General features: G+C 34.2%; 8 protein-coding genes, 2 non-coding genes and 1 pseudogene across 11 annotated transcripts in view; 4 read left to right on the top strand and 7 right to left on the bottom strand.

The window, feature by feature from the left end:
• The first annotated feature begins 10,808 nt into the window (after window positions 1-10,808).
• LOC116124163 (lignin-forming anionic peroxidase-like) lies at window positions 10,809-12,814 on the top strand. The gene is made up of 4 exons (XM_031409878.1): window positions 10,809-11,077; window positions 11,260-11,448; window positions 11,543-11,705; window positions 12,275-12,814. Exons 1-4 carry the CDS (start codon window positions 10,871-10,873, stop codon window positions 12,667-12,669), a joined length of 954 nt encoding a protein of 317 aa, XP_031265738.1. The 5' UTR covers window positions 10,809-10,870; the 3' UTR covers window positions 12,670-12,814.
• A 2,839-nt stretch (window positions 12,815-15,653) lies between these two features.
• Window positions 15,654-18,553, bottom strand: LOC116124168 (peroxidase N). The gene is made up of 4 exons (XM_031409884.1): window positions 18,280-18,553; window positions 17,256-17,438; window positions 16,861-17,023; window positions 15,654-16,368 (listed from the first exon to the last, which is right to left on the bottom strand). Exons 1-4 carry the CDS (start codon window positions 18,493-18,495, stop codon window positions 15,962-15,964), a joined length of 969 nt encoding a protein of 322 aa, XP_031265744.1. The 5' UTR covers window positions 18,496-18,553; the 3' UTR covers window positions 15,654-15,961.
• An 8,894-nt stretch (window positions 18,554-27,447) lies between these two features.
• Window positions 27,448-31,714, top strand: LOC116124207 (probable plastid-lipid-associated protein 12, chloroplastic). Of its 2 annotated transcripts, XM_031409910.1 has the most exons (11): window positions 27,448-27,771; window positions 27,904-27,957; window positions 28,094-28,168; window positions 28,359-28,478; window positions 29,627-29,818; window positions 29,937-30,020; window positions 30,121-30,213; window positions 30,401-30,454; window positions 30,581-30,660; window positions 31,253-31,360; window positions 31,441-31,713. In XM_031409910.1, the coding sequence occupies exons 1-11, from the start codon at window positions 27,529-27,531 to the stop codon at window positions 31,526-31,528; spliced, it is 1,191 nt and encodes a 396-aa protein (XP_031265770.1). In that variant the 5' UTR covers window positions 27,448-27,528; the 3' UTR covers window positions 31,529-31,713. The 2 variants fall into 2 exon arrangements, with proteins under 2 accessions (XP_031265770.1, XP_031265771.1); XM_031409911.1 differs by lacking the exon at window positions 30,401-30,454 and having other exon boundaries at window positions 31,441-31,714.
• On the bottom strand, window positions 30,802-35,202 carry LOC116124208 (putative uncharacterized protein DDB_G0274535). Its single transcript, XM_031409912.1, has 5 exons — window positions 34,994-35,202; window positions 33,269-34,900; window positions 32,484-32,979; window positions 31,898-32,063; window positions 30,802-31,349 (listed from the first exon to the last, which is right to left on the bottom strand). Exons 1-2 carry the CDS (start codon window positions 35,075-35,077, stop codon window positions 33,614-33,616), a joined length of 1,371 nt encoding a protein of 456 aa, XP_031265772.1. The 5' UTR covers window positions 35,078-35,202; the 3' UTR covers window positions 30,802-31,349; window positions 31,898-32,063; window positions 32,484-32,979; window positions 33,269-33,613.
• Window positions 35,203-39,546: 4,344 nt separating this feature from the next.
• On the bottom strand, window positions 39,547-76,367 carry LOC116124206 (callose synthase 9-like). The gene is given in 56 exon segments (XM_031409909.1): window positions 39,547-40,082; window positions 40,890-41,072; window positions 41,175-41,225; window positions 41,443-41,562; window positions 41,869-41,971; window positions 42,046-42,204; window positions 42,317-42,405; window positions 42,481-42,594; window positions 43,816-43,974; window positions 44,601-44,648; window positions 45,091-45,267; window positions 45,341-45,393; window positions 45,505-45,617; window positions 45,755-45,838; window positions 45,931-46,046; window positions 46,391-46,510; window positions 48,081-48,195; window positions 48,840-49,017; window positions 49,090-49,158; window positions 52,146-52,190; window positions 52,193-52,248; window positions 52,250-52,277; window positions 58,383-58,492; window positions 58,591-58,751; window positions 58,853-58,943; window positions 59,030-59,127; window positions 59,781-59,901; window positions 59,981-60,144; window positions 60,256-60,337; window positions 60,449-60,543; window positions 61,035-61,059; window positions 61,256-61,304; window positions 61,307-61,340; window positions 61,552-61,604; window positions 61,607-61,637; window positions 62,211-62,260; window positions 62,493-62,574; window positions 62,653-62,713; window positions 63,159-63,211; window positions 63,334-63,523; window positions 63,625-63,748; window positions 63,918-64,017; window positions 64,333-64,455; window positions 65,849-65,921; window positions 65,996-66,072; window positions 68,117-68,242; window positions 68,384-68,501; window positions 68,606-68,703; window positions 69,800-69,889; window positions 70,715-70,840; window positions 70,921-71,031; window positions 72,046-72,142; window positions 72,556-72,719; window positions 73,400-73,497; window positions 75,355-75,556; window positions 76,225-76,367. Coding segments are annotated over 55 exon segments (5,694 nt in total). The 5' UTR covers window positions 76,225-76,367; the 3' UTR covers window positions 39,547-39,845.
• A 13,789-nt stretch (window positions 76,368-90,156) lies between these two features.
• TRNAR-UCG lies at window positions 90,157-90,230 on the top strand. Its single transcript has one exon. It is a non-coding gene; the product is annotated as a tRNA-Arg (tRNA).
• Window positions 90,231-91,866: 1,636 nt separating this feature from the next.
• On the bottom strand, window positions 91,867-93,520 carry LOC116124187 (annotated as a pseudogene).
• Window positions 93,521-104,569: 11,049 nt separating this feature from the next.
• Window positions 104,570-109,794, bottom strand: LOC116124154 (palmitoyl-acyl carrier protein thioesterase, chloroplastic-like). The gene is made up of 7 exons (XM_031409867.1): window positions 109,539-109,794; window positions 107,989-108,516; window positions 107,695-107,828; window positions 106,808-106,921; window positions 106,266-106,437; window positions 106,077-106,145; window positions 104,570-105,316 (listed from the first exon to the last, which is right to left on the bottom strand). Exons 2-7 carry the CDS (start codon window positions 108,481-108,483, stop codon window positions 105,047-105,049), a joined length of 1,254 nt encoding a protein of 417 aa, XP_031265727.1. The 5' UTR covers window positions 108,484-108,516; window positions 109,539-109,794; the 3' UTR covers window positions 104,570-105,046.
• An 11,309-nt stretch (window positions 109,795-121,103) lies between these two features.
• Window positions 121,104-121,177, top strand: TRNAR-UCG. The gene has a single exon. It is a non-coding gene; the product is annotated as a tRNA-Arg (tRNA).
• A 2,607-nt stretch (window positions 121,178-123,784) lies between these two features.
• Window positions 123,785-124,460, bottom strand: LOC116124188 (protein YLS3-like). The gene is made up of 2 exons (XM_031409896.1): window positions 124,142-124,460; window positions 123,785-124,068 (listed from the first exon to the last, which is right to left on the bottom strand). Exons 1-2 carry the CDS (start codon window positions 124,458-124,460, stop codon window positions 123,785-123,787), a joined length of 603 nt encoding a protein of 200 aa, XP_031265756.1.
• A 1,151-nt stretch (window positions 124,461-125,611) lies between these two features.
• Window positions 125,612-144,179, bottom strand: part of LOC116124164 (dnaJ homolog subfamily C GRV2) — a 19,270-nt gene continuing 702 nt past the window's right edge. The window contains exons 1-22 of the mRNA XM_031409879.1: window positions 144,001-144,179; window positions 143,262-143,492; window positions 142,976-143,063; window positions 142,644-142,852; window positions 142,336-142,437; window positions 142,194-142,256; window positions 139,768-142,008; window positions 139,058-139,420; window positions 138,307-138,447; window positions 137,252-137,644; window positions 136,651-137,136; window positions 135,916-136,139; window positions 135,467-135,811; window positions 134,714-135,008; window positions 129,237-129,695; window positions 128,812-129,157; window positions 128,385-128,728; window positions 127,837-128,304; window positions 127,164-127,288; window positions 126,830-126,953; window positions 126,455-126,523; window positions 125,612-126,112 (exon numbers count right to left, since the gene is read on the bottom strand). The exon at window positions 144,001-144,179 is cut by the window's right edge and continues 702 nt beyond it. Coding sequence (XP_031265739.1) covers window positions 125,909-126,112; window positions 126,455-126,523; window positions 126,830-126,953; window positions 127,164-127,288; window positions 127,837-128,304; window positions 128,385-128,728; window positions 128,812-129,157; window positions 129,237-129,695; window positions 134,714-135,008; window positions 135,467-135,811; window positions 135,916-136,139; window positions 136,651-137,136; window positions 137,252-137,644; window positions 138,307-138,447; window positions 139,058-139,420; window positions 139,768-142,008; window positions 142,194-142,256; window positions 142,336-142,437; window positions 142,644-142,852; window positions 142,976-143,063; window positions 143,262-143,492; window positions 144,001-144,179 — 7,499 coding nt within the window. The 3' untranslated portion in view covers window positions 125,612-125,908. The remainder of the gene's footprint in view (window positions 126,113-126,454; window positions 126,524-126,829; window positions 126,954-127,163; window positions 127,289-127,836; window positions 128,305-128,384; window positions 128,729-128,811; window positions 129,158-129,236; window positions 129,696-134,713; window positions 135,009-135,466; window positions 135,812-135,915; window positions 136,140-136,650; window positions 137,137-137,251; window positions 137,645-138,306; window positions 138,448-139,057; window positions 139,421-139,767; window positions 142,009-142,193; window positions 142,257-142,335; window positions 142,438-142,643; window positions 142,853-142,975; window positions 143,064-143,261; window positions 143,493-144,000) is intronic.

Genomic DNA, 144,179 nt, shown 5'->3' on the forward strand with positions numbered 1-144,179 from the left:
GCTTATGCTCTTGAGTTTTTTGGCTTACTGCAACTGGCTTTGCACTAAAGTACAGGGGTTATGCTTTGAGTTTTGATGTTCATTTTGGTGTACTTATGTGTTACTGCTACAGCTGTGTTCCTGAGCAAGCTAAATTGTTCACTCAGATAATTTGCTCATTGTGAAAAATTGTTTTAGAGCTATAATTTTTTGCTAAATTTTTGCTTCTTCCTGAAATAGTCATCGATGCTACAAAAAAGGTTGTTGAAGTGAGTATGATGTCAACACCTAAATCGGTCCTTTTGTTGCATGTTTACTGTCATCTGATGTCAAGTGCCACTCTCCTTGAGATTGCTATCACTACTGCACAAAAGGAGCTACTGAAGTAAGTATGATGACAACACTTCGATCAGTGTTTAGCTTGAGGGGAGATGTTGGCTAAAAAGGCAATAAAATATGCTAAGTGATTAGGACCAGTTTAGTTTGAGGGGAGATGTTGACCAAAAGGGTTAAAAGTGTAAAATGGTCAAATGATAGGACTTTCGCAATATTGACCAAAGTGACACAGTTTTTGTTTACATTTAGAAATACAGTTGAGAAAGTTGTTAAGTGCTTTTACTTAGTATCCTTACTAGAAAGTTCTTGTATAAAAGGGAAAGTGTTCCCTTTCATTTGTTCAATCAAGCTTAATACAAAGTATCTAATTTTCTCTTCGAATTTCTTTTTTGCTCAAGTTTTTTCATTTGTCTTCACAAATTTACAATAGGGTGTGTTTAGTTGGGAGTAATCTGTCATTACTACAATAATATCATCTTATATCACTGATATTATCATGTTTAGTTGTCAAGTAATAAAAGATTTCAATAATCCTCTAATACCAATAGTAATTATTGTAAGCTATATAGGTGGTAATATGAATACTATACCATTTTCTTAGGTATTCTAAGATTACTTGGTAATCTTAATTTTGTTACGTACTATTTTACTCCTAACTAATAAAATTTTTTATTGCTCTTGTTATGAAAACAATTTACAAGAATATTCATAGACTATTTTATCCTTATACATTAGATTTTTAAGATATTATTACCCTTGTACTTTAACCAAATTACCCAAGACCACAGTAGGATCTAGCCACCACTGCTAGCTGATGTCACTAGAACGGTGCACGACCAGTCGGATCTGACCGACTAGATCGACTCACAATCAACCAAATTCGACCAATCGTGTGTCGTTTTGACGACTGCTGGCTGCGCCCAACAATAGTGGCCGACGGTCGACAGTCGTCTTAGGTGGCTCGGGGTGTTTTGGCTAATTTTTAAAATTTTATTGTGGTTGATGTGTTTTAGCAAAATCTTAAATATAGGGGGTTAAAAGAAATAATACAAATAATAATATAATAATATTAAAAAAGAATGGCAATTCAGTAATCTATATAACATATCTACCAATTTATTCTTCCTATCCAAATATATCAATATAACTTACCCATAAATTTATTTCAATCTAACCAAACTTATTTAATATAACATTCTCAGTAATCTTCACAGTAATTTATTTTTTCATTAGTATAATATTCTCAGTAATGCAATATTATTTAAATCAAACGCCTCAAAGTAATTATTAATTTGAGAAATTAAATTTGGTAAATTCACCTAGTGCTTTTAGCTTCTGCCTACTATTTGAACTTCTTAGATTTTGTGGAAGTGCTGGATTGATGCATAAATACGGTTGACATATGCTAAAATTTGATTGATAATTAGTTTAAGTTCATTTTCTAATCCTTTATTTATCGAAAAAAAATTTATGTAAATCCATTAAACAAATTAATAAGAGAATGCCACATCAGTGTGCACATTGAAAATGTTACAAAAGCACAAAATTTAAACTGACTCTGGGATTCATGATTTACAAATTTAAACTTCTTATAAAGAATGAGTTGTCATATTTGATTTTTAGATTCCAAATTACGCCGATAATAGCTAGCACATTGTTGTAGACTTTCTTTCTAAAAGAAGAAGAAGACGACGATGATATTACATTCTGTCATATCACACACACATGATATATGACCATACGAAAAGAAAAGCTAAAAAAAAAACCATAATAAATGCATTGACTTATACGAATAGAAAGTGAAACGTGGGTATATGTGCAATTAAAAATAGTACTTCAAAATCCGTTGTGTATCCGCAGAAATATATATTCTAACAATAATGCTAGGGACATCGAAAATTTTACATCAAAAATGTGTACCGACCTATGTATAATACGTATCTGTTTTGTTTAACAATTTTTTTCTAGTGAATGACCGTCCATCAAATTTGGACAGCCGTTCACTCACATGGACGTCCGTCCATATTATATGGAAGGGTGTTCATATAAAAGGGACAGGACGTTCCCCATTTAAAGGACGTCTGTCCATAAATAAAATATGAAATAAAAAAAAAAAAACTTTGGGGACGACCGTCCATAAATTTTGGACGACCGTCCCTATGTTGGACGAGCGTCCATAGGAATAGACGCCCGTCCATACTTAAAAAAAAAAAAAAAAAAAAATTGTCTTCTTCGTCTTCATTCCCCAGCTCCTGAGCATTTGTTGTACAAGAAATTTTGTTGTAAACTAAGGTGAAAAGAAAACATCCACTGTGGTTTTCATTTCTGTCTTTTGAAATTTGACAAGCGAAAAATAGAACAAAAGGAAATGTTCCGGAATGTAAGTATCTTTTTTTTTGGATAAGGTAAGTATGTATAAAAGACAAAAAATATACAAATACGAGGGCATACCCCAAGAGGATGACTGATAACTATCAGTCAAGAACACGTGGGAAAACCCACAAGTCATGAACAGCAAAAGAAAGCACGCAGGCTCCCACAAAGCAAGAAGAGCCATAAAAAAGCCACAAACCGGCATAAAGAGCACGCAGACTCACCATAAACACAAAGCCACAAACCGGCAAAAAAGAGCACGCAGGCTCACCATAAACACAAATACACAAACCGACACAAAAGAGCATGCAGGTCCCTTACAAAGCTAGTCAGGAAGATGCCATACACACGGAGCTGAGGCGAGATCTCATACTTAGGTGCTAGACCCAAAATCTTGACCCGAACTAGATCACAAATAGCTAAGACAATACTCTGCGGGAGCTACAATGCTGACGAAACACGCGATTATTCCGTTCAAACCAAAGGAAATAAACTGTGGCGAAAGGACTAACCGGGAAAGAAGGTGGCTAAGTCACCTTTTCGTCGAAGATGCAAACTAGCCCACGAAGCAGAGGGAGCCAGGAGAGAGTAGGCCATGTAGAAAGTCCTGGTAGTGACCTCCTGCCAACATAACTGGAAAGTCACATCTGAAAAACAAATGGTCATGGGTCTCTGTAGCTGATCTGCACAAAACACATCGGGAGGACGAATGACACCATGAGAGCTGAGCCGATCCATGGTGTGAAGCCGACCAAGAGAAGCGAGCCAGAGAATGAAAGAGTGACGTGGAATATGCCCGGGAAACCACAGGAGATGATGATCGAGTTCACATCTGTTTGTCTCGCAACACATTCCAGGCTGAATCAATAGAGAGCCGTCCAGATGGATGGCCCTTCCACACAATATGGTCAGGATGACTCGCTGAAGGCTACACTGTAATAGAGTCCCAGATATGCTGAAGGTCTGAACGCCCGAAGGAAAGTCCCACAAACCATCCCGATATGTCTGAAACCCGAGCATCCCACGGCAACCCAGTGGAAGTCAAGGTTCTAAAAGGGAGCAAGTCACACAGAGGACCCGCGGAAGCCAGTGATCTCGCCATAACATGGTGTCCCTACCATTTCCATACAAGTCACAATAAGACCCCGGCACCAAACCCTACTAAGTAAAATCTTCCTCCAAGCCCATGAAGCCCCAGAAGTAACTCGGATATGCCAAAAGGACCGACCACGGAGGAGAACCGAATGGGCCCAAGAAGACCATATAGAAGATCTATCAGTAAGTAGCCTCCAAACAGTTTGAGAATAGCGCCCTATTCCAACTTGGATCCTCTTAATCCCCAGGCCACCCTCCGTCAATGGATAGCGGAATGTAAGTATCTTCTACTGGTTTTTCCCACTTTCTGTTGGCAAAAGTTACTAATCAAAATATTGTCATTCAATTTCAGACACTTCCATCAATATAAACTAACCACATAGAACACAAGCATTATAACGTAGGAAACCACAAAATAGTCATACCCACATAAATTGCATCAAAATTTCATACCTTAGAAAGCACCTTTCCAAGATACTCAGAACCCATCATGTTACTAAGATGCCTGTATTCTGGGCTGTTTGCAAAGTTCTCCCGCTCTCTACGTCGAGCAGCAATCATATCAATACTTTTGTTGATATCAGCTTGAGAGCGATTAACTACGCCAGTTCAAGGATACTGTAGCTTATATGATCTTCCTTCAAGGATCTGAAATCCCAACATAATAGGAGCAAGTCCTAAATTTGCAAAAGTGTTGATATGATTTCAAAAGACAAGAAATGAAAACTACCACCTTAGTTTTACAACAAAATTTGTTATACAACAAAATGCTCAAGAGCTGGGGAATGAAGACGAAGAAGACATAATTTTTTTTTTTAAAGTATGGACCCAAATGTTTTTTTTTTTTAAGTATGGAGCCCGTCCAAACATAAGGACGGCCGTCCCCAAAGTTTTTTTTTATTTTCATATTTTATTTATGGACAAGCGTCCTTTAAATGGGGATGCCGGTCCCTTGTATATGGACGCCCGTCCATACAATATGGACAGGCGTCCATGTGAGTGAATGGCTGTCTAAATTTGATGGATGACCGTTCACTAGAAAAAAATTGTTAAACAAAATAGATGCGTGTTACATGTAGGCCGATACATATTTTCCGTGTAAAATTTTCTGTTTATTCTAAAGTGCCGCCTGCAAAATTATGGAGTTTGTAAAGGCGACAAGAATTAATTGAAATAATTGAACATTGACCATAAAATCGAACTAAGAATTGACGCATGTGATGTGATATGTCTAAGCTCGAATATATTTTTATCAACAGCACAAATTTTCCAAAGATTTTAATTAAGAAATTAATTAGCTAGCTAAAAGAAAGATTTAAGCTTATCCTAGTGTAATCTGTGTATTTAAGACGGATATATAAGATAAGGTAGCGATGTTAGTATATGTCACATCTCACATGTACACACATGATTTTCGCAATTTAATTAATTAGATTCATTGAAAAACAAGACATCGTTATTTTCTCTAGAAATTAAATTTAAATCCATATTTAATTAATGGGTTGGCAAATTTTATCTTCTTTTTCAAGATTCATCTATTGGTGTACGAGCCGCCCATACTCTTGTTTTTTAGTTATTTGATCAGCACACAATAAATTTTTTGCTCTATATGCAACTATGAAGAACCTTGATTCTTCTTTTGTTTGCTTCAAAAATAATACAACAATAATGTTGTGCCAAAAATCACAATGATGTCAATACTGATAGAATTTGAGGTGGATTTGACTCCTCACCCAATAAGATCTTGTTAAATTAGAAGATTACTCTTTCTTATAAACCAGTAAGCTTGAGCGTACCTAGTCGGTGTGGAACTCCAACACTCTCCCTCACGGTCAAGCCCATATGTTGGGTCATGCCTTTTATTGGAGGTAGTTGTCAGCTCTAACTTTTCACCTGCTAGTTAAGCACTTGGCTCAGCTGAATTTGAGCTCTAATACCATGAAAGAATTTGAGGTGGGTTTGACTCCTTACCCAATAAGACATTGTTGAATTGGAGGATTACCCCCTCTTATAAACCAGTAGGCTTGAGCGTGTCTAGTCGATGTGGAAGATTATCCCCTCTTATAAACCAATAGGCTTGAGCGTACTTAGTCAGTGTGGGACTCCAACAAGCACTACCAATCAGAGTTCATGAAGGTTTTGTGCCGTCCAGGAGCTACCATGTCACCCCAAAAGATAAGGTGGTATTAGCTGTCATCAACCCAAAGCGCCTTCAAGAGATATTTTATATCAATCATATCTTATTTTAAGATAAGGATTAAGGAGTGATCCCTATGTGTCATGAGAACTTGCAAAAGTACTCATTACATTGACCTTAAAAGTATAAATGGGCACATCTCTTCACGAAAAGGGGAGATTAGACAGATGAGAGTTGGGCATGGATCTGAGCTTCATTATTTTTCTCTATAGACAAAATATTTCTCCATCTTTGTATGTCTTACGAGTAATATCATAGAGATAGTCAGAGAATGATAAAAGAACAGTGAACGTATGATTTGCTTTAAGCATCCGAACCATTTTAAAAATCATCTTCCATTTACTTCATTGCATTTTCTATTCACGTGTAATTTCTAAACCAACTTAACATTTTACACGTGCGAATCGTTGGTGTCAAAATCAAATATAAAAAAATAATAATATATTTCAAACATAAAATTAGCCCAAGTCCTATTGTAGAAAAGTACATTACTCATAAGATCAAAAGAAGCTTAATGAGTCCAAATTTGCTTGATTTATGAACATGTGAAAAGTACCTAATTAATTCTTGGCGTCCTAAATTGACTATTCGTGCTTTTATTTCTAGAGAAATTTATTTATCTAACCACTTGTTTAGCGTAGTTAATGTGGAGATTTCATTCATTCATTAATGTTTGGGGAGACAGATTGTGACAATTTGGTATTTTCTAATTAAGTACCAAATCTTTCACAAACTTAATATTTGATCGCATTTACGTGATTAAATACTGCCAGGTCGTCCATGTTTTTGCATGGCAATCATAGTTTAGCAAAATTAAAATCAAGGTATAATTCTATCCAAATAATTGTTTAAAACAAATATATATAAGAGATAAAATATACAATTTTCATAACATGCATACGTTTGTTGTAATTTGTAAAATAAACATAATATAAAAATTTAGGATATGTCATAAAATAGGTTACTGTAGCAGACATTACATGTTAGACTATCTTCTGTAGCACGTTTACTGATTGTCAAATTCTCAACTTGATTTACTTGTTATTAATTTGAAATCTCAATTTATTCTCATATAGACAATTTAAATAAAGTAAATCAACATCAACCAGCTAATTTCTATTATGTTTGAAAATACCAGTAAAATTAATTATAAAATTTTCTGATTAAGATCCTAAGCATATTATAAAGGTTTTATAAAGCATAAACCTTAGAATATCTCTAAGAATTTTATTTTCTTTAATTGATCAATGATTGGCAGTGAGTTTATCTCTTAATAAGTTCAGCTTAACATCTTTAATATCTCACTTTCGATATATGTCAATTAAAGTGAAGATTAATTTTATTAAATTAATTGGTTCAACTAGGTGCTGAGTTTGAACTCAAATAAAATATATAGCGTGTCAAACTTTTGTATATACAAGATAACTATATATTAATCAAAGAGATAATATTCTTCTATATTTATTAATTGGACACATTGTACACAACATTTGGACCACATGTACCTAAATTTTTTCATATAATCCCACAAAATAAAATTGTATATACATAACAATACTACTCACACTAATTGTTAAAATTGTGTTCAAAACAATCGATCTTTCTCATAAACTTTTAATTAAATTATATACTTAATTTGCTTTTATTTAATTAAGCATTGATTTGTTAATCTGATTTTTTTTTTTTTTTTAAAAATTACAAATTTACAACCACTCCTGAGCCGAAGAAGACTGTTGCCTGATTTTTGACATCTATTATTGAATATTGATTGCTAAATTCCTTAACCAAAAAATTCTAAAATAACAATAAAATAATGTAAAATTGAAGGTATAAGTGATAATAATTTGAGTGAATCTTTGTTCCCCCATGATTTAATACAAATTAGTCAAGAAAAAAAAAATGAGTCATTTAGTATGAAGATATTATTGTAAGAATTTAGAAGAAGATGGAAGGTCGAAAAAATAATCACTGCATGTGCTGACAAAAATGATAATATAGACAAAAGAAATTAGCTTATTGATGGATGTTTTTTGAGTTTAAAATATACTATACAAGTCGCCTTGAGCCAAAAACAGGCCGACTTGTTTGAAAATTAATCTTATGATTGATACTTATGTGGTACCCTAATGTGATGAAAAGTGAGAATACAAAAGAAAATTTGTTGAGTTATGTTGAAAATTATGTCATTCAGTTAAGCAAATTGGGTCTACCTTGGCCTTATTTTGATCCATTTTCAATGATGGTGAACCATTTTTGTTATTTTGTGTACAAACAATAGAAGACCATCCTATGTCACAATGAAAAGTTATTGGCACCTTACTTTTTTTTATTAGACGTGCTGGGTCTGGAAGGTTTTAGCGAATGAAACATCCTGTAATGAAGACAAAATTAAGTTTTTCTTATTTTCTTAGGATTATTAGAGGGAAATACTATTTAATTAAAAATGTAGTTGTTTTAACTTATTATCTAATTACACATATTATTGTTTTAACTTATGAAACGAAATTATAATGGTTTTTTAATAATATATTATCAAATGAACCTTGGAAGCTTGAACATTTGTTAATTGTTATTGATACTCTTTTGCCCTAACTTTGTTACATCGTTGTTAGGATTATTGGAGTAAATTATCCTATTACTCCTTAGAAATATGGTTCTGGAATATTCATTCATTGTATTCATCCAAGGTTGGAGTCTCAAAAATGACATTTCTGTAAAAGGACTTTTAAAACACTTTCTTATAAGACCGAAATTACTATTTTATCACTCCAACAATAAAAACAACATAAAAAAGTTAAAATAGAAAGGCACTAACTACCACTGGGTAACTTGATGGTACAAGAGTAAGAGGAGATTTCATAAGTTTTTGAGTTCGAGTCCTCCCACGCACTAATAAGGGTGGTTAATAAAGCTCTTATATAGTCGATAATTTTAGAGTCTCGAAGGATTAAATGAGATGTAGGTTGGCCCGGACACATCCAATGATGAAAAAAAAAATAAAGGGGTATCACTGATACCAGTTTTATCTTTTGAGAGTCATTTTATAAAAAATGCTTTTAAAAGCACTTGCAAGGACGTTCTAAAATAATGTTAACAAAATTTCATCTATTAAACTAATCATAAGAATAATTAATCAAAATCATTAGACGATTTAGTAATTAACTAACTCATGAGTTGAAAGTCATTCTTAGATTTAATTATTGAATTAATTAATTAAGATGCCATAACGCGTTTACTAGACATTTTTTTATGACCCCAGTCTATTATATTGGCTTCATCAATAAATCAGTCTTAGAGTTCACTAATAAATTAACTACAGTCACGATTAAAGTTATAGTTAGATAACAATTTCCTTTAAAAATATAAAACTATTAAGTCGTTGCTTTCAAATTACATGCATGCATGAAATGTCTCCCACTACAAGGAAATTATCGCTTTCAATTGTGAGAAAAGTCAAAACTTTCCAAGGTAAATATAATTAACAATATTGATACTAGCTTCTTATTAATTAATTTTATCCAAAGCATCCCAAAATTAGTTGACCACACAGCAATTTAGAAATTTCGTTACGCTAATCAAGGCCGGTTGCTTTATAAAAAACAAATAAAAATGAAAGAGAAAATTCTTCAGCAAAGCAACAAAATTAATTGAGGTAAAATAACACTAAAATAATTTTTTAATATATATATGGACTCAAGATGAGTGTCGGGTTATTGGATTTGATTTTAAAGTTTATTAACTTAGTGATCAAACACTTACCTTTGATCCGCACTTTAAAAATTTGAAGATCGATGTTCGCAATAAAGATTCAAATATATATATGGATTGAAGATGGGTGTCGGATCATTGGATTTGATTTTAAAGTTTATAAACTTCATGATCAAACACTTACCTTTGATCCACACTTTAAAATTTTGAATATCGGTGTTCACATTAGAGATTCAAATATATATATATGCACTTTTTTTTTTTTTTTTTTTTTTTAAATTTAACTATCTCATCTTACCCTCCATACATGAACAAAATTCAAAACTCTCAAGTAATAGTCAAGTGAATGATCATAACAGCTATATTGCAGGTGCGGTACAATTTTTTTTCTTCCATAATAGGTGTTTGATCTTTCATATATAAAATCCATAATTTGATGCCACCTAATTTGACTACAACTCATATATACTCATAACAAAATTAGAAGACAGAAAATTCCAGCTAGCGTTATAGAAAATTACTTGAACCATGATTGGATTCGGACCAAGACAGCAATATTTTGACTAAGCAAACAAATCCGTAGTGTTGAAATTAAGATGTTTGCTCTATGATTCCCCAACAATTACTAATTGATTTATATATATAAATTATAATAATATGGTGTTTACGTGTGGTCGACACACATTAATTAAGTAAACTAATTAACTATCACCCAGAAAATTAAATGTCATAAAAAGTTTTACTCTTTGACATAATTAATTAATTTTATATATAGATATAGATATATAACAATTAGACGCAAATTTTTGTATGTTTTCTAAAGAGTTATGGACAACAAATTCATAAACTTAATCAGATTAATTTTTTCTCTTGGGTAAATTATAATTTGTTCTTACTTGACACTTAACAAATCAAGAGCAGCACGTGAGGTTGTTTTGAAAAGTCCTTTCTTAAATCACAAGAGACATGGTGTTGCTTCACCAATCAAATAACGTTCGTTTTGCATTAAATAATTGTACGCACTAATTAAAAAATTAGAGAAGAAAAGTATAGCACCCTTCAACTTGATATCTCTATATAAAGGGCTCATCATACTTAGTTCTCACAAAAGCAAGTAGCATCTTGTGTTTTAAGTAAAACCCTTAGGAGTTCTACTTATTATTCTCTTAATTTAAAAAAAAAATGTCTCTTTTTCATATTTCAACCATTTTTCTCGCTCTTGCTACCATCTTTGGGGCTTCTAGGGCTCAATTGAGCTCTACCTTTTATGATACCACATGCCCTAATCTAACAAGCATTGTTAGTGGTGTTTTAGAGCCAGCTCGGAACAGTGACGTCCGACTTGGTGCCAAAATTATCCGTCTTCACTTCCACGATTGCTTTGTCAACGTAACTATTTCTTTTAATTTCTTTCTTTTCCTTTGCAAATCCTTGACAATACGAGAAAGATTTTAGTAAAAAAAAAAAAGTATAACAGGAACATAATGAACTTTATCCTGCATTTATAAATATGATTATGTACTTATGAACGTGTTTTATTCATCCCCTATTTTTTTTCTTTTTTTATGAAGGGCTGCGACGCTTCGCTTTTGTTAGACGATGCAACCGGCATAGATAGCGAGAAAAATGCAATACCAAACAATTCAACAGATGGTTTTGCAGTGATTGATGACGTTAAAACTGCACTTGAAAATGTTTGCCCAGGAGTTGTCTCTTGTGCTGATATTCTGGCTCTTGCCTCTGAAATTTTAGTCGTTTTGGTACTTTATTTTTTTCATCTTCTTCCTCTGGCTAGCTTTCTGAGTATTTAATTAAAACGAATATTAACCTTGGCCTCTTGGGGTTGATTTGCAGGATGGAGGTCAATCATGGGAAGTGCAACTAGGAAGAAGAGATAGCACAACCGCAAATAGAGCTGGAACTAGTGCCATTCCAGGTCCCACTGAAAGTCTATCTAATATTACACAGAAGTTCACAGATCAAGGACTTGACACAACTGATCTAGTCGCTTTATCTGGTATATATATATTTTTTTAAATTCATTATGAAGCTGACTTCCCATGTTGACCAATTCTAAAAACTAAACAAAAGAAAAAGAATATTTAACACCAATTGTACATTTTTATCCACTGTTCTTGTACATTTTAAAATTCGGATATTGATTAGTTGATGTCGGCATTAAAAGACAAAAATTTAATCAAGTTTTTATGTATTGGGAATTGTGAAATACTGTATTTTCACTATTTACTTACAATAATGACTAAAGTTTCATATTAAAAAAATTAATAAATAAATGCCTAATCCTGACAAAGGGGAAGCATCGAAAATTGTATTTTTTTTTTTTTTTATATAATTATATGATAGCTTAAAAACAAATATTAAAAAATTCCAATTTTATTATTTACAGTTCCCATCAATCAAACTTTCTCATATTAAAAACCCTAAAACTCTCATTTGCAGTTTATCAAAACATTCAAATGTACGTAATCTGAGATTTTTCATGCACGCTAAAAATTTTTGTGTATAAGTATTTTCGAAATCTATTTTTTTTTTAATTAATTCTTTGTGGAAATGGCTATTTCTCAGGTGCACACACATTTGGGCGAGCTCGTTGTGTCTCATTCAATCAACGTATAAATGCAAGCAACCCGGACCCAACACTCGATGCCACATATTTACAAACTCTTCAACAAAATTGTCAATCCTCTGATCAAAATTTAAACAATCTTGATGTAACAACTCCCGATGCCTTTGACAACAATTACTACGTTAATCTCCAAAACAACCGTGGCCTTCTCCAAACCGATCAGGAATTGTTCTCGACTTCCGGTGCTGCCACGGTGGCCATCGTGAACCAGTATGCCAGTAGCCAATCTGCCTTCTTCAATGCTTTTGGTGCGTCCATGATCAAGATGGGAAATATAAGCCCTTTGACAGGCACCAATGGTCAAATTAGAACCAACTGCAGAAGGGTTAATTAATTAATTTAGCTGGATGGATATTTTAAGTGTATGTTATTATGAGATGTTCAAGTGTTTCTATGTATTGTTGGCAAGAAGTGTTGCCACCAGTTTTAAGTTTTCTTGAGTAATAAAATAATTAAATTTCCATTTCAGGATTAAGAAGTTAAGCCACTATGAAATTAATTAAACTTTCTTTGAAATATTATTGTAGTACCGTTTCTACCTTAAGATAAGCCTAGATTAGAATATGCTTTTAAGAAGTCTCATCCTCCAAAGACTAATTTGGTGTGGTTGTAATCAGGAATTTAAAAGCAAAACCGAACATCACATCACCTCTCCCATGGCCTCGGTAATTAGTCAAACAAAACCACGTTCTCTGTTTCCGAATTTAGTGACAAACACAAACAAGAAGATATCGTGAGCTTTGTACTTGATACACGTGGGACAATGTATTATTTGCTTAGACCGTTGAGGGAATTTTATATCCATAATACATCCTAAATTATATCCTAAAAATTTTCCAATCTCAAATAAAATGTCATTTATATATATATATATATATAAAAAAAAAAAAAAAAACCGTATTGCATAACCTATTAACTTCTTGTTTATATGTTAATGTCACTTAGGAAGATATAAGTTTATCATTAAGTATATAAATTAGATTGTATCTCCCAAATTGAAGGACAACCAAGGGGTTAACCCGATGGTTAAGAAAGTTAGTTTATTTCCTTCGATAACTTTTTTTTGTTCGAATTACCTTAGGGTTTAGGGTTTAGGGTTTAGGCCTCAGAGATTAATTGTGACTATTACATTTGTGGCTTATCTTGGAACATTAGGTTTGTAAGATGTTTAATGGCCTCAGAAATTAGTTGAGGTGCATGTAAGCTGTCTCAAACACCCCAATCATTAAAAAAAAAAAAATAAATTGAAAGACGAAATTAATATCTAACTTTATAAGCAGATGCAAAAAAAATTCTAGACACGGATATTCAGTCAAATTAGGAGGCTATAAGGAGCTAATTAAGGATGCTGAAAACGGAATCTTACTGTAAAAATTAAAGAAATAATAAATAACTCATTTTATGTAGAATTTCAATACTGTTTTTTGTTTTTTTTTAAAACAAATGATATAATAAATTTTATGAAAATGTGTTTAATAGAAAGGAGTATAAATGTTTTTGAAAACAATTTTCGAATATAATCATAAAAACTAGTGTGAATTTAAAAAACCATTAAAAGCCGTTTCCATGATTTTTTATAATTTTTAGTCTGAAAATAATTTTTAAATGTTACATAAATATTAAAATATACTGAAAGATTTTAACTGTATTATATACCTCCATGCAATTCCTTTTAAGATATATATTTATGAACATCAAAGTCCTTATCACGCTTATATATATAGATCGATCATCATGAATAGACATCCAGCTTATTTAAAAAAAAAAAAACTCAAAATGTCTCATTCTGTTATAAATATATAATATTAAGAATAATGCTAACGTCATCGACGGTAGTATACCGAATTTATGCATCAAATGATGTGACAAAATCCTGACCATTGATTAATTTTAAGTTTAAAATTAATCAATGGTCAGGATTTTATCACGTCATTTGGTGCATAAATTTGGTGCACTACTGTCGGTGGCTGTATTATTTTCCTAATATTAAAACAAAAGGTTCTAAAATTTTAGCAGGAAAAAAGACAAATTATTATGACAACATATTGAAACATTTTGGAAGACTTTATTATTATTATTATATATATACATATATATGAACTAAAATTCACATTTAATCAACTTATTTATATATGAGTTAACTTTTAAGAATATATATATATATATAGAGAGAGAGAGAGAGAGAGAGAGAGAGAGAGAGTTTTTTTCTTTTAGTAAAATAATTTTTCAAAAATAAAAATTTGACAAAACTTTATAATTGGATAGTTCACTTATTTATTGTAAAGTTTGGTATAATATAACATTTTATGTATTAAAACAATTCGAACCGAATAAAAAGAGGAAAAAAAAATAAAAAATCAACTTGGTGCGGTGCTGACTATTCTGTGCTTATAAGAAGTATTGACTATAACTAGATAAAAAATTTGGGTAAATCATATCGCGGTAGGATCATGAATCACAGATGGATTTCTGAAATTGACCATTTATAATATAATATAAAAGGGAGAAAAGATTCATGTTCTACACAAATCACATGTATCTTGATTATATATTTGTATATATCCATAGTCAATATTCCATATTTACAATATTCAGTAGCCTACTTAATTAATTATTAATATTTGTGCATTGGCATAATTAATTATTGCTATTACAAGTTTATTCGGTTTGAAATATTTTTATAAAATATGTTTCGATCGAATACAAATACACTTAAGAAATTGGATTTGGTTGCTTGTTATTGTTATTTACATTGAATAATAATTATAATGATGTGAGATGAAAGAGTGGTATAATATTCAAACTTCAAACTTAATTTTAATGTGCTTCTTCTGGGTACAAATCCAAATATAATAATCCCAATTAATTTTTGACGTCAAAGTCATTGCTTTCAAAAAACAAGTAATGTATATCCAAATCCAAGTACGGCAAAATTAATGGCTTTCCATTCCAAAATTTACGTCTTTATTGGTGGTCAAATATTGAATAATATATTCTTCCAATTTCTTTCATTTATCATGTGGGATCTTCTCCAAATCTGCTTTTCTGGGAAGCAGAAACATTGTATCCACCGCCTTCGTTAATAATTATTAAAATATTTATATAAATTATTTTATACGATTATAAACTTACGTGTTATAACTTATAATGTGAATGAAAATTTTAAAATTAAAATAATTTATACGATCAATTTACATATATAGCATTAATGTTCTTCTTAGAAGAAATTATGTTTTAAGATATAATTAAATTGTGATTATCGTGGTATCTCAATTTAGGAATAATTGCAAAAAACTATCGTATATAGTATAGCACTGAATTTCAGTATACAAATATTATAATTAACTCCACTCTTTGACACATAAGCAAATTTAATATTCATCATACAACTTTAATATTAAACATAACTCCACACTTTGTTACATTATTTTATTAAGAATTAGGATACTCTCTTAATCTGAATTCTTCCTAACTTTTAAAAATCTAATGAGATATGTCTATTATTTTATTTCTTTATTTTTTTTTTAACCACCTATAATAATCTCGTATTTTGTTCAGTAAAAACTCAGATAAACAGAGAATTCTAATCCTTATTTATAATTTCCTGGTTCATCTAGCACACAATTTTAAGAATTAACCGCCCTGCAATTCTTCCGAATCTCACCATTGGTGCCAGTAAGAGGATTAATATTCCCCATTCTGATCATAGAATTGGCAAAGTCAGAGAAGAAAATGCGGGGATTATTGCTGTAGCTTTCAACAATACTTTTGGTGGTGGACTGAGCCTCAGAGCTTGAATACAAAACTTGATCCGAATGAAGAAGACCCTTGTTGTTGACCAAGTTATTGAAATAATGGTTGTCAAATAAATCACTGGAGTTTCGATCAAGAACAGTCATCTTGTTTCCATCGCCATTTTGTGGGCAGAAATTTTGCAAATCAGCAAGCATTTCTGCATCCATTGTTGGGTCTGGAGTGCCAAACAGTCTATTGCTGAAGAGTGAACACTTGGCTAAACCAATTGTATGAGCACCTGAATATGAGAATAGAAAAAAGATAATTAGAGAATAATAGAGTTGAGATTAGTATAAATCAAGAAAGTAATGTCACATGTCCCAAAATGTCTCTAAAAAAATTCATTACATATAACGTGTCATCCTTTTTAGTAGCGACGTATGATCTATCAGATCATCCATTTACTTACATATTAACACTACATAAGAACACACATCACTTAAAATTACATGTTATTAATGATATTGTCGATTTTGCATCAAGTATGAGGGATTTTGTGTCAAATATGATATCTATATCTCATGCCATTTAAATTCTCTGATTTTGAATATAATTTCAAGAAATTTGGGGGAGAATGAGAAGCTGTTGATTATGCCATGATGATGAGACAACTATTTTTTCAACTATTTCTCAAAACGAACATCCATGGAGCAACTTCGTGTAATTCAATTATAATTCTGAGCATATAATTAATTAATTGAGACTGAGATAAAAGCACAGATATATATACCTGAAAGGGCAACCACATCAGAGATGTTTAGACCCACATCAGAAAACTTTTTAGAGATCTCATTTATTCCTTCAAATGGAGAAGGAAGATTATTTGATGCTGACAGGTTTGCCACAAATCCATCCCTTCTTCCCAGTGCAACTTTCCAAGTAGGTCCGCCACTCTGCAAAACAATAGTTTAATTCCACTACTATAATGTTTTAATTAATTAATCACAATAACCTCGCGTCTCATCTTAACTTATATAATACAGATGTATGAACATTATATTAATTATTTTTTACGTAAAATTTATGATTTGTGTTGTACTGTTATATCAACAATTTTGTCAGTTCGGATCTCAATTTTATAAATATAATATTATTCACTGTTTTACATCAAAATTAAAAACTTACCAGGAGGACGGAATCTCTTGCAGCTATGGTTAATATATCAGCACATGAGACAACTCCACTGCATTGAGTCTCCACAGCAGCTTTTATGGAGTCGATAACTTCGTATCCTCTTGCTGAATTATTATTAGCACCTGATAACTTCTCAGTATCACTTACATCCAACAGAATTGATGCATCACAACCCTGTGAAGAATAAAATGATTAATTAATTAACTAGTGTTTGTCTTTTTTATATTAATAATTACCTAATGATATGCTTAATTAATAATTAGAAAAGTTTATTCTAAAATATGATAATAATAATTAAGAGTGTAGTTGCATAAGAGCTCTTACCCACCCCCACTCATGATTTTATTAATTTAACTCAAAAGGGCTTTTGAATAAACAATAATTCTAGTAACCATATTAGTACTTTTGAAAATGGAATATTCTTTTTGCATGCAAGCTTTTGACAAATAAGAAATGGAAAGATTGTTCATGAATATATAGAGTACCAAATTATATATACATATATTCTAAAAATTCGTTAAGATATTCACACATATTTTAAAAAAATATATACATATAATCAATCTATTGACAATATGATATCTTCCGACGCAAGAAAAGCGTAAATGGTCTGAACACGGATAAACTTGTCTATAACCAACTTTCACTATAGTAAATATGATGTCTTCCGACACAAGAAAAGCATTGGAAAATTATCAAAAAGTATCTCATTACAACTAATTGATAAATATTTATATACTTTCATGACTTAAAATGAGATAATCTTTCTTATAACGGTTATATGTACAACTAATCAGTCATGAACAATATAAATGTCACAAATGTTTACTTAAAACCTCATGATTGATCAATGATATTTATAATTGCTATAAAGAAGTTTAACAAAAAAAAAACAAAAACAAAAACAAAAGAAATGCAAACTCATGATATATAGCAATAATATGTCGCTAGAGTTTCAACATGCACACATTTATGTAAACGGATAAGTCTAATTAAAGTTTAAACATGAACTCACATTCACAAAGCAATCATGGAAGTGAAGTCGAAGCAGAGAGGCTGCCATTCTCGTTTCAGCCTTTACAGCTTTCATAACTTCCTTCCTCACAATTTGAAGAAGATTGGGACAAGATTTCGAATAGAAATCAGTAGTTAACTGAGGCCTGACAGCCAAACACAACATAAAGAGAATCATTAAGTGAATCAAACCCTTCATGTTCCTTGACCTATGCATTGTTTCTAATTAAAACAAGAAAAATTTGATAAACTCTAATTCTGTAATATGCTTATTGCAAAACTCTTGGAAGTACTGTTATTTATAAGCAAATTTAGTTGTGATTTTCAGCATTTTATATTCCATTGTTGCATGAATATTAACACACGTGTTCATGCTTTTAAGCCTAAGTGGAGATGATGTATGGCGGCTGCACAGGTAGGGTTTGTGCTCAAAAACCTAAACCGATGAATTAAATTATCAGAAAAATGACAGATTAGCTGATAAACTGGTAGGTTTTGTGGGTTGATAGTTATCAGAAGTGCTTATAAATTATGCAGTCCATGCAATTAAACTCACTAAAAACTAGTGAAGCACTAAATTAATTAAGATTAGAAGAAACCTAAAGCCTTTTTGCTACCACTTCTGCACATGCATGCATTGATTCAATTAAATTATTGTTGGCAGTATTAACAATTGGAGTATAACTAAGATATTATGGGAGCAGGTTGATTTTTTGCCGTTGATTTGAAGCTGATCATCGGTCAAATGTTTCTTCATTGAAAGTGACTAAAGTAAGCTTATATTAAGATACTATTTAGTGTCCAACATGCAGTTGCATGATAAGGTTGTGAAGATTTGACTTGGAGATCGATCGGAAGTGATTGTTGTGTAAAGAGGCATTATGTTAACAAGTTGTCTTTAAATTTATTATTGAGATATGTTTTGTGTCATTTCGATTGTAACGTTTACATTTTTCTTTATAAAATACGATCTTTGTTAAACGGTGTCGTAAGTTTATCAATATCGATATAAAATAAAAAATTAAATTAAATTAAATTTGTGCTTATCGATCAAAATTGTATTATTAACACTCTGTAATGGAGTTTCAAATTTTAAAAAAGTTCAAACGTATACATGTGAGAATTTTTCTCTGTGTTTGAGGTACCAAATGCAAGACGTGTTAAAACCCAAGCCTAATTAATCAATTCGCAACACAAACCAAACCACAATCAAGATTCAAGACTAAATCACACACACACAATCAAGACAAGATTTATCGTGGTTCGTCTATCCAATATTAGATAGACTACGTCCACGTTGAGCTCCGAAATACGAATACTCACAGCACTAAAAGATTATCCAACAATTACACGAAGAAAACCATACAATCTACCGAAACAGAGCAACACTCAACTTAGGCTTATTCGCTTAAGAGCTTTCTACAATCTGCAAGAAAACCAGAGGACTAAAACTAGCCTCAAGAAGGAAACACAACCTTCTCTAATCTACCCAGATTACACCCAGAAAGCCTACTGAACAATACCCAAGACAATTGCTCTAAATTCTCAAGAACCCTAACTATTACAGACTTGAAAACCCGACGCACACCACACTGTTGCTACTCATTTTATATCAGCCCATATCAGCAAATATCAGCCCTTGGATCTGTCTTGATCTGACGACCAGGATTCCTTCACTTAACTTAAATGAAACGACCCCGTTTTTGGCTTCACAATATTTTCAGTCTCCACCTTGAAGCCAACTCTCTTCCTTCCATTTATTTTCTTTTCTTCTTTTTCATTGCTGGACTTCTTTTTAGTGCAGTAAGCTATCCCATATTTCTTCTCAACTCTAGGAAAAATGTCTATCTGATGTGAAGTAGGTTCAAGCAGTGCTTGAACTTGGCAGTGGTCACTACTTTGGTTCCCATGTCTCCTTTTGCAATCAGGTCTCTAACGAAGTGATGCCTGACATCCACATGTTTTGTTCGTTCGTGATACACCGGGTTCTTACTCAGGTGGATGGCACTCTGACTGTCGGAGTAAACTGTTGTTGTGCCATTCAACAGATCTGCTTCTTTCAGAATTCCTTGCAACCATGTTGCTTCCTTGAATGCATCTGAAACTGCCATGTACTCTGCTTCAGTAGTGGAAAGTGCAACCGGTGGTTGCAACTGTGCTTTCCAGCTAACACAGTTGCCTCCCAATGTAAAGTAATAAGCAATTGTGGACTTCCTAGAGTCTCGATCACTTGCAAAATCTGCATCTACATACCCAACCAGATCAAGTGATGCATATCTTTTACAGAAAATTAAACCAATCTGAACAGTGCCATTAATGTATCTCAACAACCATTTTAAAGCATTCCAATGTTCATTTCCAGGATTTGACATGAATCTACTCAGTAGAGATATTACATATGCTAAATCAGGTCTGGTGGATATCATGGAATACATTACAGAACCTATGGCATTAGAATAAGGGACATTCTCCATTTTCAGCCTATCCGAATCTTTTTTTAGGGATTGTGACTTACTAAGTATGAAATGGTTTGCTAAGGGCATTGTCACTACTTTGGATTCAGCCATACCAAATTTTGATACCAGTTTCTATAAGTATGAGGATTGATGGAGTTTAAGGCTATTTGCACTTCTATCTCTATCAATCATCATTCCTAGGATTTTCTTTGCTTTCCCTAAGTCCTTCATGTCAAATTCAGTATTTAATTTGGCCTTTAAAGCATTAATTTGAGACATGGACTTACTAATTAGTAACATGTCATCTACATATAACAAAAGATAGATTGGCATGTTATCCATACAGGCAAAATAGAAACATTTGTCATACATGCTTCTAGTGAATCCATTTCCTATTATGAATGCATCAAACCTCTTATACCATTGCCTAGGGGACTGTTTAAGTCCATACAAAGATTTATTCAGTAAGCATACATGATCAGACAGTCTTTTATCCTTAAAACCTATGGGTTGATTCATGAATATTTTTTCATCCAACTCACCATGCAAGAAAGCAGTTTTAACATCCAATTGTTCTATCTCTAAGTCATATTGAACAACAATTGATAGCATGATTTTAATAGTTTTAAATTTAACTACTGGAGAAAATATTTCAGTGAAATCAATACCTGCCCTCTGAGTGTAGCCCTTAGCCACTAACCTTACTTTGAATCTTGGTGGATCAGATTCATTTATCCATTCTTTCAGTTTATACAGCCATCTACATTCCACTAACTTATGATTCTTTGGCTTTGGAACTAGTGTCCATGTGTTGTTTGAGTGCAGTGACTCCATCTCCTCTTCCATAGTAGCCACCCATTCTTTTCTGTCCCTTGATCTCATTGCCTCATCATAAGTGTTAGGTTCTGATTGATGTACTTCTGAACCAGCCAGGAGTGCTGTATAGATCAGGTCAGCATAGCTGTACCTTGCAGGAGGTCTAATCTCCCTCCTAACTCTGCCTTTGGCTAATTGGTATTGGGCCAGATTACCATGCTGATCCACTTCAGCATTGTCAGGAGGGTCATCTTCATCCTCCTGCTCTTGAGTTTGCTGTGGCTGGTCTTCAAGTGGATCAGTCTCATCTGTTTGGATGTAATGGTCAGGATTTATTGCAGGCTCCACCTCAAACTGAGTTGTCCCAGTTTGTCCATAATTTTCAGAATCTTTTTGTGAGCTACTTGCACTGTTAGTATCAGATTTGCAAGGAAAAACAGTTTCATTGAAAATCACATCCCTACTAACAATTACCCTAGCCCTTGGGGCAGCCCTTTCCCACAGCCTATAATCCTTAGTTCCCTCTTGATATCATAAAAAAACACACTTAAGAGATCTTAGCTCTAACTTTCCATCTCTGGTATGTGCATATGCAGCACATCCAAAGACTATTAGGTGTTCAAGAGATGGTCTCCTCCCAGACCACCTCTCTTCAGGGTACTTAAAGTCTATTGAGCTAGAAGGACTTCTATTTATTACATAGGCTGTTGTACCTAGTGCTTCCCCCCAAAAGGTTTTTGGTAGACCAGCTGTGAATAAGAGACATCTAACCCTCTCTAGAAGGGTTCTATTCATTCTCTCAGCAACCCCATTCTACTGAGGGGTTCCCCTAACTGTCCTATGCCTCAAAATTCCCTCTTCTACACAGTAAGAGTCAAACTCCAAGTTACAGAATTCTAAGTCGTTGTCTGCCTAAAGGTTTTGACCTTCCTATTAACTTGGTTTTCAACCAGGTTTTTCCAGCCTTTAAACTTAGTTAAGGCTTCATCCTTGGACCTAAGAAGGTACACCCATACCTTCCTGCTATAATCATCCACTATGGAGAGGAAATAGCTATTCCCTCCATGTGTCCTAACTCTTTCAGAACCCTAAAGGTCTGAATGCACATAATCTAACTCTTTTTCAGCCAGATGAGTTCCCTTTTGGAAACTCATTCTGTGTTGTTTTCCCAACACACAAACTTCACAGAAATTTAATTCAGATATGGATTCCTTACCAAAATAGTCTTGCTGGCTTAACATTGTCATGCCTTTTTGGCCTATGTGGCCAAGTCTCAAATGTCATTTCTCTATAGCAGTCAAGGTAGTAGATAATAAAGTAGAATTAACAGTAAATGCACAATGTTGACCACACAGAATGTACAACCCATTTTGTTTGACCCTTTCAAGCAAAAATTCATTGTTTTTATACACAACTATGGACCCTCTTTCTGTCTTATAACTATATCCAGCTTCATCCAATGTTCATAAGGAAATCAGGTTTCGTTTAAGGTCAGGTATATACCTTACTCTGGTTAACATTATGACTTTACCATTATTTAACCTAATGGTTATGTTTCCTATACTTGAACCTTACAAGAGTGATTATTACCCATGAAAACAGTTTATAACTCTCCTTTCCTAAGGTTCTGAAACCATTGGATATTTGGGCTCATGTGAAAGATGCATCCTAAATCTAGAACCCATTCCTTACTGCTAGCTTGGTTTTAAACAGTGAGGGCTTCTGAAATTTCAATGTTAGTGCTAGTGCTAGCTAAATTACTCTCTGTATTGTGCTGTTTTTGTTTCTTTATCCAATCATAGCAGTTCTTCTTAAGGTGGCTTGGTTTATTACAGTGAAAACACTTCCTAGTTTCTCCCTTAGGCTTGTTATTCTTCCCTTTTTTCTTAGTCTTAGAGTTCATGTGTTGTTGGAAATTCGTGTTACTATCCTTTCCTAGTTGTCCAGGATCTGTCCTACTTTTGACAAACAAGTTATTTCCATTCCTTTTCTGGATTTTCAACTCCAATTCCCTAGATTTCAGGCTAGCTATAATTAGGTCAACACTGGGAACTATCCCAGTGTATTGTAAAGCATTTTTCACTACTAAGTACTCATCAGGCAATGAATTTAATAGTATCATCGCTAAACTAGAATCTCCTAACTCCTGATCTGTACCTTTCAACACTAATGTCATCTTAAGAAACTCATCAAGGTTTTCTTCTACAGACTTACTAACATCCATTTTATAAGAGAATAAAACTCCTTTAAGAAATGCTAAGTTAGGAGTAGATCGTAAGGAATAGAGGGATTCGAGTTTACCCCAAAGTGTGAGCGGTGTTTCCATGCCATCTACTTTCCGCAGGACCGTGTCGGACAGATTCATTATGATTAGATTATAGGCTTCCTCGTGAACTTTAGCCTTCTTCTTCAGTTTCTCTTCAGACCACTTGCTGGTGTCTTTCTCCAGAGCAAGCCCGACCTTATTATGTGAAAGGAGGGCCTTCATCTTATTCTTCCATGTGTTGAAATCGATCTTCCCATCGTACTAAGAGATCTCTATACGGGTAGCACTCATTGTACTATAACGGCAGGGCAGGATAGTCTAAGGTGTACGTGGCGTTGTTATACCAGAGGTCGCCAAGTACTGCCAGGCAGTTTTTAAGGCGGTTACTGGTTTCCAGCCGAGATACCCTTAAACTTGGCAAATAAGACGAAAGTGAACAGTACTGCTACAACCCCTAGGCAATAACCAAGATTTCTCTCCGTGACTTGTGTTTGTGACTCAGACTAACCAATTCGACCAGATTCAGGACGATTCGAAGCCCTAAAGCTCTAGAAGCCTTTAATTCGAAAAAAAACCCCCAAATCCTAACAAAACCCTAATTTCGATTTTGCACGAATTTTGTCGATCCCTTGTGTTTGTGACCTAATCTCACGAATTAATCCCAAGACTCAGCAAGATTCGAAGTCCTAATGATCTAGGAATCTTTAAATCGAAAAACCCCAAAATCTGACAAACCTTAATTTTTGAATTCGTCAAGAATTAATCGATTTCTAGACCTAGATACACCTTAGAACTTTGGCTCCGATACCACTGTTAAAAGCCAAGCCTAATTAATCAATTCGCAACACAAACCAAACCACAATCAAGATTCAAGACTAAATCGCACACACACAATCAAGACAAGATTTATCGTGATTCGTCTATCCAATATTGGATAGACTACGTCCACGTTGAGCTCCGAAATACGGATACTCACAGCACTAAAAAATTATCCAACAATTACACGAAGAAAACCATACAGTCTACCGAAACAGAGCAACACTCAACTTAGGCCCATTCGCTCAAGAACTTTCTACAATCTGCAAGAAAACCAAAGGACTATAACTAGCCTCAAGAAGGAAACGCAACCTTCTCTAATCTACTCGGATTACATCCAGAAAACCTACTGAACAATACCCTAGACAATTGCTCTAAATTCACAAGAACCCTAACTATTACAAACTTGAAAACCCGACGCACACCACATTATTGCTACTCATTTTATATCAGCCCATATCAGCAAATATCAGCCCTTGGATCTGTCTTGATCTGACGACCAGGATTCCTTCACTTAACTTAAATGAAACGACCCCGTTTTTGGCTTCACAATATTTTCAAGAAGTTTAGCATATTATTTACAAAAACACATTATAATGTGTTTTAGGTCGCAGGCCTCTTTTACAAATTTTGCATTTTTAAAATGTAAACTTGTTAAATGATTTGATAAACTGTTTATTAGCATTATCTTGGATCAAATTTTAGCTGAAAGTTTTTATATTGAAAACCGTAAAAAAAATGTTTTTTTAATACTTACATGAGTTTATAATTAAAATAATAATAATACAAAGATCCACGCCTAGAAATTCTCTTTTTAAGATACCAAGCATAGGATATATGGACATTAGATTTCTAACATTACTATACGAAGACATTATTAATACAAGAAGCTCATCATGTAAAATAGGGTTTTTTTTTATATAGGAAACCCCCTGTGTTTTGCTTTTTTTAAACACCTACTAGTTTCGAAATGGCGCCCCTAACCCCCATGTATTTGACCATATTTGTAGTGAGCTTCTGTTGATTTTGGAAATGTAACCCTAACCCCCATGTGTTTGGCCTTTTTTGTAGTGAGTATCCGCTGGTTACACAGATGTCATCATTTCAACCTTCAAATTTATTTACATTTTCATCAATTTAACCTCCAAAAAAATATATTAATCTTTTAACATTGTTGACAGATTTTGAATGTTAGATTAATTGAATACGGGTGTATAATAAAAATGTCGTTTCTGTCAAACTTAAACATAATAACTTTAACAATCTTTCAAAAAATAGAGGTTACTGTCATATTTCCGAAACCAATGGGTGCTAACTTTACAAGACAAAACACATGCCCAAATAGACGCAAAATATCATGAGATATCTACAAGTTTCTGGGTGCTGGGCTTGATTACTGAGTCATGGTCCATGGTTGCTTCATGTAGTCGTCATTGTGCTTTGGGTTCACAACTTTTAATGGGCCTAGATTGTGGGCTTCTTTACTGTTCAGATTTTACCCCATTACTTTCGGACCAATGAAAATCCCAACACTTTCAAAGCAAAACATATTTATACCTCAAAAAGTTTCAAGATTACTCAAACATTCGTATCTTTTAGTTAACAAAATAATTAGGCTGTGTTTGTTTTATTATTTTTAGTAGTATTCTTGAAAAAATTGAGTTAAGTTGTTATTATCAGGATAGGATTTGAAAATTAACAAAAACACTCCCTAAGTTTGTTAATTTAGCTAAAAACCCCCTACATTAAAACATTAAAAATTAACAAAAACACCCTCCAAGATATGGCTGTCGTTGACGACCTGATGTGGCTAAAGATCTGACAGTCAACGGCCAGATCTTTGGCCATAGATCTGGCCTTTTCCGGCTAGATCTATGGTGTATTTGGCTGGAAAATGCCAAATCGGCGCATAACCGGTCAAATCCAACCGATCGTGTGCTATTACGGCGACTTCCGGCCACCCTCCGACAGTGGTGATTAGCTGTCAGCATTTAATGAGTGGGTGGGGGTTTTTTTGTTAATTTTTAATGTTTTATTATAGGAGATGATTAGCTAAATTAATAAACCTAAGGGGTTTAAATAGTTTAATAGAATAAGATTGGATTTTAGAAATAGGAAAACAAATATGTATTTTAAATAGTATAAGTTCATCATTCATTTGACAACTTTAATTAATTATTTATGCTATTAAACATAAATAGGTAAATATTTCTTTTCATTTACCACTAAGACCCAATTGTATATAAAATATCATTTTAACACGGAAAAAGAATTTATTATAAAAAAAAAAAAAAAATTACTTTTTCTTTAAAATTATTAAATCAAAATACTTGCGACATTTATTACGTTTCACAAATGGATTTGTTACTTAGAAGAATGGAATTATAACCCTTAGATCAATCACAATCTCTTTAACCAAGGGACTATGCATAGCTTCAACCATAGTTCCACGTTTGATTTCTTGTTGAATGTAAAAATAGTACATTTATTTATGATTTACTTAGGAAATTACTGCGATGTGTTGTCATGAGATAGCTTCCCCTAACGATTAGAGAAGTGCTTCCCCTAAGGATTAGTGAAGTGCGCGTAAGCTCAGTTAATAAAAAAAAAATGTTCTTAAAAAATAATTATTTTCTCTTGTTTTTTTTCATAAATATTGCATGCACAAGAAATTTGTATGTATATTATTATTTTTATTTATGACAAATTCTTGAAAGCCACGTGTCAGAAGAAAACAATTCCACGTGTAAGAACTCTCAAGATGTTATACTTATAGATATCACTCTAGATTCTCTTCCTTCGAACACCACTAGTAACGGTCACCAACCGTCGACCACTCATAACCTCAACTCGCTGTCTCACACTCACTCACTGACTCGCTCCTTCTCACTCAACAATGGCGCTTAGATTTCATACAGCAAATATTAGCGCATGTCCACCTCCATTCACTCAAAGAAGTCACAAGTTTTCCTCTTCAAAGCCCTTCAAACTCTCTCCAACTCGCCCAACTTCTCTTCTTTTGAGAGCTTCAGTTGTGGGCCAGCAGGAGCTGACCTTCACTGAAGAAGAAAACCAACTCATCGATGCCCTTATCGGCATCCAAGGCCGTGGAAAATCAGCCTCTCCGCAGCAACTCAACGTATGAAATTTTTAGAATCCATTTTTAATATTAAAATATATTCACAGCATGAGCTTAATTAGTTTTATTTAATTATTTATTTGTTTTTCAAAAGTTATGTGATTATTTTTAATAGAATTAGAAGCTTTGCAGGATGTTGAACATGCAGTGAAAGTTCTTGAAGATTCACCAGGCGTGCCTGATCCAGTAAGTGTTCATATTTGGAGTATTAATTCTTTTTCTTTTTCTTGTGGGTTTAATGTATTTGTTGCAGAAATGGGCTCAAATTATGTTGTAAAGGAGAAATATTTATGGTTTTGTTTAATTGTTTGAATTTCTGTAGACAGGATCTAGTTTAATTGAGGGTCGTTGGCAACTAATGTTTACAACAAGACCGGGAACAGCATCTCCAATTCAGGTAGTCTCATAAATTTCATAACAAAGTATTTTTTTTTTTTTTTTCATGTAGAGGTTTAGAAGACAATGTGAGAGGTAAAAACCCTTTTGAGAAGAATTAAAAATTAGGCATTTTCATGTGTTTTTCTTAATTTTTGAGATGGGTGTTTATTTCTTTATTTGTTGGATTCATCATTTGTATGTAATTGCAGAGAACATTTGTGGGGGTTGACAATTTTAGTGTATTTCAAGAGATATCCCTTCGGATAAATGACCCGCGTGTATCGAATATTGTAAAATTTTCTGAAGCAATAGGTGAGCTAAAAGTAGAGGTATGATCCTACATTTGTCTTCACTTTCACAACTGTTATTAGTCTTGGTAAATTTTGTGTACAAGGACTATGTTCTTGTTATCTTGTAATAAGAAGTAGCTAGCTGCAAGAACTCTGCAAATCTGTTTGTCTGTGGTTACAAAAACCAATTCGAATCTAGATTTTGGTTATTTAAGTTAGTAGGCAAATTGGGTCTTGGACAGAGTGTTATTTGTATGAGGCATTCCAGTCACTTTGATTGAAGAACTCTCTTGAATAATCCTGCTTTATGTTTTCTCCGCATTTTCAATTGAAGTTGGGTGGGAAAAAGGTTGGGAGAGATGATGTTTCTTTTGAAAGATGAAAATGCCTGATTAAGATGCATTCTTGCTAATCGCTTCATGAGTATCAGATAGGAGTTGTATCTTATTCATAAACGGTGACCCTCTAAATGTATTCTAGGATTCAAGAAATGAATAGAATTAACTTTGTACTAGAGGAAAGCCCTTATCAGATAGGAGTTGTATCTTATTCATAAACGGTGACCCTCTATATGTATTCTAGGATGCAAGAAATGAATAAAATTAACTTTGTCCTAGAGGAAAGCCCTTTCTCAGAGCGGATGTAGTTTGCTTCTTGTGGATCTTTTCTGTTAAAAAGAGGTAATATCCTAGTTCTCTTCCAAGGTAGCATCCTAGATAAATTGGTTTTTTCTTGACAAACACTTTCCTATGTCTTATGCCTACTGGGATCACTGAGAAATGACCCTGATTAACCAGCCAGAATGTTACCGACCTTGTCTTAACCAATGCATATTTACCTGCTCATTTCATCTAAGGTCTCTGTTTCTCCGCCTGCATATGATTAGCCCATTGTGTTGGTTCTGCTTTGTTGATGATATTTATACTTTGTCTTGGAAGGATAAGTCTCTCGCTGATTTAAACATTTCCAGTGGGGAAAATGTTAGATTTCCCAGTTTTAGATTCAGTTGCCTGCCTCAATTTGAAAAAGTCTCAATAGAAAAATTAGCATTACTTGGGCTTTCCTCACCTTGACTCATTCTATCCCTTGAGTTATTGGGAATCCACAAGTTTTATGTTCCTGTGCAGTTAATGTTGCCTTCTTTTGCAGCATTATGCATTTCATTTTCTTTTTGTTTCCACACACAGGCAGAAGCGTCGATCAAAGATGGAAAAAGAATCCTTTTCAGATTCGATAGAGCAGCCTTCTCTTTTAAATTTTTACCTTTTAAGGTTCCTTATCCGGTGCCATTCAGGCTTCTTGGTGATGAAGCAAAGGGTTGGCTGGACACTACATATTTGTCGCCATCTGGAAATCTACGGATATCAAGAGGAAATAAGGTAAATAAACACTTTGTTGCCACCAAAGTACTATTTGAGCACTCCAGTTTGCTGTCACCTTCTCTGTTAGTAATAGGTCAATTTTCTAAGCGCGTCCAATAATGTTTCTGTAGTGCAGGGCACCACATTTGTGCTGCAAAAGAAAACGGAATCAAGGCAAAGACTACTAGCAGCCATTTCGACAGGAACGCAAGTTAGAGAGGTAAAAGACTAAATTCAATCATTTAAGTAACATTGTCGAAAAGAGGTTCTCTTATCGCTGATGTATTTTTACTTGCTGGAACTTTTCATGAACAATTCAGGCAATCGATGAGTTTGTCTCCTTGAATCAAAGTACAGCTAAAGATGAACCAGAACTCATTGAGGGAGAATGGCAGATGATATGGAGTTCTCAGGTGTGCCTAAAAACTTTTAACTCGAACAATCATTCTAGCATGAATCAAAGATCTTTCTTGATTTAGTAACAATAGTACTGATATTTGTATCGAGATTCGAACTAAACATAAGTTTGTAATAATGCAATCTAGAAGAAGCGTATATATTCAAATAGTAAGGTAAATTTAACCTATTTTTGTGTTGAAGGTAGAGACAGATAGTTGGTTAGAGAATGCTGGCAATGGTCTAATGGGCAAGCAGGTGAGACTGAGATTCAAGTCTTCATTATGATGTAGAAGTGATGGTGCCATAAACTGCTTATTGCTTTTAATTTTTGTATTACACCAATTCGATTAATTCATATTCTCATTCTCTTGATGTTTTTAGATTGTCAAGAAGGATGGACAACTTAAATTCGCCGTTGACATCTTACTCGGGTTCAGATTCTCCATGACCGGCAAGTTTGTGTAAGTTTCTCATTCATCTTCATAACCTCTTAACGTATACGTTTGGAAACAGTCAAAAGTTACAAACCCTAAACGAAGGCCATGTTTGGTTTGTGATCTGAAAATATTTTCAAAAATATAACTAAACTAAATAGTTTCGAGTTGTAATGCCAGTTGATTCTACGGGGTCTCAAAAAGAGAGAATATACAACAGTAATTTCAGGAACCCAATCTTTATCAAAGGTTGGATTTCGAGGAAAAGCGTTTATATGATTCCAATCAGTTGGGCATCTTTCTTTTGGAATGACATAAAAAGAATCAAACTTATACCAGGAGAACACAGCTGTTCTAGAATCTAGAGACGGCTGCTTTCACGTCAATGAAATTATCGAATCTATAAGAATCATTAGATTAACATGCAAGGAATTTCACATTGATAAGATTACCAAACCAATAACATTAACATCTAAGTAATGATTTAGCGGACAACAGTCCAGCTCAGTTTTAACTCGAGCACCCAGAACCTGGAAAACCCGTATGTCATACGTTTGTATTGAGCATACCAGGCAAACCATTGCAGAAGCTAATCTGATTTAGGGCTCCTCATTGCCAGGAGAGCCAGCGCCAACACATACAATGTCACCATGGATGATGCAGCCATTATCGCTGGGCCATTTGGGTATCCTGTAGAGATGGAAACAAAGATGGATCTGGAGCTGCTGTAAGATCTTTTAACTCTTGGATCTGTGGCAATACTGATTATTTTATGCTCAGCTCATGTATGTTAAATGTATAATGCAGATATAGTGATGACAAGATCAGAATCAGCAGAGGATACAACAATATTCTCTTTGTGCATGTGCGAACCGATGGTTCAAAGCAAAAGTAAATTCCATGATTCTATGATATAAAGTGTATACATGTAATTAATTTAACTACTCTTCGAGTTCATATGAAAGATGTTTTGGTCAATCACTCAGGGGAATTATGTCTCATGTTGTTACGGTCAATAGTCGCAAATCAACTGATTAATTTTTGAAACCATAGAAACCAAAGGAGGTTGATTCAAATCTTTTTCAGGGCACAAAAATAAAATAAAACAAAATAAAATAAGGGTTCAGCCTCATGCAAGTTGACAAATTTGAACCCTTCTTGACCAAGGAACAGAAGAGGAACCCTTCTTGACCAAGGAACAGAACAGGAACCCTTCTTGGCCAAGGAACCACTAGGGAATTCTATATTGAGCACTAAAAATCACCTTTTGACAGGGTGATTTACCGAGGCAACCAAATGAAACGCGGATACTAAATCTGGGGAAAACACCGCTTCAGTTGTCAAACCAATTTCAAAGCCTTCCAAATTTAAGTGCTCAGCCCACTGGCCTACTAACCAAGAAGATCTTGTGATTTCTTCTTCATTGATTCCTGTAAACATACCACCACATAATTTCAATCTCTCAGTGTCGACATTTAGAGAATGTAATTCAATTCCTCAGTATCAACATTTGGAGAAAAAATTCCAATAACTGACATCAGTCGTAAAATTAGATTAAAGCATAATGAAAGCCACAAATCAAAAGGGGGCCATCCTGGATGACTGATATGGCTAAGAAATATGGGCTATATAAAACTACAATAGTGTGGTATAACTACGCTTTTTTGAAGAATTCAAACATGAGATTTCAGCTATCAAGTGTGGGCGACTATTATGATTTTTCAATATCAACTAATTCTATCACACGAGAAATTATAAAGCACAGTTTTCTATGCAAGTAGCAACATACATGAAATTGCAGCCGAATGTTGTAATTAATTGCAACAAACAACAAAACGTTGGCCACTTACTAAAGAAGAATATAAAAACCATCGTGGATATAGACTGCCATCACTCTGACCTTCAGATCAAGCAACCGGCTCAAAGAATCTACAGCAGCAATGCTCAAGAAACTCTTCTGTTTGTTGCCCAGAAACTTCAAGTAAACAAGCATCCACAATGCAGAATCCACATATATAAAGAAACACAGCAAGCTTGTGAAAGAATCCAACTTGTGTAATTCAATTTAAACTTGTCAAGCATATAAATACACATTCCCTTCCTCGTGCCAACAGGTAAACATTCTTAATAGCCATATGTTATAGCAAAAAAAGAACCGAGGAAAAACAAAAGTATTTGGGAACTAAGAAATTGAAATCGCGTTCAGAATAACTAATAAAGATACAGTGCATAGATACAAAAATCAATCACTTGTCTTTAAGTTTATAAGACAAGCATGTTTGAACTGTTTAGAACTTACACTGGCAAGATGTTAACACATTCTCCTCATGCTCACAACTTGCAGAACTATCACAAAGACAATTTAACGGACATCCATATTAGATAGCAGAAAGGAACTTAATTGTGGCAGAGGAGTAAAAGATCTTAATGGAATTGTAAACAATGAGAAAGACAGAAACATAAAATACCAGAAACATTGATCCACAACATAAATATTTTTCCATCAGTACAAGTACTTCATTCCCATATAAAACGTATTTCCAAAAGTAAAAAAACAAAAACAATAACCATATTGAAAAGATCTTGATGATATTAAGCAAAAGAAATTCCAGTACATAATAGTTCATTGATTTACCTTGTACATTTCAACAGGCATACAGATATTTGTCTCTAACAGAGAACTCAAACTCAACTGTCCTACCAGAAAGAAAGAAAAATAAAACCCAGAAAGAAAGGCGAGAAAGAAAGAAACTATGGCCTACTGACTACCTAAGTCAAACAAGGACAAAGAATGGAGAACCAGTCCAGCCTTCCTCTCTTTCCCTGTAAGACAAATAAGAGATGAAAGAAAAACGAAGCAGAAACTATGTTACATCTACATAGAAACCATATATCCATTAGCTGCACAAAACATTCCAAATAACTATCAAACCCATATACTGGCAGAACAATCACGTTAGTCCCTGCCATCAATGCTCTTCTAATCACATCCTTGCCCATCCTTGCCCTTTTCTTTCTCCACAACTACATCGACTCCACCTTCTTGAATTCCATTCCCAGTTTCTTTCTCTTCTCTCTTAGATTCATCCTCTGCATACATTTCATCATCCACCTTTTCTACCTTTCTTTGACCATCCTCTTCTGCTATCATGCCTTCATTCACAAACTCATTCTTAATTGCCTTTTCCTCTTTTTCTTCTTTCTTCGTGTCATCAGGTACACAATCTTCCATACAAACATCTTCATTATTCTCTTCTTTACCCTCACGAACATCAGAACCATTTTCACTTTCATTCTCTGACTCATTTTCCACCACCTCCTCATTAACATCTTCCCCACCCACACCACTTCGATGATTACAATTCTGTCTCTCAAGAAATAGCAACCTTCTCCTCATATCTGACATCTCTCTCTCCATTAAAAACAACCTCTCTTTCAATGTCAAGTTCTCCTCCTCCAATTGTGCAATATGACTATCTTGATCATCCACTCTATTCTCCAAAACATTATTATAATCTCCACCAGCACTATTACCACTATAATTCGGATAAATCATTTCAAAACGACTCAAATCATGATCTAATCTCCTCTCAACTTCAACATGCTCCTCTACATCGCTCTCACTAGACCCATTTGCATCATCGTCATCTTCCTCATCGTGCTCATTCTCAAGTTCATTTCCCGATCTTAACCTAATCAAACCCTTCATTGAACCATACCCATCAACTCCCCACTCTTCTTTCGCCATGTCACCCAACACCTCCCTTGAGGGTGAAAATATCGGAGTTGGCAAGACCGCCGGCGTCACAGGGCACGGAGAAACCAAAGAAGCAATCCCACCAGACTTCTTAGCTCTAATAATAAAAGAAGTAGTATTACGCGGAGCATATGGAGCAAACCTATTGTTATTATTCCCATTATTATTAAACTTCTTCTTATTGGGGTAAAACTTCCTTGTCTTCTGACGGTTCTGTGACTGCAATTCATGAAGCGTTGGAGGGTTGTACCCTTGAGTACTACCCTGACCAACACTCTGTTTCATCTTCTTCCCCTTCCAGTTATTATTATTATTATTATTATTATTACTACTCCTCGGTTTAGACACACCAAAATTACCAATCTTGCTAGGGTTTTGCTGCAGAGTCTGCCAAGGCTTCAGTTTATTATTATTACTATTATTAAGATTATTATTACTGTTACCAACGTAGCCACGATTCAAGATCAACGGCTGAGATGGAACCGGCAATTGAGGCTGCTGATTCATCACCTGAAAAGAATCCCAACTCATCGTCTCGTAAGATTGATAATACCCACTATAACAAACATCACAACCAAGACAGTTAAGAAATCGACACGTTACCTGCTGCGGCGGAGGAAGCGGCGGAGGAAGGTGATTCACGATCTTAGCTTGATTAATCATCATCTGTGTTTGCTGATCGTTCATTGATTAAGTGAAATCTCCAAATTCAAACCCTAACCCCAACCCTAATTCTAATGGTAATTTGATTTTGCTCTTATTTGGAGGTAAATTTGAGATGAATTTTTGTTTCAAAATAATTGTTTTTTTGCTCTTTTAGATCTGAAAGTCCCCTGATTTGTTGATGTTTTGCTAAGAACGAAACAGAACGGTGAGAGAAGTTTATATAGTGGGGGTCGAGATGGGATTGACGGCTAGATGGTGTTGATGAGTAATGGAGGGTTGAGATTGAAAGTACGTGTTAGAGAAGGAGTAGGACAAAGGGTATTACGTGGGGAGATGGAATCGGTTGGGGAGAAAGTCGGTTTGGTTGCGTTAATTGCACAATTACCTAATTGAGAAATTTTATATCGACTTTCTTAAAAGATAATACAATTATTGAGAAAAATTATTTTTTTATTAATGATCAAAATTTTTATATTTATCACATAAATTATACGTGAATTTTATTACTTTTATGAATAAAACCATAAAAAACATATAACTCATAGTTTATATCGAAAGATATTAAATATCTAACAATGAGATATATAACATTATCCTAATAAGCACATTAAATAATACAATAATAATGTTAGATTCATAACCTTCTCTCATAATCTCAACATGACAGTTTGTCATTGATTAGTTCGTAAATGTATATACATGAGCTATATAATTAGTTGTGACCTATTTTGTTAGTTGATCAATAGTGAGTTTTTATGTCGTAGATTGTGAAAGAAGGTTGTAATATTGTTTCGTTGATCAAACATTATTTTTAATACAGTCAAAATGTTAAGACTTAAGCCTTTTAAGGTTTCATCGATGAGAGTTTTGAAGTAAATGATATATTCTAAAATTATAATTTGATAAGAGAATTTGTATTCATTCGTCAAATTATTTCATTGTGTACGTTAATTTACTACTAATGACAGATTATTTAAAGATGTAAATTTGAGATGGTGATTGATTTTATTTTATTTTATTATTATTGATATATTTAATGGAAACTTGTAAAATAGCATAACTAATATTAACCAAAACATATTACCAAAAGTTGGTCAATGTCAATTTTTGACATAAAAATAGAGTCAAGCTACTATAATTTCAATTAATTAGTTGAATTTGTAATACAAAATTTTGAAGCATTCAAGGGTAATTAAAAAATATAGTTGAAAGAAAGAAAATTTTCATTACTTATTTCAAAAGAATATATTCTTCCCAATTATATTTTGACCTTTCAACGGAATAATATAAAGTACGATAAAGACACCCAACTATAATTTCATATTGTCAAGGACTAGTCTCAATAGGAAGTATTAACTTAATTAAGTATAATTTTTATTTTAATATATTCTGAGCTAATTACCCAAAAAAATATGTATATTCCGAGCCAACCTAAAATTGGGTTTCGATATATATATATATATATATATATATGTATACTCTTATAAAAAGAGTAGTAAAATCTTGTGAGCGGTGAATGTGAAACTTAACTAACTAAAATATAAGTCTTAAGATTCAATAATTTTGACATTTAGTTTCTCCTAATGAATGGCTAATGTTAAACTCATGTGATATGCCTCATTCAACCCATGTGATTCTCTTTTACCTAATCAACAACAACAAATGTGTTTTCACATTTCATTATTAGGCATGCACTTTGTTTCCACAAGATTTGACTTAGGAATCTAACCATGACAAAAATACTACTTTTTTTTTTTTTAATAACCGGGAGTATTTAGGTCAGCTTATGTGTACCTCAACTCAATGTCGGATCCAGGGTTTTTGCCTAGGAAGGGTCTTTACGACTCCGTCATTGTTTGTCAAATAACTAATAAAAACTTTAAAAAATTATTATCAAGAACCTAAGAGAAAATAATGCAATAACACAATAATTTTCTATTTGAATAAATCTATGAAAAGCAAAATTTTAAGTAAATGTGTTGAATAAACCTTAAGCAAAACCTTCTTTTAATTTTTTTAATTTTTAATTTTTGGCTTCCAATGATTTTAATATAAATTTTCATAACTTTGATCTGACCTAACTTAAGCTAAAATCAACGAAAACTTAAATCAAATCAACGTTATGTTGACTTTTAATATGAATTAATAAAAAACAATGGAGGATTTTTTTGGTGTAAACATAGATAATAACTCAAATTTTTTTAATAATTTTGAGCAGCTAAACAATGATGTTTTAAATGTAGAAAAATGGTAGGTGAAGGGTGAAGAATAATGTCCTTTAAAATATAGTTAATGTTTTAATTTGAAAAAGTAAGTTCATTCTTAGACACAAAATACAAAATAAACTCACAAGATCCATGTCTTTTTTCCCTCGAAGTATAATAAAAAGCCTCCAAAAAAATAAGCATGATGCAACCCCAAAATAAACTAAATTGAAATGAGCAATACACATACATAAAACTGATAAAATAAAAAACGAAGCTAATTGTGGTACCTTGAGTAGTGAAAGCTTCAACAATTTTAGTCTTCAAAAGTTTTAAGAGCAAATAGCGTGAAAAAAATGAGAAAGCAAAAAATTTTGGGGATAAAATCATAAAAAATAGGAGGAGCTGTGGAGAAAAAGAGTGGAAAAAGTTTTAAACTTTTCATATGATGTAGGTTTAAAATATATATATATTAATAACAAGTTTTTTGTGGACCTAGATATATGTATTATAGTTCTCATTTTAAAAAAATCTGATGGTAAGCCTAAGTATATATATTAATAACAATTTTTTGTGGGTCTATATATATTAATAATTTTTTTTTTTTTTTTTTTAAATATGAGGGTAGGCCAAAGGGCTGGATCCGTCCCTATCTCAACTAATCCCCTAGAGCCCTGAAACTGTCGGCCGAGTAAGGACATCAGTGGTCACCCCTATTAGTGTCTGAAATGACTCGAACTCAAGAACTCATGACACCTCCTTTTGTTTTTTTAACATAGGCCTCCAAGTGGTAGTTGACAAAAATACTATTGTTTTCCACTTTTCAAGGATTATAAGATTTGAAGAGGATTCTAGTTTTAAAATCCGAAGCACAAAACGAGATTGAAAATTTCTTAATTATCATTTATATATGTAACAATTTTCAAATATTTTCAGTAATTTAGATATGTACAACGGAATTTCATATTTCTTATAATCCAAGTCATATGCGTAAACATATGCCACAAACGGAAGTAGTTTATAATCTAAGTAATATCTATAACATGTTTAATCACAAACATTATAATTTTTCATAGATTAGTCTATATCAACTCAAATTTATAACAATCAATTCATTATTAATTTCATCGGTTTAGAAGTTGTTGAGTTCATGTACAATTAACTAGTGTTTTAAAACTCGACCCGGCCCGACTGGTTGAATCAGGACTTAAGGCCTTCACCAAGTCGGGTTATAAAATTTCCTATTCATCGAAAACCCTAGAAATTAGGACATCAATCCTTGAATAATTAAGGTTGGAATGTTAAGGTTTTTGAAGAGGAATGGTTGATGACTACAATGGTGGCAACGGCTGTGATTTCCGATGAGTAAATCAACTAGAAATTGCAAAATTATGTTGTCGGAAAAAGCCCGATGTTCCCGGCAATTAGGGAGGTGATCGAGGGAGAGGTGAGATGGGTTTTGGTCAAGAGGTTGAGGGGAGTGTTTTCGTGGTGAAGGAGAGTGTTGTTGTCATCGGAAACATGCCCTATTTACTGACGTCGACGGTCATGTTTGGGGTATTTTTGCAATATTTCAAACCTACATAGACTTACATATTTTCAAGAATATTTTTGTTAGATTTCAAACCTTTGAAAACCGGTTTGACTTGCCGATCAAATTGATTAAACCGGTCAATCTAAGGCCCAACCACTTTGTCGGATTTCACCCCGGGTTGGGTTTTAAAACAATGAAATTAACCACATTTGACTTCTCTTCTATAGATATTGAATTACTGTAAATTAAAAACGCTAAATAATTATGTCTACGTTTTTTCATCTATATTTGTTTTTAACTCTTCAAAAAAAATAAAAAATAAAAAATAAAAAAAAATTCAATGACCATCTTTCTATCATATAAATTATCTTGAAGTTTTTGAAATAACAGAAATTCACTTACAAGTTACAATTAATGAACTTTTAAAATTTACATTGTTATAAGTTTCTGACACTTACAACTTAACGACAAAGAGATTTATGCTATTCCCAAAACCTTATGGTGATATATTATACCTCAAGGGATTAATGTTATTAACTCTTATTAAAGTATATAAACAGTCCCAACATCCAACAAATCATATATTTCAATAACGATCACTAATTTTTAACTTGAAATATTGGCACAAACATGTAACAATCCAATCTGAAAATTGAAAAAAGAAGTCTGGTGAATTCAATAATCGCTCCCAAAACTGGAGATTCTTTCTTCTGTCAATACATGTACCCTGAAAATCATAATATTACTCAAAAGAGCCAAAATTACGCGATAAAATATATATGTTGAAATGATCCCGTGAACTGTTTTGATACAACAAACAAGCTTCAATAAGGTCACTAATTAATTTAACTCCCAGGCCTGGCATATATTACAATAAATGATACAGTAGTTATTCACAAAGCTCATGCTCATCTGGGGAAAAATCCGAGTACAACAAATTCTCGATAGGTTTGTCCGATCAAAAAAATTCACACTAATACTAAACTCTCCTAACAAATCAGTAAACATGGAGCAACTCTCATTTACAAGATTCCGAATAGTCTGATTGTGATCATATCCCAGTGTTCTGGTTGTTTCCAGAAAGAATGAGGGAAATTTCCAGACCTCGGCTGAAGGCTTGGTTGAACATGAGACGGGTTTGGAATGTCGATACAAATGGGAACCATGAAACGAATGCGACAGGGATGAAGATAACCATTCCCATCCCAGCATCATAGAGTCGGGCAATGGAACGGACAGATTTCCAGAGTCCAAGCCTCTTTATCAAAGGCTTCCAAGCAGCAGCAATCTGCAAAATAATGGAACAACGTTGTGTTAAAGTAGGAGATCAATATATGAAAGCAATCTGGAAATAATGGTACAATTCCTAGCCATGACCTTTTTCTTCAGCTTCCTATTCAGTCTTATAATGTTCGACTCACATTAAATGGAAACAAATTCACTTCGATATTTATCAGCATACCGTCATTTTTTAAATTAATATATATCTGACATTGATTCATGAATGGAAGTCCTCGGTCTGTTCACTTACAAAGAAACTCGAAATCTCTGTAAAGACTTTTAATTTTCTAAAACAGCCAAAGCAAGCATGCAAGATTATGGCTTCTAAACTTAATCAATGTAAAGACTTTTTCAGGCAAATGGAGATTCAGAAGTAGAGACAGAAGGAAGCACCTCACTTTCTAGAAATTAAACTAAAGTTTGGAAGATGCATGTAGTTGACGCCACGTTGCAAACATTATAGATACCCATAAGCCGAAATAGAGAAGTGCTTGATATCTTTTTTGTTAAATAAAATTCATTATAAATGTAAGGGCTGAACCTAATATGATCCTGCATCATCTAATGGATATCCTGAGGGGCAAAATCTGTTATTTGATGTTTGGTGGACAAGAATGTTATGCATCAATACTATACAAGAAGATTGTAATTAATGTCTGGCACAGGCATATTGTTGAACAATGACTTTAGTAAAAAATTTCGAGTTTGATTCTGTCGAGAATATAAGTACATTTTTTACATATGCCCTAAAAAGATGGCCTCAGTGAGTGGAAATACAAGACAAAATAAAAAATTTCAGATGGAGAGAACTTACACAAAGAATTCCCCATCCAGTGGGTATAAATGCTAAGATACTAGCCAATACGTCTGTGACTGACAAGCTCGTAAAAGCAATGGCAATGGCCAAACCAGCCAGAGCCAGCAACAAGGAGACACCTTGGATAAAGCGCAACAAGAGCTGGAAATTGACTGATGTCTTTTGGCTAAAGGTGAAAACCTGAAAAATCAGATTCGTAAAGGGAAATTCCGACTACAAACCAAATGACATTAAGTTTGAAAATTGAAGTCCAATCTTAGGAGTTTCAAAGCATATATATACCTTGAAAAGAAGTATTAGCATGGCAAGCACAACCCATGAAAGACCATAGACCTAAACAAATTGAAAACACAAAAATATGTTATTACACATACATATCTTCATATAATGAACTCATCCTTTGAACCCCAGTCAGGCCCTTTAAAAACTGAACAAAAGCACAAAGAAATTCGTCCTATCCTTAGGCATGCAATATAAGCTAATTAACAGTGTAGAGCATGCTTCTAAAAGATGTAAAAAAGAATAGGGTCAACTTATGAAGAGTGTTTACCGTCAATGATGTGTTTTGACCCTGAACATCTAACTTGTAGACAATACCATACTGAAAGATGAAAAATCTTAGACTCAAAACAGTCTCCAATATCCTCCCCCTCAAAGTCCGAATGTGTGCCTGTAGATGACATAAATCATTAATAATGAAAAAAGAATTACAATATAAATTTAAAGCATAGAAGTTTTATGCTAAATGTGGCACTACAAAACAAAGACCAAGAAATAATGCCTAACAGCTCGAAATTTAACAGAATACATTATACCAGACGGACTTGAATGGTTAAAATGGCATCAATGGCACAGTAGGATTAACCACTAGGACATAGTAGAAGATGATGGACAAATCAATCTACTAAAAGACCATAGCATGATAAATTGATAGCAAATATCACTCGATGATTAATAAGAGAACCGAAGTAAATACCAGTTCCTCTTCCCACCAAGCTTCCCAGCTTTCTTCTCCCTTAACTCCAATTCCACCTCTGTAAAGAAGCCAATTTGTCCAATCTCTAAAGTCCTCCACTACCCTAAAATCAGAAAATCGATTATTCAACCAAATGCTCTAGAAACTCAGCTGCAAGAATATAAATGGAGTGCTTACTTTTGCCACTCAAATCCTGATGGGTTGAACAAATAGGGAGCATAAAGCCAAGAAAGAGCCATAATCCAACTGCTGATCGAAACAAGAATATAGGATAAGGCACCACCCTCGCTGAACCCTTATGCAAGATATAACACCAATAGTAGTGCAACTTCTATCCTGAAGACACAGGTAAAATTAGAATGATGAGTCAACTTCAAGAGCTAAGATCTCTCAGTATGTGTGTGTGGGTGTCTGTTGTGTGTGTGTGGGAGAGAGAGAGAGAGCCCACCCTTTAACAAAGTGACTGCGGGAGTAAAGCCTGTAATTCTCTGAAAATTTAATATGGCGGACCACAAAACCCCTACCAGTAGCTTGGTACTGAAGAAAGAAGAAGATTAATTATGTCCCACACCTAAAGAACGTAATTAAGCAGGAAAAGAGAGAAGAACATACTCTTGCACCACCATGAAGAATAGTCCGACCAAAGTAATGTGTTCTTGTGCCAAGAGAGAATGTGAAAAAGACAGAACAAAGCTGAAGCTGCATTGTAAGAAAACTGACAACAGCCTACAGCCAGCATCAATCAGAAGTATATCAGTAGAGTAATAATATAAAGCTGCTTTGCCAAAGAAATAAAGATCTGAATTACATTTCGGGGTTAAATACATGATATGCACAAAGAAGGTGGAGTGTCTTATTTACAGAATGTTAATGTATAAAACATCGAACACCTCACAAAATGGTAGATGATTTCCATAACCTCAGGTGACAGACAGAGCAGCAAAAACTATTCTACAAAGAAACTTCCTTCTTCGAGAAAGTAAACAATGGAGAATTTCAAACAAGCTTTAGCACTTATAATAGGAGCTATATTAGGAAGTACTATGTTTAAGGAATTTTGTTCTACTTATGTGAGGTTTACTATATTAAGGGTAGTTCAAGATTTTATCTTGTTATACTAGGGTTTTTGGGCTCTATATAAATATGCCTATGTTGTTTTGACAAAAGACTCTTGATTTTAATGAATATGAAATATTGGGTAGTGGTTTCTCTCCCCTCTCTCTTTTGTTTTTCCACGATTTCTTGTTAATCTTATTTTATCCCTAGTTTCCTTTCTGTCTTCTTTTCTCCCCTTTCCTCCTCTCCCCTATTCTATCGTATCTGTGATATATCAGTAGGTAATGAGGAAGCATTGTCCTAACAAAAAATGGAAATAATCAAAACAAAATTTTCCTAACACCAATCTTAACCAAGTTATAAAACAGCCATAATATTCAGTTGAAAACTGTGTTCATGAATTTCAGTCAAAATCAATGTTCAGTAAAGGAAGGAAAGTTGTAAAGGCGCTAGGTTGGACATTTCATAATAGAATCTGATATTTATGTAAAAATGTACGAAGAAACCCAAAACTAAAAAGACCAACACTCGCAACAGTTCAATAACATTTTTAAAAAGGCTATAAAGGAAACAATCTGAAGCATACATTTAGAAAAATCATCATCTATGTCATTGAAGACGAAAAGCATCACACCATCATTAACATAAATCACAAACACAACTTATTGCTGAGTGATTTAACCACCAACATTATCAGGGATGATAGCAACCAACAAATACCAGATGGCTCACAATGTAAGGCTACATATACAAGTATTATAAAATAAGATTATGGATGTCGATTTACAGAAAATATAAAAACTCATCTTCAACTCCAAGCAGCAAATAGCACTTCATCTTATGGGCAATAAAAAAAAGAGTTAGAAATATGTGTATTGGATAAGTAATTACCCTCAAGAAACCCTGTTCTAATATGGAAACCAAAATCATCGGCACAGCAGTGAAAACACCAATTTGAAAGAGAAACTGTGTATTCAGAGCAGTAGTCAGAGCAGTGTTGTTTGTTATCTGAGCTCTCTCTTGGAGGGTTTCACCAACTCCAGATAGTGCCTGAAAAAGAAAATGTTTCAGAGACCTAGAAAGTCAACTGGAAATACTCAACACACACACACAAACACAGCTTCTATTTAGTAACAGATTGAAGGAAAATGAAAAAGTTAATACACACACACACTTCATTAATAAACAAAAACTTGTACAATAATGCAGGATCTACAACAAGTGACAATGTCCAACAATCAGGATCAACCTTGGAGTGATGTTTGGATTTATACAAACTGAAAACTACCCGATTTAAAACAAGACTGGCAAGCTAAAAAGAATAAAAAGCTCTCCAAGGGCAACGAAAGTTGAAAAGCTAATTAAGTTGTCTAGCTTAATATTTCATATAAAGTGCCACATTGTCATAACAAAAGAAGCAATTCAGTCACAACCGGAAACATGTACATGATTTATTACACATAAAGAAGACTTTGTTGGACTCAATTATTAGCACCAGCATTTTAGTTTAAATAGAACATGCTTCAAATGCTAACAAAATACCAATAAAAATATTGGTTTATGAAATAGCAAATATCCTCCGAAATTAATATAATTATTGAAGAAATCAAAATTACTAACTTCAATAACTATACAGCACAAAAATTATAGCAAATGTGATGAAAACAAATCCTTACCAAATAGGCCTTCCCATAGAGAAAAACGTATACTGTCAGCACCGTTAACTGTACAAGCAGAAAGAAGAAGGAAATTAAGAAAGAAGAAATTGTTCAGAGATCCAATTTATAACATCATCATCCAGCTTCCAGCATCAACTGAAAGCAACTCTCATTTGGATGTAATTGTATGGGCAGTTCACTTCTATCTTTACAGAAAGGGAGAAACATTAAGCAACATACAACAAAAAATGAAATGCAGATTTCTCTGACTAATGGAAAAATAACTAACCAAGGGGTCTAGTCAAGCAGGCTAGAAGAGAAATACATTTCAACAGCTCATATTTAAGAGTCAAAACAAAAAGTGAAAAAAGATGGACACAAACGCCAGTGGATTACAAAAAGTATTAAGTTGCCAACAAATGCTTCAGCTGATCTATCATTAGTTCTCAACCTTTAGACATCCAACCAGAAATTCCAATGATGGTAATATAGTATAGTGGGGACATACCATTGTACAAAAATAGAATCCAACAGTGGTAAAGTAAAATGACAGCATCCTAAAGAAATCAAACAGCTGCCCAAGCCTGTAAATGTCCCGACTAAGGACCTGTTCACCATTACCACCAGCAACCTTCCCTTCAAATAGAGCAATCTGATTGAGCCCAACATCTCGCCCTTTGCCGACCTGTGAGTTCAAATAAGAAATGTCAATCTCATAAATGCACAGAGAGATAGAGAGAGAAAAAGAGTAAATGTACCTGAATATACTCATGATGAGTAATATTCCCTTGCCGTAAAGTTGAATTAAACCCTGAAATTTAACTTGCAACCTTCAGTAATTAAAGATAACACCAAAACCATTTCACAAAAACCTAGTAGACAATTCATCGTAATTGCATCTTATCACGTGAAATAGATATACCTGCGTAGATATCTTCACTGATGTTGATAACACGAGATGCCTTGCTGATACCACCCCGTGTTATGTGAAAAACTCTATCAAAAATGTCCGGATGACCATAATGCATACGGCACCTAAATGTTACAGACATTTCAACTAACAATTAGACAGAATCTTTTTTTTTTTTTTTTTTTTTTTGAGTGATCATTCTCATCCAGTATTTACTAAGAACTTAATCATACTCATCTTGTATTTAACAAAGTGAACTTACTTTAAAGGATTTGCCAGAACACGTTGACCTAGAGTTACAAAACTGGTCTCTTGCTTGGACATGAAAGATGCTAAAGAAGAGACACTGCACATTATCAAGGATAATTATACAAGGTGAAGACGACAAAGTCAGCTAGAGAGAGGTAAGAAATCGATAGTTATGTTATAGAAACATACCTTCCAGTGAAAACATGCTCCCTAACACCAAGAATGGTTGGAGGACGAATACCGTGGTCACAGTGAAATTCTTCAAGAAGATTTCTCATCTTCAAGGCTTCCTCAAAGTAATTGTCCTGACATAGAGAAACAGAGATGTGCATGGTACTATTATAATTCACTCATCAAAGCGGATGATGAAGAGTTGATGAAGGGAAGATTATGATGTATATCTATTACATGGATTAAACATATATTGCTTAAATTATAAGCAACTAAAACCCTCATAACAAACTCCAAAGAATTAAAAATATAAAAAAATAAAATAGAAACACCTCCTAACCGGACTCATTGAAAAACTTTGCTATGTGTTTACACAATCAGCTTGAAGGTCAAAAGCTCAAGGGTTCAGATTCCATCAAAAAAACAACTATTAAGAGTTTTGGACAACATAGTAAATGGCTTCTAACAATTTTTTTACCTGATTCATGTCAATTGTTTGAATTGCATTTCCTCGAGTGAATATAATTGCATGGTTTTGATTCTCTGGTTTTCCTTCACCAAGCTTTGGGTCTCCAGGCAATTTTATGGAGTAGATTTCCTGCAAAAACAGAAAAAGACAAATGAAATTTTGAAACCAATTGAAAGTCCCCAAGCCAAAATAGATAACGATAGTTTGACAATCTTGATAAAGTAATTTTAGATTAAGTTAATGCAACTGCCACTTTATAGGAATAAGTTGACAATAGATCTTTTCAGAGAAGACAACCTGTTATGTCCCAACAATTAAAATTTCTGGAAAATGCACTAAAGAAATAGGACTGCCAAAGCTACCTAAACAAAGGGTCCAACCCTAGAAAAATATAGGATCCTATGCCTTACAATTAAATCAGACCTTGACAACATTTCACTCCAATTTTATAAACAGTCCCAAAACTGCAGAGCAAACACAAACTTCTACGCAACAGCCGTCCAGGACAACATAAACAATTTTACAACATTAGAGCTTTCTCCAGCTTGCATCTCAGAACAGTAGCCTGTCATTAGCATGCTCCAGATACTCGAGGTACCAGTTTCACAAATAGCAGGACGAACTGATTTTGTGTGCACTAGTACATAATACTATTCCCACACAACATGTTTGGTTTGCAAAATTTTACCATATTAAATAAACCATATAGTACTAAATAATACAGTGCAATGTTTGGTAACATAATTGCACTGTATAAAATAGTACGAAGTTTAAATAATACAATCTATACCACATTAAATAATACCAAGGAAAGCCAAGGGTTTATTCAGAACAACTTATACAACACTACATTTTAAACTTGTTTTATAACTAAGCATATGACATTTTTTATATTGTAAACGTTATTTGCTTCATTTCTTTTATTAGGCCTGTGATAATATTTTACAATTTTATTTGAAAAACTGCATTTTGATTTAAATATTTTTTAGTTAATATTAAATCTGTTTCTATTATATTTATCAGCGAAACGCAACATATTGTTTTCATTTTAAATGTTTATTTAAAGATTCTTATAAATTTATTTTATTAATTTTTAATTGAAAAATATATATTATTTTTTAAATAAAAAATGATTTCTTGTTCAAGAATAAAAATAGTATTATCCAATACAATTCATCATCAAAAATAGTATCATATAAAAATAATAAAATGCAATATTCTACCAAACGTCAACATCATATAACATTCCATATAGTATTATATAATATAATCCTATACAATGCAATGTATATAGTACATTACAATGTCATGTATCAAACATGTCCTCATTGTATTATGTTGAATTGCATTCTTTACATTCTTCACCTAGGAACTATGGTGGCATCCAATGGTATATTCAACACCAAACCAAAATACCAATAAGATTTTTTCTAACAGCAACTGCAGGTCACTACACCTCTATATCAAATTTTCATAAGATAAATTTATTAACAGAAACAAAGAAAAAATGTAGCTCACAGATAATAACATCATTATAACTTTGGCATGTAGAAAATAAAAGAAATCACAATATTTTGACTCCAATATTCACTAAATAACCATTGAAGGGAAGAGAACATCCGATAATTACTACTTTTATGAAACTAGAAAAGACTAACAAGCATAAATATTAGAAGTACAATGATAAAGGTAAGCGAACCTTATCTTTCCCATTGAGATCAGCCTTCACAAGCTTGGAGTAGTATTCTTTGTATACTTTACCATCCTTTAATGTTTCTACTTCATCAATGAAAGCAACACGAAGGGCTTCATTTCTAGAGACAGAAGTAAAAGGAGAGAGAGAAAATAAGAGTAAAATAAATTTAAGAAATAGGAAAACCAATTCCAGAGGATAACATAATCAACTCTAGAAATGCCTGAACATCCAAATTTAAAAAGACAGTTCAGAAATGAGAACTATGTAGCTTTATCTTATTTATTGTCATTTCTCAGGAAATATAAGAAGGATTTCAAAATTGGACAGAGTGAACACACAGGTAGCATATTAGAAACATGCTCAGTTCTTTATGAAAGAGCTCAAATACTATAGATTACAAGTTCAAGGTTTTGCTTTAGGGTTAACTTGATATATTATTAGGGTCCATTTGACCAAAATGTCATTTATTGGGATATACACAGACGCAGCAAATCATCCCCCCTCCTCCCCTCCAAACTAACCTAACCCAAAAACAAAAAAGAGGAATGATTTAAATTATAATAAGCTATACTTGTGTGTATGGTTGTGTTTGAGTCACATGCCCCATATGTGAGTGGGCATGTTATAGCTTAAATGCCATTATTAGGCTCTTAGCTATGAGTTTAAGTTTCTGGGTTTAATGATAACTTAACACCATCTATTCCACGGCACATTAAATCCATGAATGGGAAAAAGGGAATAAGGAAGAATTCAATTACTCACTTTTGCATCAGCAGAGCAACATCGGCAGCCTGAGGTTTCCCTTCCTCTTTCTGTTTTCCATAAATTTGACATGTAACAGCATACGTAAATTTTAAATCTGCTTGAGCCCTTGCTTCAGGTGATAACTCAAACCCTTGAGTATCAGTTGCATCTCTACTAGAAACTGCAGCTTCCATATCTGATATTGCCACACACAATGAGATAACTTACAGTGCAAGAAAAATAAGGTAATAAAGCTGAATCTGCTAACCTCCAGAAGCTATTCTTTCCAAATGGCTTTGAAGCATAAGAGCTTTTCTATAATACATCATACCCCGAACTGCATAACATAAACAAGTACATAGTTTATCAAAAAAATCATTAATTGATAATGAATTGAAATTCAAGGAACTTGTTTATCGAAGAAACAATACCAACAGTAGTCACTATGATCATGAACATTCAAACAATTAAAATTTTTGTTGTGACGCATAGAGAAAACATCATATTAATTTACTCTCAAAAACATTTAAATTTTAGCAGGAAAATGAAAGCACAATTAAATTTGTTCACAAGAAGCACAACAGCACAATATCAGGTAAATAATAACCCTTGCCAATTAATGGATATCAAAAAAAAGGAAGAGAACTTATTCAACGGGAAAAAAGAGAACAACAAATTTGATTTAAGCATGGATAAAAAATGACCCACTAAACAGGAGGACAACGATAATAAGCAAACTAGACAGAACCATTGCTAAAACATTTGCAGGACCAAGTAAAGGAAGAAGCATTTAGAGCAAGGTTTGAACCAGATGATTAGAAAAGAGGCAGCTGTTTGGAAAAGCCATTTAACAATTAGAGAAACTAAGTAATAGGGTAACCTGGAAACCCAAAAAAAAGAATGAACGTATTGAGAGCTTAATGATATGGCCCTAGGATTGTGTATGACTCGAGGCTTGCTTCTCACACTAAGGTTGGTGAGATTTGGGATGGCACAAACTAGAATCGGCTGGCAACAAATTCCTCTGCTCTCTTAGAAGTGAAGAATTTGGTGAATTCTATCCCCATAAGTATTGAAGATAAGTGTTAAATGGAAGTCAAATCCTTCAGGTTCATTTAGCATCAAATCGGCTTGGGAAGCATTAAGGATACATAAGTCTAAGGTGTAATGGCATCATCTTGTATGGTACCATAAGGCAATCCCGAGGCATGCTTAATCTTGTGGATGGCTGTGAAGGACAGACAACAAACTAAGTATAAGCTTCTAATGTATAGGATTTCTTCTAATGATACTTGTTGCTTTTGTAATGGGAATGTGGAAACCATAGACCATCTTTTCTTCTCTTGTTCATTCACTAGAGATATCTGGAACCGAGTCCTTGGTTTGTGCTCCTTGGGCTATGTACCTCTGTCTTGGCTTGATTACATTAGTCACCTTACAAGGAGGTGGAAATCCAAAAACTTAAAGTATGCCATTGGTAAGTTGTGCTTAGGTGCCACCGTGTATTTCATTTGGCGAGAAAGGAACAATAGACACTTTGGGAGGAATTGGCAAGATGCAAATACTCTATAAAATTTGATCAAAAGTATGGTTAGGGAAAGGGCTATGTATCTTACAAGCTTGAAGAAGACCTCTAATAGCATGCGGCTAGCTCATTTCTTGGGTATCCCTTTGACCATTTTTAGGAATCTAAAAAGAAGTTGTGATGATCCCTCGGCTTAGTGTGTTTGAGCCGGGTGGAGTGAGTTTGATGTCATTGTTATTGATTGGCTGAATCTTGGGGTATGAGATGTTTGTACCGGGTGTGGTTCCTTTTGGCTAGGTGTTCATGTTAATGCGTGATAGAGATGATTTTTATGTGGGTTTGTAATTGGGTGGGAATGGGTTTGCATTGGATATGGTGGTTATAGTTTGGATTGTTGTTGTGTTGATGGCTGATTTACCTCATGCTCTTTGGTGAAGTTGGATTGTTTGTCAATTTTTTTATTTGGATTGTTTGATTGGACAGCTTGGTTGAGGAGTGTTCCATGCTTCTTTGTTTTCATGGTTCTTGATTCCTATCGGATTGACGTAGTTGATTTGTTCTGCGCTTATATTTTTGGCTTTTGGGCAGCCTCATTTGAGGTGTGCTTACATTGTACTTTGTAATTTGTTGCTAAGTTTAGCAGTTAGTTAGGAGTCTTAGGGTCCGCTTGGGAGTTTCATGGTAGCGATTATGAGGGTAAACCACTGTAGCGGTTTTGAGGGTAAACCATCGTAGCAGTTTTGAAGGTAAACCATCGTAGCGGTTTTGAGGGGTTTTTAGTAGCAGTTTTTAAAACACCCGACCTGTGCTTGGGAGTTTATTTTCTAGCGGTTCTAACAGTTTTTTAAAATGATAAATTTACATATATGCCCATAAAAATACCCCAACTCTAACTAGTATTTTAGAGTTTTGTTTTTTCACTTATACAAATAAGAGTTCTTTATTTGTTTTCTACTTATTAGTATTTATAACTTCAAATGTAATAAAGTCTTTTTATCATTCTTCGCTTCTTTGCAGCATTTGGAATGATTGAAAAATGTAACTCTACTTCTCAAGAAAGCATCTAGAAATGAGATTTTAATAATTTTTTTTTTTTATGATGCTTAAAATTGTTTATATTTAATATGGTTGAAGACATGCATAATATAGTTAATTTTTTTTTTTTTTTTTTTTGGATGCAATTGGGATAGTTTTATAATAGATAGGGTATTGTGAAATAAAATTTTAAAACCAACCAAAACACTCTAATTTGGGGTTTTATAAACCCCAAAAAATACACTACACTGGTTCTGGGGTTTGAGTCAATCAAAACCAGTGCATAAAAAATCTGGCAAGTAATGGTTTTAAAACACCTCAAAACCAGTCTAATTAAAAACTCAAAACAGTGGAAAAAAAACTCCCAAGGAGACCCTTAGTGACTCTTGATTCTTTTGTGCCTAACTTAGGGGGTGTCCTATAGTAGGTTGGCCGAATTTTCACAGGCCTTTGTAAATTCTTTCCTTTTTCTAATGAATATTTACTTACCCAAAAAAAAAATAATAATAATAAAAGGGAAGGCCATAAAGAAACACATGCAAGCAGTGAAAGACACTGGAACCTCATGCTTAAACAAAATTATAGGCCAACAAGAAAGATAACAGCTGTCCCTATCTATCAACATGGTTATCAAATGGAATGCGATACAAAACTAAAAATTATGGTATTGTTGTTTGCTAGACTATAACAGAAAACTTGTCATCAAATAGTCAAGAATGAAAATTTGAGGACAAGGGGTCTGGAAGAAGTAGACAAATACTAACCTGTTCTAGCTAATGTTTGTCCACGATAAGAGGCCCAAAAGCGAGTTCAAGAATATCGTTCGGACTATCAAAAAGTTCTGTGTCTACAGAATTCTCATCACGCCAATCGAGCAAGAAAGTTCTTCCACTCATCTGCAGTGAAACACAGTTAATGGTAATAATAAGAGGATGATGAACCCAGTTTTAGGCCCCAAACATTAAGCTTGTCTTCATTACTGAGCAGAACACCATAGTTGACAAAATAGAAAAGTACAGAGAAAATGAAAAAAAAAAAAAAAAAACACATTAAACCCAAGCAAGAAGGTTCACAAACCAACAAAAGAAAGACACTTAAAACAGCAGATTGTAATAACAAAAAAACAGCAAAAAATGGTAAAAGACTCCCTTCCAGTGATGACAGATATCATGCTTTTTTGTTCAAATGGCCATCAAAACCACAACATTAGACCTCCAATATTTTCAGACCTTTCTCTGTCATGTGATTTCCCCATTCAAAGAAGAAGCATATTAACATTGCCAACATCATCTTTTTGATAGGTGATAAGATGGGCTTGGGTAGAACTCACTCCCAAAAGCTAGCTCAAGGAAGGAGGGAGCCCAACCACGTCCGCTATTAGGGCAATGTGAGACAAATTCAACTTCTAACACCCTCCCTCAGCTCAGCGTGCAAGGCCGGGGTCCAAACCCATCCGCCCAACCAAAGGGAGAGAACAACACGTGGCTCGATACCATGATAAAGTGGGCTTGGGTAGAACTCACTCCCAAAAGCTAGCTCAAGGGAGGAGGGAACCAATCACTTATATACACCATAACAGTCCGCTATTAGGGCGATGTGGGACAAATTCAACTTCTAACAATAGAAATACTAGTATATTGAAGAAATATAGTTCTGAAGTATATAGTTCAATAATAGTATACAAACATATTCGGCATCAATAATCAAGAAACAATACAATGATTTCTTAGACTTGTCTATAAAATTATTCTACTAAGGACTTCTCACATCTCCAAGAACTCATACTGTCATACATAGAATGAAATCTTATATAGTAGAATATGCAACAAAACAAGCAAAATATAAATGTTCTATCACAAGTCATCAACTTTGTGAATTGACGTGGAGTATCCTTTTGCTAATTGCATTACCCCATCATGCCTATAGAAAATTTTCAATACAATAATCCCAAACCTTAGGATTCAACGTTAGCACATTAATCAACCACTGACACTAGATCCATGAAGAGGGAAGTGCTCTGAAATATAACAAGTAAATACAGCACCAACATTCCACTTTAACCACCACAAGTGACAAAGGTGATTGAGCATATATAGTGGAAATAGAATACAAGACAAGCTAAAAGTTTGACACCATTATGTGCTAAAGTAGACCTTGGTACAAGAAATGTAGATCATCTCCAAAGAAGTTAAAAATGGAATCCGAAGATGAAGCAGATGGAGTAGCGATTTAAAGGGAAAAAGACGGTGGTTCAACGTCGTTGATGGCTATAGTACTAGAAAATTGGAGCCTAATAAAATTTGAACATTTGTGTTGATGAAAATAGGAAATAGAATTATTCTTTTGTAAATAGAAATAGAATTCTCATTGTAATATAGGAAATAGAATTATAATAGGAATGTAACAATTTACTTCCTGATTACTCCTAGATTAGTTTTTTTTTTTTGCTATAAATTCATTGTACATCTCATATGAAATACAAGAAAAATATTTCTCCACATGGTATCAGAGCTTGGTATCTGAAATTTCAAAAATTTCTCTCTCTCGGATTTTTTTTTTCGGCAAAGTTCTCCAACGACTGTTCTCCGACAACGATTAGAATCTGGTCCAATCACACCGGACTGATCGTCTTCCTCGTCGCCCTAACCCGAGTGGTTTCGTCGTCGCCGCGCTGCACGCGCCCTCACGAATGATGGTTTTTCCAAAAACCCTCCTCCGTTCAATTTTCCGGCAAGCGTAAGTTTCTGTGCTTCCGTCAGTTTCAAGACTTCATGGATTCTTTAAAAACAGCCTCTCCTTCGAATCCAAGTGGTTTTTCTTTTGTATCTCCCTCCATCACCACTGAGCGATTAATTGGGACTGCTAATTATCATATGGGCTGCCTCTGTCGAATTATGGTGTATGGGTCAAGGTCTGGAAGATCACTTGACCACCAAAGCTGCGATATTACGTAGATAAGTCTTCGGACTAAAATGATGCTACTGTGTGTATGTTATGGCAAACTATTGATCCCCCCCTTCAACCTATTATAAATCTTACCGCTCTTGTGTTAATATTTGGAGCAGACTAAACTTCTTATACAAATGACATTCAACGTTTTTATTTTGTTGTGTCCAACCTATTCATCTCAAACAACAGGATATGAATATGTCGGATTTCCTTGGTAAGATGGCTTTCCTTAAGACAGAATTCAATCTGCTGTTACCAGTGGTAAATCTACGGTAGAAGATTTGGCTCAACGGGACAAGTTCTTTATGGTCCTGACACTTGCAGTTCGGTCCAGATCTTACACCTGTCGAGATCAAATTCTTTATGGATCCACGTGCCTTCCTTGACGAAGTGTTTGCCAGATTACTTCGGGTTTCTCCACTACTGTACCTTCCCCGGTGACTCTTTAGTCCTGTTTCTCAGTCCAAACTTTTCGAGAACAGGCGATCGAGTGGCAGAGGAAATCGGCCCAAGTGTAGTTACTGTCATCGGTGGGGGCATACCAGAGAGAAATGTTTTAAGTTACATGGTCGACCTACCCGAGCTGCTAATATTGCTCAGGCTGTCACTCTGATCTTCATTCTGAGTCTCTACAGTGCTAGCTCAGCCCTCCTAACTCTCACAGGTACTGATTATGATGAATACTACAGTATCAGCGCAGTAAGCCGTCTTCTTCTTCATTGCCTCCGTCGCTCAAACGGGTAATTCAGTTGCTTGCCTTTCTCAGTCTTCCGCTTAGGACCTTGGGTCCTAGATTCAGGGGCTGGGATCATATTTCTGGTAACCCTCATTACTTACCAGATTACAAAATTGTTCTTACCTCCTGTTATTTAGCCAATGGGTCTAAGCCGATGTTCAAGCTATTGGATGTGAAAAACCCTCCTCCTTAGCATTAGACTCTGTGCTATATTCCAATGTCCATTTAATCTCGTGTCTGTTAGTAAACTTACCGCTCCTTAAATTGCTCTATTCGTTTTGATACGACTCTGTTGTTATACAGGATCGCGACACGGCACGGATGATTGGCACAGAACGTGAGTCAAAGGTCTCTTCATCTCCATATCCCATCTACAGCATGCATTGTTCCGAGCTCCTGATCTCCTTCATAATCGTTTGGGCCATTCTAGTCTTTCCAAATTCGAAAATGATCCCAGGTCTATCTAAATTATCGTCTTAGTTGTGAGTGGTCAGCTTGGAAAGCATACTCGTAGTTCTTTCCAAAGCATGTCAATAAACGGGTTGCGTCCCCTTTGAGTTAGTGAATGAGTGTGTGGGGTCTTGTGTGTTAACTCTACTTTAGGATTTAAATATTTTGTTACATTTATGATGACTATTCCCGTGCACTTGGTTATTTCTTATGCGCTCTCGTTCTGAATTATTTTCCATATTTATCATTTGTACTGAAATTAAGACTCAACATAATACTACCATTCGTATATTACGAAGTGATAATGCTCATGAATATTTCTCTGATTCCTTTACTAAATTCATGACATCTCAAGGAATTCTTCATTAGTCTTCGTGGTTTATAGTCCCCAACAGAATGGCATGTTGAGCGTAAAAATAGACACCTCATGAAACTGCTCGCACTCTTCTTTTCTAGCCAGGTATCACGTCTTCAGAAGGGCTACAAGTGGTTATTCTCCCGCCACACATCGACTTCATCTCTGGTGATGTTACGTTCTTTGAGTCTTTCATTTTTTCTCATCCTCCAGTGGAGTCGATCCGGTAGTAGATGTTCTACCTATTCCATACGTTGCTTTCCCACGTCTGTTTCGATACCTCAGTCTCCTACTAATACCAATCTTCCTGTCGACAATAGTCTTGTTCCTTTTACAGGTGATCCTGATGTTCGTGCCGACCTGAGATCCTGTCACTGCAGGTCTGTGCCCGATTCCTCCAATGCCACGGTCCGTCTCTAGCTGATCAGTTTCCCATTGCTACGTAAAGGATGCAATCTACACGCAACCCTCATCCGTCTACAATTTTGAGTTATCATCGTTATATCCTTCATATTATGCCTTTGTCTCCACCCTTTCTTCTGTTTCTGTTCCTTGCAAGTTCATGAGGCACTTTTCACCCGGGTGGTGTCAGGCAATGGTTGAAGAAATGTCTGCTTTGTATCATAATCATACTTGGGAATTAGTTTCCTTACCTCCGGGCCATTCGACTGTTATGGTTGTCGATGGATTTACACTATAAAGGTTGGTCTAGATGGTAAGGTTGATCGGTGAAAGCCCGTTTGGTGGCCAAGGGATACACTCAGATCTATGGGAAGATTATTTTGACACTTTTTCTCTTGTGCTAAGGTCTTTCTCCGGTTGTTCTTGCTATGGCTGCCATTCAAAACTGGCCTATGCATCAATGGATATTAAGAAGCTTTTTTCATGGTGAACTTCAGGAAGATATTTATTGGAGCAACCTCCTGGTTTGTTTGCTCAGGGGGAGTCTGGTTTGGTATGTAAACTTCGTCGTTCTCTAGATGTCTAAAACAGTCTCCTCGTGCTTGGTTTGGACGATTTAGCACAGTTATCCAAGAGTTTGGTATGATTCGATGTGAGGTGATACTCTGTTTTCTATAGACATACATCATCAGGGCAGTGTATCTATCTGGGTCTATGTCGATGATATTGTTTTTAAGGAAGTGATCAAGATGGCATTGGACAGTTGAAGCAAACACTTGTTCAAACACTTTCAGACGAAAGATTAAGGCTACTCAGATACTTTCTTGGCATAGAAGTCGCTCAGTCTAAATCTGGTATTGTTATTTCTCAGAGGAAGTATGTACTAGATATTCTAGAGGAAACAGGGATGTCAGATTGCAGACCAATAGAATCTCCTATGGATCCTAATTTAAAACTTTTACGGACAAGGGGAGCCTCTTAATGATCTGGAAGGTATCGAAGACTTGTTGGAAAACTTAACTATCTTACTATCACACGACCGAATATTTCTTTTCTGTCGCGTCTGAGTCAGTTCCTTCAAACTCCGTGTGATAGTCATTGGGATGCAGTTGTCCGAATTTTAAGTATATCAAGGAGCACCAGGTAGAGGCTTACTGTATGAAAATAAGGGCCATTCCATATTGTCGGATATTCAGATGTGATTGGGAGGTTTTCATCTGATAGAACGTTCTACCTAAGGATTTTGTGTTCTTGTTGGAGGAAAACTAGTTTAATGGAAAAGAAGAAACAAGCGGTTGTTGCAAGATCAATGCTGAAGCAGAGTATCGTGCAATGGCCTTAGCCACTTGTGAGCTGTTTGTTAAAAAAATAATTCAAGAGTTGAGATTTGTGAAATCACAAATGAAGTTACTCTGTGATAATCAGGCTGCCTCATATGCTTCAAATCAGTGTTTCATGAGAGACAAACACATAGAAATTGATTGTCACTTTGTTCGAGAGAAAGTTCTATCAGGTGTATTGCAACTAGTTATGTTAGTTCCACGACCAGTTAGCAGACTACTCACCAGTCTCTCAAAGGTTCTCGTGTGACTTTATTTGTAACAAGCTTGGTGCATATGACTTATATGCTCCAGTTGAGAGGGAGGTTGAAGGTATAAAATGGAAATAGAATTATTCTCATTGTAATATAGGAAATAGAACTATAATAGGAATAGGAAATAGAATTATAATAGGAATGTAACAATTTACTTCCTAAATTAGTTTTTTGTTTTTGCTATAAATTCATTGTACATCTCATTATGAAATACAAGAAAAATATTTCTCCACAATTTGCACATGTATTAATATGCTATTTCAAGTGGACTGCTTGTTTCATGCTCCTTATCATTGATAATAAAAAAGAAGAAAACTAACAACTTCTTCAGTAATAATAGTTAAAGTAAGACAGGCCAACTTCATTAAACAATAATCTTTTTTTAGCCTGAGAAAAATCATATATAACCAAAAAGTACTACACAGTAAAAACCAAACTCAAGAGAAAAATATCCATGAAACAAAGTGCAATACTGAAGACACAATAAAGTATATACGACGTGACAAAATAACTACCTGGATATATTTTCTGGAGGTAAAACAAAGTTGATATTCCATCCTCATTTTTCTTCAAAAGTTCAGCCATACTATAAAGCACAGTCTCAGAATAATATGGGGTGAACACACTGCATATATGAAAAAATGAAATAAGGATATCAAATTGATCAATCACATGGAAAAACACTCCTAAAATCAAAGCCAATGCAGGAACAGGAAGTATAACCTGAAGGACAACATCTCACGGACAGGTTTTGTTGGAGGCATCTCCATGAAAAGGGAATTTGTGAAAAACTCCAGCCTACGACTGGCCTCAAGATTTTTTGGTATATTTGAAGCGGAATCTTTACTAGTTAATAGCGAATACAATCTTTTGATTTGTTCCTTCTGCAAATCTTTGAAAAGTTACTCAATCCTATATATACTAGAAAGCAAAATGTAACACTAAAACCTTAAACAAGATAACCAAGTCAAAGTCAAATACAGACCAGCTCAGCATCTTTTGGCCACTTCAACTTTGAAAACAAACGACCTTCTTGCCTTGCTTTTATCAGCACACTCCACTGGCCATAGTTTTCTCTGTAATTAAAAGGCAAAATGATGAGTTTTGGAAGAAAGCACAAAAGAAGCATGTCCAACAGAAACGCAACCAATTATTAATAGACCTCATATCAAAATGAAGGACATCATGCATCACAACATCATAGAGATCTAGAACAGCTTTAATAGCACCTTTCTCCAGCTCCTCTGTTTGCCCTTTTTTCTGTATACAGAGCATTTAAGATACCATTAAGAGAAACAAGCTTCAGGACATTCAAAGAATATCATAGAACACAGAAAACAAAGACTAATAAAAGCATGATTAGTAATTTGCATATAAGTCAGATGCTCATACTACTTGAGCCACTTTGCTATTACAATATTTGGAAGAATTTTGATGATAAATGCAATATGTAGTGAAATTTCACTGCTTAATTATCAGAAAGAAAAAGTGTGATTGCATACATACACTCCCACCATGAAGTCACCTCCATATGTAATTCATGTTTTTGAAAATGGAGGGGGTTGATTACTCCCAATCTAAAATATAAATAGATAAATTTTAAGGAACCAAACAAACAATCCATAGATATTTCAAAAAAAAAAAAAAAATAAAATAAAATCATGAAAAATAAACCCTTTTACAATACTGACACATTGATAAGTATAGTCATTCAAACAATTTTCAGTTTAAACCCTGTTTGTACCTTCATATTTCAACCCTCATATAGCAGTAAATTTATTTCTGAGCAAATCGTAAAGGAATAAATGGGTAAGGACTCACCCAAGAGAGAGACAAAAATGAAGATTAAAAAAAGTTTCCTTAGACATTATTATAACAAAAAATTGAAGAGGAAAAAAATATAGTAAACTGACCAGAATACCCATGAGAGCAATTACTCTTGAAATCACAAGTGGCAGCTTACTTAGCTGAAAATCATCCAGGATACTCCTCTTCTCTATGCTCTTTGTAATATCTTCATATATCCTTTCAACCCTGAAAGTAAAGTGAAGAACATTTTAATCATGCCTAAATAACGCTCTCAGGGAACCCCAATGGTTTAACAAAAACTTACCACATCCTTCCTTCACTATCCAATATTTCTGTCAGGATAAGTTTAAGGGTGTGGTAGCATTCCTCAACTGCAAACTTCATATGATCATCTCTTGAAATCCTTTCCCAGAGATCATCCTGTGAATTATCCTTACTCTCTACAGCAATATCTTTAGCCAAAATTATCTACATAAAAAGTTAACATGCTGAATTTGATTAAACTGTAAATTCAATTTCTACACAAATAAAATGAAAAAAGATAAATTTAATAAGTAAATATAATGTTTGAGAAATTACCTTGCTCGCTAGAAGAAAAAGAGGCCACTGGACCAGTGTAAGACTGCCTGAATTTTTTGGCATCAGAAGCAACTCCATTTCCCTGGAAATACAAATGTGTGCAAGACAGTTGCAACAATATGAGAAAATTGGCAGCGCTCCAACAAATACAAGGGACAGCAGCAACAACTTCAGAAAATTTGACAGCGCTTACTGGTAAGTGATATAATCTTCTTCCCTGAGATTTTTAATAATTTCATTCCAAAAGGGAGAGAATCGAGCTGCATCAACCTTTTTCTTCTCTTTAACCTTCAGATGCACAGTTCACAATTTACCTGGTTATCTTCTCAAGCATGATTTAGGAAAATATAAACCAAGCTAACAACTAAGGAAAAAAAAAAACCACTTGGACTGGATGATAGTAACGTACAAAGTAGAAAAATGTCAGCTGAAAATGACTTTTGGAACAGCAAGGATTATGATTATTACATATAAGTGAAAAAGTGAGCACAATTTTGCAAACTAATAATTCTTAACCTCATAGCCAGGACTATTAAATGTTCCATAATGAAATTTATTCAGAGTCCATCCGATAGAATATGTGAAATTAAAACAGTGGCTGGAACATCAATGATTAATATATTACATACAACTGTACAAGTGAAGAAGTGAGCCCATTTTAAACACATTTTTGCAAACTAATAATTCTTAACCTCATAGCTATTACTATTAACTGTTGATTAAATTTATTCAGAGTCCATCAAATAGAATTAGAGAAATTAATTTTGAAAATGCCTAACCTGGCCAGGTGATTGATGGGAACTCCTGTAGAGGAAAAAATCCATTCAGATGCACATTGGAGAAACAGAGAGAGAACAAATAAGATTAGGAATAAGGGAGAAACAATAAATTTCACTTTAAAAAACTTTGTGATTAAAAAAACAAAATCATTAGATAACCCCCCCGGGAGACAAAACCTTAAACCCGACACAAAAAAAAAAAAAAGAATAGAAAATTCAACCTATTAGGAAGAGGAACATGAAGTTTGTCCATAAAAGCCCCAGGAAACGATCAAAAAGCCCATGAACGGCTTCCAAAGATCGGATCTGGAAGTCATTTCACAAAAGTGAAGCTTTAATAACAAACCAGAAAATAAAGCATAAAAGACAAGATAAGAATGCTTTTCAAAAATTATAAAAGCCTTCAATGCACATTGGGCAGCAACACAAAAATTATGACAAAGCATTTGCAAAAAATTACAAGAAATTAGCTTCATGTGCCATGACAAAATAATTGACAGAAAAAACAAATGCATACCTCCCCAAGACGATCTCTGGCACCAAGCAAGAATCCCCAAACAGCAGATATAAGGTGTAAAAAATATGGATATCTAACAAATAGATCTGTTACAGAAAAGGGGAAGATCAAAAATAAAAGCATTGCTGAATGCAAGAGACTGAAAGCAACCATAGCAGACAACACAGTGGCAACAACATATAACCAAGCACTAGATCACCGATTAATCCGTTAATAAAAATATTTACTACTTGTTACCAACCTATCAACCTGAAGTTTTAAATTGGGGTTAAATAAAAATTTTTGTAAATGTTTATACAGATGAAACATGATTTCTGAATTCTGCCCAGACACCACTGGCAACCCCAGAAAAAAAAAAAAAAACATGATATTCTGAATTCTTACCATAGTAATCCATGCTATTGAGCTTACAAAAACAAAAAAGAGAGAGAAACAACAGTTCCCAGATAATCACACTTAAAAATTTCAGATGAAATCAAATGACTGACCAAATTACAAAGAATTGCATACATGAACAAGTGAACAACTTCGAGTAAGATGTATATTTCATCAATCCAACTTAATCAAGCTCATTCCAGCAAAAATCAAATTATTAAAAATAATTAGCTGTCTCATCCACAGATAAACACACAAATAGATATGCAGATTTCCCAACTTACACAAATTACTGGAGCCCATAAACTAGCAATTGCCAAAGCATTATGGTTATCTGCAAGCACAGAGAGATATCAGAAGCAGCTAAAGGTTACTTTTATACGATGAAAATCACGTAAATACAAATGATAGAAAACCAGTAAAATACTTCAGAAGTATTTAAAAAAAAAAAAAAATCTTGCACCATTTACCAATTTGCACAAATAAATTTGCACTTCCAAAGAAAAAGAATATCATTCAAAGACTCAACATAGTAGATGACCAAAATTTTAAAGCATGGTGCTTACTTTTAGATACAAAATCATGCCACGAATATTCGATAGCACCCATATCTACTATAAACTTTGTTGGCTCTGCCAGCGGCTTAATCTGAAAAAACATAAACAAACATTTAAAAGAGGGGAAAAAAAAAATCAATGCTCTTACTGATTATGAAACATAACTAACCAGGAGAAAATAGGCAAATGAAAACTTTGCGCCCAAAACAATAAGCCAAAAGATCATATACCTGCAGTACATAAACAATAAACATGTTTAAACATCGTTTATTATCTATTACACTTTTACTAGTCTCAAAGGATAAAAAGCAATAACTAGAATATGCACTTTTTTCGCCATAAAAGACAAGGCAACTACTTTGAGTGTTTCAAAAAGTTGGTTTTTTTTTTTTTTTTTTTTACCTGCATCATTTATTCTCCAGTTATCATTCTGAGATAAGGAACCTACCATAAAGTAATCAGTTAACACCTAAATTCTTGCACAACCATTAATATAAACTTTCTCTTTCCCTGTTGCACAAATTCAGGACAATGTTACTCCTTTCTACTCTACGTATTTCTCTTAATAATCTCCCCCAAAACTCCCCTCCAGGTAAAGGGCAAAAAGAAAATTAATCAAATGTGCCACAGCTATACATATGAAGGATAATAGAAAGAATGGAGGTCAGAGTTTACTTGGTGAAGTCAGTAGTCCTCTCATACATGCCACGTCCAACATAGTATCGCTCCTTCAATAAAGATAAAATAAAAAATTAACAAAATATAGAGCTCCAACAGATCAAAATAATAGCACAGATGCTAATCCGATAAATCCAAGTACACAGAACATAAGGGCAGAGATAAAAAAAACCTGGCGCATCCAGTTGACGAAGCGAATTAGAGGCCAGCGATCACATTGGTTAGTCAGACGATGGCATGCTGGAAACCGCATGAGAAAACTAAGAAAAAACTGGAGCCCAGCATAGATGCTTATAACTATCACGTACAATCTGAAAATAATTGATGATGCATTTGGTTTGTTGTACTCCTGCATGCCTTTCCTGTATAAGAGCACAGACAACCAGAAGGGGAAATTTATGTGTTTTACTTTACATGCAAAAATGAATATATGGAGCAGATTTTAAAGAATGACTTAACATACAGATAAAGGAAAGTTATGAAGACTGAAGCAGCACAAAACCAGATGAATCGGAGAAAAATTCGAGAAACAGCTAAGTGCCGTGTTGTCGAATAGGCACCAAACATCATGATAACATCCAACACACCTAAATCAAGAAAAGAGAACTTCAGCAATTAAAGAAATTTATTCCATCAGCAGAGAGTAATGACATTGTTACCGATAGTTAAGCATCTACTAGAATGGTAACATACTTACAGTTTTAAATAAAAGCAAGAGAACAATGCTATTGTAACTAAATACAATAAGGAACTTACTCTCAAAGAACTTCATCACTACATAAGTAGGACCAAGACTCAAAAGTTGCCGCAAGGTCTTTGAGTTAAGATTTCCATTAAAAGCAATGATAGTTAGTCCCTGCCAAAGAACAAGGTTAAACGTATCAGAATAATATAAAATAATTATGCCCACAAAAAAAAAAAAAAACAGATATTTATAAACCAATACAGAATCAGAGATAACAGAGCTAGCATGATATTAAAGCATCCACAGATAAACATACATACAACAAGAAAGAAAAGTGCAGCAGAAAATAAGCAGCGTCAAAAAAATTAAATCAAAGGAATTCTGGGGGATTTCATTCTTCTTTTGTTCATCATGGGATGTGGAGAGTTCAAGAACCACATCCATAGCAAAAGAATGTTAAATGAGCAATTGAGACAGACTGCATACCTGAAACATCATAATCAGAAATATCCACAGACGATGGAAACTATGATAAAGATGAAGAAATGTTCGATGCTCCACAAACGAAGTTTTCCCCCGGCGTCCACCTCCTCCAGAATTTAGCACATTCTGTAGGATAAACAGAAAAAAAGGTAAAGCAAAGCAGTTGTAAAATTTCAAAGTTGCAAAGCACAATTGCCCAAACAGCAGTGAAAAGGTAAATCCATTAATCCAGAAATTATCTTCGAACATAACAATTTTTTTCACAGGAAAAAAGAAAAAGATATGCCAAAGCAACAATGAGATACAGCACAGCAAAAGAGATGGCCTATTATATTTAGCATCCATATGCAAAGATATGTGAACCAACCAAAAAGTACATCTCCAATCCACCATATAATAAGTTTTGGGAGATTCAAGATATTCCAAAGAACAAAACGATGGAAATCATGAGAATAAAAAATGCAGAATATCCACTTTAGCGGGACACCATCTCTGTACAAAAGATTCCACTGGAAAAAAAAAAAGCGCACAATACAATTAAAAATAGTTGTGTGGCGCACCCAAAGACCATAAGTAACCAGCAGATGGCCAAACACACAAGATTATCTACAAGGTCGAAGTTAACATCTCTAAACCCCAAAAACTATGGCTGATTGGATACCCAAGCATAATATATCCCACAGACAAGTAACATAACTGGGGACATTGAGCTCCAGAGACGTTATATGCACTTTAGATGGCTAGCCAGAAAGAAGCCAAGAGAAAACTAGAATAAAAATACTGAAAATTATATGAAGACAGTGAAACAGAATTATGGCCAGAATCCATTGAACATGCAGGTGACAGACTTGCTACATTCTTATGATTTGTTGAAGTTTATATACCTCTCATTTCTTATCTTAATTGCCATTCCCTTAACACCAGGCATCAAAACAGTATAGCTTATGTCTGGACTGAACCATTCAAAAGCTATAAAGGCCCATTTATTTTCCTTTCAACAAATTCAACCAACGTGCACCTTAAAGATCTTCAACTGAGCATAAAATTGATCTCAAAATAATTATTTATCAACAAATATGTATATTCAAACCAGTTGACCAGACTTATTAATTTATGACAACTGAGCAATAAACTGTCTTCGAATAGTAAATGCATAGAAACCATTTGCAATGTATTACTCTACATATGATCAAGACCAGAAATTCACTTGATTAAATGACAACAAAATTTTGTGCAAAGGCAAATCATCCTGTTAATGAAAAAAGGAATAGCAGCTGAAGGTAATTGGATGGCTCTTATACACCAGCAGAAATCACCCTAGGTGACAAAAACTCAACTACTTTGCCTTCCTGTTTCTGTGCTAAAGCATCAATGCTACCAACAACTTTCATGAGGAAATGCATAAGGACAAAAAGAACAAATAAAGCACACATCTAACAACAGTAAACTGTAAGACCTAAACAAAATAACCAAATTCAAACAATTAAACACAGATACACAATAATTAAAAAGTTCGGACCTTCTTTGGTTTTGGTTGTTGAAAAAACGAAGTTTTGCGCCATGGCCAACTAAGTTCAAAGCAATGAAGTGACCTGGATATAAAAATGGTTCAGCTGTTAAGATAGTACAAACTTCTATGTAACAAATAAAATTTCACAAATCTTACCAAAAATACTCATTGAAGTCATCATAATTTCTCCAGGCAGAATGAGGAGCTCGGCCATTATCATTACTTGCTGCTTCCTGTAATTTTTTTTTTTTTTTTTCAGAAAAGTCAAAACATGTTTCAAATTTAAATGTAACATAACAAGTTAAGTTGAGATAAATATGCATAAGTTTTTCGAAAATAGTTGTATACGCAAGAATCATCATCATGCATATGAAAGAATGACTAAAATTTACAGACAGAACTTCTAGATAAGTCAAGCCTTCAATGAATAAGTGATCACATACATAACAGAACAACTTCCTGCCCAGTAAACTACACACAAAAGCAAACCAACAGCCTCACACACACCCGTCCAAGCACCTTCATACCCTACACGTGGCTGTATCCATCATGAAACACCAATCACACTCAGCCAGTTTCACCTTAGAAACCTTAACCATCAATTCCTACCAATGACAACCCAACGCACATTCAAAAGCCACCTAGAGCAACTGATACCACTCAATTTTTTCTTGCTCCACAGTGAGTGCAGCTTGCACCACCATACACTCAAATGATGTCAATAAGGCCACCTAAATCAACTCCATTGTCAACCAACACCAAATGCGCCACAAATCTCTTGATTGCACAAATGAGTTAATTGCACATCAATATATTAGGCTCTGTGGTTCACAATTTTGTGTTTTTGGGAAAAGTTTTTTGAAAAAAGTTAGAAAAAAAGTTGAATTGGGTGGGTATTACGATGTAGGATTTACAAATTGTAAAATACCCCCTATGTTTGTTTTTTTACAAAACACCCCTTATAATAAACATTAAAAGTTAACAAAAACACCCCCAATCCACCCTCAAATACGGACAGCCGGCCACCCCCGCCGGAGGGTGGCCGAAGTCGCCGTAACAAAAACATTAAAAATATTTAGGGGTATTTAATTGAATTAACAAATTTAGGGGGTTTAAAAATGTGAATAAAGTTGATAATATTGTGAGTTTTTTGGTATTTTACTGTTTAACTTTTTTGGGATACTACAAGTAGTATTCCCAAAATCCAACCAAACGAAGCCTTAGTGTCTACTACTATTCACCATTTCCTCCACCACTAGACATCACATGCACCACCCGTGTTTACAGGACAAGCATCTCTAAGGTGATAACAGAACTGTGTCGTCACTCTTACGATGGTATTAGAGGCATTTGACATACCAAAAGGCATAACTAAATACTCATCCAACCTATAAGAGGATCTAAATGCAGTTTTCACTAGTTTCCTGGATGAGCTTGATGTAATACCAACCATTGAAGAAGTCTACCTCAGAGAATCCTTGATAACCAGCCAAGTCATCCTACATATCCTCAAACTTAAGAAAGAGAAACCTAAACTGAACAATTAGTTTATCAATGACTAAATTACCAACACATTGAAAAGATCCATCCTTCACAGATGTCGGTAGCACAAGAATGACTTATAAATCATATTATAGCTAAAGCAAGTTTTTTCTATCTCTTATCCTAAAAATAAAAGCACATATATGCCTTGTTCCTCCCAAGATTATAGCCACCAAAATGTATCTCATCAAAGTAGGACATTAACTATAACAAAACAAGACAACTTTTGACTGACGGGTAATTATAATTTGTCAACCCAAGCAGCTCTAGAAAGATGAGCAGAAGTTAAGATCTATTAGGATCTCGACCTAAATGCTCTAATTGTCACTACAAGGTTTCCAAGGTGTAATTTGGAAGAACCAACATAACTTTTTCTTTTCTTTTATAGGAGGGAGCAAAACAGTAGATACTTCATCACTAAATTGAGCAAATGAAATATAAATGTCATACTTATTTGTCAAACTCAACCCCAACCCGTTTAAAACAAAAGAGAGAAAAATAAGAACCAAACAGATATATGTAAGTTGAAGACAACCCAGACCACTTCTAAACCAGGAAATGTAAATAATTAATTAAAATTGTATAGAAAATTTGTAGCCAAGAGAGTAAATGTAAAAAATGTGAAAAAAATATTATTCATCATATTCATAATCATTAAATTCGGTTTGCAGAGTTAAATGCACAAATATATTGCAGTTAATATTAAGCATGCTATCATGATGACAAAAGACATACCGCAGCAACCACCTCATACAGAGGAGTGATAACTTGACCAAGGAAAGAAACACCTTCCTCAGAAATGCAACTATTAGCTGGCTCTGCAATCTGCTGCCTTAACCTTTCATCCATTTCCCTTGCCATCTGTGCATTAAGTTTAATTAGGAAATTCTAACAGCAGACACAAAGAAGGCAGAACCAGTTTATACACATATGCAAGTACAAAAGGGACCAAACAAGTTGAGCATGCAAGTAAACAAAAAACATGGTTTAGGTTTAACTTACATGATGAAATATGTAGCACAAACATTCTGGAAGAAATCTAATGTTGGCAGCTTCTCCCCATATTAAGAAGTACAAAGAAACAAAAAGTATCTTCTTTTCCTTGCTAACAGCATCAAAACTGCACATGACGATTAGTACTCCATAATTATTATATGCCATTAACAATATACACATTTGCTGAACAACCATAAAAAGAAACGGAGAGCATTAACAAATACATACCTGCTCCAAACAGGTTGAATATTCAAGTAGCTACACCAATTAATGTAATTGTCAAGCGATTTCAGGAATACCTTCTGCACAGCAGCCTCATCCAATTTCTAGAACAGAATAAAGCAGTATTGTTATTGAATTTTTTTTTTTTTTTTTTTTTTTGGGTAAGAAACATGATACTGATATTATTAATAACAAAATAATTTGCAAAGATGGCAAACCAGCAATCCACCTCAAAATGTCCAAAAAATACAAGCGGAAATATTCAAAACACAGCACTTAAACTAAAACAACATTCCAAACTCTATAAATAAAGAAAAAATAGTTATTTTCAGATTGTTAAGAACAAAAGGCCTACAAAGAAGCTAAGGGCCTGTTTAGTTATGATCCAAAAATAATTTTCAGAACTAAGAAATACAATCCAAAACTCTGAGGTGTATCTTGACATTTAAATATCCCAAAACACATTCCAAAAGCTGTCTATCACTAAACAAAATATATATATATATATTATTTCAAACTAAGACCTATTAGAGAACCTAATCCAGGTAACAAAAATCGTACTTGTTTAATGAATGGAGAAATAATGCTGTTGAGCACTTTGGTCATTTCACGTAAGTTCATAAATTATCAGCCTAACAATAAATATAAGAATCTTAACCATCTACAAATGCAAATAGATATATAAGTCTTAACTTTCATTCTAGGCCGCACAGTTAGCATTTTATTTACAAAGCCTTATGCTAGCTGGCAAACATGTCGTACAATTAACATGCTCAACAAAAAGTTTGCAACATAAACTGCTCTAACAAAAACTAATATCAATCTATCATGTGATGACAGTAGTAGTATGAAAGCAAGAGCCAGATTAAGTATCCAGAAATACTATGGTATCAAATAACTACCAGATGTGAACTCCTAGAATTGTTAACTGCAGAATGATGACATTGCACAGGGCAAGGAATGACAAGCAAATAACCTTGAAAGGCGGCAAAATTCTAATGAGGCCACATTTGGCATCAAGTATTGTATAAGTGTTCCACAAATATATTCTCAGTAAGAAAAGCTGGAATCAGAAAGTGGAGGAAAAAAATGGAAATATTTCCACTTCATAAGTAATAAAGTTTCAGGCGAACATAAAGTATAGCATCCCAAGACAAATCAACAATGAAGCAAATTCATAACAAGATAGATACAACTTACTGGTTCAGTTTCTTCAGGAATACGAAGTCGTGATTGCTCATTCGAAAGAAGGAGAACTACATGTTCACGCTGATTGGCAACATTGTCTTTCTGGAAACCATCAAGTTTTTTGAGTTAAACACAAGAATCTATGAAGTCTTATGACTTCATTAGCATCAATATCTTGTAATGAACCTAAGAAACAACTTTGCAAGGCAGTTGAGTCTGAGAAAACCGTTGAACACAAAAGCCTAGGCTGAAAATTTTTATTTGAATCAACTGCTCATTTTTCTTTTCATACAAATTAATCAAACACCTAATTTGCAAACACAAAGAATAACAACAATAATAAACACAAAATTAGAAGAAAAAAAAACCTAACAAGAAACTAGTCAAGCAAAATTAGGATGGGGCAGAGGGCAGTGTTTCAGCTTCTCTTTCCCTACCCCTCACGAATTGAAGCAGCCTCACAAAATGGTGTTGAACACTCTTCGCTTTCACCTCACTATCACTCATAAAACTCCTCAACCCATCTCTTTTTCAATTCTCTACAGCCTCCCTTTCCCCTCAAATTAGTCATAATAGAACGCTAGACCATTTTAAGTTAGACAGGGACAGACAGGCATCATAGATCTCTTAAAGCACCTAAATCTAATCTAAGACAAAACCACGAAATCCATATTCAGAACCAAACACCTAAGTATAAGACAAAACCACGATCCATAAATCCATCCAACCTCAATCAGTTTGCTCACCTACAATTCACTAGCAGAGATGAATCAGGTAAATGTCCAAGATGATAGTTCTTTCAAAAGATCAATAGACACTATCATTTTTTTATCCCAAAAATTTTTAAATCACAGTAACTTCAACAATTTGAACTCCTAAAACCACAGAATGAAGAAGCTCACAAACCATGTTGTCAAGAGAACATACCTGAAATCCAAAAATGTAGTGAAGAAAATCGAGCATATCAGGATTCCTTGTAGGAGGAATAGATAATTCTTCAGGCAATCTAGGCAATCCTGGGAAGTATTTCAAAGCTGAAACAGCAGCTCGAACCTGACCACAAACTTTGCAATGTGAAAAACTGCAAAGCAACAAAATAAGAACTTGAGGACTAAAGAAAGAAATAAAATGACCTCAGCGAAAGACAGGATAGCATCTGCCCCAGTAGAAGCATCCAGCGGGATTAAGTTATACGCAATTAGATCTTCAGTCATTGCTGCATCAGATTCTATCATTTGTTTCACCTGCCCAAAACACAAACGAAAAAAATTATATAAGTAAATGCTGGAAACAAATAAGTATATGATAAGATTATCATATACCATATCACACCATATGTTACTGCAACCTGTATCTAAGCAAAAAATAATAATGAATCAGGTCAAAGAATTGGTCTCTGTTAGAAAACCACTACTACGCTTGATTAGTGATGCATCTTACATTTGGGTGAAATTCTCAATAACCCTTAAACATTTATTTCTCCTTTCTACAATTTCTTGATCACTATATAGTACATGATCCCAACGTTTCATGCTTTGAATTCAAGTGCCTCATTAGCCCTTACAATAAAGATATATAAATCATCCCTTGAAAAAGTTCTGAACTTTCAATTGACAGGTGCAGAAATTTAGAACCTGCACGACTCTAAGACACTAACACCTATGACAAATGTAAGTGAGCCCACAAAGAGCAAAATTGTGCATGCCTAACAAAGCAAGGTGCATTTATAGAAATAAATACCAGCAAAAATAGAGAACTACAATAAATTATACATTTTTATGCCTAAAAATTCCTCAGCCTTTACTTGGTGCTCACCGTGTTTTAACTTGAGAACTACTTCCAAACCCACAACCTTAACAGCTAGGAAACTTTGTGATATAATATTTCAAGTAATTTAACTCCAAAGTTTCTAATGTTGTGCAAGACTAGCTACTAATCCAATTTAGTTATCTTGTGTATGAGCTTTCACAGGCAGTCATTCAACTGCAGTAATACATCAGAATCTAGTAATAACCACTATTGATATTTTACTGAGATTTTAGTTAAGATCGTAATATATTTTGAAACAACAAAAACCATTCACATGAAACTTTTAGGACTTCAGCATTTGCACTTCCAAACTTCCACTATCAACTACACACGTTACAATTAATTTGACAGCTCCAAAATAGAAGTATGTCCCAAGAAAATGCAAAAGTTTGAAATTGTAACTCAAGATGCCATCAGAAAAACAAACTTTAAAAGACTATGCATTCAACCTCTGCAGGAATTTCCTGAGTCAGCTGTCCCAGAACCATCCCCAAAACTTTGAGAGTTGCAAACACTCTTTTCCTCTTCACTATTTTCCGCTGCAACCTAGAATTAACAAACCACAGTGAATATTAAAAACAAACAAAAATTCATGGCATATTTTGAAGTACTTACACCAAAGAACAATATCTTATGCAATAGATGCCAGTCAAAATTTTCCAAATGCCAAAGGTACAAATTCTAGGAAAACAAAGTTCATCGAAAGCTTAACTCAAACACATAATATAACCAAATGATAAACACGTGTAGTGAATAGAGAGAGAGTGATAGAGCAAAGAAGAAAATACAGTACAAGAAATATAAGGATAGCAATGTATAAAGGAAAATAAAGTTCTACCCAGATTCTTCCTCTTTTTTCTTTGTCGGCATTTCTACAGTTGTTACTTATCCAAAAACAAAATGGATAAATGCAAAACTCAAAGGATCAATATCTTCTATCCCCTACTAAAGATACTTACTCGCCAAGATTTCCAGTGAAAGCTCCCGACTCCCTCAGCTCCATTTCTTCTCGACATAGCTGATCTGCATTGTTCTTTGCTCTATACAGCTTGTAGAACTCTGCTAAACGAGCAATGTCCTGGCTTCTATCTATTGTTCCTCCCTCTCTTTTTGCCAGCTTTTGCTGAATATTTTATCAAAGAGACACAGAAAACATGTTAGTAAAAACCACATTTAGCAGAAAACATATAAACTGATACACCTAACTCAGACAAGAAAATATTGGTATATGAGGGGGAAGATTTTTAAGACAAAATTCACCTTTTAGCTTCTTTCAAGACTTTTTTTTGTTTTTTTTTCTGATAAGCATGAAAAATGTTATTAAAGAAAAATTAAATTACAAAAAGGTGTACTAGTAGTCCACAACATAAATTTGTATTTCATAAAAATTAAGAAACAATAGCACCCCAATCCCATTGAACAAGGAAAAAGGAACCTCCCATTAAATGCTTTGTAACCAAAGCCCACAAAAAGCATAAGTATGAACTCTCTCTCATGAAAGCTCCACAAGCTCAGCTTCCTCAAAAGATTCTTTTATTTCTTTCATTCCAAATAACCCAAATCGCAGCCATTACACAACATCTATAAAAGAGAATAGCTTTCTCACCTCCTCCAAATGCACATTCTTCTTATAGGAAGCTATAAACTAATATTTTTGAATTGCAACAATAACAATATCATTAAGCCATCAAAAACTATTATCAAGCAAAATTTTGCTCGCTTAAAGAGCCAGCAATTATCATTGTAGGTTTTTGAGACATTGAAACCAAAATTTACCATCTTCAACATTTACTAAAGATATACCTTGATGACAGAATTCAAACCAGTCTTGAATTGCAAAACACCTCTTCCTTCACTGTTTGGATCCAGATTTTGAGCAAGTGAATAAGCTTGCTCACACACTGCAGGTGAACAACATAATTTCAGCAGCTCTAAACAAATGGAAAAGGCCTTTTTTATGCAAATAGAAAAAATTTATTGAATCGGAACACTTTACTGCAGTCTACCAACAGGAGCTCAACATAAAGACAAAAACAAATTAGTAGTGGCATTGCTCAAATGACTGTTATTCATGCAACATAATAACACCCTTATCCAAATTCATAAAAGTTATGTGTTTGACTTTGAATACCAAACTGGAGCTGAAAAAGTGTATTGGTCAATGTATTACAATTGAAAGAGCAAAGTATACAACCAATTTAACCCCTTACTATTATGGCAGTAAGGCTTAGTAAATAACAAGAGGAAGACATAATGACAAAATAATATGCCAAGTGTTTAGAACAACGCTTTATTAGCAGCAACAATAATGGCATAGCACGAGAGCCAAGTACAGCAAATATCAAGTCTGAAAGTTCTTGCATAACAGAGAATGATAAAAAAAAAAAATTAAGAAAAAGCTCTGAAGAAGATGGTATTTCCACTTATTTGCAAAGCATTTTTTCCTTTTTTTTTTTCTAGGAGAAGAAAAACATAACAATTTTTAAATGGAAAGGAATTTACGAGGAGAGTGAACCAGCAGTCTACCACAAAGGACCTAAACAAAAAGAAAAAAGCAGAACAGAAATCTTTCAGTTTCAAACAAAACTGAATCCAAATCCTATGAATAAAGATTAATTTTCTCCACCCCTCTTGAACAATAAGTTTCAAGCAACCCGCAATTTTTGAAAACTAATAAATACCCCCCTGGGGTTTTGGATATTCTCATGAGGATTTCTAATAATTCTAGGGGAATATTTAATAGATTTCGAAATTGCTGGAGCACTTGATACTTATCGATCTCTTAGGAGGCGGATGAAATTAACCCTATGAATTAAGATAAAAGTTTAATCTCAAATTGTTTATCAACCAAAGGAGGAAAGCAAAGAAGCTAATTTTATCCCACAAGAAATCAGCTCCATCATCACCAGCATCTTCAAACATTCATCAATTCTGCTCAAGCCAAATTATCCAAAAAAAGAACGTCAAAGTATGGCATTTCCATGAAACTTAAGCTTTGTTACCCCCACAAATACATAATGATCCTAAATCAACAATAACTCACAACAGCCAAGAACAAAACCAAGAGATTTTAGCCACTTACGAAGTTGAAACCACATTCTCAAACCACAAATTTGCAATTTGAAGTCCATGGGATCCACATGTGTACCACATTACAATAGAGCATATTGGTAATATTTTAGGGTTAATTAACTAGATACTAGAGTAACGTTTTAGAAATATGTACAATTCATATTCGTAGGTAATAAATTCAACATGTCACACTTGTTAAACAATCAAATAACTTTTTTCCTCAACTCAAGCAGGAAAAAGAATTATCAACATTTATGCAGCTAAAGGACAGTAGGGAGAAAAGAAAATCAGGTTGGCATGTGCCTAGGAAGGAGTCAAATTTTATATCCAACGATTTTTTTTTATTTAAATTGTATAATGATTTCTTATTAGGGAGTTTATTTAGTGCATTAACTAGTTCTTCTAGGTCAGACCCAAAATAAGGAAACTCCTATGAAACAATATTTTAATAATAAACATAGCTACATCATATGTGCATCTCTTTTCTCTTTCATCTATCATAACAACACCATGGTTGATATTTTTAAAATGAATCACATATAATAGAATTTCATTTGATAGACATAAAATTCACGAGTTATTGTGCCGTTCCCACTCCTAAGTAAGACTCTTGCTGGGTCAACCTATAAAACTAAAACTAGTCATCAACTCTAAGTATAGTATGAAAACAACATATGAACACATACAAATTCTAGAAATATTGGGATCTTCAGCTAGAATTTCATCTGCAGCTCTTAAAATTGCATCTATATCCCTATTGTTTGCAAGTGAAGAAGGAACGTTCCCAGCAATGCCACCAGCTGGCTGACTAAGGGCATCCAACCCAATTCTTTCTCGCCTCAATGCCGCCCGTACTAACCGCTCCCATTGATCCTCTACTCGAGACATCTACACATCATAAACAAAAGCAAATTTTAACTAAAAAGAAATTTTCAAAAATCTAAGAAAACTAAGCTGTGTTTCATTTTCGCAAAAAGTGCTAAAATCATAAATGATGCAGTCTAAACACCCAAAAATCCAACATCTCCTACACAACATAAATGCATATAAATTTTAGCAGAAAAAGATAAAGAGGAAAAAAAAATGAAACAGAAATTCAGCTGCATTCCGTTACTGAGAAAATAAAACCAAAAAAGCATAAAATCATTATTTACAGAATCTCTAAACCCTACAAAATCAAAATCATAAGCTGCTATAACTAGACATCACTAGCTAATTTTCATACAATAATTGAACCAGAGACAATTTCGTTGGGAGAAGAAAAAAATTCAACCAAAATCAAGTAAATGAGAAATGAGAAAAGCTTTAAAAAAAATGAAGGAAATAAGCAGTAATCTAAAACCCTAGAAATTCAAAATCAAGAAAAACAAAAAGTAAGAGATCGTAAATCTCTCCGTTTCTCTCAATCGAAATTCCGTTATATTACATTTCATTTCCGCGAGTTTCTTAGCATCCAAACAGAGCCAAATCAAGCAAAACTATAGCAAGAAAACAAGATACTAAACGTAAACAAACAAACCAGCGAAGAACCGAAATTGGAAACCGGAAAGGCTTACGTTATGTTAGGATGAACGCGAAGAGACGAGTCTATAGACTGAGTTGAGAGCGAGTTGACACGTTCATGAAGAAAAGTGGCTCCGCTTCGTTGATTTGATTTAGTTTTTATGGTGTTTTTGTTTCGAAATTTGAAAAGGAGAGACGAAACTAAAGGGGAAAAAATGAAGAAAAAGTGGAAGGAATCTAGTTTAAGGAAGAAGAAACCGGGATTACCGGTTACAGCCGGTCGTACACGGAATGTGAAGTTTGATTTGTATAACGCGGAGAAGAAAGTGTCCACGGGAAAAGCCGGTGACTTTTTCCCCCATGTTGCGCTTTGTTTATTAATGTTTTACTTTCTTCGTAACTAAGACATTTATTTATGCATGACTCACAGCATGACTGCATGAGAACATGACACATGAAAAAGACCGGGTTATGGGAAGTGCTTTCGTAGGTAAAGTGCTTTTACGGTTTTACCGATAATAATTACAGCTAATTCGGTTGATTTATCCATAGATGAAAAAACTTCATTTTGAATTTTTATGAATTTTACTTTCATAACCTTTATTCCAAGAAGTTATACCAAACCGACCTCCATTTAACGGTTAAAAAATCTTTTTTAATATTAAAAGCATTTTTTCAGAAATTTTGTATTGCTTAACTTGAATTTCAAAAAGCTTATGCGTGATTAAACACTTCTAAAATTTTCTGATCAAACGACTTAAATTTTTTTTTAAAGCTATTTTATGAATTTTACTTCTATAACCTTTATTAGAATAAGGTGGACCAAAAGGACTATAATTTATTGGTCATAAGAGATTTTTTTATGTTCAAAGCACCTTTTAATAAATTTTGTATTGTTTGATGGAAATTTAAAAAGTTCATTGAAAATTAATTAGAACATGTTTGATTGGATTTTTCTGCTGATAAAAAGAGCTTATATAAAGTAATGAGCACTTTTAATTTCTTTTTTAGCTTAATTAGTTACATCTCAAAAGTACTTATACGATTTAAATAAGCCAATTTACGTTTATTAAAATATAAAAATTTGAGGCTTCGTTTGGTTGCATTTTGAGAATAATATTTTTAGTATTCCCAAAAAAGTTAAACAGTAAAATATCAAAAAATTCACAATATTATTCAATATTATTCAACTTTTTTTAAACCCCCTAAATTTGTTAATTTAATTAAATACCCCTAAATATTTTTTTAAAAATTATAAAAACACCCCAACAATCCACATTTACCAGATTCCGGCCACCACTGCCCAAAAATGGCCGGAATCTGGTAAGATGGTGCACTACCGGCTGAATCTGGCCGGTAGTGCGCCGATCTAGCCGTTTCCGGCCAGATCTAAGGCCAAAGATCTGGCCGTAACAAGTCGGTAACGACGGCCAACAAACGGTTTGGCCTTCAATGGCCAGATCTAACCGTCGATCTGGCCTTTTCCGGCTAGATCCATCGTGGATCTGGCCAGAAAAGGTCATATCGACGCACGACCGGCAAGATCCAGTCGGTCATGCGCCGATACGGCAACTCCGGCCACCCTCCGGCTGTCCGTATTTGAGGGTGGGTTGGGGGTGTTTTTGTTAACTTTTAATGTTTTATTATAGGGGGTATTTTGTAAAAAAACAAACATAGGGGATATTTTATAATTTGTAAATCCTACATCGTAATACCTGCCCAATTCAACTTTTTTTTTTAACTTTTTTCAAAAACTTTTTCCAAAAACAAAAAATTGTGAACCAAACGAAGCCTGAGTTTTTTCTACAAGCTCTTTTGGAGCTACTATTAAAAATATATCCACACTATTTTAAAATTTTGACTTTTTTTTTTTTATGATCAGGAGTGTCTTAACCACCCTACACGCACCTCAACTAATCCCTCAAAATTACCCTAGAACTACCGACCGAATAAAAACCCTAATAGCCATCTGTATTAGAAACCAAAGATAGATTAGAACTCAAAACATCTTAAGTAATACACCTAAGAGTCTCTATCGAACTACTCAACCAACCAGATTAATTTGACTTTATTTACTTGTATGTTAAAGGTTTTTTTTAACACTAGAAGCTCATTTACATGTAACCATATTTTCATTAGCTATAAGGTAATAAATTACACTTTTCTAAGTTCTTTCTCAAATAATATAATGTGTTGTTGAATTATGCTTTGTTTTAAAGGGTTTATATGGGATAATAATCTACCTCAAAAGATCCAGAAAATATTAACGATGGCAATTTAAAAAACTATTAAATGTCTCTTGAAATTACAAAAAAAAAAAAAAAAAAAAACCCTTAACAATTTTCAAAATCAAAAAATGTTTTTACTATTGTCCAAATGTCATCTTTCTCAAAAGAAAAACAATCACAGAAAATTTCAAAAAGAATGTTTAAATGATATTTGGGAAAGAATTCTTCATGACTCCCATATTGATGATTTTTGGCATTATCTCAATATCTTAAATATGAATTTTTGCTTCCAAAATTCTCACCTACCTAAAAAAAAATTAATTTTTTCATAAGAATAAAGGTTAACATCCAAATATAGTATGGACTATTTTTAGCACATTAATTTTTTTTAAAAAAAATTCTTTCATTTCTAATAAACATTTAAATAAGAAAAAAAGAATAATATAAACTTTTTATTGAAAAGTCTCATATAATTGGACTAAGCTGTTTATATCAGACAGTAATGGAGGTAAAAATACACTTAAACTTTAAGGATGACACTGCAAATAACCATATTTTTAACATACCAAAGAGGAGTTGTTTCATTACAATATAACATTTTTCCTTCTTTTTTTCATTAAATGTAATAATATCTTCCTAAAATTCAAAAGCTTTTTGTATTATTTTTCTAATATCTTGCCAATACTCAAGGGTGCATCATGTCATTTTATGTGGGTAGGTATATAATACATTTTCATGATTACTTTTAGCTAAAATATAAAATAAAATAAAGTAAAATTTAGGAGATATTCATGTTGGTACGTTTGATTGTCGGAATAATAAAATTATATAAAGTTGAAATTTTGTATGATGATTATTGTGAAAGTAATTAATATTATTTTATTTTATTCAATATAACCCAAATGTAGTTTATTATGAAATTATTAATATAAAAAGAATTTTTATATGAAATACAATAATCAAGATATTAATAAATAATATTAAGCGTTTATTTAGTTTGACTTATCTATGGACCGAAAGAGCGTATTCAAAGTCATTAGCACTTTTGAATCTTCTTTTAGATTGTTTGGTAACTTATTGTATTTCAAATATGCTTATAAGGTTTAAAATAAACTATTTTATATAGTATATTCCATTAAGCTTATTTAAAGCGTTGAAATTTCAAAAATGTCATTGTTTTATTTATATTAAACCCTTTTTTGGTAAATTAATACGTAAATGCTTTTTTACATTTTTTTTAACCAAACAATTAATAAAAAATTTCATAAAAGTTATGTGTTCTTAAGTTCTACCGCAATAAATACTTCTTCTCTACTCAAATAAATCATACAAAACGGGCGTCTTATTTCAATCGATTAAGGAAATGGCTTCAACATTTTTGTGACTTTTCTTTCATAGATTGAATGATTATTTCAGGGATTTTGTTACATTTATTTATTTTTAGTACATATATATGATTTTAAATATTCCAGAATTATCATCAACTAAAACATGGAAAATTATCTGCAATCAAAGTTTAAATTTTCATGTCAATAACAAATAAGTATAATTCACAATTTATATGATATAATTTTTTGTATAGAGTAATATTATTATATTAATGAAAAATTGTAATAAAATCTTAAATATATTATTATATTAAATAAAATTATTTTATTTTCTAGTTATCGTTAGACAAAATTTTGCACCATTACATTATTATTTTGTGTAACAACATTTATTTATAAATAGTGATTTTATTTTGTATGCCCTTTAAAAAAAATTAATGATAAAATAGTTCATTCAATAAAATAATAGATTGGTATCTTACATACATCTAATTCCATAAATAAATTTTAAAAGACTATTGGTGCGTTTGGTTTATTATTTTGGGTATGATTTTGGGGATAGTATTGGATAATTGAATATGGGAGTATTACGAGGTAAAATTTAAAAATTTATAAAAAACCCCCTAAGTTTGCTAATTTCATAAATACCCCAATATATAAATTGACAAAAATACCCCTACCACCTGCAGTGTCAGATTCCGGCCACCACCGCCGGAATCTGGCCGGAAAATCGCGTTACGACACAGACCGGTTGGATATGTGTCGTAACGCGTCGTTATGGCCTTTTCCGGTCAGATTCACCACGGATCTGGCCGGAAAAGGCCAGATCTACGGCCTGTCGTGGCCGTCGATGGCCGGAAAAGGCCAAAACGACGGCCATCTTTGGCTGTCAGCGACGGCCAAAGATATGGTTGTCGTTTTCGGTCAACGATGGCCAAGATTTGGCCGTCGTTGAGGTCAACGACGGCCATTTCTTTGGTCGTTGTTCACGGCCACGGATCTGGCCGGAAAAGGCCAGATCGGTGAACTTCCAGCCATTTATGGTCGGCAGGTTGGCCGTTGTATAGATTCTGAATACCACCGACGGTGGTTGTCGGAATCTGGCGAGTATGGGTTACGGGGGTGTTTTTGATAATTTTTAAACTTTTTTTAGGGTGTATTTGATGAAATTAATAACCTTATGGGGTCTAAAAGTAATTAAAAAATAGGGTAATATTCTTGGAATAATGTGCCAAACATTATTTGGAGAATAGGATCCAGAATCTGGAAAAAATAATAAGCATAGNATATATTAAAATATTAATCGAAGATAAGAAGAATGAAAGGAACTTGCATATTTAGAAATATAAAGGTCGGCGGGTAAACCAATTTTTGTCTATTTTGGTGATTGACCCATCGGCAATAAGTAATAACCTTCCTAGAACCATCTTTGACTTAATTCCAGAAGTTTTTACTTTTTTATTCTATAATTCTAGAAATTAAATTTGCATGGGTGGTCAAGCCGGGTCGGCACGCGGACTGGCATTCTCGTTATTACTGGAGATTGGGAAGGAAAGTTTAGTAATTTACTAAACAGTTGCGAGGGCCTTAGCCAAGGCTTTAATTCTCTACTGTAGGCAAGTTTGAGTGGTCCTACTGATCATGTTCAGAGCCGTGGCTCTTTCACGGGACAACCTGTAATTTAAATTCAATCAATTTAATATTTTCCTTTTTTTTTTTTTTCTTTTTTTAAAACTGAAGCTATCCACTATTTTTTGAACAAGTACGCATTCACGAACATGTTTTTCCAACTACTTTTTTCACATAATGTGCAACATTTAAAATTTGATGTTGTTGATGCTAGATTTTGATATTAACTATTTGTACGTGTAAAATGTTAAATGAACTTAGAAATTATACGTGAATTGGGAATGAAAATAAATAAATAAATAAAGACGATTTTTAAAGTAGTTCAGATACTCAAAGTGAATCCTACGTCCATTGTCTTTTTATAGAAGAAATGTTACAATTAGGTCACAAGTAACGATCAGAAAAGAAATACAGAGAGAGAGAGTGTGTGTTTATATTATCAGAAAGCCGAATCTGAATGAAGAGAGTGGAGCTCTCTATTTATAGTAAGTGGTTCATAGGCAATGACTACGGGTCTGACAATAGGTAGGTGTCGTACAGTTCCTACCTTGCTTCCTATTGGCTGGCTGTGCGATAGGTATCCCTAAATCGCACAGGAATTAGGCAAGTGGATGACTCCTAGCCATTCACTAGTCATACCCTTACCTGTCAAGTTGATAATAACCTTACTCATTTTGTCTTTGAACGATGTGATAACGTTTGAACGATATAATATCTTTCTAAACTCTGATAAATCTTTACTGACGTGAGTTTACGTCAATCCTGATTTTTTAGACATAACAGATGTGATCATAATGCAGGCATTGCATGAGGTTTTCCTGTAATTTTGTATTAGAAAAGAAGATTACTCTACACCATTAATATGAAATGAATAAGGTAAGTAGTTAGTAATGGACCGAAATCATAAAGTATAACTCATATAGATCAAGGTTAATTTGTTTAGTCATGAACTCCATATATGTACGACATCGTGCGCGACACTAACATTCATGGTTACGTTTAATATTGTAACATGTGTAAAGCAAGTTATAAATTAAGTTGCAGCATTGTCCGTATGGAATTGCTCCTATCACTGAAAGCTTGAAGGTGATGGTACTGCTCTGTTCCTATTACTGAAAGCTTGAAGGTGATGGTACTGCTCTGTTCCTATTACTGAAAGCTTGAAGGTGATGGTACTGCTCTGCTCCTATGTAACTTTTGGCCATGTGTTGGATTACTATCCCAACAGAAATCTGCTTAATCTATTCCACACCTTTTACAGGTAGCATACCTAATTATTGTCACCTCTCACAACTGTCAGGGCTTCCAATTCCAGTCCCAGACGAAAACCACACCAATTTTTATAAATAAAATAAACAAATCAATGGTATTCGAAGTTGAATTTCTGAATTTTCTGTCACACTGACATTATTATGAAAATCCCAGAAAAATTACAACATCTTCATTATTTATTTGAGTCAATTAATTAACCAGAGTGATGTGTTGCTAAACCAGACGTAAGTTCATTATATGGATGTAGCGTGAGCAGAGTGTAGGTTGAGGTTTTGACTTTTGAGTACAGTCGATTTTACGGTCATTCAATCATTAATAAGCAATCATCCTATTAATTCAATTAAGAGTAAACGATATATTGCCACCAAGGTTTGACGAACTCTTAAATGAGTATCACAGGTTCCATTTATTCTAAATTTTCACTCTTAAAGTGACAAAAAAACGTTTGATATAACAGTAAAAAGATAAATTGGTCATTTTACATGAGCGACGCACGTTAGCAGACCATCGCCTATAACATTCCTCCGTCGCACGTTAGTAGACCACCGCCGGTAAACTTTTTTGCTCTTTTTCCAACGATTTTTCCACCCAAAATCACCATTGTCACCACCGTTTGACTCCTCCAATCCTCCCCTACAAAACCCCTAACGTTTCCAGCCACGGCAGCTCACCGTTTGCCGTCCACCGCTTCATCAAAAAACGACCGAAGAACACGAACTCTCGACCGGCGAATGACGACGAGACGGCTGCTGGGGACATGGGGATTTTATAGATCTAGATACGGTGGTTTCATTGGTGGTGTCCAATTGGATTTTCACCGCCAGAATCGACCGAAATCCGGTGAAGAACATCAAAACCCTAAGTCTAATGGTGCCGGCTATTGGAGGGGCAAATGAGTCGGGAATTAGAGGGGTTTTGGACGATGGAATACGGGGAAGGTGATGGAGTGACCAGGACGTTCGACGTCGTCGGAAACAGCCCAGATCAAGCTGTTTCCGATGAGGGTGTGTAATGATCGGGGTGTTTTTGATATAATTTGAAAATAAAATGGTAAGTTTTATAATTCTAATAAATTAGGGGTTAAAACATAATTTATTAATTTAAGGTTAGGGGCATTATGGTAATTGCACGTCCTAAACCCTAAAAGTTCATAACACTGTTACTTTAAGGGTGGAAATCTGAAATAAATGGAACCTGTGGTACTCACCTAGGATTTCGTCAAACCTTGGGTGGGAATATGTTGTTTACTATTCAATTAATGACTAAAAGACTTTGATATCTACGAAAAATAAATATTCGATCGGATAATATGTTTTTTTTTTTCGTTTATTTAGATTTGATTAATTAGTTAGATGTTTAATCATCTTTCCAACTCTTATTTTTAACATTATTACTATAATATCCTTTACAGTAATATTAAAACAAAAACAAAAGTTTAAATTAATTCTTTTGAAAACAAAAATAATAAAATATGTTTTTTCTACTATAGTTGAAAAACTTTAAATTATTTTTCTTACAGTATATTTAAAGCTAATTTTAGATTGAGAACCGTTTAAAAATTTCAAAGTTGATTTCTCATGTTGCTAGCCGGGAAATAGTCGACCAATTTTGAGGGCACTCCGATATGTTGTGAATGAATTGACGTACTCTCCTGTTAACAAGGGAAACTTATGAATTATTTGATCAGAATAATACAGCTTTAAATGAACAAGACAACTACGTCTTATTCTTGAAATCGTTATCATTTTGACAAATCTTCATTCTTGGTTGATGTCTCACTTCCTACCCTCCCATATAAATTTATATGAGGTAGAAATCCGTTGTGGGTGGACTTTTCCCTCATTCCCCATGAATTCACACCTTATAATTTATTATCTTTAATTACAATACATTTTCATCCACATCTAAAATGTGTACATCTTTAAGTTATACTTTTAATCCACCATATTAAACTGATAGTGAAACATTAACCTCAGCTTTGTACGTCAGAAAGAAGATTTGCAAAAAGCTTAGGTCAATTGGCCTGAAATGACCACCAACCAACCAACCAACCAAAAATTAACACAAATTAAGTCTAAAGGGACTTGCATCAAATAATTTGCCAAAGATTTGGTGTATCGAATTTCTTGACGGATTTGGTTATGTTACCTGTCGGGTAGCATAAAAAATTAACCTATGATTCATTTCCAAGATCAAGAGAATAGTTTTAGTGGTAGCTGATTCGTTTTCATTTTCATACAGGGGCTAACATCATGCACGAGTCATCGTGGGTACAATTTAATTATTTGTACCAAAAAATAGGTTACGGTTGCATTCAAATATGAAATACCCTAGGAGCTGGGTTATGGGTTATATTGATGGCCTGTGGTGATGTGGGGTGTGGGTGTTTAATTTGAAAGCAAAATGTGATGCACAACTAAATTTGTAATTCTCATTGAATAGTGAGAGATCTCGTGTTTTAGAGGCTAAATTGGTTAGGGTAGGTTAGAGTTTGTTCAACTACAATACGTTAACATATATGGTCCATTCTATTCCTTTTTTCTTGCCGAAAAATATGGTAACCTTCAACTTCATTACTCCCTCCACAGAACAAAATCAACCTTTTCACCACCGCCACCACCGTTGCAACCAAACTACCTAGCTTGGCGGCGCACAACCTCAACGTGCGTTAATCTCTCCATTACACTATTGTTTATTTGTTAATGCATGCTAACTCAGGAGTTCCAGCCATCATAACCCACCACAAATATGCAGAATCCATTTACCTAAACTACATTTATATCCAATTGAATGAATTAAAAACAAAGTACGACTCAGTTGTAATAGAGAAAATACAAAGCCAAAGTATAAAGGAAGTGGCAAAGATAAATTCTGACATTATTAAAGATGTATTGGGGTTTATATTGACAGTTTCTCCAATCTTCTTTATGAGGAATTTGAAAATAACTCAAACCTAACAATAGGTTAATAGCTAGATAATGAAACAACCATTTGGCCATTAATGAAACTGCCTGTAAAACCTTAAGACTAGCTGTCTTGGCTTGTCCTATCAATTATGGTTGTCAAATCACTATCGTATCATATGCCAAAAACATTTTCGAATCATGTATCTACGTATTGTATCATAGGTAGGATACAATTTTTTCAAAAAAATTAATAAAATAATAAAATTTTTCTAAAAATTAAAATCACTATAAAGATTAATTAAAAAAATTTATAGTATTATTGACTTTAAATTATGGTATTAGGTAATCAAAATTAATCATAAAATTTAGAATCTATATAATTTCCTCTCAACTATTCATATCATTTTCAATATCAATATCAATATCATATCTCCACTTGTATTATTATTATCATGCAAAATAGGTAACATATGTTTATCTTCATTTTCTTCATGCAAAATTGATAAATTTGGACAGGTTTTAGTGAACTGAGTTTGATGACTCAGATCCGACCTGAATTTGTTTGGGCCTTTGGCCCAAATTAATAAAGTCATATCGATTTGTATCGATATTTTTAAGGATATGAATGGATATGTATCATATCGTAGGATACATATCAACTTATCGAAATATTTAGGATACATTCTCTGATATGTATCGTTAGCGACCTGTATCAAATCGTATCATAGGATACTAATAACCATGATTGGAATTAAACTAAGCTGAGATTAATGGCCATTCCCATTGACAAATAGACAAGCACACTCATATTAATGTGTGTTGAGATTTTTTTTTTCTTTTTTATTATCAAAGTCTAGGTCAGTTTACACGCAATTAAACTAATTAAAGAATTTTGTGATATTATTGGCTTTAAATTATGGTATTACGTAATCAAAATTAAGAATCTATATCATTTTCTCTTAATCATTAATATTATTTTCAAGATCAATGTCAATATATATATCTACACTTGTATTATTATTACCATGCAAAATAGACAACACATATTTCTCTTCACTTTCTCTATGTAAAATAGGTAAATTTGGACAGGTTTTAGTGAACCGGATTGGGTGACCCATATCATATCCGAGATTTTTTTAGGTCTTTGACCTAAATTAATAAAATCGTATCGATTTGTATCAATATTTTTAAGGATACGAATAGATACGTATTATATCATATGATACATATCAATATATCGAAAGGTTTAAGATATATTTTCTGATATATATCGTTGGTGACCTATATCAAATCGTATTATAGGATATATATCGCGTATCATATGATTCTAATAATTATGTTACGAAAACATACAAGATAATCTTAAATGATAGTTTATATTATTACGAATTTTATCATGTTGATATGACGGCACCCATTTTTTTTTGGTGATGTGAGTTTGAATACCATGGTCCACGTCCACCCTCCAGGATATAAGTTGTTACATAAATTAAAATTAATTTATAATTATAATCTATGAAGAAAGGATTTATGGTACAAAGAAAGGATCTATGAAGAAAGGATTTATAATCTGTGAGTTTGTAAGGATAGACTTATTCTTTATGGTATTGGATAATAGAAAAATAGTGAGAGTGAATTAACATAAAGAGATTGGTATTAATTTGTGTTGAGATTTGTTTTTTCCTTTTTATCATGGGAGTCTAGGTCAGTTTACACGTAATTCAATTAATTAAAGAATTTTGTGGTATTATTGGCTTCAAATTATGATAGTATGTAATCAAAATTAATCACAAAATTAAGAATTTATATCATTTTATCTCGATCATTAATATTATTTTCAAGATCAATGTCAATATCTAAATCTCCACTTGTATTATTATTATTATCATATAAAATGGGCAACACATATTCTTTTTCACTTTCTCTATGCAAAATAGGTAAATTTGGGTAGGTTTTAGTAAACCAGGTTGGGTGACCCGAATCTAACTTGAATTTTTTTTTGGGCTTTTGGCCCAAATTAATAAAGTCGTTTCGATTTATATCGGTATTTTTAAGGATACGCATTGTATCGTAAGATACATATCAATGTATCAAAAGGTTTAGAATATATTATTTGATACGTATCGTTGGCGACCCGTATCGAATTGTATCATAAGATACATATTGCGTATCATAGAATACTAATATTCATGCTATCAAAACCATGGTTGTTAGTATCATGGTTATCAAATCGTGTATCGTATCGTGTATTGAAAACCTAATTTTTTGAATCGTGTATCGGGTATCGTATCGTATCGTAAGATACGTCTTTTTCAAAAAAATAATAAAATAATCGTATCCATTTATATCGATATTTTTAAGGATACGAACGGATACGTATCGTATCGTAGGATACATATCAACGTATCGAATGGTTTAGGATACACCCTCTAATACGTATCGTTAGCGACCTGTATCGAATCGTATCGTATGATACGTATCGGGTATCGTAGGATATTAACAACCATGGTTAGTATCCTATGATACCCGATATGTATTATACGATTCGATACAGGTCACCAACGATACGTATCAGAGAGTATATTAAAAAATTTTCGATACGTTGATATGTATCCTATAATACGATACGTATCCGTTCGTACCCTTAAAAATATCAATAAAAATCGATAAGACTTTATTAATTAACAAATTTTCGGGTTAGAATCGGGTTACCCAATCCGATTCACTAAAATCTATCTAAATTTACTCATTTTGCATGAAAAAAGTGAAGAGGAACAAATGTTACCTATTTTTTATGATAATAATAATATAAGTAGAGGTATAGATACTCACATTGATCTTGGAAATGATATAAATAGTTGAGAGAAAATAATATAGATTCTTAATTTTGTGATTAATTTTGATTATGTAATATCATAATTTAAAGCGAATAATACTATAAAATTTTTTAATTAATCTTGAAAATGATATTAATTTTTAGAAAATTTTTATTATTTTATTAATTGAAAAAAAAGCGTATCCTATGATACGACTATCACGAATTTTATCATGTTAATAAGACGCCACGACACCCAGTTATTAATCTTTTTAGTGACGTGACTTTGAATACCATGGTCCACGTCCGCCCTTCAGGATTATCTTCTTATATTATATATAAGTTGTTACATAAATTAAAATTAATTTATAATTATAATCTATGAAGAAAGGATTTATGGTATTGGTTAATAGAAAAAATAGTAAGAGTGAATTAACATAAAGAGATTGGTATTGAGTGTGGTAGGGTTTGTGTATAGTATGATTGATCAACATCATCAGTTACAGGTTGCTCAATCAAATCCCATTTAATTTAATCCATCAAAGTGGTTTGATGTGTTAGGTTGATATCAAAGTCGACTCGAAACATCATTTATAATCTACTTAAAATAAATTAGAATAATGAACAAAAGAAGAAGATAGAAATCGACTAATACTGAATTGAATTGAATTCTAAATAGAATGGTTTTTCATTTAGCATTATATCATATCATTGATCTGTAAATTCGGCCACATTAATATTGAAGAAAATGACGGATAAAGGGACTGCACTTGAAGTTGGTGAACAATTACATTACCACTACAACAATGCTTTTGAGTTTTCATATTAATGCCGAAGAATTTTTGAATAAAGTTTTTTGTTTGGGAAATAATTTTTAGCCAAACACAAGTTGATTTAACATTCATATAAACTATATGTTGACATTTGAAAAAAGATCAATATTCTTGTTCAATTAATTAACATAATATATATTATATCGGTGTTGCTTGAGAGTTGAGACTCGTTTAAAATCTGAGAGTTTTTTGTTGGGTAAGTAAGCTTTTTATAGAAGAGGAGAAAAAAAACATACAAAATGCCTAGAAAATGGTTATCCTATCTCAAGATAGACCTTGGGTTAAGACCAAAAGATTGATTCAAAGAAATTGAATCAAGCGGAGACCAAGGAATACAAAGAAAGCGTCCTATCATAGGACATGCTCCGGGTTAGGTTCAAAAGAATCCAAAAGTGCCGACCATATACATAAGCATTTGTAAAAATAAGTCCATGAACATGAGCATTTGCAAAGCTGCGTCAAAAAATAACACAAAAGCAAAGAAATAAAATACTATTCAAAAGGTTCCAAGACGCCATTCTCCAAGATGTAAAAAGAGGAGGTCACCTTACATCTCAGGTAATCCATCACACCCAAATTCCCAAGAAGCGAAAAGAGGACATCAACTCCCATAGAGGGTTTTGGTTTGTCTAATGCATATATGATTGGGTAATAAGACTCGAGTGCCCTTTTACCATTAGATTTAAATGTTTCAATTTGAATTTGCAAGCAAAGATTTATTATTATTTTTTTTTCTTTTCAAAACCAACGCAAAATTATTTCTTTTGATAGATAAAAAGGGCTCATTATAATCCAGTCCCTTGAGAGATAGTAAAATATAAAATGCATCGATGATTTTTTTAAAGTATTTGTACCTCCTAGATTTTCATTTAGTCGGTTAAAATTATCATTTATCACTTTCAGGTTACTGTGTATCTACAGTATAAACCCTTTTAATATATTAATATTTTTTAAACGAGCAAAGAGTATCATAAGACCGCATAGCGCAGTGGATTAGCGCGTTTGACTTCGGATCAAAAGGTCGTGGGTTCGACTCCCACTGTGGTCGTTTAGAGTACATACTTTTCCCTTTTTTTTTTTTTTTTACATGGGCCTTAGAGTATGTCCATTTATTTAGAGTTGGGCTCATTTAAACCCTACCAACATTTTTATAACAAATTCATGGATATGTAAACTTCAATATTCAACTTTGATTTCATTCCCTATATAAATAATTTAAACAACAAATAACTCAAGTTTATAAACACAAGTACTGCTTTTGCAACTCCATGATTATCAGACAAGTAAAGAAATTGGTTTTGCTTATTCTTTTGAATATAATTCCTAAGTTAAATCCCAAAACTGGATCATCATCACACTTTCCACCACAAAGATAGTTTTCTTATTATCCGACATACCAAACACACACCAATCATATATAACCAAACCTGAAACCCCTCTCAATTATTACAAAACCTATTCCTATTCCTATTCCTATTATTATTAATTTATATGGTTATAATTATTAGAGTTTACTGGTTACAACTACCATACAAAACTTTACCATCTCAATAGATACATGTTTTGTTTTTTTTTTTTGTTTTTTGTTTTTTTTTTTATATTTTGTTGCTCTTAGCATGTTCCAGACATTCTTCTGCAACGGGAAAGAAATCGGATATTGCAAGCGAGAGCTAAAAGATTGACACCCGGAGAGGAAAAAAGTAACAGTGAGAGTTCTTTACTGAAGACGTGGGACTGTTTTAGGTGCTTCAAATAATTGGACATAAGGGTCAAATCGAGTCGAGTTGAGTATCTGGTAAATTGAACTTGACTCAATCACTACAGTATTGAGTTCGAACTCAAACTCGGTACTTGAAATTGGAAATCGAGTTTGTGTAATTGAGTTTTTTTTCGAGTTTTAGTCAAGTTTTAATCGAGTTTGAACTCGATTTCAAGCTCATCTAATAGGGGGTGGATTTACAAATTTTATAACTTTTAAATTATTTATGACCCCTATTACTTTAAAAACTATCAACTTAACCACCGAGCTTGAAAATACTTGTGAACATATAGAGTCAAGTTTTACTGTGATCGAATTTGACTCGATCAACTACTCGAACTCGATTCGACTAATGCCGAATCGAGTTCGAGCCAATATCGAGTAGCTCACGAATGCCGAATCGAGTTCGAGCCAATATTGAGTCGCGTTCGAGTAGGTCACGAGCAACTCACACGATTTTTCACCCCTAATTATTTGGACATCATATATATATATATTTCTGAAAGTATATATTTTGAGTTACAATTGAACAAGTCTTTTTCTTTTTTGTTTGAGTAAACAACTTTTTCTCACCTAAATAATGTTTTAATGACATTTTTCTATCTACAGACTTTTAAAATACGATTTTACAACCCAAATTTATATTCTCTTTCCAATTCCAGCATTGTTGCGACCCTAAACCATCACCGTTCGTTTTTCTGATCATCACTCACCAAACCCCCTCAAACCCATTCCCATTGACCCCACAAAGCGCCAACAATGGAGCAATTAGGGCTTGGACAGTCGTCGCTCTTAAGTCAAATTTTGATCAATCCCAACCATCAAAAGACTCATCGGCCTCTCTTCTTTAAAAGCCCTAATAATCTGGACCGAGTTTACTCTTAGTTCGTCGGCGAAATATAAATTTAAATAATAAAATGATATTTTAAAAGTCTGTGAGGGTGGTCCTTGTTAAAGTTTCCCCTGTTTTACAATCCACGACAAGCCAATCACGTCGCATACCATTCTTCCCAGATGCACTAACCCAAGTATCTACCTCAACACCATCACCCCTGTAAGACAGACATAAACCAATCTATCAATCTTCACTGATGTATACAGACAATACCAAACAATAAGAATAAAACAATAAATTGTATATCCTAAAAATCAAAGCACCCACATTTTTTTTTTTAACAAAAAAATGGTTCCTAAAAGAGAAAGAATGGGTTGGGGGTTGGGGGGTTGGTGTGGTGGATGAGGATTGCTCCTAAAAACCAGTTTTCACAATAACTAACGCATTTACAATGAATAACCCCATAAATTCATAATGTCCCATAGTCACTGTACCACGAAACTCAAACACACAATCATCAACTATCCTACGTCAAATATATCATCCAACATAATAGCTTTCTCATTCTCTCCCTCCTTCCTTTTGGGTATTTCTTCCATTTTCAAAATACAGTAATAATTCTGTCTCTTTTCCATGTCTTTATCTCTATTTGTCTCACATTACCCTTGGGTTAGGGAGAAGGCGCAGGATCCTGAGCTAGTTTATTTTCTTCATTTTGGCCACACCGATTCGTGGCAGCCAAATGTAAAGGAATTAACCTTTAGATCTAAGTCCTGGCTCAATTCTACATCATCCCAGGAGAAATTAACTGAAAAACCTAAATAAACAACAGCACATCTTAGCCACAAAGTAACTCTCATAAATTTCATGCAGTGGACCATCATCGCATCATCATGATGATCAAAAAAACAAAAGGGGATAAAATTATCCGCTCAAAACAATTGCCACCAGAAGGTCAAACTATGTGCAACTACCAGTAGGATAGCGATCTACAACAACCTGCATTCGAGTAACCACCCATATCAGGTTCTTTTGCCACATCCTGGGGTTGAACCGAAGCCATCACCAAGAAGACCAGCAGCCTTAACATGATTAGGGCTGTTTCCTGCCGCAATGTAAATACAAAAAATATTACGCAACTGAACGCGTAAAATGTAACCACTTAGCAAGCAACAAACCATGTGAAGTACTTTTGGCTTTCAACACATCCGGTGCTGTTGCATCTCAAAGAAAAAAAAACAAAATCAATATTTAAAGTACCTGTAAATGATTCATCAATGTCTCTATAGATGCAGTGCGATCAGCACCTATCTCATAGGATCTAATAGAAAAATTTTGTCGGAACATGAGACCATCCTGAACAATTCTCCCAATTCCAAATGGATCAATAAGCATGTCAGACCTCCTTGGTTTCCAATCAAGCATCATCCACTGTTTCTCTGCGCCAAGAATATGGTTGTTATGCAGCAAGAAGCATGCTCCATCGGGTAATTGGTTAATAAAAGTCTTGGGGGAGGTGAAGGCATATCATCCTCATTCTTCAGGCCTTCCACTGGTTTTGTCAAACCTACTGAGTACCATTTATTTTGGAAGGGCTTGGGCACTAGCCTTGACTGCAAACCCCCCGAGAGAGATTTCGATTTGATACCTCCCAAACTAGATCCAATATTTTTGGTCTTTGCAACAGAGTCCGTGGATGGAGAAGAAACTGGAAAAAAGCAGCAGTAGCGGCAGTAGAAGCCATCTTGAAAATGTATAGGAACCACCTACAGTGTACTGTATCCAGATAGAAAAAACTATATAGAACACATCACATGTGCCAAGGTACTACAAATTATCTACTAATCAATCCACAACTGAAGCAGTTAGAAAAGCCCATAATCACAACAATAGAAAATTCCCATTTCTTTCCATAAATTTTAAGCATGCAAAAATACGGACACTCCATGAGGTTTTGTCTATGTTTGACATCACAAAGACAAGGTTTGGCTGTCATCACAACTCCTTTATAAGAATCTCCCAGAAAAACAAATGGAACATTTGCATGACCCGCAAAATATAGACATTAGCTTTCTGATTTCAATCCTAATGCGGATAAAAAAAAAATATATAAAAAAGCCAAATTTTAACATTTTTATCTCGAAAAAGTACTTTTTTTTCCAAATGATTAGCTTTGCTTAACAAAGAGATAAAAAAAAAACATAAAGCTTCATCTATAGACATCGACGCTCCAACATTTCCACACGGAGTTAATTTCCTGATCACGAAAACACAGCCACGAGAAATGAGCGAACTTCTAAAAGACAAATTAACTCCTTTTCTAAAGTAACCTCACCCTAACTTACGCTATATAAATCAATAAATGTTAATATTCTAAACCACACGAAACTCAAAAAAATGAAAAAAGGATTATTGGTCGAGCAGATCTAACCTCAAAACAACAAATACCGAACGAGAAATCACATATTTTAGTTCACGATATTAGTAACCATAATCGACTTAATGATCAATCCGCATTACAATTGCAATCAGAAGAAAACCAAACAAATAAAAAAATCCAAAGCTGCGTTTGGTCGCCGAATATTTTGATTAAAAACTTGTATTTTTCCAGAATTGAAAACTTAGATCTCTCAACGCCTTGAAAAGACAATAAAACAAACACGTTCAATTTCATTTCCAGCAACCAATGGAGAACTAATATTTTCGATTCGATCAAACATACAGATCAGAGGAGAAAATGAAACAAACACTCCAGGACCTTACCTTAACCAGCGAGATACAATAAATGACGAAAAGAACAAGAGAAATTATCCGACGTCGTAAAACTAATCAACAAAGAAGACGCCATTGCCTCATTTTGGATCTGCTAAGCCTGTTCCTTCTCACTTCTAGGGTTTGCGATCTCTATATTTGCTTTATTTTCCCTCTAAAGTAGAATTTTTTCTTAAATTTTTTTTTGTTTTTAAAGAATAGTTTAATTTTCACAAAACGGAAAAATCCAAAAAAACTAGAGAGAGTGAGTGGTGAGAGAGAAGAAGATTTAGGGCCAGCGGTTCTGTGGGTTTCTGGCTTCCAGAGCAGAGATCCGTATTTATAGTATCCACCTTACCTCCCGCCTCCCGTTTAAATTTCCATTTCCAAACTATGGTCTCTCTTATTTACGTATTTGCCCTCTCTTGTTAAATTATTTTATATTTTCTTTTGTATTTACTTTGACTTCAGCGCCTCCACACCATTATTTGCTAACAAAAATTGTTGGGACTGCGCGGCGGACAATTTCTAGATCAATTCTTATTCCCAACGTGTCCAATAAATCATATATTATGATTTCATTTATTAACCTACTTAGCTTATAAATCTCTGTTCCATTAGAAGTAGTATCGTTATCATTACGTTGTAGTTGTTTTTCAAATAATGTACAGGATTGGTATACACTATACACCCATTATTATGATTATTATGTCTACTATTAAATATAATCTATTTACACTTTGCCCATCATTAGATGCTATTAACAAATAAAAAAATATATTCTTTTAACAAATCATTTTATACCAATAAGCAAGTATGATTCTATGAACCTAAATATTATTGTATATTGTATGTGCTGCTATCTTTTAAAGGTCTTTTTTTTTCACTCTTTAAAAAAAGGGCTCTCAAATTGACATGCATTTCATGTATTTTTCTCCAATTTTTTGTTGAGGTTACGAATGAAAAATCACAAGGTCAACGAAACAAACTTAACAAGGGGATGGCCTAAAAAATGAAATAACAGGAGAGACATTATTGTCGGTTTTTGAGTTGTAGAAGAAAACTTTTAATATGCAATTAATTGAAAGTAGGTAGACAAATTTGTTTTTCCGTCTTCACGAATTCATCATTTCAAATACTAGAATATAGATAATTGGAAGTTTGACATAATATGATTTGGTCAAAATAGAATAAAGGATGGTAGCTCAACTATATTATATACATATTTTAATTATCAACTTAGTAATCAGTGATCAATCCCAAATAAACACTGTGTCTCACTCAATTCCTTTTGCCATGTGTTTTTAAATTAATTACGATTCTTACCTATTTATTTCTAGTGCCATTTTTGAAACAAGCCATTGAGAAAATAATGATAAAAAGAATTTTTGGTATGGTGGTACCAAAATCAATCATGTTCAAGATTTATAATTGTATTACAACTTTAAAAAGTTGTGATTCATTGATGTTATTTTTGGCATGTTGCATTATCAAGAACTTTTTTTTTTTTTTTTTTGTAATAATATATTTTGTTTTTATTTGTTTTGATTATGGTAAATTCATGATTCGAAAATATTTTCAAATCTAAATGGACATGAGAACTCTTCGTAATTTTATTTAAATAACCTGTAGAGAGATTAAAATTAAAATATGGCATTAATCTTTTTGAAAAAGACAAAAATATAAAATATAAAAGTATGTAACTGGAACATTCAAGAAGAAAATTGTTTCTGGATCATGAATGAAATGTGCTGGACTTATTAATATTTTACTTTTAAAAAGCATATTAAAATATTAATCGAGATAAGAAGAATGAAGGAACTTGCATATTTAGAAATATAAGGTCGCGGGTAAACATTTTTGTCTATTTTGGTGATTGACCCATCGGCAATATAATAACCTTCCTAGAACCTCTTGACTTAATTACGCATGCAAAAAAAGTATTAGATCTGAAATTAATATATAACATTGAAGTTTTACTTTTATTCTATATTCTAGAAATTAAATTTGCATGGGTGGTCAAGCCGGTCGGCACGCGGATGCATTCTCGTTATTACTGGAGATGGGAAGGAAAGTTTAGTAATTTACTAAGTTGCGAGGCCTTAGCCAAGGCTTTATTCTCTACTGTAGGCAAGTTTGAGTGGTCCTACTGATCATGTTCAGAGCCGTGGCTCTTTCACGGGACAACCTGTAATTTAAATTCAATCAATTTAATATTTTCCTTTTTTTTTTTTTTTCTTTTTTTAAAACTGAAGCTATCCACTATTTTTTGAACAAGTACGCATTCACGAACATGTTTTTCCAACTACTTTTTTCACATAATGTGCAACATTTAAAATTTGATGTTGTTGATGCTAGATTTTGATATTAACTATTTGTACGTGTAAAATGTTAAATGAACTTAGAAATTATACGTGAATTGGGAATAATAAATAAATAATAAAGACGATTTTTAAAGTAGTTCAGATACTCAAAGTGAATCCTACGTCCATTGTCTTTTTATAGAAGAAATTTACAATTAGGTCACAAGTACACGATCAGAAAAGAAATACAGAGAGAGAGAGTGTGTGTTTATATTATCAGAAAGCCAATCTGAATGAAAGAGTGGAGCTCTCTATTTATAGTAAGTGGTTCATAGGCAATGACTACGGGTCTGACAATGGAGGGTGTCACGTTCCTACCTTGCTTCCTATTGGCGGCTGTGCGATAGGTATCCTAAATCGCACAGGAATTAGGCAAGTGGATGACTCCTAGCCATTCACTAGTCATACCCTTACCTGTCAAGTTGATAATAACCTTACTCATTTTGTCTTTGAACGATGTGATAACGTTTGAACGATATAATATCTTTCTAAACTCTGATAAATCTTTACTGACGTGAGTTACGTCAATCCTGATTTTTAGACATAACAGATGTGATCATAATGCAGCATTGCATGAGGTTTCGTATTTTGTATTAGAAAAGAAGATACTCTACACCATTAATATGAAATGAATAGGTAAGTAGTTAGTAATGGACCGAAATCATAAAGTATAACTCATATAGATCAAGGTTATTTGTTTAGTCATGAACTCCATATGTACGACATCGTGCGCGACACTAACATTAATGGTTACGTTTAATATGTAACATGTGTAAAGCAAGTTATAAATTAAGTTGCACATTGTCCGTATGGAATTGCGACACTCACTGAAAGCTTGAAGGTGATGGTACTGCTCTGCTCCTATGTAACTTTTGGCCATGTGTTGGATTACTATCCCAACAGAAATCTGCTTAATCTATTCCACACCTTTTACAGGTAGCATACCTAATTATTGTCACCTCTCACAACTGTCAGGGCTTCCAATTCCAGTCCCAGACGAAAACCCACACAATTTTTATAATAAATAAACAAATCAATGGTATTCGAGTTGAATTTCTGAATTTTCTGTCACACTGACATTATCATAAAATCCCAGAGAAATTATCAAACATATTTAATTATTTATTTGATTCAATAATTACCAGAGTGATGGTTTGCTAAACCAGACGTAAGTTCATTATATGGATGTGCGTGAGCAGAGTGTAGGTTGAGGTTTTGACTTTTGAGTACAGTCGATTTTACGGTCATTCATCATTAATAGCATCATCCTATTAATTCAATTAAGAGTAAACGATATATTGCCACCAAGTTTGACGAACTCTTAAATGAGTATCACAGTTCCATTTATTCTAATTTTCACTCTTAAAGTGACAAAAAAAACGTTTGATATAACGTAAAAAGATAAATTGGTCATTTTACATGAGCGACGCACGTTAGCAGACCATCGCCTATAACATTCCTCCGTCGCACGTTAGTAGACCACCGCCGGTAAACTTTTTTGCTCTTTTTCCAACGATTTTTCCACCCAAACAACCATTGTCACCACCGTTTGACTCCTCCAATCCTCCCCACAAAACCCTAACGTTTCCGCCACGCAGCTCACCGTTTGCCGTCCACCGCTTCATCAAAAAACGACCGAAGAACACGAACTCTCGACCGGCGAATGACGACGAGACGGCTGCTGGGGACATGGGATTTTATAGATCTAGATACTGTGTTTCATTGGTGGTGTCCAATTGGATTTTCACCGCCAGAATCGACCGAAATCCGTGAAGAACATCAAAACCCTAGTCTAATGGTGCCGGCTATTGGAGGGGCAAATGAGTCGGGAATTAGAGGGTTTTGGACGATGAATACGGAAGTGTGGGTGACCAGGACGTTCACGTCGTCGGAAACAGCCCAGATCAAGCTGTTTCCGATGAGGGTGTAATGATCGGGTGTTTTTGATATAATTTGAAAATAAAATGGTAAGTTTTAATTTCTAATAAATTAGGGGTTAAAACATAATTTATTAATTTAAGGTTAGGGGCTTATGGTAATTGCACGTCCTAAACCCTAAAGTTTCATAACACTGTTACTTTAAGGGTGGAATCTGAAATAATGGAACCTGTGGTACTCACCTAGGATTTCGTCAAACCTTGGGTGGGAATATGTTTTTACTATTCATATGACTAAAAGACTTTGATATCTACGAAAAATAAATATTCGATCGGATAAATGTTTTTTTTTTTTCGTTTATTTGATTTGATTATTAGTTAGATGTTTAATCATCTTTCCAACTCTTATTTTTACATTATTACTATTATCCTTTCAGTAATATTAACAAAAACAAAAGTTTAAATTAATTCTTTTGAAAACAAAAATAATAAATATGTTTTTTCTACTTATTTTTCATACAGTATATTAAAGCTAATTTTAAATTTCAAAGTTGATTTCTCATGTTGCTAGCCGGAAATGTCGACCAATTTTGAGGCACTCCGAATGTTTGTGATGAATTGACGTACCTCCCTGTTAACAGGGAAACTTATGAATTATTTGATCAGAATAATACAGCTTTAAATGAACAAGACAACTACGTCTATTCTTGAAATCGTTATCATTTTGACAAATCTTCATTCTTGGTTGATGTCTCACTTCCTACCCTCCCATATAAATTTATTGAGGTAGAAATCCGTTGTGGGTGGACTTTTCCCTCATTCCAGTATTTCACACCTTATAATTATTATCTTTAATTACAATACATTTTCATCCCATCTAAAATGTGTACATCTTTAAGTTATCTTTTACTCACCATATTAAACTGATAGTGAAACATTAACCTCAGCTTGTGTACGTCAGAAAGAAGATTTGCAAAAAGCTTAGGTCAATTGGCCTGAAATGACCACCACCAACCAACCAACCAAAAATTAACACATTAAGTCTAAAGGGCTTGCATCAATAATTTGCCAAAGATTGGTGTATCGAATTTCTTGACGGATTTGGTTATGTTACCTGTCGGGTAGCATAAAAAATTAACCTATGATTCATTTCCGACAAGAGAATAGTTTTAGTGGTAGCTGATTCGTTTTCATTTTCATACAGGGCTCACCATGCACAGTCATCGTGGGTACATTTAATTATTTGTACCAAAAAATAGGTTCGGTTCATTCAAATATGAAATACCCTAGGAGCTGGTTATGGGTTATATTGATGGCCTGTGGTGATGTGGGGTGTGGGGTGTTAATTTGAAAGCAAAATGTGATGCACACACTAAATTTGTAATTCTCATTGATAGTGGAGATCTCGTGTTTTAGAGGCTAAATTGGTTAGGGTTTAGAGTTTGTTCAACTACAATACGTTAACATATATGGTCCATTTTTCTTGCCGAAAAAATGGTAACCTTCAACTTCATTACTCCCTCCACAACAAATCAACCTTTTCACCACCGCCACCACCGTTGCAACCAAACACCTAGCTTGGCGGCGCACAACCTCAACGTGCGTTAATCTCTCCATTACACTATTGTTTATTTGTTAATGCATGCTAACTCAGGAGTTCCAGCCATCTAACCCACCACAATATGCAGAATCCTTTACCTAAACTACTTTTATATCCAATTGAATGAATTAAAACAAAGTACGACTCAGTTGTAATAGAGAAAAATCAAAGCCAAAGTATAAAGGAAGTGGCAAAGTAAATTCTGACATTATTAAGATGTATTGGGGTTTATATTGACAGTTTCTCCATCTTCTTTATGAGGAATTTGAAATAACTCAACCAACAAGAGTTAATAGCTAGATATGAAAAACACCATTGGCCATTAATGAAACTGCCTGTAAAACCTAAGACTAGCTGTCTTGGCTTGTCCTATCAATTATGGTTGTCAAATCACTATCGTATCATATGCCAAAAACATTTTCGAATCATGTATCTACGTATTGTATCATAGGTAGGATACAATTTTTTCAAAAATTATAAAATAATAAAATTTTTCTAAAAATTAAAATCACTATAAGATTAATTAAAAAAATTTATAGTATTATTGACTTTAATTATGGTATTAGGTAATCAAAATTAATCATAAATTTAGAATCTATAATTTCCTCTCCAACTATTCATATCATTTTCAATACAATATCATATCATATCTCCACTTGTATTATTATTATCAGCAAAATAGGTACATATGTTTATCTTCATTTTCTTCATGCAAATTGATAAATTTGGACAGGTTTTAGTGAACTGAGTTTGATGACTCAGATCCGACCTGAATTGTTTGGGCCTTTGGCCCAAATTAATAACATTCGATTTGTATCGATATTTTAAGGAATGAATGGTATGTTCATATCGTAGGATACATATCAACTTATCGAAATATTTAGGATAAATTCTCTGATATGTATCGTTAGCGACCTGTATCAAATCGTATCATAGGATACTAATAACCATGATTGGAATTAAACTAAGCTGAGATTAATGGCCATTCCCATTGACAAATAGACAAGCACACTCATATTAATGTGTGTTGAGATTTTTTTTTTTTTTTATTATCAAAGTCTAGGTCAGTTTACACGCATTAAACTAATTAAGATTTTGTGATATTATTGGCTTTAAATTATGGTATTACTAATCAAAATTAAGAATCTATATCATTTTCTCTTAATCATTAATATTATTTCAAGATCATGTGTCAATATATATATCTACCACTTGTATTATTATTACCATGCAAATAGACAACACATATTTCTTTCACTTTCCTCTATGTAAAATAGGTAATTTGGACAGGTTTTTAGTGAACCGATTGGGTGCCCCATATCATATCCGAGATTTTTTTAGGTCTTTGACCTAAATTAATAAAATCGTATCGATTTGTATCAATATTTTAAGGATAACATAGATACTTATTATATCATATGATACATATCAATATATCGAAGGTTTAAGATATTTTCTGATATATATCTTTGGTGACCTATATCAAATCGTATTATAGGATATATATCGCGTATCATGGATTCTAATAATTATGTTACGAAAACATACAAGATATCTTAAATGATAGTTTATATTATTACGAATTTTATCATGTTGATATGACGCACCCCATTTTTTTGGTGATGTGAGTTTGAATACCATGGTCCACGTCCACCTCTCCAGATATAAGTTGTTACATAAATTAAAATTAATTTAATTAAATCTATGAAGAAAGGATTTATGGTACAAAGAAAGGATCTATGAAGAAAGGATTAATCTGTGAGTTTGTAAGGATAGACTTATTCTTATGGTATTGGATAATAGAAAATAGTGAGAGTGAATTAACATAAAGAGATTGGTATTATTTGTGTTGAGATTTGTTTTTTCCTTTTTATCATGGGAGTCTAGGTCAGTTTAACACGTATTCAATTAATTAAGAATTTGTGGTATTATTGGCTTCAATTATGATAGTATTAATCAAAATTAATCACAAAATTAGAATTTATATCATTTTATCTCGATCATTAATATATTTTCAAGATCAATCAATATCTAAATCTCCACTTGTATTATTATTATTATCATAAAAATGGCAACACATATTCTTTTTCACTTTCTCTATGCAAAATAGGTAATTTGGTAGGTTTTAGTAAACCAGGTTGGGTGACCCCAATCTACTTGAATTTTTTTTGGGCTTTTGGCCCAAATAATAAAGTCGTTTCGATTTATATCGTTATTTTTAAGTACGCATTGTATCGTAAGATACATATCAATGTATCAAAAGGTTTAGAATATATTATTTGATACGTACGTTGGCGACCCGTATCGAATTGTATCATAAGATACATATTGCGTATCATAGAATACTAATATTCATGCTATCAAAACCATGGTTGTTAGTATCATGGTTATCAAATCGTGTATCGTATCGTGTATTGAAAACCTAATTTTTTGAATCGTGTATCGGTATCGAGTATCGTAAGATACGTCTTTTTCAAAAAAATAATAAATAATCGTATCCATTTATATCGATTTTTTAAGGATACGAACGATACGTATCGTATCGTAGGATCATATCAACGTATCGAATGGTTTAGATACACCCTCTAATACGTATCGTTAGCGACCTGTATCGAATCGTATCGTATGATCGTATCGGGTATCGTAGGAATTACAACCTTGTTTAGTCCCTATGATACCCGATATGTTTATACGATTCGATACAGGTCACCAACGTACGTATCAGAGAGATATTAAAAAATTTTCGATACGTTGATATGTATCCTATAATACGATACGTATCCGTTCGTACCCTTAAAAATATCAATAAAAATCGATAAGACTTATTATTAACAATTTTCGGTTAGAATCGGGTTCCCCAATCCGATTCACTAAAATCATCTAAATTTACTCATTTTGCATGAAAAAAGTGAAGAGGAACAAATGTTACCTATTTTTTATGATAATAATAATATAAGTAGAGGTATAGATACTCACATTGATCTTGGAAATGATATAAATAGTTGAGAGAAATAAATAGATTCTTATTTTGTGATTAATTTTGATTATGTAATATCATAATTTAAAGCGAATAATCCTTAAATTTTTTAATTATCTTGAAAATGATATTAATTTTTAGAAAATTTTTATTATTTTATTAATTGAAAAAAAGCGTATCCTATGATACGACTATCACGAATTTTATCATGTTAATAAGACCCACGACACCAGTTATTAATCTTTTTAGTGACGTGACTTTGATACCATGGTCCACGTCCGCCCTTCAGGATTATCTTCTTATATTATATATAAGTTGTTACATAAATTAAAATTAATTTTAATTATAACTATGAAGAAAGGATTTATGGTATTGGTTAATAGAAAAAATAGTAAGAGTGAATTAACTAAAGAGATGGGTATTGAGTGGGGTAGGGTTTGTGTATAGTATGATTGATCACATCACAGTTCAGGTTGCTCAATCAAATCCCATTTAATTAATCCATCAAAGTGGTTTGATGTGTTGGTTGATATCAAAGTCGACTCGAACATCATTTTATAATCTACTTAAAATAAATTAGAATAATGAACAAAAGGAAGATAGAAATCGACTAATACTGAATTGAATTGAATTCTAAATAGAATGGTTTTTCATTTACATATATCATATCATTGATCTGTAAATTCGGCCACATTAATATTGAAGAAAATGACGGATAAAGGGACTGCACTTGAAGTTGGTGAACAATTACATTACCACTACACAATGCTTTTGAGTTTTCATCTATAATGCCGAAGAATTTTTGAATAAAGTTTTTTGTTTGGGAAATAATTTTTAGCCAAACACAAGTTGATTTAACATTCATATAAACATATGTTGACATTTGAAAAAATGATCATATTCTTGTTCAATAATTAACATAATATATTATATCGTGTTGCTGAGAGTTGAGACTCGTTTAAAATCTGAGAGTTTTTGTTGTGAAGTAAAGAAAAGTTTGTATAACAAACACATCCTATATCTTTCTTTGTATTCATCAACACAAAATCATGAAGCTTATCAACATAAATCAAATAACTTGGCAATGAATTTTGGTATTTAATGTTGCCGATGGAAATTTAAAAACTGTGGCCCATGACAGCACACATTATCTATCGTTTGATTACCCGCAGCTTAACGTACAAGAGGTAGGTATACAAGCTGGCTGATTGAATGAAAAAGTGCGAAAAAAATAATAAGAATCAATCAATTAAACAATTATTGCATACGCTTACAGCTAAATATGAAGCACAAATCCACTAGCCTAACTTTTCTCCAATCTAACCAGAAAAAGAAAAGCCACAAAAATATACATTATCATGTCAATCAAAGATCATGTGCCTGGATATTCCAGGCAGGAAACAGAAGGCTTTTAACATCCACCAACTCAACAGGTTAGGTAACCATAAGAGAACCTAAAATTTTCCCCTATACAACTCATCCATCTTTTGCATTGCATCCTGGGAAGAGAGCAAATTGAATTGGTTGGGTCGAGAGCAACAAAGAGATCACAGCAAGGCTAATTACATCGAACTTACAGCTTTTCTTAAAGTATGACAAATAAGGAATTATATATAAAGAAGCATATAAATCATCCAAGAACACAAGCAGGATTCTACACAACCAATGCGACTACTGCCTCCTAGCCACAAAGATAAAAGTTTTATGCACTTGCTGGCGGAACCTCACCCACATTCCCAAAGTTGTTTGCATATTTAGGCCTCCACTCAGTCCTTCCTCTCACTATTTCAGCCCCATCCTCAAGTCGTAGCATGTGCTGGCACTCAGCACTGCCAAAGTGGCCCAAATTGCCAACATCAGAGCCAGAGACAGCAGTAAGGGACTGCAGCACACTGTCCTTCCCACACTCCCTCCGATACTCCAGAGTCATGGATGCAAGCTCATGACTCTCCAAGATTGCCTGTGGAGCACTCTGCAACAAGAAGCAGTATATATATTCTAGTTCAGGAGGCATGTGTAACATTTAAAATGAAAAGAAATGCAGCAGTCACATATATACAGTAAAATAATTACAGAATTCTGTTAAGCACAGAAGAATTCATTCCCCTGGCATCAAAAGAACCAAGCAAGAATACTACAAATTCCGTTTCCTAGAATTTAATTTAGACTTTTGGTCAATTACCAGCCATGTGACAACACAATAAAAAGCCTCGCGAAAGAGGAACCGAGCTGGTGCTACAAAATTCCATGTCACAGGTCAAAGTTTTCTATATTCAGAGCTTTTGCCGGAAGTTTGAGCACAAATTAAAAATTTGTTTGTCTTCAATCATTACAAACCTATTACTATGTATGCACTACAAGAGAAGTTAACAATATCCACTTAAACAGATATGGTCTTCCATTTGTTAATTATTCTGCCATAAAAATATCTGATCTTAAATATTCTAAAAAATAAGCAAAAACAAAGGGTAACCACCTGACTAGATCACCACGCTTTTTGGTAATTTAAGCTTTCCTGATTGAACTAATGCTAGATTATGATTGGTTCTGGTTGCAGAAAGTCCAACTTGCTCTTAGAATTAGGAATTTTAATCACGCTGACCATCTCCATATTTAGTAAGCATCATGGCATACAAACTAAAGCTACTAAGCAAAGCATATCCAAACAAGAATCAGGAATATGTTGTTACAATACTGAAATCTGCACAATGAAAAAAAATAGAAATATCTACCTCAAGGATCCAGCCAATGTACTTCACATTGTTAACATGCTGGTTGACATCTAAATCACTCCATCTAGGCTGCACTTTGGGAAAGAATGAAAATGTCACACAAGAAAGCAACAACTAAGAATCAAGATTCAAGACAATCATTATAAATCAAAAAGCCAATAACCATTGTTATTAAAATCATTGACTTACACTTAAACCTCTGCGAACATAATCAGCTGTGTTGTCGTCAAGTTTTGGTAATTTCCTACTATCCTCATCCACAACAGCATCAGAGTTCACAAAATAAGGCTCAATTTCCCCTCTGACTTCGTCTGGAAGTTTGGATAATCTCCTAGTCTTTTTATTCATCATCACCCACACACTGCAAGCATCAAAAGCATAAAATCACAAAACAGTTCCAATAATACCAGCAACTAATATAATCAATGTCCAATCAAAATAATAAATAAACCGCAGTTACTTGTTGAGATGCAAAATTTTTGACTTACACATCCTAAAGCTAACACTATTATAAATATAAAGAAATTATTATTTGTTTGTCCCAAAAGCACATACACACACACACACACACACACACACACACACACACACACACACAACGAAACCAACAACTATGCAACAAATTTTAGAAGAAGCATATAGTTTCAGTAACCAGCAAAAAGCATAGATGGTAACAATTACAGAACACCAAAATAAAGTGCTAAAATTATTTTTTAACAGAAGTTCCCTACCTGGAGGCCCTTGTTAAAGTTTCCCCTGTTTTACAATCACGGACAAGCCAATCACGTCGCATACCATTCTTTCCAGATGCACTAACCCAAGTATCTACCTCAACAACATCACCCCTGTAAGACAGACATAAACCAATCTATCAATCTTCACTGATGTATACAAGACAATACCAAAACAAATAAGAATAAACAATAAAATTGTATATCCTAAAAATCAAAGCACCCCAAATTTTTTTTTAACAAAAAAATGGTTCCTAAAAAGAGAAGAGATGGGTTTGGGGGGTTGCGGGGGGTTTGGGTGTGGTTGGATTGAGAGATTAAGCTCCTCAAAAACCAGTTTTCACAATATAACTAACGCATTTACAATGAATAACCCCATAAATTCATAATGTCCCATATGTCACAATGTACCACGAAACTCAAACACACAATCATCAACTATCCTACGTCAAATATATCGTCCAACATTAATAGCTTTCTCATTCTCTCCCTCCTTCCTTTTGGGTAATTTTCTTCCATTTTCAAAAATAAAGTAATAATTCTGTCTCTTTTCTCCGTCTTTATCTCCCTTGGGTTAGGGAGGAAGGCGCAGGATCCTGAGCTAGTTTATTTTCTTCATTGAATGGCAGCACCGATTCGTGGCAGCCAAATGTAAAAAGAATTAACCTTTAGATCTAAGTCCATGGCTCAATTCTACATCATCCCAGGAGAAATTAACTGAAAAACCTAAATAAACCAAGCCAAATCTTAGCCACAAAGTAACTCTCATAAATTTCATGCAGTGGACCATCATCGCATCATCATCTTGATCAATAAAAAACAAAAGGGGATAAAATTATCCGCTCAAACCAAATTGCCACCAGAAGGTCAAACTATGTGCAACTTACCAGGTAGGATAGCGATCTACAACAACCTGCATTCGAGTAACCACCCATATCAGGTTCTTTTTGCACATCTCTGGGGTTGAACCGAAGCCATCACCAAGAAGACCAGCAGTCTTAACATGATTAAGGGCTGTTTCCTGCCACAAATGTAAATACAAAAAATATTACGCAACTGAACGCGTAAAATGTAACCACTTAGCAAGCAACAAACCATGCGAAGTACTTTTGGCTTTCAACACATCCAAGATGCTGTTGCATCTCAAAGAAAAAAAAAACAAAATCAAATATTTAAAGTACCTGTAAATGATTCATCAATGTCTCTATAGACGCAGTGCGATCAGCACCTATCTCATAGGATCTAATAGAAAAATTTTGTCGGAACATGAGACCATCCTGAACAATTCTCCCAATTCCAAATGGATCAATAAGCATATCAGACCTCCTTGGTTTCCAATCAAGCATCATCCACTGTTTCTCTGCCGCCAAGAATATGGTTGTTATGGCAGCAAGAAGCATGCTCCAGTCGGGTAATTGGTTAATAAAAGTTCTTGGGGGAGGTGAAGGCATATCATCCTCATTCTTCAGGCCTTCCACTGGTTTTGTCAAACCTACTGAAGTACCATTTATTTTGGAAGGGGCTTGGGCACTAGCCTTGACCTGCAAACCCCGCGAAGAGGATTTCGATTTGATACCTCCCAAACTAGCAGATCCAATATTTTTGGTCTTTGCAACAGAGTCCATGGATGGAGAAGAAACTGGAAAAAAAGCAGCAGTAGCGGCAGTAGAAGCCATCTTGAAAATGTATAGAGAACCACCTACAGTGTACTGTATCCAGATATAGAAAAAACTATATAAGAACACATCACATGTGAACAAGGTACTACAAATTATCTACCAATCAATCCACAACTGAAGCAGTTAGAAAAGCCCATAATCACAACAATAGAAAATTCCCATTTCTTTCCATAAATTTTGAGCATGCAAAAATACGGACACTCCATGAGGTTTTGTCTATGTTTGACATCACAAAGACAAAGGTTTGGCTGTCATCACAACTCCTTTTAAAGAATCTCCCAGAAAAAACAAATGGAACAATTTGCATGAACCGCAAAAATAAGACATTAGCTTTCTGATTTCAATCCTAATTGCGAGATAAAAAAAAAAATATAAATAAAAAAGCCAAAATTTTAACATTTTTATCTCGAAAAAGTACTTTTTTTTCCAAAATGATTAGCATTTGCTTAACAAAGAAGATAAAAAAAAAACATAAAGCTTCATCTATAGACATCGACGCTCCAACAATTTCCACACGGGAGTTAATTTCCTGATCACGAAAACACAGCCACGAGAAATGAGCGAACATTCTAAAAGACAAATTAACTCCTTTTCTAAAGTAACCTCACCCTAACTTACGCTATATAAAATCAATAAATGATTAATATATCTAAACCAAACACGTAAACTCAAAAAAATGAAAAAAGGATTATTGGTCAGAGCAGATCTAACCTCAAAACAACAAATACCAGACGAGAAATCACATAATATTTTAGTTCACGGATATTAGTAACCATCATCGACTTAATGATGCAATATCCGCATTACAATTGCAATCAAGAAAGAACCAAAACAAATAAAAAAAATCCAAAGCTGCGTTTGGTCGCCGAAATATTTGATTAAAAACTTGTATTTTTCCAGAAGTTGAAAACTTAGATCTCTCAACGTCTTGAAAAGACAATAAAACAAACACATGCAAATTCCATTTCCGAGCAACCAAATGGAGAGCTAATATTTTCGATCAAAACATACAGATCAGAGGAGAAAATGAAACAAACACTCCAGGACCTTACCTTAACCAGCGAGATACAAATAAATGACGAAAAGAAACAAGAAGAAATTATCCGAACGTCGTAAAACTAATCAACAAAGAAGACGCCATTGCCTCATTTTGGATCTGCTAAGCCTGTTCCTTCTCACTTCTAGGGTTTGCGATCTCTATATTTGGCTTTATTTTCCCTCTAAAGTAGAATGCTTTTTCTTAAATTTTTTTTTTTTTTAAAGAATAGTTTAAATTTTCACAAAACGGAAAAATCGAAAAAAACTAGAGAGAGTGAGTGTGAGAGAAGAGAGAAGATTTAGGGCCAGCGGTTCTGTGGGTTTCTGGCTTCCAGAGAGGCAGAGATCCCTATTTATAGTGTCCACCTATACCTCCCGCCTCCCGTTTAAATTTCCATTTCCAAACTATGGTCTCTCTTATTTACGTATTTGCCCTCTCTTGTTAAATTATTTTATATTTTCTTTTCTATTTACTTTGACTTCAGCGCCTCCGCACCATTATTTGCTAACAAAAATTGTTGGGACTGCGGGGCGGAAAATTTCTAGATCAATTCTTATTCCTCTAACGTGTTACCAATAAATCATATATTATGATTTTATTAAACTGTACTTAGCTCAATAAATCTCTATATATCCATTAGAAGATGTATCGTTATCATTACGTTGTAGTTTGATTTTCAAATAATGTACAGGATTGGTATACACCATACACCCATCATTGTAATTATTATGTCTACAGTCTACTATTAAATATTAATGAGTATTTACACTTTTGCCCATCAATTAGATGCTATTAACAAATAAAAAAAATATATTCTTTTAACAAATAACAATATTTATACCAATAAGTCATTTATGATTCTATGAATCTAAATATTATTGTATATTGTATGTGCATATCTTTTAAAGGGTTTTTTTTTTTTTTTCATTTTTTTAAAAAAAGGCTCTCAAATTGACAATGCATTTCATGTATTTTTCTCCAATTTTATTTTTGAGGTTACGAATGAAAAATCACAAGGTCAACGAAACAAACTTATAACACAAGGGGAATGGCCTAAAAAATGAAATGTAAACAGGAGAAGACATTATTGTCGGTTTTTGAGTTGTAGAAGAAAACTTTTAATATGCAAGTTAATTGAAAGTAGGTAGACAAATTTGTTTTTCAGTCTTCACGAATTCATCTTTTTTTCAAATACAATCAAAGAAAGAGACTACTAGAATATAGATAATGTGAAGTTTGACAATAATATGATTTAGTCAAAATAGATTAAAGGAATGGTAGCTCAACTATATTATATACATATTTTAATTATCAACTTATGTAATCAGTGATCAATCCCAAATAAAACACTATTTGTCAATTGTCACTCAATTCCTTTTGCCATGTGTTTTTAAATTAATTACGATTCTTGCCTATTTATATCTAGTGCCATTATTTGAAACAAGACATTGAGAAAAATAATGATAAAAGAATTTTTGGTATGGTGGTACCAAAATCAAATCATGTTCAAGATTTATAAATTGTATTACAACTTTAAAAAGTTTGTGATTCATTGATGTTATTTTTGGCATGCTTGCATTATCAAGAACTTTTTTTTTTTTTTTTTTTTGTAATAATATATTTTGTTTTTATTTGTTTTGATTATGGGCTAAAATTCATGATTCGAAAATAATTTTCAAAATCTAAAATGGACATGAGAACTCTTTCGTAATTTTATTTAAATAACCTGTAGAGAGATTAAAAATTAAAAAAATGGCATTAATCTTTTTGGAAAAAGGACAAAAAATATAAAATATAAAAGTAATGTAACTGGAACATTCAGAGAAGAAAATTGTTTTTGGATCACGAATGAAATGTGCTGCACTTATTAAATATTAATTAACTTTTAAAAAGCATATATTAAAATATTAATCGAAGATAAAAAGAATGAAAGGAACGTGCATATTTAGAAATATAAAGGTAGGCGGGTAAACAAATTTTTGTCTATTTTGGTGATTGACCCATCGGTAATAACCTTCCTAGAACCATCCCTGACTTAATTGCAGAAGTTTCTTACTTTTTTATTCTATAATTCTAGAAATTAAATTTGCAAAGATGGTCAAGCCGGGTCGGCACGCGGACTGGCATTCTCGTTATTACTGGAGATTGGGAAGGAAAGTTTAGTAATTTACTAAACAGTTGCGAGGGCCTTAGCCAAGGCTTTAATTCTGTACTGTTGGCAAGTTTGAGTGGTCCTACTGATCATGTTCAGAGCCGTGGCTCTTTCACGGGACAACCTGTAATTTAAATTCAATCAATTTAATATTTTCCTTTTTTCTTTTTCTTTTTTTTAAACTGAAGCTGTCCACTATTTTTTGAACAAGTATCTATTCAACGAACATGTTCCTCCAACTACTTTTATCAGATAATGGGCGATATTTAAAATTGATGTTATTGATACTGGATTTTGACATTAACTATTTACACGTATAAAGAGTTAAACAGACCTAAAAATTACATGTGAATTGAGAATGAAAATAAATAAATAAAGGAAGAAGATTTTTAAAGTGGTTTTGATGTTCAAAACGAATCCTATGTCTACTGTCTTTTTATAGAAGAAATGTTACAATCAGGTAGCAAGTAGCGATTAGAAAATAAATACAAAAAGGGAGAGAGAGTGTTTATATTATCAGAAAGTCGAATTTGGATGGAGAGAGGGGAATTCTCTATTTATAGTAAGAGGTTCTTGGGCAATGATTACGGGTCTTTCAATGGGCAAGTACCGTACAGTTCTTACGTTGCTTCCTATTGGCTGGCTGTGCGGTAGGTATCCTTAAATCACGCAGGGATCGGGCAAGTGGATTACTCCCAACCATTCACTAGCCATACCCTTACTTGCCAAGTTGATGACAACCTTACTCTTTTTGTCTTTTGACGACGTGACAACACCTAGACGACACAATGTATTCCTGAACTCTGATTAATCCTTGCTTACGTGAGTCTACATCAGCCCTAATTTTTTAGGCATAACAGATGTGATTATTTTCTACTTGTGTAATTCATTTTTAGATAACATAAAATTAATACTTGAAAGAAGCTTTATAATTTGCACTATTGATTAAAAAAACTGATTTATGTATAATGTTTCTTATATAATTAAGAAGGTTAGTGAATAATTCGCTCGAACACTTACAATAATTTTTAGTTTAACTAATTCTTTGTGAGTTTATTTCATTCAACTCGAGAAGCATAGCCGAGTATCTCACAAGCTACTCGGGCTCAGTTTGAAATTGTCTAGCCAAACTCGAACTCGAGCAATTCAAAGTTTTAACGAGTTAAGTATTGAGCTTGTAGGTACTTGACTCATAAGCTCGCGAGCTTATAGAGCTCATGTAAATCAAAAGAAGTTGAGCGTTCTTTTACCCTAAGTCCCAATTTTAATTTCTAATTACTCTTTTGCTCTTTGCCAGTTGAGTCCAGTACCAAATAGCCACGCCACGCCGAAGTCCCACTACGAGGTCCGCCAATCGCGAAGTTCTTGCTGAACTTGTTGGAAGGCAATTGTAAAACTCATTCCCTATGGCTATGAGGTGCCAGCCATAGAGAAAAGGGGAAAGAAAGATCAAAAGAAATAAAAGCCTTCCATTGTTGTGCATGTGTAGAAAATTTGTTGAAAGAAGAGTACTCCCCGGCATAATTAGGTTTACTTTTATGAAATGATGTTGTTGTTGAATGTAAGTTGTAATCAACTTATGGGTCTCTCTTTTTCTCTCCTGCTGATTAATGTTGATTTCACCTGCAATATTGATGTTTGATTGTGGTGGAGTCAATCTTGGTGGGATCAATCTTAATGATTGAAAATTCATATGTTTTTTTTTTTGCTGAATAAATTTCATTTTGTGGCTATTTGTTTTTCCAATTTGGATAGTTTGGGATTCAAGTTTTGGGTTTGACTGAGTATTGGAGCTTGAATAAGGCTTGACTCGTAAACGAATCGAGCTCTAACTAAGCTCGAGCTCGAGCTTGGATTTCCAAAGCTCGGATTTTTTATAATGAATTGAGCTCGAGCCCAACACTGTTTGGCTCGACTCGATTCGTTTGCATCTCTACCTAGACGATAGTTAAATCTCAAGTGTTGTAGCTATTTTTAGAAAGTATAAAAACCATTAATGATCCCTTTTTTTTTCTTTTATATTTGTTAGGGGTTTTGATGTTTTTAGAGAATTTTATAAAAAAAATTGGGAGTTTTTAATAATTTCCATGAGATACCTAATATTTTTTTAAAATTATTAGGCACTTAGACTTAACTATCTCTTAAAGACGAATAAAATTAATCTTATAAACCTCAAGGGGTTGGTCTGACAGTCAGATTTGTCAACTGTCTTAAGTTTTTGTATTCAAACCTTAGGATCACTTACCATAATAACATTATGACTTACTTAATCTTTTAGGTTTGTAAGATGTTCAATAGATCCCGATAATTAACTGAGGTACGCACAAGTTAGTCTGAACACTCAAGTTAAAAAAAAAAAAAAATTAATCCTATAATTTTTTATTAGAAAAGAAGATTACTCTACACCATCCATATGAAATTAATAAGGAAGTAGTTAGTAATAGACCGAAATCATAACTCATATAGACCAAGGCTACTTTGTTTAGTCATGAACTCCATATATGTACGACATCGTGCACGACACTAACATTCATGGGTACGTTTAATATTGTAACATGTGTAAAGCAAGTTATAAATTAAGTTGCAGCATTGTCCGTATAGAACTGCTCCTATCACTGAAAGCTTGAAGGTGATGGTACTGCTCTGTTCCTATTACTGAAAGCTTGAAGGTGATGGTACTGCTCTGTTCCTATTACTGAAAGCTTGAAGGTGATGGTACTACTCTGCTCCCATGTAACTTTTGGCCATGTGTTGGATTACTATCCCAATAGAAATCTGCTTAATCTATTCCACACCTTTTACAGGTAGCATACCTAATTATTGTCACCTCTCACAATTGTCAGGGCTTCCAATTCCAGTCCCAGACGAAAACCACACCAATTTTTATAAATAAAATAAACAAATCAATGGTACTGGAAGTTGAATTTCTGAATTTTCTGTCACACTGACATTATTATGAAAATCCCAGAAAAATTATCAAACAGTATTTTATTTGAGTCAATTAATTAACCAGAGTGACGTGTTGCTCAACCAGACGTAAGTTCATTATGTGGATGTAGCGTGAGAAGAGTGTAGGGCTGTAGGCTGAGGTTTTGACTTTCCAGTAAAGTGGATTTTATGGTCCTGCAATCATTAATAAATAATCATCCTGTTAATTCAATTAATGACTAAAAGACTTTTGATGTCTACGAATAATAAATATTCGATCGTATAATATATTTTTTTTCATTTATTTAGATTTGATTATTTAGTTAGATGTTTAATCATCTTTCCAACTCTTATTTTTAACATTATTACTATAATATCCTTAACAGTAATATTAAAACAAAAACAAAAGTTTAAATTAATTCTTTTAAAAACAAAAATAATAAAATATGTTTTTTCTACTATAGTTGAAAAACTTTAAATTATTTTTCTTACAGTATATTTAAAGCTAATTTTAGATTGAGAACCGTTTAAAAATTTCAAAGTTGATTTCTCATGTTGCTAGCCGGGAAATAGTCGACCAATTTTGAGGGCACTCTCATATGTTGTGAATGAATTGACGTACTCTCTTGTTAACAACGGAAACTTATGAATTATTTGATCAGAATAGAGTAATACTAAACTTATAAAAAAAATGTTATAAAGATCTTCATACAAAGTGATGTGATAAAAAATGAATGATAAAGTGAATTTAATGAGTTTGACTTTTTATTTCACTCTTCCATTTATTTTTTGTCATCTCACTTTGTATGGAAACCTTTATAAATACAATATTATTGATCAGAATAATACAGTTTTAAATTAATAAGACAATTACGTCTCATTCTTGCAATCGTTTTCATTTTGACAAATCTTCATTCTTTGTAAATATAGTATTATTGATCAGAATAATACAGCTTTAAATTAATAAGACAATTACGTCTCATTCTTAAAATCGTTTTCATTTTAACAAATCTTTATTCTTGGTTGATGTCTCACTTCCTACCCTCCCATATAAATTTATATGGGGTAGAAATCCGTTGTGGGTGGACTTTTCCCTCATTCCCCATGAATTCACACCTTATAATTTATTATCTTTAATTACAATACGTTTTCATCCACATCTAAAATGTGTACATCTTTAAGTTATACTTTCCACCATATTAAATTGATAGTGAAGCATTAACCTCAGCTTTGTACTTCAGAAAGAAGATTTGCAAAAAGCTTACGTCAATTGGCCTGAAATGACCACCAACCAACCAACCAACCAAAAATTAACACAAATTAAGTCTAAAGGGACTTGCATTAAATAATTTGCCAAAGATTTGGTGTATCGAATTTCTTGACGGATTTGGTTATGTTACCTGTCGGGTAGCATAAAAAATTGACCTATGATTCATTTCCAAGATCAAGAGAATAGTTTTAGTGGTAGCTGATTCGTTTTCATTTTCATACAGGGGCTAACATCATGCACGAGTCATCGTGGGTACAATTTAATTATTTGTACCAAAAAATAGGTTACGGTTGCATTCAAATATGAAATACCCTAGGAGCTGGGTTATGGGTTATATTGATGGCCTGTGGTGATGTGGGGTGTGGGTGTTTAATTTGAAAGCAAAATGTGATGCACAACTAAATTTGTAATTCTCATTGAATAGTGAGAGATCTCGTGTTTTAGAGGTTAAATTGGTTAGGGTAGGTTAGAGTTTGTTCAACTACAATACGTTAACATATATGGTCCATTCTATTCCTTTTTTCTTGCCGAAAAATATGGTAACCTTCAACTTCATTACTCCCCCCACAGAACAAAATCAACCTTTTCACCACCGTCACCACCGTTGCAACCAAACCACCTAGCTTGGCGGCGCACAACCTCAACGTGCGTTAATCTCTCCATTACACTATTGTTTATTTGTTAATGCATGCTAACTCAGGAGTTCCAGCCATCATAACCCACCACAAATATGCATAATCCATTTAGCTAAACTACATTTATATCTAACTGAATGAATGAATGAATTAAAAACAAAGTACGACTCAGTTGTAATAGAGAAAATACAAAGCCAAAGTATAAAGGAAGTGGGAAAGATAAATTCTGACATTATTAAAGAGGTATTGGGGTTTATATTGACAGTTTCTCCAATCTTCTTTACGAGGAATTTGAAAAGAGAAGTATTAATCTTACAAATACAAATACAAATGGAGTATATAAAGACAATCTTCACACTAGATTTTCATGATTTTTCTCTTTGTTTCTTTGTTTTTTTTTTTCTTCACTTTTATAGGTTTCTTTGTATAAATGTTTTAGGTTTATTTGTATAAGTATTTGTGAGGATTGATTTATTATTTGAAAATAACTCAAACCTAACAATAGGTTAATAGCTAGATAATGAAACAACTATTTGGCCATTAATGAAACTGCCTGTCAAACCTAAAAGCTAGCTGTCTTCGCTTGTCCTATGATTGTCAAATCGCATCTATCAATTATAGTTGTTAAACATTTTCAAAAAAAAATTAATAAAATAATAAAAATTTTCTAAAATTTAATATCATTCAAAGATTAATTAAAAAATCACGTGATATTATTGGTTTTAAATTATGATATTACGTAATCAAAATTAATCATAAAGTTAAGAATCTATATCATTTTCTTTCAACCATTCATATCTTTTTCAAGATCAATATCAATATCATATCTCCACTTATATTCTGCATGTTTGGCTTAATATTTTTATCCCTATTCTAGATCCTATTCTCCGAATAATGTTTGGCACATTATTCCAGAAATATTATCCTATTTTTTTAATTACATTTAAACCCCATAAGGTTATTAATTTCACTAAATACCCCCTGAAAAAAGTTTAAAAATTAACAAAAACACCTCCATCAACCCAACTTGTCAGATTCCGGCAACCACTGTCGGTGATAGCCGGAATCTGTACAACGGCCTAACTTCCGACCAGAAATGGCCGGAATTTCACTGCTATGGCCTTTTCCGGCCAGATCCGTGGTCGTCAGCGACGGCCAAAGAAATGGCCATCGTTGACTGAAAACGACGGCCACATCTTTGGCCGTCGCTGACGGTCAAAGATGGCCCTCGTTTGGCCTTTTCTGGCCGTCGACGGCCATAACAGACCGTAGATCTGGCCGGAAAAGGCCATAACGACGTGTTACGGCACAGATCCGACTGGTCTGTGCCGTAATGAAATTTTCCGGCCAGATTCCAACGGTGGTGGCCGGAATCTGACACTGCAGGTGGTGGGGGTGTTTTTGTCATTTTATATGTTAGGGTCTTTAGTTAAATTAGTAAACCTAATGGCTTTTTTATAAATTTTTAAAATTTACCTCGTAATACTCCCCTATCCAATAACTCAATACTATCCCTAAAATCCTATCCAAAATACTAAACCAAACGCACTCATTATTATTATCATGCAAAATGGGTAACGCATGTTTATCTTTATTTTCTCTATGCAAAATAGGTAAATTTGTTCTTAAAATCCTATCCTAAATTATTCAACTATTTTTAATTTTCAAATCCTACCTCGTAATAACCATCAAATTCTACCTAATAATAATATTTCAAAAATATTACTCAAAATAACTAAACCCTAAACCCCAAAACGTGCTTGTTTCCCTATCTTATTCCTATTCCAAATCAAAATGCACATTTGTTTTTCTATTCTCAAAATTCTATCGTAAATTATTTAACTATTTTTAATTTTTAAATCTTATCTCGTAATAACCACCCAACTTTATCTAACAATAATATTTTAAAAATATTACTCCAAATAACTAAAATACATATATGTTTCCCTAATCTTAAAATTCTATTATAAATTATTCAACTATTTTTAATTTTCAATCGTACCTCGTAATAACCACTCAACTTTACCTAACAATAATATTTCAAAAATACTACTCCAAATAACTAAACAAACGAACCCAAATGATATTGATATTGATCTTGGAAATAATATGAATCTCCACTTGTATTATTATTTTCATGCAAAATGGGCAACACATATTCCTCTTCACTTTCTCCATGCAAAATGGAAAAATTTGGATAGGTTTTAGTGAACCAATTTGGGTGACCCGGATCCAACTTGAAATTTTTTTGGGCCTTTGGCCCAAATTAATAAAGTCATATCGATTTGTATTAATATTTTTAAGGATACGAATGGATACGTATCGTATCGTAGGATATGTATCGTATCGTATGATACCCTAATACGTATTTGATACGTATCGTTGACGACCTGTATCGAATCGTATCGCGTATTATAGAATACTAACAATCACGCTATTAAAACCATAGTTGTTAGTATCCTACGATACCCCGATACGTATTATACGATACGATTCAATACAGGTTGCCAACGATACGTATCAGATAGTGTATCATAAACCTTTCGATACGTTGATATGTATCCTATAATACGATACGTATCCGTTCGTATCCTTAAAAATATCGATACGACTTTATTAATTAACAAATTTCGGGTCGGAATCAGGTTATCCAACCCGGTTCACTAAAACCTATCCAAATTTACCCATTTTGCATGAAGAAAGTGAAGAGGAACATGTGTTACCCATTTTGCATGATAATAATAATATAAGTGGAGATATAGATACTGACATTGATCTTGGAAATGATATGATGGTTGAGAGAAAATAATATAGATTCTTAATTTCTGATTAATTTTGATTATGTAATATCATAATTTAAAGCCAATAATACTATAAAATTCTTTAATTAATTTTGAAGGTGATATTAATTTTTAGAAAAAATTTATTATTTTATTAATTGAAAAAAAAGCGTATCCTATGATATGACTATCACGAATTTTATCATGTCAATAAGACGCGACAACACCCAGTTATTAATCTTTTTAGTGACGTGACTTTGAATACCATGGTCCACGTCCACCCTTCAGGATTATCTTCTTATATTATATATAAGTTGTTACATAAATTAAAATTAATTTATAATTATAATCTATGAAGAAAGGATTTAAGCTATTGGTTAATAGAAAAAATAGTAAGAGTGAATTAACATAAAGAGATTGGAATCGAGTGTGGTAGGGTTTATGTATAGTATGATTGATCAACATCACCAGTTACAGGTTGCTCAATCAAATCCCATTTAATTTAATCCATCAAAGTGGTTTGATGTGTTAGGTTGATATCAAAATCGACTGGAAACATCATTTATAATCTACTTAAAATTAATTAGAATAATGAACAAAAGAAGAAGATAGAAATGGACTAATACTGAATTGAAATAAATTCTAAATATAATGGTTTTTCATTTAGCATTATATCATATCATTGATCTGTAAATTCGGCCACATTAATATTGAAGAAAATGACGGATAAATGGGCTGCACCTGAAGTTGGTGAACAATTACATTACCACTACAACAATGCTTTTGAGTTTTCATATTAATGCCGAAGAATTTTTTAATAAAGTTTTTTGTTTGGGAAATAATTTTTAGCCAAACACAAGTTGATCTAACATTCATATAAACTATATGTTGACATTTGAAGAAAGATCAACAATCTTGTTCAATTAATTAACATAATATATATTATATCGGTGTTGCTTGAGAGTTGAGACTCAAGAGTATTCAAGGTTTAAAATCCGAGGGTTTTTTGTTGGGTAAGTAAGCCTTTTATAGAAGAGGAGAAAAAAATATACAAGAGGCCTAGAAAGCGGTTATCCTACCTCAAGATAGACCTTGGGTTAAGACCAAAAGATTGATTTAAAGAAATTGAATCAAGTGGAGACTAAAGAATACAAAGAAAGCGTCCTATCATAGGACATGCCCCACGTTAAGTTCAAAAGAATCCAAAAGTGCCAACCATATGCATAAGTATTTGCAAAAATAAGTCTATGAACACGAGCGTTTGCAAGATTGCGTCCAAAAATAACACAAAAGCAAAGAACTAGAACACCATTCAAAAGGTTCCAAGAGTCGAAATGGACTCTTGTAGCACCACCAATCCCAAGATGTAAAAAGAGGAGGTCACCTTACATCTCAGGTAATCCATCACACCCAAATTCCCAAGAAGCAAAGAGAGGACATCAACTCCCATAGAGGGTTTTGGTTTGTCTAATGCATATATGCTTGGGTAACAAGACTCGAGTGCCCTTTTACCATTAGATTTAAATGTTTCAATTTGAATTTGCAAGCAAAGATTTATCATTATTTTTTTTTCTTTTCAAAACCAACGCAAAATTATTTCTTTTGATAGATAAAAAAGGGCTTATTATAATCCAATCCCTTGAGAGATAGTAAAATATAAAATGCATCGATGATTTTTTAAAAGTATTTGTACCTCCTAGATTATCATTTAGTCGGTTAAAATTATCATTTATCACTTTCAGGTTACTGTGTATCTACAGTATAAAATCCTTTTTATGTATTAATATTTTTAAACGACCAAAGAACATCATAAGACCGCATAGCGCAGTGGATTAGCGCGTTTGACTTCGGATCAAAAGGTCGTGGGTTCGACTCCCACTGTGGTCGTTTAGGGTACATACTTTTCCCTTTTTTTTTTTTTTTTACATGGGCCTTAGAGTATGTCCATTTGTTTAGAGTTGGGTACCAACATTTTTATAACAAATTCATGGATATGTAAACTTAAATTTAGATTGTCCAATATTCAACTTTGATTTCATTCCCTATATAAATAATTTATACAACAAATAACTCAAGTTTATAAACACAAGTACTGCTTTTGCAACTCCATGATTATTGGACAAGTAAAGAAATTGGTTTTGCTTATTCTTTTGAATATAATTCCCAAGTTAAATCCCAAAACTGGATCATCATCACACATTCCACCACAATGATAGTTTTCTTATTATCCAACATACCAAACACACGCCAATCATATATAACCAAATCAGAAACCCCTCTCAATTATTACAAAACCTATTCCCATTATTATTAATTTATATGGTTATTATTATTAGAGTTTACTGGTTACAACTACCTTTCAAAATTTTACCATCTCAATAGATACATATTTTGTTGCTCTTAGCTTGTTCCAGACATTCTTCTGCAACGGGAAAGAAATGGGATATTGCAAGCGAGAGTTAAAAGATTGACACCCGGAGAGGACGAAAGTAACAGTGAGAGTTCTTTACTGAAGACGTGGGACTGTTTTAGGTGCTTCAAATAACTGGACATGGGGTGAAATCGAAATCGAACTCGACTCAATCACTATAGTATCGAGTTTGAGCCTAAGAAATCGAGTTCGAACTCAAACTCGATACTTGAAATTGGAAACCGAGTTCGTACAATTCAGTTTTTTTCGAGTTTTAATCGAGTTCGAGTTTGAATTCGATTTCAAGCTCATCTAATAGGGGTGGATTTGCAAATTTTATAACTTTTAAATTACATATGATTCCTATTACTTTAAAAACTATAAACTCACCGAGCTTGGAAATACTTGTGAACATATAGAGTCGAGTTCTACTGTAATCGAACTCGAGTTGATTAATTACTTGTTAGGGCCAAAAATCGTCCTTGGCCCAAATAAGAAAATGGGCCTGAGTGTGTGGAAGAGACCAGACCCATTTGATTCGAGATACAGTTAGCCCAAACCATCTGGGCACAAGCCTCCCAATCCCAGCTCACTTCCTGAACTTATGAGCGAGTTTAGAGCCCACGGCCCCCACATATCATTTTCCTATTCCTGATCAATCTCCCATTCGAAGGTCACCTTCCTGTTCAGATTACTTTCCTACTCGAAGTTACTTTCCTGTTCGGGATCACCTTCCTATCCGAACACTAGTAAGATAGCTCACCACCGCCCTAACTCCTCTGGGGTTTGTATCAGAGTCACACTAGGACTCCTACTCCTACTAGGATTGGGAGACCAGATAGTCACTATATAAGCAGAGGCCAGCCCTCTCACAAGACAGATTACATTACACCTTCTCACCCGAAGCTCCTACTTAAGAGCTACACATCACTGCCGTAGTCATAGTCCCCGACTAGACTTCCGGTAACTTCTCTACTCCCTAGCCCTCACTATATCAACCTCGTTCAGCTTTGCTGACTTGAGCATCGGAGTGCCTACGGCAAACACCACCCCGGTGTTTTCCGTTCGCTTCACGCCTTTATTTCTCTACGTGTGCAGGTGCAGCGGATCGCTAGTGATCTCAACCTTACGGGATCAGACCCCCCTTCCGTACAGGTAGATTTTTACATCTACACTACTTGAACTCGATTCGACTAATACCGAATCAAGTTCGAGCCAACATCGAGTCGAGTTCGAGTAGCTCACGAGCAACTCGACTCGATTTTCGCCCCTAATTATTTGGACATCATAGATTAATATAATATCAGAGTCGATATATATATCTCGATTTTCGCCCCTAATTATTTGGACATCATAGATTAATATAATATCAGAGTCGATATATATATAGTCACTAGTGAACTAGTCTTTTTCTTTTTTGTTTGAGTAAACAATTTTTTTCCACTCAAATAATGATTTAATGACACTTTCCTACCTACAGACTTTTAAAATATGACTTTACAACCCAAATTTACATTCTCTTTCCAATTCCGGCATTGTTGCAACCCCAAACCATCACTGTTATTTTTTTTGATCATCACTCACCAAGACCCCTCAAACCCACTCTCGCTGACTCCACAAATTGTCGGCAATCGAACAATTAGGGCTTGGATAGTTGCCACTCCCAAATCAAATTTTGATCAATCCCAACCATCAAAAGACTCATCAGCTACTCCTCTTTAAAAACCCTAACAATCTAGACTGAGTTTGTTCTTTGTTCATCGACGAAATATAAATTTGGATTGTAAAGTAGTATTTTAAAAGTCCGTAGGTAGGAAAATGCCTTTAAGCCATTATTTGGGTGGGAAAAAGTCGTTAACTCTTCTTGTTTTCGTGTAATATGTAACACTGAAACACAGTGAATTGAAATGAACTGAAAGTAGTTAATTGAGTGACTAGCACATGAAACCATGTCATCCAGATTATTACATTTGTTATTACGACATTAAGGAGGATCAAGCTGCCACAAATATCCTGAAAAAACCTCCTATTAATTTTCTCTCCATGCTAAGTCAAAAGTACGTACTTACTGAATGGGAGGCAGCTCAGATGAATATGAAGGCATATGAAGCCAACATCATCATCAAGAGACTTCCTTTCCCAAATAACATCACTTTTATTCCATCACTGCTGCTTGTAGTTGCCGCAGAATCTGATTTTGAACTGGAATCAGGGGAAGAAGAAGAAGAAGTGGTTGCCCCGGACGAAGTAGAATTAGGAGAAGCAGAAGTTGGTGAATTTGAATCAGTGGTGGGGGTGGTGCTAGAATCTTGAACTGCTTCTTTAAAGATCTTTGCATCTGGGGAGTCTGCTGGGAGGTTCAGTAAAGCTGCACCAAAATCATGAAAGAAGTCATATTATGCAGTAAGTTAATTGTATGGTTTAGAGGAATTAGAGTGTACCAGGACAATTGGAGACACTAGCATCTATTTTGCAGGCAGCTGGCATTTGAAGGGCTAAAGCGGTGTTAACAGGGACGCCCATGGACATGGAGGGGTCAGTGCTCTCTTTGATGAGAACACACAAGCACTTGGGCTTGCTAGCCTTCAGTTTCTCAGTGTCTTGGCAGCATTGCGTTGTTGGCTTCTTGGCGGTGCCACTCACATAAGGAATGCAAGATGCAAGATTTGTGAGCTGATCGGCACATTCCTTCTCATCATCTTCCATCGTTGCTATTGTTACCATTGCCAGTGAGGCCACCGCAATGCACAACAATACCATCTTTTTGTCTCTCATTGTGGCGGGGATTTAGTATATGTTTTGTATCTCTCTTAGCGGTTGTTTTTTCTCTTGTTTCTGGGCTTGGCATGTATGGGTGTATATATATATAGGTAGGTTAGGTATTTAACTATTTATGTACTTCCTGCATCTAGTTAAGTTAGGTAATTATGTACTTCCCGCCTTCATATTTTGATTTACGGCTAATGCTATACTTACACCATTCTTTTTACACGATTTAATAAATATTATGATGTGACATAAGAATTTGTGTGGTTGTGACATATGCCATATTACGATGTAATGAAAATTGTGTAAAAGAGTAATGTAAGTGTAACATTACTCTTTGATTTAATAATGTAAACTGGTGACCCGCTATTTTCCTAGGTCCATGTCATACACAAACTGAAAATTTAGAACTAACGAAACTAAAGTTGAGGCAGTGAATCAGAATTGGAAGTATTTTCTTTCCATTGTGAGAAATTCAGTCATATAGTTGAATGGCATTATAGATTTATCACCTTGTTAAATGTTCAGGTAAGCACTAAGCAGTAACCATTCGAGATATCCGTAAATTCCTAAATGAAGAATAAAAAATTCAATGCAAAACAGATAACCAGATAAGGAGAAAGGTGAATTGTTACACTTGGCTGTGGAGTACCTTGAGAAACGGTATTTCAGTTTCCAAAGGAGAAGTAAATTCAAGTCAATTAATTGAGCTTGCTTTTCCCAATGATAATAATCAATACAACTCTAAAACCGCATCCTTCTCCTCGTCCAAGTTTCCACTTTCCACTACCAATTATAGTTAAGAGAGTCGAGATACGGGCAATGGTGGTTGATATTCATGAACCATATAAATCAGGAATTGAAGCAATGCAATTTAGACCAATCTTGTTCTGACAGTTACAAGGAATTGAATAAGAAAACCTATTTTAATGCTTGGTAACATCCGAATAGGTTCTCGTTACTTGGCTCTTAATCTTACCTTCTTTTGTTACCTCTTCACTTTTCATAGCATAGTCACATTGTGTCAATCTTGATATTTGATTATAAGAATTTGTCTACGAAAATGCCATCAAAACATACAAGAACAAGAAATAAGAAATTCCAATATATTATAGACTAAAATTAAGAAAATTGCAATAATGAAATGATGAATTCACACAAAACCAGCTCTAACTATTTATTGCAATGGGCAACAAACTGAAAAAATTTACAAATGGTCGAAGTTACTCTTTACATTGAAAATGAATGATTTCTTCCCTTTTAAAATTTCTCTCTCGAAAATTGCACAAGTTATATACCCCAAAAGGTAAGTCGACTCGAGCAAGAGTAAGCGAAAAGGTTAAATATATATAGAAAAAGCGGGGAGGGTTATAAACTGTACACTGACTATACAGATGTGTAAGGAATAACACTTTTTACCACTGTGAAAAATTCTCTTTGTACTATGAAAACTGATCCTGATTTCCGTTTAAGTGAGATGTTGAAGCAGGAGATCTGGCTTGAGAAGATTGTTGTGGGGGAGCAGTAAGGGCATAAGTGAGTCGAGATGAGGAATTCTCAATTAAACCAGCAACACCAGCTGCTGCTGATTGAGCATTTGAAGGAAGGAATAGATCATGTTTCTGGTCTTTATAAGCACTCCAGACCTACATACCCAGACAACATGTTGACCAAATACAGAAAGTCAAAAGACAAATACGGCATTATTTTTATCAACTTCAACAAAGTAAAATTGAAAATTTCTGTAAATGTTGAAAACTAGCATGTGCTTTCAGCTAAGCAAATCTAGACTCTATAATTAGATCTTATCACTTAGAATCAGTTATGGCAGCAACAAACTGAAAAAGTTATGGCAGCAACAAACTGAAAACACCTTTTTAAACAGGAAGGTCCACTCAAAATTAATCATAAAATTAAGATGAATGATTCTAGAAATTTCCCCAGAAACAGTGGAACATAAGTTGGAAGAAGAAAGTGGCAGGACTTACATCTGAGGCATTCAATATGTCACGAACTTTAGTACAATGGGCCCCTTCTGCAGCAAATGCATGCAAAACCTGGTTCAACATAAAATGACAATTAGTCAGAGAAAATATCAGGAAAAAGGGACGAAAATTTGCAACGTCTCTTTAACAGAAGGATTCTTCACTAGCAAGAGCAGCTATAAAAATTTTCAAAAACAAAATGTTAACCAAATGAGTGAAAGCTAGAGACGTTTTGAATGATTACATGAACACAAACAGATCAGACAATAACCAGGGACAAGGCTTAATCTTTAAAGAGTTAGTAAGCAATAACATTTACTTTTCTTTCGTAAGGATAACACAGCTTTTAAACAATGATAGCATCTTAAACAAGCTAACCTCAATTGCTAGCACCCTGCCAATAGAAGCTTCAGATTCATTCCACTTCATTTGAGAGCATAGTCCATTCCTACCCCCAGCTCTCCAGTCAAGAAGGCCAAGAAGTACTTCAACAAGACCAACCCTACAATCACATGATTGCTCAATATCAGATCATAAACAGCCAACAATCCCATATGTATGCATATGGATATGATCAACAACCTCTATATATATAGAGCATAGATCAACAACCTCTATATATATAAAGCAAGGATCAACAGCCACACAAACAGACTTGTGGACATGCACATAACAGGTTGTTTAATTGATCTAGCCAACAAAAGTTACTCACTTGAGGCCTTGTGCTACAAGTGCATCCCTAGCTCGATTTCCAGCAACCACAACACGCTTTAGTGTCTCGAGAGCTAATATGCTTCCACCTTGCCATCCTATAGCTTTCATTAGAAGTGGAACAACCTGAAAAAATGATTACAAGAACAAACAAATGGACTAAGGCTATGAACAACAGCAGAGTTTTAAGAAACATGATAGTAAGGCATTAAGTCATTGCAACAGGTGAAAACTAAGAAAAACAAAAACAAAAACCACAATCACAATCACAGACTAAATATTAAATAAATCACAAACCAATTACCAGCTATAATCAGTAAATTCCTGAAACTATAAAATTTTAAATGCATAAAATTTAACCACAAAGGATCATTCGATACATAGAATCATTCCTGAAGAGAAGAAAATAATGGAAAAAGGAAATTAAAAGAATTCTAGAGAAAGCCTTTACGATGAAAAGACTAAGAAAATTCTCTTGACAACTAAGTGAACATTATCAGATATGAATTAGCATTTTCAGAATCAGTTTCATATAAATGAAAATATTCCATCAAGTCGTATCTGAAAGGTAATTTGTTCAATTTTAGAATGAGTAGAAATTACATTAGATGACCAAGTCAATGGAATTCATCATATGATCTATTTTAAGGAGGGGCAGATATTCCAAAATATACCTGAGGCGTTCCTGCACTAGTTGCTGCCATAGCTTCAGCGCATGTAGTACTAGCTGCAAGTTGATGCAGGACACGCAAACAACTAAGGCGAACACGTTCCTGAGGTGTTTGTGCAGGCTGAGCTGATCCATCATCAGATTCATATGCTTTATCTGCTGCATAGTTGCCATTTTTCACATCCTCTGATGACATTGTTTCTCGTCTTGCCTCATAAGCCACAGCAGCAACAAGTTTGGGCACATAGCCAAGATATCCAACATGGTCTGCAAGAGCAGGATGCACTCGCAATAATGACACCAGAGCAGCAGATAGAAGCAACGGAAGCTCTGGGTCAACAGCTTGTGTATCATAATGTGTAGCAGCAATAGATGACAAATACTGATCAAGCAGTCCTTCCAAAAATCTCTTTGGATTTCTTAGAGGAAATTTAGGATCTTTTAGGAACAGTCTGACATAGATTCCTCCAACCTACATGACCAAGAACCTGTGAGATACAGATTATGAAAATATGTTTTTTAGGTACAGAAATAGCACATATCAGACCATACCTGTGGCTCATCTCTCATTTCCTGCTGAGCAGATGCTTGCTCAGGTACATCCCAATCAACAACGCGACCTTTCATCTGCTCACGGTATAGATCAGATGCCATAGTAGAAATCTGAGCAGATAAAGAAGCTGCCATTGCTGGTGTCCACACAAGTTCTGGAGTTTCAGTAGTCTGTTCAAGTGCTGATACAACAGCCTCCCCAGGCCCATCTCTAATAACTGATACCAGGCCATCTGGAAGGAACCTTGCTAGTGTTATACCTACCCTAGGTCCATGCATCGGTTGTCCGACAAGCTTCCCCAATAAAGATGCTGCTGCTGCTCTTTGCTGTAAGGGAATTTCTTCTGCACATAAACCTTCTTATTATTGGTTACATTGCCTTTTAACAGATAAGTAGCAAAAAAGGAAGCAAGAGAAAAATCATTACGCTGCAAAGGCAGGAGAAGTTCAAGAATGTATACAACTCCACCATGCTTGGCAGCTGCCCAAGCAAGCTCTGGTGTGCTTGCCAAAGCATAAAGAACATGAAGAACACCCTCACGACAAGCTGTAGCATAGTGAAGCATTTGTAATAAAAGGAGAAGACTGGATCCATCTGCTACCATAGCCTCCAAGCAGGAAGCACATGTAGTCAAGAGAGAGAGCACACTAAGGCAAAGCTGAGGAATGTTGCTTTCTGATGCAACAGGCACAGAAAAGCATTCGAAAAGAGGTAATAGCTTTTCTTTTGTAGAAAATATGGACGCCAAATTCGGGTTGCTTGTCAGTATGTTCTGCAAAATTAGTAAAAAAAAAAAAAAAATCACATACAAGGAATTATTAACAACATAAATGCACAAATGAATAATGTACCTGAAGTGAGGTCAAACCAAACTGTAGGTTTTTAATCAGTTGGAAATCTTCCTTGTCAGTCATTTTCCCATGAGACACTGCCAAAGAATCATCAGAAACATGCTGTTCATTTACTGATGAATCAACTGCATTATTTGGAAGCTCAGATGTCTCAGGAGATGAGCTATCAATATCAAGGTTGTTCTCAACACCTGGTTCTGTAGCACATTGATTGTGCACAAGAAATGATATAAAATCAATTAAAGCAACACAAAATGCTTCTGGTTCACTGATCTCAAAATCTGGCTGATCATTATAGACCCTCAAATATACATTGCCAACATAAAGTTCCTTTGATAGTGCCTTATACACAAATCCATGAGAATCTTTCAGATCATACGAGCCATCAGGATCCTCGCTTGTGCGTTGCTGATCCACAAATTTTAAGAGTTCTGCTCGAGTTGAAGAATTCCAGATTATCTACCAAAAAAAAAGGTTATACGTTAGATAATTCTAATCAAAACTTTACATTAGAAGTCACACTTAAAAGTACCACAACTTGTGCAGGTGGATGATTGATCCATTATATTCTTTGCATGCATATATTCATGAAGCAAAAATAAGAACTTCTGAGTACAAAATTAAAACATATGGCTAGATAAAACATCGAAGGCATGCCATCCTCAACAAAAAAAGACAGCCCACAATCTAAAGATTTGTGTGCTGCTAAACTATAAACATTAATTCCATCTAATCAAGAAAACTAATAAGCTGGGCTACTAATTAAGTTTTTCCACATTTACCAGCTTAGACAAATTAAATCATCAAGGAAATTATATGATTCCATACATATAAACATGACTTGCTCTCAAATATATATTTGTTCCATCATTGTCCGGAAACAAATAGAGGGAAGCCAATGAACAATGCTAATGCATAATTGCATATATAGAGTCATCTAAATGACTAGCTCTCAAATATCCCAGTAATTTAACGTATAAATTTGTTCCATCAACAGCAAACCGTGTTATGCAAGAACATTTAAATGCTCATACTATTATTTGCTACATAATTCCTCCACTAAAGAGGCAACAACAGAAAATACACATTTACCTCTGGAGACTCCAAGTTTGTGTTTAATTTGGATAGCAGGTCTTTGGGTATTTGGTCTTTCAACATACTTGCAAGCTTAGGAGTCAACAATGCTCTAAGAGCACCAGCTGCTGCCTCATTATAAGGTGTTGAAACCTCATCAGCGCACAAGCCACTAAGCCTGGACAGCGCATGAGCTGCTCGTACAGCATGCATATTTTTTGCAATTTGAACACTAGCACCAACACCATGAGACTCCTTTGTGTCAGATTCTTCAGCGGTTGAGTCATATTGCAGCAATAATGGCAAAAGGTACCTAGAATAAATTAAATTTAACATAATAAGATAAAAGCTTAATGAAAAATGCAATATTTATATGACCATTAGAAGTAATTAAAAAAAATTAAAACTCAGTCCATTTCAAGCACGAAACAAAAAAAAGAAGGATTTAGTCTTTCTAAAAAGGTAAATCGTCAGAAATCTAAGGCATCAAAACAAAAGGCCATGTGTTAACCTTAATAAGTCTAACATATGCTTCAGATAAGTAAACAACTAGCTTGATAGTAAAACTAATAAGAAAAAGAAGAAAATTATTCAGAGGAGATGCCTTATATCTAACAATTGTATGGTCATTAATAAGTTCAATTGGGAGCGAAGCAGGCACACAGTGACACAGCTAACTCAAGATTTATGCAAAACAATATAATGAGCCATGAAACAGGGGGGAAGAGAGATGCATAAACACAAATGTATCACAAACAAGAGTCAACTTACCATAGCACACCAGCCTTTAACAATGCATCCTGCAATTCAGGGGACACGGAAACATAGGCAATAGTCTGGAGGGCAGCATCAACAGCTGCAGGAACAAGCTCAAGTTCAGTGCAGTGCACAATGTCATCAACTAGTCCAGCAAACTGAAGCATGTCAGCCCTGGCACTCTCAAACTGACTTAAAACAGCAAATGTTCGCATCACATTGGTAACAATGATAGCAGAAGGTTCACTCGCAGGAGTAGTTGGCTGAACTACACACATGCACCGGGAAAGAAGAGTCGTAAGAAGTTGTACCCCACCATCTCTCACAAGCTCTTCACCATTCAATGAAGAAGATGCACACCTAAACACGAAAAATAGTTAAAAGAAGTTAAGATTATCTAATTCGGTGTTGGGATTTCATTTAGTAACACCAACAAGAAAGACACTGGCAAGAGAGCCATTTACGTTAGCCAGATAAGCTCTGAAGCTGCAACAAGAAGAGGTGCTCTATCTGAGGCTAGAAAATTGTTGTCATCCTGGTCAACAGTAACTGCACTAAGCAACATTGGATAGCCAGCGTATTTAAATGGTTCCAATACATCTCCATATCGTCTGTATAAGATGCATTGCCCTTTCAGTAAAAGCAATAATCTCCAAGGTTGAGGACCTTGCAAGCCTTGCATGGTAGCCTGTAAACAATCATATTAGGGTAAAGGTTTGGACTTAGCATAAAAATACAAAATTTGATAGAAAATATTTTCAGCACAGAAGAATTTATCAGAAGTGTAAAATGCAGTAAAGTTTCTACAATAAAGCAGAACAACTATTGTTGCATCCTTTAATTCTAAAAGATATGCCTACTAGTCATGACCTTACCACATGTATTTTGCAAATGCATAAGCTACATAGAAGGCTAAAAAGGACTCATCAAGTAAATCCACATATATATTTTAAATATGTAACATTAACATTCTGTGAACAGAAGGGAGATATGAAGTTAAATGAGTTGACACTGAAAAGAGGGATCCTCTTGCATGCTGAACCCAGAATACAATCTCTTCTGTCCATTCATGTAACCATTCACAAAATTAGAAGGGACAAACAGTTATATGGTAATACTCATGGATTTCACACAGGTTGATGCAATACAAAATATTGATCACATGGAATTTATAACTTCAAGCAAGTTATATTTCTGATCTACCTGAAGACGCTCATAAGCTTTCTGTACAGCAAGAAACTTTTCCCTTCCTTCAGGATTTTTATCAGGATGGTATTTCATTGCAAGTTTCCTATATTGTCGTTTGAGCTTTTCCTCATCAATGTTCTCAATCTTCTTGGATATCTCCTCAACTAACTCAGAAGAGTGTTTCTTAGATGCATCATCACTTGACACATCTTCCAGGGATATCTCTAGTATTTTGCAAGCTTCTTCTTCTGAAAGGTCCATAGGTCTTCGTGTCAATTCTTCACGCCACATTACCAACAATGACTGTAGAAACTCAACATGTTCGACAATTGGCCAATTTGGAAATCGAATCTCATCACATAAATTCCGAAGGTAATAACGGTGACACCACATTTCGTCTTTCAGCTCAGGGTACGTAACTGGTGGCATTGGGGCATACTCATATAAAGAATGGCAGTGCTGTGCCAATTTCTGGGGAAAATCACCCAGATGCTGCAAAACCTGGTTAAAGGAAAGAGTATTAAATCCCAATTTATAGTTGTTTCACTTGTCAGCATAATTCAAGAAAACATATGAACAACATAATTGAAGTGAATCATTTAAAGATTTGAAGTACCTGACGAATCAGATTTTCTGCTCGCATTTTGTGTGTCCATATGATCTCTGGAGTATCAGAATCAGATACCATTGCTGCTGCAAAAGCAGCAGGACCACTGCGTTCTAATACATATAGCAATGATTCCGGGAGAAGACCACCCAATACACTACGTTTTGCTAGAGGCAATGAAGAGGAAACTGCAGCTTCTTCCCCACCATGAAAGGCTTGATGGACATGAGTCACTGAAAATAATTGAGCAATTGAAAAGAGATTTGATCCAGGGTATGCCAGCGCAAAATAAAATGCGCCTGTGCTGTACAAACGTATCATGGCCTTGGGATTTCTGGTAACAACAGCCTTCAGCAATGCAGCAGCAGCCTCCACAATACTTGGTTCCCCAGAAAGCATAGCCTTTTTATTTTTGGCAAAATTAATTAGCAATAAATATCTCAACTCAAACATCTAACTTTTGAAGTTAACAAAAGAGGCAAAGCCTTAGTAATTGGACACTGAAATTCCACAACCCACTATTGGGTTAAGTGGTTAAAGACCTTTCTTTGGCTTCAACCAAGAGATGGGTATGACTCCCTTGGAACAACTACTTCAGAAAATTATAATCCACAGTTTTCCTAATTAACACAGCCGTGGGATCCAATAGTAGTTCTCAGTTCAAAATTTGATGCACTCATAAGAAAGATAAAGAGGAAAAGAAAAGGACAAAGAATGTTCACAAAAATCAATTTGAATGACTAAGAAAAACTTAAAATACAAGTCAACAAAAAGCATAGGAGGGATAGCATCATTTTTCATGGGTATTAGCCAAGTAATAACCATTCCATAAAAGTTTAAAGTACAAAGAAATAGAATGACATTAACCGTTGGTTATAACAAGAGAGTGTTATATATACCAGAACTCTATTTATTATCATATGGGTGCATTTCCCAAAAGGCCTTGACTAAAACTAAGCACTCTAAATTTGATAAGTAATAACATTTTAATTAAAGCTTAGAATATAAGTAAACCACATGACATTTTAACTGACTTATTAAAACTTAATAGCTTTGAGAATCACCTGAGCAATATGTGGAAGGCAGCGGGGACTTGACAAGATCCATTTTACCCTTGGAGTTGGAGTAACTATCTCTCCAGCATCGTCTAAATCTGAATGTGCAGATACCATGCTATGTAATATGGATAATGCTGCCTCTCCTACCTATAAAATATACAGCATCTATTGATTAAATTGTATCTAGGAAGCAGTCCGACATGACATTATTTGGTATGAAGAATATATATATGTATATATATGATGATGATTCCCAAGATGTTTTCATAAATTGGCAAATTACACGAAAATGAAAGTATCCCTTCTTTGGTTTTCTTTTTACAGTCTGCTTCAACAATGATTTAATGATGAGGGCATGCCATCCTCAACAAAAAAAGACAGCCCACAATCTAAAGATTTGTGTGCTGCTAAACTATAAACATTAATTCCATCTAATCAAGAAAACTAATAAGCTGGGCTACTAATTAAGTTTTTCCACATTTACCAGCTTAGACAAATTAAATCATCAAGGAAATTATATGATTCCATACATATAAACATGACTTGCTCTCAAATATATATTTGTTCCATCATTGTCCGGAAACAAATAGAGGGAAGCCAATGAACAATGCTAATGCATAATTGCATATATAGAGTCATCTAAATGACTAGCTCTCAAATATCCCAGTAATTTAACGTATAAATTTGTTCCATCAACAGCAAACCGTGTTATGCAAGAACATTTAAATGCTCATACTATTATTTGCTACATAATTCCTCCACTAAAGAGGCAACAACAGAAAATACACATTTACCTCTGGAGACTCCAAGTTTGTGTTTAATTTGGATAGCAGGTCTTTGGGTATTTGGTCTTTCAACATACTTGCAAGCTTAGGAGTCAACAATGCTCTAAGAGCACCAGCTGCTGCCTCATTATAAGGTGTTGAAACCTCATCAGCGCACAAGCCACTAAGCCTGGACAGCGCATGAGCTGCTCGTACAGCATGCATATTTTTTGCAATTTGAACACTAGCACCAACACCATGAGACTCCTTTGTGTCAGATTCTTCAGCGGTTGAGTCATATTGCAGCAATAATGGCAAAAGGTACCTAGAATAAATTAAATTTAACATAATAAGATAAAAGCTTAATGAAAAATGCAATATTTATATGACCATTAGAAGTAATTAAAAAAAATTAAAACTCAGTCCATTTCAAGCACGAAACAAAAAAAAGAAGGATTTAGTCTTTCTAAAAAGGTAAATCGTCAGAAATCTAAGGCATCAAAACAAAAGGCCATGTGTTAACCTTAATAAGTCTAACATATGCTTCAGATAAGAAAACAACTAGCTTGATAGTAAAACTAATAAGAAAAAGAAGAAAATTATTCAGAGGAGATGCCTTATATCTAACAATTGTATGGTCATTAATAAGTTCAATTGGGAGCGAAGCAGGCACACAGTGACACAGCTAACTCAAGATTTATGCAAAACAATATAATGAGCCATGAAACAGGGGGGAAGAGAGATGCATAAACACAAATGTATCACAAACAAGAGTCAACTTACCATAGCACACCAGCCTTTAACAATGCATCCTGCAATTCAGGGGACACGGAAACATAGGCAATAGTCTGGAGGGCAGCATCAACAGCTGCAGGAACAAGCTCAAGTTCAGTGCAGTGCACAATGTCATCAACTAGTCCAGCAAACTGAAGCATGTCAGCCCTGGCACTCTCAAACTGACTTAAAACAGCAAATGTTCGCATCACATTGGTAACAATGATAGCAGAAGGTTCACTCGCAGGAGTAGTTGGCTGAACTACACACATGCACCGGGAAAGAAGAGTCGTAAGAAGTTGTACCCCACCATCTCTCACAAGCTCTTCACCATTCAATGAAGAAGATGCACACCTAAACACGAAAAATAGTTAAAAGAAGTTAAGATTATCTAATTCGGTGTTGGGATTTCATTTAGTAACACCAACAAGAAAGACACTGGCAAGAGAGCCATTTACGTTAGCCAGATAAGCTCTGAAGCTGCAACAAGAAGAGGTGCTCTATCTGAGGCTAGAAAATTGTTGTCATCCTGGTCAACAGTAACTGCACTAAGCAACATTGGATAGCCAGCGTATTTAAATGGTTCCAATACATCTCCATATCGTCTGTATAAGATGCATTGCCCTTTCAGTAAAAGCAATAATCTCCAAGGTTGAGGACCTTGCAAGCCTTGCATGGTAGCCTGTAAACAATCATATTAGGGTAAAGGTTTGGACTTAGCATAAAAATACAAAATTTGATAGAAAATATTTTCAGCACAGAAGAATTTATCACAAGTGTAAAATGCAGTAAAGTTTCTACGATAAAGCAGAACAACTATTGTTGCATCCTTTAATTCTAAAAGATATGCCTACATGACCTTACCACATGTATTTTGCAAATGCATAAGCTACATAGAAGGCTAAAAAGGACTCATCAAGTAAATCCACATATATATTTTAAATATGTAACATTAACATTTTTTGAACAGAAGGGAGAAATGAAGTTAAATGAGTTGGACACTGAAAAGAGGGATCCCCTTGCATGCTGAACCCAGAATACAATCTCTTCTGTCCATTCATGTAACCATTCACAAAATTAGAAGGGACAAACAGTTATATGGTAATACTCATGGATTTCACACAGGTTGATGCAATACAAAATATTGATCACATGGAATTTATAACTTCAAGCAAGTTATATTTCTGATCTACCTGAAGACGCTCATAAGCTTTCTGTACAGCAAGAAACTTTTCCCTTCCTTCAGGATTTTTATCAGGATGGTATTTCATTGCAAGTTTCCTATATTGTCGTTTGAGCTTTTCCTCATCAATGTTCTCAATCTTCTTGGATATCTCCTCAACTAACTCGGAAGAGTGTTTCTTAGATGCATCATCACTTGACACATCTTCCAGGGATATCTCTAGTATTTTGCAAGCTTCTTCTTCTGAAAGGTCCATAGGTCTTCGTGTCAATTCTTCACGCCACATTACCAACAATGACTGTAGAAACTCAACATGTTCGACAATTGGCCAATTTGGAAATCGAATCTCATCACATAAATTCCGAAGGTAATAACGGTGACACCACATTTCGTCTTTCAGTTCAGGGTACGTAACTGGTGGCATTGGGGCATACTCATATAAAGAATGGCAGTGCTGTGCCAATTTCTGGGGAAAATCACCCAGATGCTGCAAAACCTGGTTAAAGGAAAGAGTATTAAATCCCAATTTATAGTTGTTTCACTTGTCTGCATAATTCAAGAAAACATATGAACAACATAATTGAAGTGAATCATTTAAAGATTTGAAATACCTGACGAATCAGATTTTCTGCTCGCATTTTGTGTGTCCATATGATCTCTGGAGTATCAGAATCAGATACCATTGCTGCTGCAAAAGCAGCAGGACCACTGCGTTCTAATACATATAGCAATGATTCCGGGAGAAGACCACCCAATACACTACGTTTTGCTAGAGGCAATGAAGAGGAAACTGCAGCTTCTTCCCCACCATGAAAGGCTTGATGGACATGAGTCACTGAAAATAATTGAGCAATTGAAAAGAGATTTGATCCAGGGTATGCCAGCGCAAAATAAAATGCGCCTGTGCTGTACAAACGTATCATTGCCTTGGGATTTCTGGTAACAACAGCCTTCAGCAATGCAGCAGCAGCCTCCACAATACTTGGTTCCCCAGAGAGCATAGCCTTTTTATTTTTGGCAAAATTAATTAGCAATAAATATCTCAACTCAAACATCTAACTTTTGAAGTTAACAAAAGAGGCAAAGCCTTAGTAATTGGACACTGAAATTCCACAACCCACTATTGGGTTAAGTGGTTAAAGACCTTTCTTTGGCTTCAACCAAGAGGTGGGTATGACTCCCTTGGAACAACTACTTCAGAAAATTATAATCCACAGTTTTCCTAATTAACACAGCCGTGGGATCCAATAGTAGTTCTCAGTTCAAAATTTGATGCACTCATAAGAAAGATAAAGAGGAAAAGAAAAGGACAAAGAATGTTCACAAAAATCAATTTGAATGACTAAGAAAAACTTAAAATACAAGTCAACAAATAGCATAGAAGGGATAGCATCATTTTTCATGGGTATTAGCCAAGTAATAACCATTCCATAAAAGTTTAAAGTACAAAGAAATAGAATGACATTAACCGTTGGTTATAACAAGAGAGTGTTATATATACCAGAACTCTACTTATTATCATATGGGTGCATTTACCAAATGGCCTTGACTAAAACTAAGCACTCTAAATTTGATAAGTAATAACATTTTAATTAAAGCTTAGAATAGAAATAAACCACATGACATTTTAACTGACTTATTAAAACTTAATAGCTTTGAGAATCACCTGAGCAATATGTGGAAGGCAGCGGGGACTTGACAAGATCCATTTTACCCTTGGAGTTGGAGTAACTATCTCTCCAGCATCGTCTAAATCTGAATGTGCAGATACCATGCTATGTAATATGGATAATGCTGCCTCTCCTACCTATAAAATATACAGCATCTATTGATTAAATTGTATCTAGGAAGCAGTCTGACATGACATTATTTGGTATGGAGAATATATATATGTATATATATGATTATGATTCCCAAGATGTTTTCATAAATTGGCAAATTACATGAAAATGAAAGTATCCGTTCTCTGGTTTTCTTTTTACAGTCTGCTTCAACAATGATTTAATGATGAGACTTCAGCACCACAGACTGCATTCCACCAAAAGCACAAATTACATTTGCTCCACATAATTGTAACACTTATCTACACAGAGGACAGAGCACATCCTAAGGATAACCAATTTCTAACACATAATTCTATAAAAGAGTATAAAGGCTTTTGTAAATCTATTATAATGGATTAAAAACACAAAATAAATAAATTGTCATGTGCCAGCATAATATATATATAAAAGTTGCATAACCAAATCAAGCAATTAGAGCAATTAATAGTAGATCACTCTTTGAAAATAATGAAAACCAGATAGAATTGCTAGTGCAGTCAGGGCATCATGTATGGAAATGGCAAGAAAGAACAGCAAAAGTGGAAGTAATGGTAATGTGCATCACTATCATATTACAACTCTAAATGACAATACCTGAGTGGTTGTGAGGACAGGAACTCGAACAGATAATGCCCAACGAAGTTCACGGATATCACGCAATCTTTTCCAGTCTATCATCCCAGAAGCCCAACACCTTGTCGTCCAATCAAGAGCTCTCTTTGACCAGAACCTTCTGATGGCATCTTTCTCCACCGGTCCAACTTGAGCACCATCCTTGTCAATAAACATCCATTCCTTAAGTGGTTCCATGAATGCAGTAGCAGCTATCAAATTAGACTGTAAAGGGATTGCAGTCCTCTCTGAAGCTTCATGAACAACTGTCAGCAGATCAACAGCTAAAACAGACCCTCCAACCAAAACACAAGCTTCCACATTTGATAAAACCTTCATTAAAACCTACACATAACAAAAGATAATAAAACATTAAATCATTATCTTCATTAAAGTTATGACTAGAAATGCAAATGTTAATATAGACTTTGGCCCAGTATGCAGTCAGCCGATTCCATTGAACAGATCAATTCATAAGTACAAAGTAAACCTGCATGGAGGGAAAAGTGGGTGCAAGAACTTTCTGAGGCCTGCCAGATGTCCAGAAGGCCATGAGTTTATATCTCAAGGCCATCTGTGTTCACCATCACGAGTTATTGTCATTTCATGCAAACAAACTTGCATAGACACATAAATGTGCAGGTATGCCAAAGAAAAAAGGGAGAAAGTTGGGTAACTCATTTTCAACATACCTTCAGAAGGAGAAGAAGACGGTGCCTCAAAGCTCTATCATCTGTCCTGTCCAAGAGAACTGTAATATGTGCAGTACCTTCAAAAGGTCCAATTGTCTTAAAATGCTGTTCATATACAATTGCCATTGCTCTTGCACATAGCTCCCTGACTGAAGAGCCTCCCCCTCCTCCAAAACCATCTAATCTTCCCATATCACACCAATCATCAGATGCACCCAACTCATCAGGAATTGCACCATCTACTGTAAGGCCTATGTCTGCATCACAAAGAAAACGATGATAGAGAGCTCTAAAAAAGGCAACTGGATCACGCAGGGGAAAATCCTGTGCCCTGCCACTACTGCCACTCTCAAGCAACAATCGTAGATAATATTGACCAACACAAACTTCCTTGGATAAACTAGGATAACTAACTGAGAATTCAGAATAGTTCCAAGATATCTGAGGCACACTATCTTGCCCAGTCATAATTTCTACAGTAGCACCTCCAGGAACAATATCCTCAGTACGCTCCTTCTCAACATCTAGTTTATGAACCTCAGCCTGCAAAGCCTCCCTCAACTCCTGTCGGGTGCGCTCATTCCAAATTAAATCTGCACGATTATGATCAAGGCTAAAAGCCCGCCAGAATTCAGGCCAATTAAGAAGTAGCCGACCAGAACCAACTGGTGTGTTCTCTACAACAACCTGAGCAGGTGCTGGAAGGCCTGTGTTCTGGAAACCAACCACATTGGCATCAGAATCAACCAAACTTGAAGCTTTTGGTTCTACAGATTCATGTATACTTGTTGACGGAGTATCAGTTGTGGCAACAACAGCTGGATGATCATTTTGAGAAACACCTGTAGAGGAGAAGTTGTTGGTCAAATTCTCACCAACATGAGCAGCAGATGATTGAAAAGCTGAAGCCTGTCCAGAAGTTGGATCTAAAACAGATTTGTGATAGTTATCTGGTCCTTTATAAGCACCAACAATTGTCTGCCTTGCTGGATTAGCACCTTCAGAATTATTAACAGATGGCAGAGAATGCTCTTGAGATGTAATTCCTCTCCCTGTACGTCCTTTCCTCTGCTGGAGTAAACGTCTCTGTCTTCTACTGGTTAATGATCCATCTAAATTTGAATCTTCAGCAGAAACTCCATCCGAACGTGTGTGCAAATAAGCAACAAGCCCAGGAGGCAGCACTCTAGACAATAAATCTAGAGCTGGTTGATAGGAATCTGCCCAAAGGGCAACAAGCTGTCGACTAACCTCGCGACGCTCACCAGCAGGAAGGAAAAATGCATGCAATAAATGCCTTAGCAAAGCACCATCTCGCAAAGCGGCATCACGCATAGACTCTGCTGCAATTGCATCTTCTTCAGCAATAGTACGCATGATTACAGCAACTGTTTCCCTAACACTTTCGGCAGGATGTCCAAAAAGTGCAAACAAACGACGCCGCAAACCAGCAACTTGGCGTAACAACTCAACAAAAACAGTGTATTGGGTAGTTTCACTATGTGGTTCACATATCATAGCCTCAAGAACTTCAACAACAGCCATTGACAATAAAGGTGATACAGACATGGGCCTCAATCTGTTAACGAGGATAATAACATAACCTTGCTGTGCGAATAATACAGACTTTGTGTGCATGATTGTGGCATGCTGCTCTCCTTTAGAATCTGTTAACATATTTGTATCACCAGAACCACCACCAATGAGTATTGCAATCAGTCCTGCAGCTTCAGCAGCCACACCCTCAGATCCATTTCTAAGTAGACCCATTATTCTTCCAACAGCAGCAGGAAAAGACATCACATGTGAAGCTGCACTTCTTGAGGTGAGTAGTCTACGCAAACAAGCAATGAAGCCCATCACTGTTGCAGCAGCTTTGGGGGAAGGGGGTGGCAGGGGAGGCGACTCTGGAGGCAGATTTGGAGTAGCTGGAAGCATTGTAATCAAGGCCATCAACGTCACCTCAGGCACCTCAATGTTAGGGGGCACTCCACTGTATGGAATACATGCATTGAACTCCCGTATTCTACGCCATAGCTTAGCTCTTGAACCAGGAACTGAACCACTTTCAGCCACAGCATCTTTGGCTGACGCAGCCAAGTGTTTCAAATGCAAAGAAGCACTATCCATATCAGCCACAGGGCGCTGTTTTCTAACTTGTAAATGAACAATCCCACAAGGTGGATCAATACGATGACCAGGCATTGTCAGCCTTGGTAATACTGGTACTGGACACTGACCCTGCAAAAGTAAAATCCAAAGGTAAATCATACAACATTAATCTTTCCCATCTAATTTATCCTCCCACTGATACGACAATAGGTAAACTGAAAGATCAGGGAAAATATGATGATTTAGTGCATTATGTTTTGATTATTTTACAGGCAAGCCACTGTTTACATCCAACAGAGAACAAATATACCTACTTCTGTTTGCAATACATCCCGAACTGCTGCAAGTAAGCTGTCGCGAGACGTGCTTGCATATACCTATATAGCACAGAATTCACATTAGATAGAAAACTATTAAGTAAATTGGAATTTCACAACAAAACTAATCAATGCTCACATGGATTGGGCATCCATCGTTAAATTCAATAGCAAACATCTGGGGCTCCTCTGCAAATCGAATAAGTGAGCTTACAGCAGATAAAGGACGAACAATAACAGCCTGCACACATCTAAGGAGACTTCTCAGGAAGTGATACAACTCAAAGGCACACCATATTGAAGGATATTGAGCACATATAAGCACTTTCTATCTTAAAGTGACATGCTTTTCTCAACACAATTAAATTTGAAACATGATTCAATATGAGGTCAACCCTGTCTATCTACCTGAAGCCAAAATTAAAGTTGTAAAGTTCATCAACTTACTTCATAGTTATCTGGTCGCCTTTCAACAAGCGAAACCCTTGTAAGAATGAGTTGACGGGATACAGCATCACCATGCTCCCCAAGGCCTCCTTTAGGGCCAACTCCCAAAGTCAATCCAGAAACATTTAATGTTCCATGAGCAGCAGAGCGCAACCTTGTCACTGACCAACCCCCACAAGGCGTTTCATTTGCCCCAACTGCCTCTTTGGCTGTATTTGCATATTACCGGGAGGAACATATCGTCGATTAATGAAACAAAACAACAATACAAAAAATATGACAAACAAGACTGGGGCTCAAAAAGAGGCAGATATATGTTAATAGTGAGCTACCTCGTCGTTTTATATACTCCACTGCCGTGAGGGACTGAGAACTATCCACAGATAGTGACAACCCAACCATGGATTTTGCAGTTTTAATCTGCATATATATGTTAAGTAACATGTTATTGACGGAAAAAAAATTTCTTAAACAAGCACGATGTAATTGGCATATTCGATCCAGTTCTTTGGGAAAGAGGGGCTCTGTAATCAAGCGGAAACTCAGGCCAATTCTGATAAAGTATCCAATTGAGATCATTATAGAATTATAAATTAACCACTAATAATGCATCCTTACCAAACTTGAGATGATCGCAGAACTTGTGGTCCCTGAAGCAGCTTGGAAGGCTTTCGATTTTCTCCCATATAATGGGCAAAAAACAAAAGCTCCACTTTCACTTTTCTTCCCATAAGCATCAGAAAGTAGAATGATGGCAGGTGAATCCATATCTCTAAAATCCAAGCACCACCTCAGATCTCCAGATTTTAACTCAATAAGTTCAACTCCAACATAAGTAACCTTCAATTTCTGCAGCAGTAACCAGTCATTAGTAAAACAGTCCAGTATTCTCTGTTAAGTAATAGTACACCTAAAAGCTTGAGCTAGTGGGTTCAATAATATTAAGTTTTCCAACAGCCTTCCCCGTGGCGTATGTAATATACACATAAAAACACAAATGAGACACAAGGAAGTCAGACACAAGACATATGCTATAAAGACATATGCTATAATATCATTTAAGTAACCACTACGTCCAGAATCTTAAGGACTTAAGCTGGTATTATGCCTCCTAATAGTTTCCACATGCAAATTCCAGAATATCAATCCCATGTATCCACTAATAAATAGGAAACATAAACTAGTAGGTGAACTAAAATAAGTTCTTATAACCAGTTACCAGCCACTAACTCCAGTTACTATTTATTCAACAACTTTCAGTTCACGAACAGTAGAAAACACTGTGAATCAATATACAAGTAAGATGATACACATAACACAATCACCATTACTGCAAACTAAAGGAGTGATAACTTACAAAAGGGACCCACTCCGAGTTGCGTCGCCGAAGATGAAGCACTGGAAATTCCGCCACAGCACTGAGTCTATTCCACCTAATTCTATGCAACTCTGTCAAAATACTCGCCCTATACCGCGACGACAATTTTATCCCCTTAAATTTGCCGCGGCCATCAGTCCTTACGCTGATATTAAACT

The sequence above is a fragment of the Pistacia vera genome, unplaced genomic scaffold, assembly GCF_008641045.1.
Source record: "Pistacia vera cultivar Batoury unplaced genomic scaffold, PisVer_v2 Contig150, whole genome shotgun sequence".
Taxonomy (NCBI): Eukaryota; Viridiplantae; Streptophyta; class Magnoliopsida; order Sapindales; family Anacardiaceae; genus Pistacia; species Pistacia vera.

What these genes read in the sequence shown, in the direction of transcription:
- LOC116124163 (XM_031409878.1), top strand. Translation starts at nt 10,871, where the DNA reads ATGTCTCTTTTTCATATTTCAACCATTTTTCTCGCTCTTGCTACCATC. An exon ending in CTGAAATTTTAGTCGTTTTG is followed by an intron (nt 11,449 to 11,542) that starts GTACTTTATTTT and finishes GTTGATTTGCAG; the next exon opens with GATGGAGGTCAATCATGGGA. An exon ending in TGATCTAGTCGCTTTATCTG is followed by an intron (nt 11,706 to 12,274) that starts GTATATATATAT and finishes GCTATTTCTCAG; the next exon opens with GTGCACACACATTTGGGCGA.
- LOC116124168 (XM_031409884.1), bottom strand. Translation starts at nt 18,495, where the DNA reads ATGCATAGGTCAAGGAACATGAAGGGTTTGATTCACTTAATGATTCTC. An exon ending in TCCATGATTGCTTTGTGAAT is followed by an intron (nt 17,439 to 18,279) that starts GTGAGTTCATGT and finishes TATTCTTCACAG; the next exon opens with GGTTGTGATGCATCAATTCT. An exon ending in CAAGAGATTCCGTCCTCCTG is followed by an intron (nt 17,024 to 17,255) that starts GTAAGTTTTTAA and finishes ATTGTTTTGCAG; the next exon opens with AGTGGCGGACCTACTTGGAA.
- LOC116124207 (XM_031409910.1), top strand. Translation starts at nt 27,529, where the DNA reads ATGGCGCTTAGATTTCATACAGCAAATATTAGCGCATGTCCACCTCCA. An exon ending in TAGGTGAGCTAAAAGTAGAG is followed by an intron (nt 28,479 to 29,626) that starts GTATGATCCTAC and finishes TTCCACACACAG; the next exon opens with GCAGAAGCGTCGATCAAAGA. An exon ending in ATGGTCTAATGGGCAAGCAG is followed by an intron (nt 30,455 to 30,580) that starts GTGAGACTGAGA and finishes TGATGTTTTTAG; the next exon opens with ATTGTCAAGAAGGATGGACA.
- LOC116124208 (XM_031409912.1), bottom strand. Translation starts at nt 35,077, where the DNA reads ATGAACGATCAGCAAACACAGATGATGATTAATCAAGCTAAGATCGTG. An exon ending in CGCTTCCTCCGCCGCAGCAG is followed by an intron (nt 34,901 to 34,993) that starts GTAACGTGTCGA and finishes GATTCTTTTCAG; the next exon opens with GTGATGAATCAGCAGCCTCA.
- LOC116124154 (XM_031409867.1), bottom strand. Translation starts at nt 108,483, where the DNA reads ATGGCTTCTACTGCCGCTACTGCTGCTTTTTTTCCAGTTTCTTCTCCA. An exon ending in GTAGATCGCTATCCTACCTG is followed by an intron (nt 106,922 to 107,694) that starts GTAAGTTGCACA and finishes TCTGTCTTACAG; the next exon opens with GGGTGATGTTGTTGAGGTAG. An exon ending in ATGTTCGCAGAGGTTTAAGT is followed by an intron (nt 106,146 to 106,265) that starts GTAAGTCAATGA and finishes CCCAAAGTGCAG; the next exon opens with CCTAGATGGAGTGATTTAGA.
- LOC116124188 (XM_031409896.1), bottom strand. Translation starts at nt 124,460, where the DNA reads ATGGTATTGTTGTGCATTGCGGTGGCCTCACTGGCAATGGTAACAATA. An exon ending in TAGTGTCTCCAATTGTCCTG is followed by an intron (nt 124,069 to 124,141) that starts GTACACTCTAAT and finishes ATTTTGGTGCAG; the next exon opens with CTTTACTGAACCTCCCAGCA.